General features: G+C 39.6%; 1 protein-coding gene across 3 annotated transcripts; it reads left to right on the forward strand.

Moving 5' to 3' along the window:
* The first annotated feature begins 53806 nt into the window (after positions 1-53806).
* pudp (pseudouridine 5'-phosphatase) lies at positions 53807-118392 on the forward strand. 3 transcript variants are annotated; one of them, XM_081362432.1, is made up of 5 exons: positions 53807-53907; positions 54280-54498; positions 55006-55235; positions 60842-60900; positions 117308-117475. In XM_081362432.1, exons 1-5 carry the CDS (start codon positions 53853-53855, stop codon positions 117339-117341), a joined length of 597 nt encoding a protein of 198 aa, XP_081218558.1. In that variant the 5' UTR covers positions 53807-53852; the 3' UTR covers positions 117342-117475. The 3 variants fall into 3 exon arrangements, with proteins under 3 accessions (XP_081218558.1, XP_081218557.1, XP_081218559.1); XM_081362433.1 differs by lacking the exon at positions 117308-117475 and adding an exon at positions 63113-66101 and having other exon boundaries at positions 53823-53907; XM_081362431.1 differs by lacking the exon at positions 60842-60900 and having other exon boundaries at positions 117308-118392.
* Positions 118393-121896: the final 3504 nt, after the last annotated feature.

The following is a 121896-nucleotide window of genomic DNA, read 5'->3' on the forward strand; positions in this document are numbered from 1 at the left end:
AGCGGCGGCAGACTGCGGGCGCTGAGCATCAGGAAGTGATTCGAGAGAGGCCGGTGAAGCTGGCGGGCGAACCGGCGAGCTGGGTCGGGCTGGAGCGGGTTCCGGGACCCGCTGCGAGCGGCGCTTTTTACGGCGCGGCATCGCGGCAGTGAATGCAGGCTTGGAAAAGGATGCCAGGCGAGTCCTTAGAGTCACCATCGGCAAAAGCTCGCAGTGAGGGCATCCGCCGTCAGCGAGCGCGAGCGCTGCATGGTCCTCACCCAGGCAGGAAACACAGATGACGTGCTTGTCTCCCTCGGTGAGTGGGGCTCGGCACGAGCCGCAGGAAGGCATCTTGAAAAAGACGCAGCTCTCTTAGGGGTGAGTGTTGCGAAGAACACACACACACACACACACAGAAAAGCAATAATATGAAAAGGATATAGGCGTCGGAAAGCGCAGCAGGTACGGCTGTAGAAGGCGGCGTTGGCCAGCGGCTTCGAGGGCTCGTCCCGCTGATGTGCTTGCCTCAACGACGCTGCTTCCGTGATCCAGCGATGCGTGCGCTTCGCTGAAGAGATTAAAATCAAGTGAGTCAGCCTTCTCGAGCTCCTTTTATAGAGGTAAGCCACGCCCGTTTCGGCGGGAAGTGGCGAGGAGGGCGCGAAGCGCCCTCATTGGCCTGATGTCATCCCAGGCCTCGCTCGATTGGCTTAAGCAGTTGCCGCAGAGCAGCCAATGAGCGAGCAAGCCGTCTCGCCATAGCTGTCTGCTGCTGCCGCAACGCGTTTTACATATATGAAAATTAAAGGATAATTTTTTGCTTCAGTGTTTCGTGAAAAGAGACTTTTCCCATAGCGTAGCGTTTTGAATAAAACGCAGTACGAGAGGACTCTCGTAAGAGAAACCGGTGCAATGTGTGTCCTTCTGATGGTTCCTGTTAAAAGTCTGGCTGCAGCATTTTGCACAATTTGGAGACGACTCAGAGAAGATTTGTTAAAACAAGTAAAAAGAGAATTACAATAATCTAAATGAGAAAAAAATAAAGGCATGAATAATCATCTCCATGTAAGCTTTGGACAACAATGTTCTCAGTTTAGAAATATTTCTCAAATGATAAACACAGTTTCTGTTATAGAAGCAAGAGTTAGTTGTTAGTCGCCAGCACAGCAGCTCCAGACAAACAATGACACTCAAAAATGTCCTGTTACTATAGCTAGCATTACAACAACAGCATTTCTTGGTTCTGTGAATCTGCAAAACTAATGTTACTCACGTATGGAGCAGAAACAACGCAACCTCTGTGTCCATTTTCAGGCCTAGGTCTCTATATATCTGGAAAGCTTTTCTAATATTAACATGTGTCGTAAAGCTCTTGCTGTCACAGTTATCTGGACTCATTCATCTTTGGTTTCACTTTCATGGACTTTCAGATTGTCAGTTTGTTTTTATCAGTCACAATTTTCTTTGTCTTTTTTCCCGCCACTCATCTGTTTCCATGGACACTAATCTTCCACCACAGCTGCATATCATTTAGTTTGTTACCTCTGTGTATTTAGTTCCTCTGTGTTCAATCTTTAGTTGCATTTGATGTTCGTGTATACATATGTACTGTATGTGTGCATGTTTACACACTGTTATGCCTTTTGGGTTAAACCTTGTTAATATTTAGAATCTGGAATTCGTCTGTCTTCATCTGGTAACAGATCAACCGACCAAATGGAATATGCAACACGATTTTCTGTTTTGGCTTGTGGGAGCCAGGATTTTTTAACCTTCCCTGGACAATTCTACCTTCTTGCTGTCACAAGCTCCTTTGACAACAAGACCCTGAATTCACTGTTCTGGATTGGGGCGAATTACCATCACCCCATAAATCTTCCAGACATCTCTGGGCTGAACTGGAGGTGTCTGGAGAGTGTTTACTGGTCCAGAACACAGCCAGACCCAGAGTCTGTTCCACCACCATCGACCAAGGAGTGCCCGAAGATAAGAGGTCAGCGTAGACCCTCACGCCAGAAGAAGAGCCCCCCAGTGAGTCTGACCAGGGGTGTGAGCCCAAGACATCAGTGGCAGAGGGTATTTTGGTGGAATTTGAGACTGAGGACTGGCTGATTGACTTCAGCACGGAGGTATTGTCTCCCACCCTATCCCACCCCATTTCAGATTTTTATTCGCTGTTCCTAGACAGCACCATGGACTATTTGAACTTTTTATCTGTTCCTTCTGAACCTACATAGCTGTTTTTAGACAGCACAAACGCCTGCATGGACAATGTTGTGTTACCTTCGACCCTGTCTAGCCTTCATCTGCCTCCATCACCGCCCTGCTCTGCCATTCCTCCAGCACCGCCTCTGCTGGAGGTTGTTACCCCTTGGTCATCTCCTGCGATGCCAAGCACTCACATCGAGCCTCAGGTCCTACAACCACCATCAGCGCCTGAGTGGATAAATCCAGTGGCTCCACCTCCGGCCTCAGTTCGTCTCGCTTCGTCTCTGCACGTCGATCCCATAATAATTTTGAATGGTATTTAGTACGTTTCTTCTCTGCCCGTGGACACACTTGTTAAGGGGTGAGATTGGCCAGAAACTATATATGTTTATATGGCCTTTACACATCTTTACACAGGTTTTCACAGACCTTGAGAATTGACCATTACTCTAATCTTGAGTGACTACAAATGCTTGGAAGAGGGGCAAGATGCCAAAATTATGTTGGGGAGGTGGAGCGATGCCAAAACAGCTGATGCCGGAGCAAGGTGAGTGGCTGCTTATAGGCAGTCAATTGAAAGATTAGTTAGGTTTAAATTATGTTTAGGAACTTTTGATGGTAATATACATGGTTAAAAGATGGGAAAGGCATTTGAAGAAACATTTGTCTGTCAAAATGAGCAGTAGCTATAGTGTGCTTGATGTGTTTGTTGATCTAGATTAGCAGCTGTTGCTAGTTAGGAGTTTGAACAACACTTCTAAGACTATTAACCCTCTGGGGTCTGGGGTGTTTTTGGGGTCCTTGAGATGTTCTGACATGCCCTGACATTTGTGCTTTTTTCAGTTGCTTATAAACATATCAATGGCAAAAAAAAAATTACACTCTATTTAGCACAAACAGGACTACCATGATATGTGAGATATGTGAGCATATGTTTTCATTTTTGAGAGAATAATGTTTATGCATGGTTATTGAAAAAACAAAAAATGAAAGTTTCTGAAATAAGGCCACAAAACACATACTAAATATATGTCAATAAGACTTTTGACTACTGGATGTCGTCGCCTAGATTTTTTTCTTCAAAATGATGTGAAAATCATCCTGCCTAATCATTCACATAAAACGATACATTGATTTAAGTTTTGCAAAACACTTTTAGTTTGGAAAGGCAATATGCGGATGGGGCGTAAACGATCATGCATATTTAGTAGTTCACACCTGATGAGACAATGCCCCAGCATACTTAATGAGCCATTCATTTAGGTGTGTCACCTATAGCTAACTTAAATATACAAGCTTGTCTCCTTCCTAGTGCGACAGCCAATCAGATATTGTCTTGGGCGGGACCTACGCCCTGTTCTCCGGTTCTTGCATGTAATTAGCGTAATGTCCACGTGATCACGTGTGCCCAAACTCCTGAGAGTTTAGTTAAACGCTTTAATAAGCAAACTTAATAGTTTAAATATGGTGCATCCTACACACATCTACTTTGTATCAAAATTCTAGAAATCATTTACCCATCAAGTAGGTACCAAAATACATATACTTCCCATAGTTGAGGTGGAAGTAAATAAGGATTTAGCTGTGATAAGTGTTTAACACACAAAATTAACTTTAGTAATATAAAGCATACATAATACAGAGAATACACATGTATGAGGCAACTTCTGGTGATTAGTTCCTATAACTGAGGTAGAAAACCCTACAAATAGGCTGTAATAAAATTTAAACACACAGAAAGAACTCCACAAGTTATATAAAACATACATGATACTTAAAGGTCCCATGACATGCTACTTTTTGTAGGCTTTAATATAGGCCTTAGTGGTCCCTAGTACTGTATCTGAAATCTCTTTCCAAAAATTCAGCCTCGGTGCAGAATTATAGCCACTATAAGCCAGTCCCAAATTGAGCTTCCTTCAGACGGGCCGTTTCGGTGTCTATAGCTTTAAATGATAATGAGGAGGAGAAAGGCGGTGCAAGGTGGAGGGTGGGTGTGGCCTTGACCATCTTGCGGCAACGGTACCACACATGTTTACGTTGGATAATTGCAATGGCACGAAGACACGCAGTCGTTCAAGCATTTCAGTTTGACCCAGAATCCGACCCAGAATCTGTCTGTCCAGAATACTGATGGGTATAGATCCAGCTGCAACTCCCTCTTCAGCATCTTGTCCACCCGGACAGCCAGGTCAGCAGCAGTCAGCTCAAGACGAGGAATTGTTGTTTGCTTTAAAGGAGCAACCCTGGCCTTGCCCAAGATAGAAGCAGTACTGACATAGTTTCTCTCATTCTCCATCCTGAGATATGATGAAATTCCGTAGCCATACTCACTGGCATCGGAGAAGTGATGCAACTGCAGGTGAGTAGGTGTTCCAAAGTCCTTTGGCTTGATGCAACGGTCCACTGTGAGCTCAGTGATGTGATGGAGATTAGCCAGCCATTTGGACCACTGCTCAGAGAAGACACATTTTTATGGCTTTAGCCTCCGATGACACAGATTTTAAACAATCATCCATGTAGAAATATTGTATTCAGAACACTGGGTTCAAAGTTGTCTTTGTGGTCTCACACAATTCTCCGCAGTGCATAATTTTCACAACTGGGTGAAAACACGGCCCCAAAGATGTGAACTCTCATCCTGTATTGCATGGAAGCTTGTCTTGTATCACCATCAGGATACCACAAGAAGCGTAAAAAGTCTGTGTGCTCCGGAGACACCCTCACCTGATGGAACATGGCTTGGATGTCTGCCATCAGCGCAACACGTTCCTGTCTAAACCAGGTAAGTACACCAAGTAAGGTGCTTGTGAGGTAAGGCCCCTGCAAAAGCTGTGAATTCAATGAAATTCTTTTAAACATAGCAGCACAGTCAAAAACTCTAAAGGTTTTCTTTTTCGGATGGTATCCCCCATGATGGGGAATATACCACACCTTGCCGTCAGCTCGCTTTAACTGTTGATGTGGTACAAGCTCAGCATAACCCTTTTCAATGACTTCGGAGAGGAAAGCTGTGTACTCTTGATGATAATCTTTGTTCCTATTGAACTTCCTCTGAAGACTTAAGATACGCTGCTCTGCGATGCTGTGGTTATTTGGCAAGATGACATCTTCAGCCTTAAAAGGCAAATCAAAGCAGTAGTGTCCTTCATCAAGCTGAATTGAAGACTCCATTATTTGCATGAACTTTTGATCCTTTCTGGAAAGGCACACATCGTCTTTCATTAAAATCCTGATTGTATTGGGCAACCAGTAAGTCTTGTAGCTTAGCGACTGAGATCCTATTGGCAGTGACAGTAGGATGGCCCATCTTGCCTTTGCGCGGCTCACCACCTCTCAGCGGACCATTCACGACCCACCCCAGTAGAGTCCTGACAGCATATGGTCCTTCGCCTTGGCTATTTATTATTTCCCATGGTTCCATGAGTTTCGGCACATTGGTGCCTATCAGCAATTCCATCTCTGCCTCAAAACTGGGAACTCTAATGACTTCGAGATATATCCATCCCTCTAGGTCCTGTTGAGTGAGAATGTTATTTCTGCTCACAAGCATGGTCCTCTGAGTGTAGACTTCGGTTAAGTCCAGGAAGTTTTCTTCATTCAAGCCAGAAACCTCAAGACCACTAAGCAAGAATGTGTCTACAGACCTCTCTTGGCCAAGAGTACGAAGAAAAATGCTAGTCTTGACTCCTGAAATATTCAGTTTTCTCATGAGATGTTGGGTACAGAAAGCAGCTGAACTCTCAGGGTCTAGAAAGGCATAGATGTTCATAATCGTGCTCCCGGACTTGGCCTTCACCTGTACAGGCACAATAGAGAGACCACATTTATCACTTCCGGCCCCAGTATGGCCACATGTCTCCAATGACACAGATGCATTATTGACTGACAATTCCTGTGTTTTAGATTTGATGTGTAGAACAGTTGGATGTTTGTGTTTACATATATCACATGTCAAAGGCTTGTCACATTCCCTGCTCATATGACCTCTCATCAGACAGCTGAAACACACTCTGCCTACATTCAAAGCCTCCAATTTCTCCCTGTGTGTCATCTCATCAAGCTGTGAAGCTGCAGACTCTTCTCCACCAGTGGTCTTTCAAAGAGGGGAAGCTCATTTTCGGCCTACATCATAAAAATTGTCCATTTATTTATATGTAAATTCTACATTCCTTTTCAAGGAAATGCTCTGTGACCCTGTCGTACCAACTAGGTGTCTTTTCCAGTGACTTGACCAGTGTCCTTTCAATGGCCAGCAGAGTTAAATATAATTGTATAAATGTAATAATATAATACATGTATTTATAATAATATAATAAAGTATAATACTACTACTAATAATAATATATATTTTTAATTATTTTAATAATTATTTTTTTAATTATTAATAATAATAATAATATAAAAAGTATAAGTAATAATATAATAAAGGTATAAATGTATAATTGTGTGAAATGTATTATGAAAATTGGCTAGCAATTGCGACAATACCAAGAAATAGTTTGCAGCAGTTTGTGTTTCTACTACACTTGAAAATTCCGCAATGGGACTAAGCTCGAACAGCTTCAGCATCAGCGACTTTTTATTGTATTAAATTGCTGTCAATCAAAAGGAGATGCAGCCTTTTGACAGACCCTTCAATCATCACGCAGAAGCCCGGAGTCCAGGCCAGCCCACTCCTCATTCACCCCCAGAGATGCTGAGCGTCCGTGGGCGGCACATAATCGCAGCATTTATCCAATGACCATCTAGTTTTGAAGCACTGAAAGAAACTGTTCAAAGCAGCCCCATAGAAGTCAATGGACGCTGGGCTTCAACAGGGAAATGCACTGTGACGCTACGGGAATGTATGAGAAGGAAATCGAGTCAGCTGACCTGATATATGTAACTGATTGTGAAAGAACTTGTCTTTGAGGTGAACGTTTTCTAACGAATTTTTTGTCAATAAAATGTTAACACAATTGTACATATTTGACCATTAATTTTTTGACATTATAGGGGAAGCCGAGCTTCCCTTGCAGTCTTAAAGAAATCCCCACTGTTCTCCGCTGAATGCTGGCTCTTACACACACAGCATGACTCTTCATCATTCTTTTGTGAAGCTGGCCCTCTGCGCTGTTGGTGCCAAACTGCTGATGTGGTTGGTCCTGAGGCAGTATTAATGGCAACAACAGTAGCTTGACCTCTTCCGGTATGTCTACTCTTGGGTTTAGAGGAAGGGTCAGGTGGCGCTGTAGGTCACCAAAGAGAGGATCAGACAGAATCTTTACCTGACGCTCAATGAAGGCCACAAAGTCTGGGAACATAGCTCTGTAACCACGGCGCTCCTGTAGCTCCCAGGCGACAGACCTCCATTTTTTCCTCAGTTTATATGGCAACTTCATCATTATCAGGCGAAGATTGGATGGCACATTCATCCCCTCCATATGATGTAAATCTTCCATGACATTGCAATAGTCCCTTAAAAAGATTGAAAAAGACTGCAGAGCATTAATGTCATCAACCCTCATTGTAGGCCACGTCATAGCTTTCCCCATATAAGCTACAGCAATTTTCATTTCATTTCCAAACTGTTCTTTCAATAGATTCTTTGCTCTCTCATAGCCCTGCCCAGAAGCCATGTTATAGCAACTCTGAACCAGGTCTCTTGGCTGCCCTCTGGTATGTTGCTCAAGGTAATAAAGACATTCTTGTTTATCTGTAGTTTTCCTTTCAATAGCTTGTTCGGAAGCTCTAATGAAGGCAGCATATTTAAGTGGATCACCATCAAACTCTGAGATAGCTTGTGGCGGTAGAGAGGCTAAGGCTTGGTTCTGAACCAGCTGAGCAGTGATGTTATTTTGCTGTTTCATAAGGTCATATAAAGTAGGGTGTTGAACATTGTCAAGAGAGGAATGATGATGCGACTGTAATTGCATATGTGTACTCCCTTGTGAGGTCAGTGGCTGAAATCCTGCTTTTAAAGCGTTGGTGAGTCTGGATCCGTTTCCCTGCACTTCAGACTCATGCATGTGGGTAGGCCAACTCCCTTGTGAGATCGACGGCTGAAGTCCTGCTGGTGCAACGTTGGTGGGTCTGGTTCCAAGGACGTTCCCCCGCACTTCAGACCTGTGAGAAGATGGTGCATATGACACTGAAGACAAAAGAGTTATCAGACCTTACTGAATACTGGGCTTGTGGAATGTGCGACCTTCCCTTAGGCCGTACAGCCAATGGCAGAGAATGGTCCTGTTGGAAAGAGACAGTTTTAGGAAGTTGCAAGACAGGAGCTGTGTTCAAATAACTTGATGTTTGTGATTTTAAATGAGCATGAAGATAGGCATTCATGGCATCTTCTCCATTATCCTCTTCATACTCATCCGAATCTTCACCACCACCCACATTTTCAAACACATTCAAACAAACAATCTAGCTGTTTCAGCAGCCAACTTGGCCTCAACCTCTAGCTGTTCCTTTTTCCTTTTCAGCTTTGCCTTTTCCATTTGAAGGGCTTCTTCTTCAGCATCAATGTCATGCATTTTTCTCAAAGCAGCTGCAGATTGTAAAAGTGTACCCCTTTCAGCCTTTGCCTTTAAACATACAGAAATAATACTTGAAGCCTTTGAATGGACAGAAGAGTGATCTTTATGTTTTGACCCTTTACTTGAAACATTGGATATACTATCTTCAGGCCTTATGTCAGGCCTTATGTCAGAATTTGTTATAAACAGCACATCAAGATTCTCGTCATAAATTTTTGCAGCAGCATCGGCCAACCATTTCTTCACATAATTCTCAAATGTATTAATTTCCTCTGTTTTCTGTGCAAGCCAATGTTGTTGCTTGTCGTGTTCAGGATCTGGCATAGGCATTCCCAGCAAAGTAGTTTGAGTTTCTAAAGCCTCATTGCACAACGTGGCATATTTGCTTAGACATTTCTTCACATCAAACACAGTTTGAGATGTTCTTTTCCCAGAAAGAACCTCATTAATCCTTTGCTTAATTTTATTAGCTTGCATAAAATGTGATTTCGGATTTTCAAACAACATTGTAAATCCTTTAGCTGTTAATTTTCTTGTGCGTTTCCCCGAGTCATCAACAGCAGCACTAGACTTATCAGAAATATCATTTTCGTCTGTAGCCACAAAGCAATTTTGGCTTTATCGAGCAAGGTTTCTTCCTCTGCTCTCATCTTTATGCTTTATGCGTCAAGTTCAAAGCACTCAATGAAAACAGCACAATTAACTTTACTTATGCAGAAGCAACCAACAGTACACACGACACAGCACTTTCAATTTTACGAAGCAACAACACTGAAACAGTCTTTCATTTAAATTTCGAGAGTCCACCTTTTTCCAATTCCATCAGCAGAAATATATGAAAGTGTACCCACCAGCTTTCCGTGATTGCGGTCTGCATGAGGACTTACAGGTGTTTCAATTATGACTTTCAGGCTCCACGACAGGTAAGCAGTCCAATGAGATGGGCAGTCCTTTCAATATCCAAACGATCAGGACACTCCTGTCCAGTTCAGAAGCGTATCCAAAACGAAAAGGAATCGGTTCTTACTTTGTAGAGGCTATCCTATAAGCCTCGGCATAGATGGCATGGTGTTCTCAACGCGTAGCAGAAAAATCCTGAGTCCAAACATTAGCTCTCTTTTGGTGGTGTTCTCGTTTATTATAAATGTAAAAAAGTGCCGCTCAATCAGTGACCTGAACTGGCGGGAGGGAGCCTACATTTGTAATATTGAGTTGAGGTAGAGATAAGCTGTTCCACTGGTAGTGCTGAAAGCCAGCATTGAAACTTTAAATTTAAATTCTGACCATAACTGGGAGCCAGTGGAGTGAGACCAGGAGGGGTGTGACATGAGTTATCTTTGTCTGAATGAAGACTAAATGTGCCGCCGCATTCGGTTTTTGAGATGTGGGTGGAAATTCTCAGTTGGTCGTCAAACATAACCCCCAGGTTCCTTGATGTCCTGTGTTGGACTAAGCTGGCAACCTACACCCCAACTGCTGAGAACATCACATCTTTCAAGAAGCAGCTGAAGACACATCTCTTCCGCAAGTACTTAATTACCCCATACTCTTAAACTAATGCACTTAAACCACACACACACACACAGGAACGGACTGACAAGCTGTGCATTCGGGAAAAGTCCAGGGCAGGGTTTCCCGATAACGATGTATCTTAGCTCTTAAGAGCGCTTTCTACGTGCAAAGTTACGAACGCTCGCAGCAATTCCACCAGCGTTCCCAAAAATGCACTTAACATGAACGCGCGAGAACGCGCTCTACGTGCTACTTAAGAGTCGCTGCCCATTCGCGAAGTGCTGAAATATAACCTTATATGGAATCGTATTCTGAACGTTTAACCTAATAATTGTCATCTGTTGTGGATTAGCAATCAAGACAAGTATATATAAAGCACCTACAGGCGGAGGCACTGACAAAATGGCTGGAGAAAAAAAAAAAAAAAAAAAAAAAAAACACACGAAAAGATACCTTTCAAAAAGATGAAATTAATGTCCTTTTAGAGGAGATAGAGCAAAACAAATATGTAATTTTTAACAGATTTAAAGGATTTATTTTATTTATTTATTTATTCATTCATTTAATTTTGATTAAAATTATTAGATTAAATTATTTCTATTTTTTTTCTGACCTTTTTAATTATTTAATTTATACATTAATTTAACCAACAACAAAAAAGAGTAATAACGTGTACAATAAAGTACAATCAAAACCTTATATTATAATCACATACATTTGAATAAAGTTAAAGGTGTAATCTGCCAGTTGTCCTGCAGGTGTCCTCATAAATCTGTCTTCTTACGATGCACTTGGGGATGTACGATTACTCCAGAGCACTCGTAGATCTACGAAGATTTTCAAGTGCTACTTAAGCTACGATGCTTTTGGGAAACAGACCGTAATATTAAGATCAGTCGTACGATCGTTTTTACGATCAACTTAGGCTTACGATGCTTTTGGGAAACGCAGCCCAGAACGGCCGTCCAACCAAGGGCAGTCGGCACAAAAAAAAGTCTAATAAAGCAATATGAACAGCCAACAGCAGGGGCACTTACGATCACTTATATGCTACGTGTAAAAAAAACTGGAAGAAGAGTCAGCCTACTATCCAATTTGTGATTGGTCCCTGACCGCACAGTCGCATCAAAATCGCATCAAATCGCCGGCAGAATGGCTAGCAGAAAACCTAAGGAGAAAGGTGGATGGGAAAAAGTAAAAGAAAAGAGGGCCAAGTCTCTCGAGACGTATGCAGCAAAATGTAAAAAGCTCACAGAGCTTTTTGGTTGCAGTGCAACTACCAGCAGGACTGCATCGCTTAGCCAGAGTGTAGAGGACTAGCAAGTGGAAGCTGAGCCTGAGCTTCCATAGCCTGGTCATGATGAGGGACAGACAGCAGAGTTAACTTCACATCAGTAAGAGGTCCTGGTAAGTGCCAGTAGCAGGACACATTATAATAGGCTGCCTTTATCCCTATCTTAGCGAATTGCATAGTCAGCTATCAAAATGGGTGTGCAACATGAATATTATCGTGCCATTTAGTGCTGTCAAACTTAACGTGTTTAATAATTTCTGTTAGGTTTATTTGAAACATTAAACGCGTTCGAAATTTATCGCGTATTGACCGCGATTTCACTTTGTTGTATATGAGAGGTTGTAGTGAGCTCACTTTTTCTGCAAGGATGAAGACTATGGTATTGAATTAAACGGGAAAACATCAGGCATGCATTGCTACCACTCTAAACGTGCTAACAAACAGGGAAGGGGGCTAAATAATTCACCAAATTTTAGTTTAACCAAAAAATCCTAGCTTGCACTTTCTGTCTGTCTTCCATCAGAGTGCAGTTTTTCCTTGTCTTTCATATTTGTGTTTACTATTGTGGAACTGGCAAAAAACTGGTGGTTGGTTGTGAAAGCTTCACAGACTTTATTTTCAATGCAGATGTAAATGGCATTGTACATTTTTTGTTTTTATTTGAAGGCTGAGGCTTCGTTAATAAACATAACCCCAATTATCATCATTGGTTTTGAGATGTTACCTGCTGTGAATACCTTGTCTGATAGGCTACAGTATGGTGGCATAGTATCAGGACATCCTGGCTAGTCTCTGTCGTGCACGGCTAGGGGCGAATGGCCGGATGATGGGAATATTTGGGAGAAAGTCCAGGGCTGTTTTTTAGCCACAGTCTGTCCCTGCACACACACACACACACACACACACACACACACACACACACACACACACACACACGCGCACACACACACACACACACACACACACACGCGCGCGCACACACACACACACACACACACACACGCGCATTATCCTCTGCATTCTTCTTTTATCTTGCTGATTTCATAATCTAGTTGTCTAATAAACCTGGCAGTGTACTACAGTGATTGTTGGCTCTTTAATGAAATATTTGTTATTCTTTTGTGAGTCATCATGGATAAAACATCATACTTTCATAAATCTAAATGTAATGTAAAAAGGTTTTCAAATGGATTTGTCAGTCCAGTCATTGCTCCTGCTTCCGAAACAATTCATTCTATGCTATTGGATACCAGAATGTGAAGGACAGCAGCTGCATTAGATCATAATGATTGATCAGAGATTCAACAACTACACAGAGGTTCTACTTATTGGCCAGACAAACCTGTTTGGCTGTTACGAGTGTATCGTGTGTGCATGTATCTCAATACTGAGTGGTAATCAGACTTGTACATCTCTCAGCGCTGTAAATTCCCACACCTCTGACAGACAGATAGCCTACTCTTTACACTTGCATACACACTCCTAATCTCCCTTCCCAGAAGGCCAGATCACAGAGCATAAATACACATGTACGACCTAGCAGGAGATTGATGGTGAATTGATGGTATGTTGTTGTCTTCTTGCATACTGCAAAATATTTTTTTTTTCAACACAGTTTAATAGTTAAATAAACTGTTTTGTAACTAGGAATCCATCCATCCATCTGTCTTTGTTCAAATGTTTGAAGTCGGTAGGGTGAAAATTATCTTATGCTCACCAAGGCTGCATATATTTGATACAGTAAAAATACAGTAAAAACAATAATATAATGATATTATAAAACAATAACATTATAATAGATATAACATTATATATCTTTACTGTCATCAATTTAATCACTGCTGAATAAAATTGATTTCTTTAAAAAGGTGTTTATGTAACAGTATTACATATAACTTTAAAATGTATGCGTTCATGTTTAAGTTCAAGACTTTCAATTTGACACCATTGGCAAAAAGTTAATTTTAGTCTCTGGTTGTAATCAACTATTGGCATGTTTATGTCTATAAGTCTGTGCCACATAATCATTTTAATCATCATGTAATCCCACATATGCATAGTAAATTATTTGCCAGATCTTCTGATTCTTTTGCACAGCTTTAAAAGTCATTAATTTGGTCTAATGGTTAAAACCTGCTGTAATGGCTGTGCTGACTGCACAATAATTAATGTGCGTCTCTTCCTCATTCTCTGGCATTTTCTTTTCTTGCGCTTCAAGTCAGCCAATTAAATTATTTACTCAAGACAAGACAATTAATCTGACTGGTGAAAGATGTGAGACGCTAATTCCTAATTACTAGAGTGTAAATACATGAAATTCACAGAGAACAGATAGAGCCAGTGTGGTGCTAAGTGAACTATACGGTGGGTTGAGCTGTGAATTGTGTAATGATTTAAAACAATCAATGAGCAAACATAATAATCTATAACAGCAAGTTAATTTCAATGTGTATTACAGTCACTCAGTGGATAGCATCTTGATCTTTAGCTACTTTTGAGGCTTTTGCTGTCTGGTCTAATACGGAAAAGCCTTTCTGAACCTACCTTTTAAAAGTCAATTAAAAGTCTTTTGTTTTAAAATGACACAGGCTTTTATAGCCTTGGGCTCTTTTTCTTCGCCATGCGCAATTAGAAGCGAAAAAATCTCCCCTCACCTCATGCAGTCCGATTTACACACTTAATTACATTGTGTTAGCAGACCCTCGGGTATGGCAATCTTCCAGCTTAGCCACAGTCACTCTGGGCCACTGCTGTTGTTCAACCAAATCAAGACCTGTAATTTTTATTTGGGCATGAAACATTTCGGTAAATAAAAAACAGGGAAAATCTGGACTGAAGGGATGGATTCAAGGACCTTGGGCGGTCTCCTCTGCAATGGGATGACTATTTGATCAGGGTGATGTCAGGCCAGAGCCTGGCATCCTTGGCACAGGTTTATAAATCATAGTAAATCAGTGCACAGTGGACAGATGATGAATACTGATCGGCAGAGGTCACACTTACCTGATTACACTTTGTCAAATGTATAAATTGTAAAATGTTTTGCTGTGTAAACATATTTCCAGTGCAGTATCTATATTTCCAGTACAGGAAAATAAGACTCAAGCCTGGGACACACCAAGCCGACTTCAAAGAACTAGCGGCGATGAAAAACAGCGGTGTTGTTACTTTGCGCTGGCTCCATCTGGACCGAAAAGCTGCGCTTGAACACACAGCACAGACTACAGCCGACTGCATACTAGCATGTGCGTTCTGCGCCTGCATGTAAGGAATTAACTGTCTATATAAGCCGATATCAATAGTCTATATTCGTCATTTCATTCAAAAGGAGAAACCAAAACAAGGATAAAGATATACAAAACATAAACAAAGCAGTGCATGCTTACCATTTTGAACATCAGTTATGTTGATAACTTTCTTCATTTGCTCATGTTGTCATGAAAATATTAACATTTTGGAATGCTCGGTTAGGATAACATAAGATAAGCCTTCTGCCTGTGTCGTCTTGATTCACTTGGTCTCTTTCATCACTTTCGCTTTAATTCTCATGTACTGACTCCTTTGCTAAACTGAATATCTAATCAGAGTTCCCACTCTCTCCGATGTGAACATGCTGAATCAGGCAAACTGCTGCTGATGTGAGCCTGACAAGACAAAAACTAGCAAGAACTAGCAAGACACATGCTTGCCGATGACCCGACATTGGCTGATAGCCGACCGTCGGCTTGGTGTGTCCCGACCTCCCAGTCTCTCTCTTGAAACCAACATGGAAGTGACTTAAACTGCAATTCATCAACTGGCCACTAGAGGTTGGATGCAAAAGGGAGTTGTAGATTTGAAAATCATGCTTTCCCTGTTATTGTTGAATCACGGAAGCTACACCAGATATTTTGCCCAGAGATTTCTATTTATTAGTTTATACATGTATCAGACAGAGAGAAACATGCATATAAGAATAAGGCTACAATTAATTGTAGGGGATTACAACAAAAGGTTAATCATATTTGTTTTTTCATTCAACGTGAAAAAAAACTAAAACAAATTGGGTTCCACTTTATTTTGGTGGTCCCATTAACACATTCTGTTGAATATAAGTAACATTGCTCCAACATGTCATTTTTTTTTGCATTTCTTATCTACTTATGTCGCTAGTAACCACAATCAATGTCTTTTTTTTCAACATATCCCATAATTTAAAAAATATCGGCCTCTACCAAATGGTTGAGATGGCACTTAAAGGTAAAATAAATTGTATACACATTTTCATATTAACTATGAAAATATGAACTATAATACTAATTTATTTAAAAACATAATCAAAATAAAATATTTGTGTGTATTGAATCTTCTTTATTTATTGAATTATGCTATTAAATATTTCAGGTTTTCATTTTAACACAGGAATTTATTATATTAAAACAATTATTGTTTTTTAACAATAAACAAAAATAAATAACACAAATAACTAAAAGTAACAAAACCAAATACATTACATTCTTTCTGCATTCAAAGGCTAAAAAAACTAAATAAATAGCTAAATATAGTAATATAATGGCATTTTAGGCTTTTATGTTTCAAGAAACGCACCGTCAAGTGTGGTAGAGCAACAGGATTTTTTTTCTTTGCCCATCATAATTTATGATCAAAACCTTTTCTAATCTTGACAAAACACATATTGTTAGAAAGGTCTGAGTCTCAAGGTTCCATATTTTGTGACAGAAGTGATATTTGGACAGATATTTATTAATTTGTTACGGCAGAATGCATACAATTAAATTCAATGGAATGTATGTCACCTGGTGGCTATTTTTGGTAATATGCCTAAACAAAATATCATGGGAACTTACATTTTTGTGATATCAACTTCAAATTTGGAACACAACTTGGATAGATATATGGCTTTGATTTTATAGTAATTTTATAGTAAAAAATATTTTGTAAAATATATATTTTAAATAAAAGAAAAAATATTAAGTACAGTATATTTGATTTACTGTAAATGTAAACTTCCATTACTTTTTCATACTTTCATTTTTAGTTAACTGTTATGTGACAAATAAACCGTTTGGTTGAGCATGTTTTTGAAAAATTATTAAAAACATACTAAAGTTTTTTCATGGCACCAAGTAACATAATTTTGTAAAGTTAGGGCTCTTACAGTGTAATATGTCAAACAAATATGCTTACCTTGCAAAATTTCACCAAAAACAGTTTGTTTCTGAAATCTATGTTTGAGGAAGTGCTGTGACGAGTGCTGTTGATTGACACTGTGGCATAACATACCTCAGCCAGATGGTAGAGATGGCTCAATCAGCTTGAATTAAAGGGTTGGTTGATTATGATTTCACTTTTCTAACTTTAGTTGTGTGTGTAATTTTGCTGTTTGAGCATAAACAACATCTGCAAAGTTACAATGCTCAAAGTTCAAAGCAAAGGAAGATATTTGCTTTTAAAGAAATAATTTTTTAAGGACTACAGCAAACGGCTGGTAGGGACTACACAAGCTTCCTCCAGGTTAGTGACATCACTAACCCTGTAATTTACATAAACCCCACCCCCGGGAACAAGATTTATAGATTATCATGACAGAATATGCTAATCAATGACTAGAGATAACTACACATAAGCTACCTAAATTCATCAACTAACCATTTAGAAATGTCCTGTTGCATTCTACATGTTGTCACTTCTTCTTGAGTCTCTCCATCATTGTCTGACATTGTCTTTCCAGTGCATGTCTGTGTGAGGTAAAAGGACACAAGCTCCGCCCCCTGTGCTGAGAGCAGCAGCTCATTTGCATTTAAAGGGACACACAAAAACGGTGTGTTTTTTTTGCTCACTCTCAAAAAGTGACAATTTTAACATGCTACATAAAAATATATGTAGGGAATTTTGAGCTAAAACTTCACATACACACTCTGGGGACATCAGAGACTTATTTTACATCTTGTGAGTGAAAAGGGCATTATACCACCCCTTTAAGTTAGGAACTCCTCTCAATAAAATATAGTGACTCAAAATATGCTCAACCATTTGGTCGAGCAGGCAGACAATTAATATCTGCTAACTCTTTATTGGGATGGTCCCCCAACAGACATTCTATTGACTATAAGCAACTTTGCAATACATGTCAACTTATTCTAACCCTAACTTTACCGGAACAGTACACTTCTCTACTAACACTCTAATGAGAGTTAGTTGGCATGTAGTTGCAAAGTTAACAAAGTCAACAGAATGTTCAAAATGGACCATCAAAATAGTTGCAACTTCAACAGCATCGACTCAAGGAACCATCAAGACATTCTCCTGAGACTGCATCTGGGTGCTCTTTCAACGGCCTTGACATTGCAAGTATCAAACTAATTAGACAGAGGTTTAGTATGATCTGTGAACCCATTTGTTAACCAAAGGTGCTTTGGAGTAAGAAACTGATGGGTCTTTCAGATGGTTAAATGACTCTTCTCATTAGCTTAATTTTCCTATTCTTTTCCGGTTTCATTCACTTTCACTTTTCCATTTCCCATGTAAGTGAGATTTGTGCGTACGATGGTTTATTCTCTCACACAGATTCCACAAGCTGATAAGTAAGGTGGAGAGGAAGTTCTCAAAGAAAGACTTATGACTGTATCTCTAGCCCGTAATGGTGAGAGAGAGATGGCCAGTGCAAGGGCTGATGACAGACATCATGGAGGAGAGATGGAGGGTTGTTCACAGGGATAACAAAGTCCTCTGCTAAATGTACACAGGTAAAAACATCACTAAACTAACTCCCTCTCTCTCCATCCACTCTTATCTACTGCCTCCAGGCCAATTTTTATTTTTATTTTTTTCTATGATGTGGTGCAGGACGAGTGTGCACAGGTACTAGGTTGATCTCCTAAATGAAAAATCAATGGAACCGACAGTGTATTGGAGAGGAAAGACAGAATTTATCAGTGACATATTAAACAAGAGAGTGTTGATGTTGCTGAGATGCTTTTAAAGCAAATGCCTGTGCAGTAATGAATACAAATATCTACCTCAAATACACACCCCACCTCATTGAAAAACACTGATTATGTGTTGAGAATGCCAATGTGTATTTTTCTTGTGTCCACAAGTTCATAAGAGGGAGAGTGGGCTGAAATCTACATGCAAAATAGAACCACATGCATCACTTATTATCTCTCTTACTCTCAGTATTTACCTTGTTTTCCCTCCCTACAAAGCCTAAAGAGTTTTAATTTGCAGATTGCATTAATATGGTAATGTATTAATCATATTTAATTTGAATCCTGTTTACAGAAGATAGGAGATCATAGTCTGCTTTCTGAGATCTAAACTTGTGAAAGTAAATATACAGACAACTTTCATGTTGACAGTCTACTTAAATAGGTTTAAAACAGATATATTCATTGTAGTGCAATGGGGTACCAGGTGTAGGACTACAAATTAGTTGGACTACAAACCCCATATGTCAAGACACTAAAAAAAGAAACCCAACTTTTTGGGCTTACTCTATGTGGTACCATCTGCTGAGCACCCAGCAAACACAAACGTTCCCCTAACAATCCCATATGGTTCCCATTTGGTTATTTTTTGGGGGGAACCAAATAAGAACATTCCCTATTAGATCTTTTTTTTTTTTTTTTTTACCTAAACGTTCCCCTGCAGGTTTTTGGGGGGTTTATTTTTATAACCTAAAGAGAACGTTCCCAGAACGTTATTGAGAGTTTTGAGAATATGGATAAGATCATGAATGACCAAGATATTGAATATACTGTACTGGGGATGAGCTCTGATTATGACAGTGATGATGGTACAAAGCATCTGCTCAAATTGAACTTCCAAGTTCCAAAAGGGAACAAAATATGCTGGGGAATTTTATACTGTTAGACATCCATCCTTGTTAGATATAGATCTGTGTCACCAAAGACCCAAATATATAATGATGATTGGCAAAACATTCATGCATTTAAGGGTTGACATTATAAAAAGACACAATGTTTTCATTCAATGCAGAATTTGTTCATCGCAACTCCAACCATCAACTCTTCTGACTTCCTCCCTTCTCCTGTTTGCTCTGCGTGTCCTCTCCGGCTCAGGGCTGTCAGGCCACAATCGGCACTTCAGCCATGGGAACAAAGTCAAACCAAGCATGCAAGTTCATCACCAATTCTTCAGTCAATGCTGAATAAATCATTTGAGACTCATGGGACCAGCAAAAGCCTTTTTCAGGAACTTAACGAAATGTTTCACTGCAAAGGCCATGCAAGTATACATTTAATGAGGTGCTCTGAAAATGATAAGCTGATGGTTCTTTTCATAGTTGAATGGATCTTTTCCATAGTTCTATTTCCTGCTTCTGGTTTAATTCTGTAACTTACCATTTTACCTATGCATGTATATATGTGTGTTTAGTTTAGTTATGTTTGTGATTTAATAAAACTTGTACACAATACGTATTTGATTCTGATTCTCTGCTTGCAACAAAGTTTATTTTACAATTTAGATTGTGACTACAGGCTCTCAGCAGTACTGTACAGTAAGAAAGACATTTCCCTTCCCCGGAAATGAACATTTCATAGAATTAATAAACAATTAACACCGAGTGTTCACGGGACGAACAGGTGGATTGATTGTAAAATTAATTTTACTACATTAAGTTAATTCTATTAACTGATGCAAATATTCATACAAGTTATGATTGATTATTAATATTTCTTTAGAGCTAATTTGCTACACATATATACATTATCCTTCCCCTTCACGTCACAATTTTAATTTATGCTTTACCTTTGCAGTTTAAATAAACCATATATCACAAGGCATCTTGCTTTATTATTATTATTATTATTATTTATGAATATATTAAATAACAAAACTTCAGCAACATAAGTGCAGATCCTCTGAGCGCAACTGATGATGCTTTAAAGTGATGCTCAAATGATCAAGAATATTCCAATATACAAATAAGCTTTAAAGGTTGTATCAGTGATTTCAGGCCCAAAAAAAAGGATCACATTCATCTAATCTTTACTAACGATCCGCTAGCTGCCCGCCCCATAAGCATGCCGTCAAAAAAAAAACGTGTCTCTGTAGGCAGCCTAGGCTCTGAGATCTGCACACAAAAACAATTGGTTTCACCAACCACTCAAAACCAAAACAAATAGTGTTCCAACCAATCACCGACAGGGGGAGGGTGTTGTGAGGTTGCACGCGAAGTCGGAGCTGAAGAAGAAGCTGACCAATTAATACGAATTCGTATGACCTCACTCGTATGAATTTGAACGATTTGTCTAAACCACAGTGATGGGTAGGTTTAGGGGTGGGGTCAGGGGTAGGTCATATTTGTCGAATTGCTGTGAGATCAGGTTGGTATATCCTGACACTATTTTTATGATTGGACATTTGACACAAAATCTACACTGAGATATAGCTCATGTGATAAGTAGCCTCATGTCCTCTTATGCTGATATAAACCACCTTGAAGACTTGGCCTTGTCCTTGGTATTAAAAAGTTTAGCACAACTGCCTTTTGATTAAAAAAATAAATAAATTCCAAGGAGTAAGACAGCGTCTTTTAAATATTGCTCACTTCCTAAAATTAGACTAAACCTTGGTTTAAAGCATTATAAAATCTCAAGTTTTTTCAACTGATAAGAGCAGAAAATAAATCTTGAGTCTTGAACAAACTCCATTGAGGGGTCAGAGGGCCACTGGAAGCCATCAGAGGCAGAATGTTTCGGAATAACTATTGAAGGGTAGGAGGTCACTAGTAAACCGGAAGTTGCTATAGTGTCTCATGAACCAAAGCTTTCTGACTCAATTCAGACTGGGGAACCCCAAATGTAGTGATTCAGGTAGTTAGTAGTAGTATTTTAGCCTTTAGTTAAATACAATTGTTATGTGGTGATTATTTTATGATTATTTCAATTCCTTTTCTATGTAAAACACTTTTTCCATTGTGTATGAAATGTTCTATATAAATAAATTTGCCTTGCCTAATTGCATTATGCATTAAATCATGAAGACTACAGCTCCAACTGACTTTCCCAAAGAAATCTGTGTGGTTTAATGATCAAAACCTTTTTTCTGCATGCAAATGAATGTGTATTGGAGGGACTTTAAAGGAGCTGCTTTTCCCTGGTTGCAAGGCGCCCTGTTGCTTTTGCATCCTTTTCAGGAAACTTCAGTTCTCTGATTTATTTGTTTATTAATGACAGACTTTTTTTTTTCTCTTTTTTTTTTTATTGCCCCATGTGTAAACTGAACAGAATTTTGGGTATGTGTCCAGACTCATTAATGTTGGTCTTTTGAGTGCAAAATGGTTGAAATTAAAGATAGAAGAGATGGGAGATATTTGAGTAAAAGCCAGAGAATAAAATCTGGAACAAGAAAGTTACAAATGAAGACTTCAGATGCAAAAGCCTCTAAGTGCCATCTGAAATTTTCTTCTAAAATTAGTATTTTTTACAAGCTCGTATGTTTAAGTTCAGTAATTTCACTTTAATGACAATTAATAGGTCATTTTCATTGCTATTAAAGTGAAATAACTGAACATAATCACACAAACATTCAGGAAATTTCAGATGACACTTAAGGGCTTTTGCATCTGAAGTCTTCAAATTTCAACTGAATAAAATTATATTTATTTTATAGCATGTTCTAAAACACTTGATTCATGGAAGTTCACAATCATCATACCCCCACCCCCCCAGTACTTTCATCAATAAAATGTCACTCTTCTCCCAGTCCATTTAATGAAAAAGCATTACCCACATCCAATCCCATGGGAGACCCCTCCATATACGACCACCCTCAGAGCTCTGATGGAGAGCTCATCCAAAGTCAATGCACACATGATCAATCAAATCCAGGGAACAAAGGCTAAAATGCATTGATCCACGGATGTAGCATGACATCTCCAACTGGCATAAATTAATTGAGCTTCATGAGTAAATGGAACTCAAGTCAATTAATGTTGTAGCTTCACTGACGTCGCTATAAAATGATGGGTTGGGGCCATTAGGTGACTGGTAAAAGGGATAGTGTTTATGGCAGCTTAAAATGTGTGAAAAAATAAATTTTATATAAAATCTGCATATAAAGATTAGATAATACAACTTATCTAAAAATCTTGACATATGCCCTAACACTAATGAGAAAAGTAGTGCCACAAGTTGGCTGCGTACATGCATGAAGATTCAAACAAAATAGCCTTTAATCCAAATATAAATATATAAAAAAAAAATATATATATATATATATATATATATATATATATATATATATATATATATATATATATAACAGGAGAACTCAGGAAAGCAGACATAACATACTTTAACATTGACAAGAACAGACACCAACTGAAAGAAACAGGAAGTATAAATACTATAACAAATGAGGGTGCTGATGAGATAATTAATAGGACACAGGTGAATATAATGACTAAATAAATAACTTGACTGGAAAACAATTGCTGAGTCCCAATTCACATACTATCCGTCCTAAATAGTATGCAAAACTAGAATTAGTACGTCCCAAATCGTAGTATGTTGAAATGAGTATTCCAAAGATCCCCGGATGGTCTACTATTTCCGGTTAGAATTCGAAGTGCAGATCAATCATAGACAAAGAAATGGACACAGCGACCCCATTGGATTCAACGGAGAAAAGTGAAGTCAATTAGAAGCTCTTACTTCCTGGGGGTCGAGCGTACTGCGCAGACTCAAACTGAGTTTGACGACGTAGATGTGACGTGAGCAACCTGTCTGTCTTCTAGTAGCTGTCCCAAGAGAAATCTGAATCATTCCCTTCCGAAGCTTGCAGAGATGGAGAGCGTGAGTAGGAGTTGTCCATGAGCTAGGAGCAGGAGAAACTTTTGCTATGTATTCTGATTAATTATTTTTGTCACTTTCACGTCCCTCCGATTGCCCGCGAGCTTCTCCTCCTGTCCATGCGGTAATTTCTCTACTGTGCGACAGAGAGTCGCGTGGTTATGACGCTATTGTTTGCCTATTTTTACAAAAATTGCTTCTACGGAGCCATAACGTAAGATACAAGGTAATGGAGCCTTTTATACATTTTCGTGTTTCTTTAGAAATAAATAATGGACAAATGGAGTCTTTAAACGCCTCAGATGTAAAGTTATTCGCTGTCAAAGTGACGCCAAAATGAATGGGAGTCAATGGGATGCTAACAGCAGGTGGGGGTCCGCTAGCCAATGGTGGCGCCCCGGGGAAACTTCAAAATAATATGAAACCCTGCCCCCCTGAGATCAATGCACACTCTAACGGCTAATATTGCCCACAACCCATTGCGTGCGGGAGGGAGGAGCTTTGTGGTGATAGTGGTGATGATGTAAACATGGCAGTAGGATGTGGAGATGCGCCCTCAGTTTTTAAGTGTAAGAATTTAAATGTTTAACCCTGATTAAAGTTATATTTGACCACACTGACTTGTTTGTTGTAATACTGTGGCTGTACAAATGTTAACGTTATCAGTCCAACTAAAAGACACGTGGTTACTACACTTTTACTATAGTAAAAGCATGGTTCATTTTCATCGGGGTAATGATAAAATTAAGTATAAAATATGTTAAATAATAGTTATACTATAAACTTTAAATATTTTAACTCAGAAAATAAGTAGTTTTCGTTACACACATTGCACACGGTTGCACATGAACGTCAGAACCAGCCGCCTCACAAGCAACCTGCGTTTGGTTGATCTATGACGACGCCCTGCTTCACTCCTCAATTTGGTAGAACACATTGTAAATGTATTGTGGAAAAAACGATGAGGAAAAAAAGATGGGAATAGTAAATAAAATTATATTGGACATACTGTATAAGAATGAATGAAATGTAAAATGTTTTGTTAACAGTCTAGGCAACTAGGCAACCACATTCAAGTTCACGTTGCATGACGTCATCGAAGTATGTCCAGAGAATGTCTAATATGAAGAGAACTGGCACTCTCTGGTTACTTCCGGTTTCTGGACTGGCTGCAGTAACACGTCTCTGTCCATGGGGGGGCGCTTGCAGGTGAGTGCAGAATGAATGGAGGTCTATGGCACTATACCCATCAAAATCCACTTTTCTCAGGATATAATTTTTTTTCTAGTAATTTGAATGTTGTATTCGAAAGGAGATGCAAATAAATTACACATTGCTGGGTGCTAGATTTTTTAGAGTCACTTATTTGCTTTAAAAAGTCTTTTAAAGTGTCAATGACGTCATACACATCGTACGACCAGAGATACTGCTTTACGGCAATCCTTCAGTCACTTTGGTGCTTTCACGCTCTTCTCTCGAGGCATCGACAACACAGCTGACACAGGTAAACACACGTGCTAGAAGAGTTTTAGTTTTGTTTGTTTCTGGTCCCGCTTCGGATGCCACGATGCCATCAAGTGGTATCTCCGGTCGTGATCAGTCCTTCACTGACCAATCAGCGTTCATTAGCAGAATGCTAGCGTGTTATGGGCAACAACAACTCAACCTGTAAGAAATCCAAAGGACATAAGTGCTTGTTCATTCAACTTTCGACCTATAACCCATGTTGAACTTGCAAAACCTACAATAAATTCTGAGATTTCTCAACGGCAATCGGGTGAAAGAGACAAATTTAGCCGTCTCGCCCCATTGACTCCCATTCATTCTGCACTCGCCCGCGATCACCTCCAGTGGAATTCTAATGGAACTGCAACCAAGATCGATACAATGGGGCTAATAGGAAGTGCCAAGGCTCTCCGTAGACGGGCTCTGGTATGTCCCAGAACGTGCATACTCTTTTGCTACAGACTCAAAAGTATGTACTTTTTCCTCACAAAAAAAGTACATACTTTTAGATCGTAGTATAAGTAGGCGAATTGGGACTCAGCATAGGACACAGGACAGAACCAAAAACACAGTGAAGGATGGGCACACATAGGCTACATGTGACCGGTAGATTCAGGAAAAAATATTTTTTAGTCAGATCTCTTGAAATGAATCAGTTGAATAATGATTTAAATTATAGTTTGTTTCTTATATAAAATGTAAAAGGTAAAATCATTTGTCTTCAAAAGATGTACACTGCCGAACAAAAGTCTGGAATCTGTATTTTGGTGTCAGGATTTGTTAATGCTTACATAAGAAGTCTCCTATGCTCATCAAGGCTGCATTTACAGTAAAAACAGTAATATACACTCAGGGTCGGCGCCAGGACATACGGAACGAGGGGGCCTCGTTGTGTCACTGGGGGGGCATACCTCTCCCACCCTCAATAATAATAATACACCCACTTTTAATTAAAACAACAACAACAACCTCTATAAATCCATGATTGCTTGAATGATCAAGCACATTAGGTGTTTTAGACGAATACAGATTATTATGAATAAAGAGCAGAAGTTGACTGAAAAAAAATACTTAACGTCATGACGTACAGTCAGATTTCAATCAATTACATACAAGCTGCTAGTGACGTAATTTATTTAATCGCCTGTCGCGAGTGAAAATGCAAAGTTGCAAAGCTGATTTTATTCTAGTAAAACTAAATTAATTTACAAATATATATTTATATATATATATTTTTTAAATAGGCCTATATATATATATCGTCGCTGTCGGGCGGAATCCTCGTATCTCTCAGGAAATTAAAAAAACGGCATTTTTTTTTAGTTATTAAAGGAGCATTGCGTAGGTTTTTACTTAAAAAAATCTTTAAGATAGAGTTTTCATTCGTACATGTTTGAGCCAACCATGATGTAATAAAAAGAATGACACCTCGACTGTCCACCACGGTTGCCTCTATTAGCCTGTAGGCTCAATCGTGTGTGGAGGAGTCGGGCCCGAATCGGCGCGAAAATTCACAAAATGTGACGTCATGCGCGTTCTCGTCTACTTGGGCTTACAACCGTACGGCACTGCAGCCATTATAGTAATCAGCGGCAATCGGTGTTTTCAAATGGACTCTGCGGATGGAAAGAAGCGACCAGCCCCCAGCACAACTCAGACACCCACGGACACTCCTCGGAAGTGTAAAAAAAATGAACGAATTATTTACTATGACAAGTGTTTTTAGTGCAAAATTTCATGTGGTATTCTGAATGAAAATAAAGCATGACAAGCTCATACATCAAGGTTAGAGTTCCTTTACCTTTAATACCATAATGTTATTGCTATTCTACAAAATAGTATAGTACAACTATAATAGTTGTTGTACTGTATCTAAAAATAAGCATAACGTCTTCAACTCAGTTATTAAATTTAGCGTTACTCTACAATAGTCAAAATAAGGGGTCTGTGAGTGCTGGGAGTGTGTGTTACAGTGTTGTGTTAAAATACTTTTAGAAGTAGACTTTAGTTGATAATATAAAGCAGCACTGCAACATTTTACTAAAATATGGTCTGTCAAACAATAACCTTACAGTACTGTAACTTTTCTTACCTCAAACATTATGCTGGTGAGTGGTGAATCTCGATGAACCGTCAGTGGTTGCCGCGGCAACCCTGGTTGATGTGGTCGTGCTCGTACGAGCGTGCGCACCGAGAACGAGCATGAGACTGTCTGCAGTTCCTCTAACGGCCACTGGTGTCAGTAACGGTTAGAAATTTCAGAACTTACGGAATGCTCCTTTAAACATTGTATCGTTAAAGTTGGTATTTTACCTTATATTGCTATCCTATACTGTTGTGTACCAACATTAACACAACATTTCCCCAAAATCATGTTTAATCGGAGATACGAGATTTATGACTTGGGAGCAGGGAGATACGAGGTTAATTCACTGTTGATAAGAACGGCCGGACACAGACGTCGCTGCTGCCAGCAGTGTTCATCAAAGTCTGCGGTCGCGTTGAGCCTTTTGACAAGAGATAAGGCTTTAAGAGCCATTCAAATCTAATGATTGTGGTTACATACATCTTCCTAAACTCCATTTTAAACGTTTAAGAGATATGAGTGATGCATGCAATACCAAAATACTATAGGCTGTCTAAAATAGGCGGAAATTAATCTGCACGCAAACAAAGTCAGCGGTCGCGTTGAGCCTTTTGACAAGAGAAAAGGCTTCAGTAGTTAACCAAAGCTAACGACTGTGGTTACATTCATCTTCCTAAACTCCATTTTAAAGGTTTAAGAGCTATAAGTGAAGCAGAACAAAAAACGATGAGCTGACTAACGTTAGGCTGTCTAATAGGCGGAAATTAGACCAGTAGGCTATACCTACCTTTTTTTCCCATAAATAAAAACCTTGCTACTTGGGGTATTTTACATGCACAGTGCCAACTTCGAGTCAGTAAAATAATAATACAAACAATAATTTAATGCTGGTATCCAAAACATTTAATTCAATTCAAGTAGCCTATTAGATACATTTTAAAAACTTCAATGCACACGTATAATAAGCCTAGTAATAATAAGCCTAGTAATAAGTAGACATTTAAAATACATCAATAACTGATATCATAGTTTAACACAGATAAAATCAGAGTTAAGGCTTGCTTTACGTGTTGCTCGACGAGGATTTTTTAATCGTTGCGACTTTCAATCCTGAGGAGACAAAATGCCGCGAGGCTCCCGCCGCGGAGTGAAGAAGAGGTGGAGTTACGAGGATTCTCAGACAGTTGAAGTGTCCAATGGAGTTAAGAGATTTGCTCTCAAGCTATTTTCAACACTTTAGATTGGTTAATAATTTGTAAAAATAACAATACCACGTGGGGACTGACCAATAGCATCGATTTGTGAAAAAATATGAAATTGACCAAATTTGGACATACGAGGTTTCCACCCGACAGGCGACAGCGACGATATGTAGTTAATTGAATGTCAGGAATAAGAGGGCACAGTGGAACCGTCACCGTGCCTGTTGCTGAGTCTCAACGGATGAAATCGCGCTCCGAGGCAGGGTGGTGTGCTGACCAGAGGTGAGGGGGCAAAGTAACCTAGGTGGCCGGGCCAGGCCCCCTGGGGCCCCCTCGTGGCGCCGACCTTGTATACACGGCTCTATTGGGAATTTTGTGAAATATTATTATAATTAAAAATGACTGCTTTCTTTTTAAATTATGTTTTGAAATGTAATTTATTCCTGTCATGGCAAAGCTGAATTTTAAGCAGTTTCATTTCCAACCTTTAAAATCGCATATGGGGGCACTGATGAATAGAGAGTGAACATAATTTATTTGAAATGCATTTTTTTTGTAATAATTAACATGAGTCTTTACTGACACGTTTGACCAATTTAATGCACCCTTGCTGAATTAAAGTATTAATTTCTTAATTTTGAGTGTAAAAACAAACAAACACAACATCAAACAAATCAATTTAAAGGCAAACCACAATCAAAAGTTCAGTGTCCTTTGCCATTGGATTGCCATTAATATAAAGTAGATTCACTTTTCTATTGCAGCTCCAGTGTGTCTATGTTTCTGGTCAGTACATGACTGTCTGTGAGACCTCAAGTGACTGACCATCCATCCACCACTATTATCTCATATGCAGTTCTGGAGCCTTATTCAGATGCCTTGGTATAAGTGTGTGTGTGTGTGTGTGTGTGTGTGTGTGTGTGTGTGTGTGTGTGTGTGTGTGTGTGTGTGTGTGTGTGTGTGTGTGTGTGTGTGTGTGTACCTGTAAGAGCATGAGGACTTAATTGGGCTGAGGTGAAAGCAACAGAGACCAATTACCCACACTCCTATGGTGCTCGAGAGGCCTGTCAAACCTTTTGTCTATCGTGTTTTACGGTTTGCTGAGGCCAGAGCTGCTCTTTTGTGCATTGTCACAATCTGCAGCCTTTGCATTTAAATGAAGCCATCACTGAGCTCTACGCAAAAATAATCTGGCTTGAGGTATCAGAGTGTGAAGGCTGTGTTATTAAAGGGATAGTTCGCACAAAAATGAAAATTTTGTCATTAATTACTCACCCTCATGTCGTCCCAAACCCATAATAATGTTGTTCATCTTCGTAACACAAATGAATATCTTTTTGATGAAATCTGAGAGCTTTCTGTAATTCCCATTGACAGCTACGCAACTACCACTTTGACGCTTCAAAAAGTTCATAAAAATATCGTAAAACTTACCTATATGAATTGACCGGTTTAGTCCAAAATTTCAGAAGAGACATGAGCGCTCTACATGATGAACAGACTGAATGTAGGCATTTATTCACATATAAACATTCATCAACTCACACATCAGTTCTGGTAAAATGGAAGCTCCATCATGAGCTTCTGCAAGAACCAATTAGGTTTGTTTTTGCGCATCAAGCAGGTTTAGTTGATCTTCTGTTTATGTTCATGATCAATGTTTATAAGTGAATAAAAGCCTAAATGCAATCTGTTCATCATATAAGGCGAGTCTCTTCAGAAAATTTGGACTAAACCACTCAATTCATATGGATTAGTTTACGATCTCTTAATGACCTTTTTGAAGCGTCAAAGTGTTAGTTGCGTGGATGTCAAAGGAGAATACAAAAAGCCCTCAGAGTTCAACAAAAATATCTTCATTTGTGTTCCGAAGATGAACGAAAGTCTTGGAATGGCGTGAGGGTGAGTAATTAATCCCAGAATTTTCATTTTTGGGTGAACTGACCTGTTTATCAGTTCAGTTTCACATGGAAGACAAAAAAAAATCGTACAAGTATAACCAACAGAGACAAGCAAGTATATAAGAATGTGAGTCACATGAATGTGTAGAGCATTTGTTAATATGTGGGTGTAAGTTTTGAGTCAGTGAAGTGCTGAACTGTTACATTTCTAATGGACATGTCTAATTAGAGACTGCAGCTTTTGATGGGTAGTATTGCAGACAGATACAACATACAGGGATGCTAAAATTACTTGAGACAGTTAATCCAGAATTAAAACATATTTGAACGTAATTGCATAAAAATATCAAACCAATTGACATGCACACTGATTAAAATTAAGTAAAGCAAATAAAAAAATATAATTGACAACTTTCTGGTTGTCAATATGTAATGCTCTAAAGGGTGCATGAAGCTGTCAAGTTGAGATGAAGGAGGAGCAAGGACTCAAAGATGCAGAGTAATATGGGCTTTTATTATTCAAAAATAAAACAAATCAAACAAACCAAAAAAAAAAAAAAAACTACCCTGTGGGGAAAAACAAACTGGCAAACAAGGCAAAGGCAAAGCAATGCAAATCTCACACAAACACATGAGTATGGGGATCCTGTCACCAACATAAGAACAAGACCAATTAAGGTTGCAGGACCCTTACAGAGAGAAACTGAATTTATATAGGCCTAGGCCTACAGTATCTACAAAAAACTGCTATACAGAAAGTGAAGTTAGTTCTGAGAAAAGATATAGCACTGATCATATAACTTGACCTTGGCATCATAATACTTGACCTTGAATGAATACATGGTGGGCTGTCCAATATGTTTGGCTGTGTTTTAGTGAAGTCTGACACCATAATGACTGCAACGCAAAATGTGGCCCGCCCTGGGTACACAGCTTACTGTTGCCTCTGTTGTGTCTCTGTTCCCTATTACAGTCAATATGGAGGAAACAAGATCCCGTATGGTAAGTGAGCTCTCTTTCTATCTCAAGGTTGATGGGCTTTTACAAACATTTAATGTGATGTTCTGTGGAGTGTGTATGGGTGTAAGTTAACAAGAAGAAAGAGACATCTTACGAAAAAAACACATACTTATCCCATATCAAACTCTATGTGCACTTTATGTGATGACATGATACAATTGCACAAATACACTTATAAAATGACTAGTTCCAGACTTCCAGTCCTTGATTCTGATTGGTCAATAGCTGTGTTTTATCAGAGACAATTTATATGAGACATGCCACTTCCTCAATCCTCAATACAACTATATAAGGAAAACCCGTAACGGCAAATATGGCGGTTGTATGCACATGTCCCGCCCCTCCCGCTGGAAAGCCAATCATCTGCTTTTAACAGTCAGCAGCTGACCACTAAGGAGCGAATGTACAGTGACGTGACATAACTGCCATATTCAACCTGTGCTTTCGCGCTGTGGCTGGCTGAGCCAAAGACGGACGCGCTCAGCGCTTGTCATAGGCTCCATCACAACTGTTCAGTGTTTTAACCACATAATGTTTATTTTAGGTTTCAGACATTTAAATACATATAATTGTTTAAGTGCTTGGCACAACACCGGCATTCTGGATAGAGACGTAAATGAAGTTTGGTGTCCTGAACGTGAACCCTTGCGCATGCGTAGTAAAGGTATAACCTGTGGGGAAAAAGGCATTTTAAACATTATTTTGGGGCAAAGTCATCAAACTTTTTCAGCGATTTTTATCATATTTTACTGCTGTTTCTATACATGCAGTTTTTATGTCCCAGTGACCAGTGAAAGTGCAGTTCTGACTCTCTGCCCATTCATTTAGATAGGAGCCTGGTCTTGTTAGTCCGAAATAGCTGCCCGGAGGCGTTGCCAAGATGGCGGCCGAGTGGCACGACTTGCCTAAAAGGACTTTGGTTTTATTCACGATAAAACACGGCTATGACTGCTTCACCCAACGGTTCTATGTATCACTATGCATCTCATAGCAACCACTCTTAGCAACGTAAACATAATATTTTCTCATTGATAATGTTCATTGAAGCTTAGAGTCGAGTAAGCAAGTGTAGCCTACCTGTACAGAAGATATAGCATTTTCCTTCAGGTCAGTCCTATATTCGTAATAAAAATACGTTTGAATATCCGATGCGATATCTTGTCCTTTTAACAGGGTTTTCCATGCCCTGATATGCTAATATAATTTGCGTCTTGCTTCTCTGTGTTCACAAGTTCAGTCCTTTCAATATAAAAGTCTTCTCTACTGACTGACTCACTCATAAAGACAGTCTTTGCCGCCATCTAATGGTGAAATAATGTAACTTATGTTGCTGTTCATGGTCAGGGACTATTTTTTTTATTTTCCAGCGGAAGGAAGGCTTTTAGTGATCTTACTTAATGAAAGTTGCATTGATACATATTTTTTGCCTTTAATATTTTTATTGTGTGGTAACCTCTTTACGAGGCTAGTGTTGTATCATGACACTAGTGACTAGAGCCGTGACTTATGCCGCATTCCAGGCAACCTGTAACCGTGTTTTTCCAACTCGTAACTGGGAGTACATTGATCTAGTAACTTACGAGTTCACGGGTGGGAAGTCACGGGTTTGACTGCCATTCCAGTGCACTTTCACGGGTATAAGGTTGGAAAAATACAGGTTGCCTGGAACGCGGCATTATTCACAATACAGCACAGCCTCTCGCACCTTCTTGCTTACATATTCCAGATGCTATAGAAATGGGCCAAAAAGAACACTTAGCCATTATTAATTTGTTCTGTTAACTAATGTGGTGATCAAAATGGTGGCTCCATGTAAAATGAAGTAGCTTGTATTAGGCTACATTATATTAGGCTATAAATATAATACTCATTTTAGCCTATATGAGTACAAATTTATTTTACTCATGATTTCTACTACTCATAGTAGGCTACTCAGTTTTTTATGGGTAAACTTATAATTTCTACAGCAGAATACCATGACACTAAATGTATAATTGGAGATCTGGTAGAAATTAGCCAACATTTTGGTATAAATATTCATGACAAAAAAAAAAAAAATAGAAGATGTTCTATGCTATTGTAGAAATGGGCCAGTATAAGAACACTTAGCAATGATTAATTTATTCTGTTAACTAACGTAGTAATTAACAAAATAAACCAATTATCATTGAGCTGGTCATGTGATTTCAAAATGGTGGTTATGACTTGAATCTTCATTTCATATGAGTCATGATTATAAACATACTAATATTTTTTGGGAACAATTTTTACTGTTGAAAAAAGTGACTATATACCTTATGTTTTGTCGCTTGTGTGCTTTCCTCTACTAACATCAGTGATGTGAGTGCACTTGTTTTCATCTGAGTTCATGTCCTATAACATGCCCTCTGAGATCCCAGCACCTCACACTCCTCCCCAGTGATGTTTAACATGGCTCACACTCTGCCTCATTCCCTTCCATGTTGTTTAATCGGGAAGAGAGTCTGTAATTAAAAATCAAGAGAAGCCACAGTCGAGAGTCATAATCACCATTATTATCATTAGTGTAGAGAAAGTACTCTTAAATTTCAAGTGCCACAGACCTCCGTCTGTTCAATTAGTTTGAAGGAGTGTGTGTGCATGTACGTGCAGTGTGTGTATTCATGTGTGATTGCAAATGTTTGGCATGTGTAAGTTTTGGAAGACACAGACATGCCTTTTAAAATCCAACCTCATCTTTGTAATCAGTGTGTTTATGGGTTCAACGACACACTATGCAGTTTCCGTTATTCTCAAACAGCGACCCCTAGAGTCGCTGCGGAGTACTTGTATTTAACATTACTGTTGTAAATACCACTCATGCAGAGCCATCTCTGCACTCTTCCGACGCGTTTTCTTCATTTTCTTCGTCGACTCTTCCATGATTCACGTCTGAAATGCGTGCTAGTGTCTTCTATAGAGGCTGCTTCATAAGTTGTTGATGTAGCCTATGTAACGTCGTGCCGTAAAGCAAGTCGTGATTCTCGTGAGATTTGTCGGGAAGCCACCTCTCAAACCTCCCCGCCTGCTGCTTTGCTATCGGGATGATTCGCCCTACTACGAGTTACTATCGAAATGATTTCGAAGCTTTTATATTAAGGTACAAATCTTGCATAGCGTGCCTTTAAGTCAGTATACATGTGTGTACATTCTACGCAAAAACCAAGCATTCCCTGGAAAATCTTACTGCATCTCCAATCTGTCCCAGTGAGAGATGATTGTTAAATGCACCAGCAGTTTTTAATATGTGTAGGTCACGTGTCATTTGCCCTCTGTGTTCTCTCATACACTGAATTAAGGCCTAACTCCACACACATCTTTATGATTTTACTCTCTTCTGGATGTGATATGAGGCGTATCTGACATGCCTGTGATTTCCCATGTGCCCAATGACTGTTTGTTTCCTGTCACACTTCCATTCTGCTTATCGGCCTGTGTGAAATCGTGGCTTCTTGAACAGCTGTATTAAAGCAAGTGGTTATGCGTGTAAAAAATCAGATTATGACTATTTCATTTTCTCAAAATGAAATGCACTGTCAGTGAATGAAACATCAAGTTATAACACATTTAAATTGTAAGTCATTCTTACTTTTATGTTTTCCCATATGCCTGGGAAATGTATGTCTTCTGCCAGGGGATATCAGGTAAAATAGGCCAGATAAGGTTTGGAATGTTGTTATTGTTCTTTCAGACAGTCGTGGCAAATCTGTAAGGCTGGGTGATACCAAAATATTCATCCAGAAATAGACCTCTATATACAATGAATTAATAATAAATTATAAATGTGTTCAGCATTCTGCAACAAATATTTTTCGGACTTTCTAGACTATTTTAAGTTGTAAAGTGAGCAGGATATTAAAATGAAGCGCATGGATTCGGCAGGCATGTAAAACCTAAACCCAGACCAAGGCTGCATTCCACTACAAATTTGTATGCCCTTCACTCGCAAACTTCCCTTCGTCTCATGGACTCGGATGTGCGCCATTGCTTACGTTGCACGAGTGCCCACTACTGGCGGAACGTGTGCAAAAAGTTTAAATGGAATGCACTAAGCCCTTGATCACTTGGAATTCACAATGGAGCTGATTTATTATTTAACCCCCTTTTTTACTTATGAATTTGTTTCATGCACCAGTATGCATATAAGTTGTTGGAGAATATATAAAATCCTCTCTCACGTTGTTGGAGAAAAAATGTAATTACAAAAAACTGAGAAAATTATTCTCCTCTCTCATGGGGATCAGTCCCTCGATGGCCATACACATAGGTATTTAGACCTGGTCCCCTTTGTTTACTATGACGATGATAGCTTCTGCATATTTTTCTCGTGCACACCTTCCCCTAGAGGAACCTCAAGGGAACTTCCAGAAATACAAGGGTGTTTTTGGAGTGTGGATCCCCCTACACCATCGAGGAGAGTGAGAAGAGAAACAGTGACCCAGCCGCAACCACCAGCCCAGCTACAGACCAGCCTGGGTCCACTGCAGACGCAGAGCCGGAGCCCATCACGAGAACAGTGTCAGTGAGCAAAGATCGTCTCGGAGCTGAAGCCCAACAAATCCTCTGATCAGGTGTGTGAGCCGACAACAAAGTCTGTTTCTGATGGAATTTTGGAGAAGTTTGAGGGGATGACTTGGAGCCCCACCCCCCAACAGTGGCAGAAGAAGAAGCGTTGATCAACTGAGAGAGTGAGTGTTTCCTGCCTGTTTTGTTTCCTAGCACCGAGCATGTTTCTGCACCCAGCACCAAATTTTTTTTCATTTGTGTTCCAGCCCTGCCTCCCACTCCCGCCTACTCTGCATGGGTTGTTCCTGAAACTTATGTCTGTCCTGTATCATCCAATAAAACTTTTTGTGAACCCCTGCCTGCACTGCCCAGTCCTTCAGCCCTACTTGCACTGTGTCACTCTAGCCCTTTGTCTCTACCTGATCTACCCATCGTGGATCCGCCTCAGACTATTAGCTCGCCAGTCCAGCCCTGGAGTGTTGACCTACTAGCTCTGCCTCGAACCTCCAGACCCATAACTCCACCTTGGCCTGTCGAGCAGTTGGCTCTGCCTTGACTCCTCGCTCTATCAAACCTTAAACTACTTCAAACTACTTTAAACTTCTTCAAACATTCTGTTTTTTTTTTTCTAAACTCATAAACTCGTACACTTATAAACTCATGAATTCATACACTTATGAATTCTTAAACTCATAAATGAATAAACTCTGAACTCTTATGCCTGGTTCAGATTACACGATTTTAGCACAATATTGGCACGATCCGTTTGACGTAGGGTGTCGTGGGGATTCGTAAACAACAACGGGCGTCGGGACGCAAGATTCGATCGTTTCATCTCGTATAGTGTGTCATAATGAGCGACAACCCTAGCAACCGCCTAGCAACACCATAGTAACCACCCAGAACACCCTAGCAACTGCCTAGCAACCACCCAGAACACCATAGCAACCGCCTAATAACACCATAGCAACCGCCTAATAACACCATAGCAACCACCCAGAATACCATAGCAACCGCCTAGCAACACCATAGCAACCACCCAAAACACACTAGCAACCACCCAAAATACCTTAGCAACCGCCTACCAACCGCCCAGAACACCATAGCAACCGCCTAGTAACACTATCAAACATAAAACTACTTCAAATTATACTTTAAACTTCTAACTACTTTAAACTACTTTAAACTAATTTAAACTTCAAACTATGTTTAACTTCAAACTAATTTAAACTAAACTAATTTAAACTTCAAACTATTTTAAATTTTAAACTACTTTGTGGTCTAAACTTTCTCGACAAACTTTTGAATCTAGTTTTTTTGTTGTTATTAAGGCAGTTTGGGAGGGTTTTCACTAATTTAGTTGTTTCCTGTTTTTTTTTTTTTTTTTAGTTAGTTTCTTTGGTTATTCATTGTCTGATTATTATTTGCACCTGATGTTCGTTTGGTTAATTAATGTTATTTGTCAGTTCTCACAGTGTGTACAGCATTTGTTCTGTTTCTAGTGTTTTGAATATTTTGAGTTCTGTAACTGTTAAAAATACACTGCTGCGAATATATCCATTCCCTCACCTTTATTGAAACTGTTCGTAACATAAATAGCCCTTTGTTATATATATACATTTTTTTTTTTTATAAAATAAAAAATAAAGCAAATTTTGCCTTAATTTCCCCTATGTATACTAGAAATGACACAGTGTTTTTCTTCATTTGAGAAAATTAGAGGAATTTCTCTTTTCACCCTCCAGGCTGTATTATGCAGACTCGGTTGAGTGTAAAAGTGTAAAAAAAAAAGGGTTAAAAGGCCTCCACAAGAACAAATATAAATCAATAAATTGTGTGAAATTTTATGTAAGAAGTATTGACCCTGCTCTGTTAAATATGTTTTGGCACAATCATGGATTTGAATTTTGAGGATTTTTGTTGCCCAGCTCTTGCCAATTAATTAAAAAGAAGACCTTAACTAACCCACATTCTATAATTGAGAATCCTCTCATTCCGTTCCAATGTACTCGAAGGGTATCAAAGGGTCTTATGCACTTCAGGCTCTTACTTTTCACAGAGACTAGAGAAGACTCCTGATCAGGTCAAATTTGTAGCAGTGATAAGACACAGACGTTGAAAATCTGAACTAATTTAAAGACTTGGAAGAAGTTTTATGAACTGCCTAACCTGTCTTGCCCAGTTTAGCACTCTCCATTTTAGAGACTGTGTGTTCACAATGACATTTTCACAGTGTTTGTACAAACTCACACATGGATATCCCCTTCACAAAGGACTCATAGGTTGGCGTTGGCAATGTTCTCTCCTGACTTTGGTTCTTCATATTGATTGTATCTGCTGAATTAGCATTTCACCTCACTTTTTCCTCCACAGAGTGTATGATTGCCAATACCTCTCACTTGTTCTAAAAACAAACTGAAGTAGCGATACAAATCAGCTACTCAAATTAATGAGCACATTTGCATTATGTAAATAGTTCAGATGTTGATTGCCTTCTGTTTTATGGAAAGGTATGCAAGAGAGATATTCTCTGTCGTACTATTGAATCAAAAAGGAATTTATCCGTGTAGGCTATGTCTGTTATAAAGACTGGAATAATGATGCTTAAAATGCAGCCTTGTCATCACAGTAATAAATGACATTTAACGCATTAAGATAAAAAAATAAATAAATTGTAATACTAATTTAAAATATGACTGTTTTTACTGTATTTTAAAAAAAAGAAAACAAATGCAGCCTTGGTGAGCATACAATACTTTTCAAAAACATATATTTTTTTATAATTTTCCAAACTTTTGACAGTGTTACAGAACACAGACTCGGAAACAGGGAAATGCAATCACAGGTTCTTTATTCTGCAGCACGGAGCATAATGGTGGAAAACAGGTGAGTGAACTCAAAGTCCTTTTAGGCAAGTCGTGCCACTCGGCCGCCATCTTGGCAACGCCTCCGGGCAGCTATTTCGGACTAACAAGACCAGGCTCCTATCTAAATGAATGGGCAGAGAGTCAGAACTGCACTTTCACTGGTCACTGGGACATAAAAACTGCATGTATAGAAACAGCAGTAAAATATGATAAAAATTGCTGAAAAAGTTTGATGACTTTGCCCCAAAATAAGGTTTAAAACGCCTTTTTCCCCACAGGTTGTACTTTTACTACGCATGCGCAAGGGTTCAAGACACCAACTTCATTTACGTCTCTATCCAGAATGCCGGTGTTGTGCCAAGCACTTAAACAAATGCTCAATGTCATTTGTTTTATCAGTGTACAGTACAATATTTTGAATTATTATTTTTTTGTGTCTTGTTCTTCTTGTGTCTCACTTTTTCTTTGCTTTGTCTACCCCTGATATGGACAGATTTTTTTGTAATCTCATTGTATAACGTTATGTGTTCTGTAAAATAAAATTATTTTTTAAAAACCCTTGAAGAAATGCTGTGCTTATTGACGTTAGGGATACAGTCAGCATATAACCAGAGACAATTTATATAATGTTAACATCTATATTTACACGACGCACACATACACTGCATATCAAATCTGCCGCCTTTTCAAACAGTAACGTATTTTGGCGGACAAAAATAACGTTAGCATCAAGACTAACAAGAGATTTGTACATTTCTAAAGTTACTCCATAATTTTAAAGTAAAATATAAGTACATATGCCACGTTTATGTGCCTTCTATGGGTACAATAACAGAGTGGGATGTGGGCGATCCTTTTTCGCCTTCCCAAAGGAGAATAAAAGGTAACGTCTTAAATATTTTAACCATTAACGTTAGACTCCCGGTAACGTTAGCTTGCTTACTATTGTCTCCAAATTGTCTCCACTGTCGCAAAACCTCAACTGTGAGCATGCGTCAGTGGAACCAGACGATAGGCTTAAATGTTTCCCGGCTTGACTGTTAAAAGCAGACGATTGGCTTTCCAGCGGGAGGGGTGGGACATGTGCATACAACCGCCATCTTTGCCGTTACGGGTTTTCTTTATATAGTTGTATTGAGGATTGAGGAAGTGGCATGTCTCTTATATAAATTGTCTCTGGTGAACTGGACAATGAGAGTTATCATTGACTTGAGATGTATGGTAATGGAAAGTATTTGTCTTTTTGTATTTGGTGCAGGAGATAGTGGATGACATACGGGATAGCTGATGGAAGCACGGGATGGGATGGTAGGTGAGAACACCAGGAAACACAAATGGATGAGACGCTGAATAATTGCTGGAGTATAACATTAATAAATTGCATGATTGAGGTAGTCCAAACGATATCTATGAACGAGACCAGACCCTGAACTGGTGAGAGGTGTGTGCATAGTGAGCTGGAGTTAAATGACTTTTTGGAGTTAAACACTTAAATTACATCAAATCATAATTGAGAAGTTACAACATTTTTATATTCTAATAAATATAAATATTTATAGTGGATGAAATGCTTTTGAACACTTTTCCTGTGGCATGCTGTGTTTTAATGTTTTAACTACAGAGAGGATTGCTTACCATGATAATAGCAAATTGTCTGAGAAAATATTTGCGTGCAAATAATGCACAATAAGGCCTATCTGTTTCCATTAAAAACATAAATCAATTAAAAATATTTGGCCAGTGGAAAAGTTTGAGAAAAACTTTCTCTGAAATATATTTTATACTATTTGTTTCATTTATTCAAAAACAAGGAAAGGCTAGGCTACTAAATGATTTTTAGCAATCTAATGTGACGCACATCCGTATCTCATATTTTCCTAATGTCTTGTACCATTAAACATGGTATCAGGTGGATTAATATGCATTTGCAAATGATATGCAGATGAGGATATGCATAGTAAAACTAGGCGTTGTAAGCTCCATATATAGTTATTTTGGGTAGGAAACACGGTGGAGACGCATGTGCGCACAATCTTCCACTGACTGGGATTTATGAAGGGAATTTAGCGCAGGTTCTGGCATACACATCAGTATCTGGTGTGGCCACCATTTGCCTCACGCAGTGCAACACATCTCCTTCGCATAGAGTTGATCAGGTTGTTGATTGTGGCCTGTTGGTCCACTCCTCTTCAATGGATGTGTGAAGTTGCTGGATATTGGCAGGACCTGGAACACGCTGTCGTATACACCGATCCAGAGCATCCCAAACATGCTCAATGGGTGACATGTCCGGTGAGTATGCTGGCCATGCAAGAACTGGGATGTTTTCAACTTCCAGGAATTGTGTACAGATCCTTGCAACATGGGGCCGTGCATTATCATGCTGCAACATGAGGTGATGGTCGTGGATGAATGGCGCAACAATGGGCCTCAGGATCTCGTCACGGTACCTCTGTGCATTCAAAATGCCATCAATAAAATGCACCTGTGTTCGTTGTCCATAACATATGCCTGCCCATAACACAACCCCACCGCCACCATGGGCCACGCGATCCTGTCACATGTCTGTCCTGTCTTGTGCTGCACATGGGTGTTTGTTGTTTTGTGCCATGTGCTCTCCTGTCTATTGTCTAGCCCCTCCCATCTTGTTATCTAATTATTGGTTAATTTGTCCCACCTGTCTTTCTCGTTTCCTTCCTTTGTTTGTTCCTCTATTTAGTCTCCTTGTGTTTGTAGTCTTGTGCTGGTTCGTTGTCCTTGTTGCGTTTCCTGGAGCTTTGTGTTTTTTTGAGTTTGTTACCCTGTCTGCATGTCATCAATAAATTCCTCTGCATTTGAATCCTCGTCTCATATTCATCCGTTACGTGACAGAACGAACCAGCCAAATATGTGGAATCAGCGGAGTGGAATTTTTTCTAGTGAGGATAAGGGATCTTCAGTTTCCTTGTTTGAATATTTCGCCAGATGCGCTCAAAGGACTATGGAGGAGGAGAGGACCATGGCAGATGATGGTCATCAGAAAGGCAAGCCTTCACCGCTGGTCCCGAAACGGAGGAGAGGAAGGAAGAACTTCTCCGTGACTGTTCCGGTGATCCCGAGTCCGGTGGTCCCAGTTCCGGTGGTCCCGAGTCCGGTGGTCCCAGTTCCGGTGGTCCCGAAACGGAGGAGGAGAAGGAAGACTTCCTCCATGCCAGTTCCGGTGGTCCCAGTTCCGGTGGTCCCAGTTCCGGTGATCCCAGTTCCAGTGGTCCCAGTCTCGGAGGTCCCTGTGCAGTCTGAGATAGACAGAGCAGCTGAGACTCTGTTGGATTACTTCGAAAAACTATACAGGATCCTAGAGTTTCCCAGAACTGTCCACGTCACATCTGCCGATCCAGAGACTGTCCACGTCATGTCTGCCCAGCCAGAGCCTGTTCAGGTCACGTCTGCCCAGCCAGAGACTGTTCACGTCACGTCTGCCCAGCCAGAGACTGTTCACGTCATGCCTGCCGAGCCTGTGTCTTCAGACAAGATGGCCGCCGCCGAGCCTATTCACGTCACGCCTGCCGAGCCTGGGTCTTCGGACAAGATGGCCGCCGCCGAGAGTGGACACGTCACATTCGCCGAGCCTGTGTCCCCTGACAAGATGGCCGCCGCCGAGCCTGTTCACCTCACGCCTGCCGAGCCTGGGTCTTCGGACAAGATGGCCGCCGCCGAGAGTGTACACGTCACGTTTGCCGAGCCTTTGTCCCCTGACAAGATGGCCGCAGTTGAGCCTGGGTCTGTTCCTGAGCCTGAGCCGGTGGTGTCTGTTCCTGGGCTGGTGGTATCTGTTCCTGAACCAGTGGTGTCTGTTCCTGAGCCTGAGGTGTCTGTTCCAGTGCCTGAGCCGGTGGTGCCAGTTCCAGTGCCCGAACCGGTGGTGCCAGTTCCTGAGCCCGAGCCGGTGGTGCCAGTTCCTGTTCCTGAGCCGGTGGTGTCTGTTCCTGGGCCGGTGGTATCTGTTCCTGAACCAGTGGTGTCTGTTCCTGAGCCTGAACCGGTGGTGTCTGTTCCTGAGGTGTCTGTTCCAGTGCCTGAGCCGGTGGTTCCAGTTCCGGTGGTGCCAGTTCCAGTGCCTGAGCCGGTGGTGCCAGTTCCAGTGCCAGTTCCGGTGATGCCAGTTCCAGTACCTGAGCCGGTGGTGCCAGTTCCAGTGCCTGAGCCGGTGGTGCCAGTTCTGGTGGTGCCAGTGCCAGTTCCGGTGGTGTCTGTTCCAGTTCCTGAGTCGGTGGTGTCTGTTCCAGTTCCTGAGTCGGTGGTGTCTGTTCCAGTTCCTGAGTCGGTGGTGTCTGTTCCAGTTCCTGAGTCGGTGGTGTCTGTTCCAGTTCCTGAGTCGGTGGTGTCTGTTCCAGTTCCTGAGTCGGTGGTGTCTGTTCCAGTTCCTGAGTCGGTGGTGTCTGTTCCAGTGCCTGAGTCGGTGGTGTCTGTTCCAGTGCCTGAGTCGGTGGTGTCTGTTCCAGTGCCTGAGCCGGTGGTGTTTGTTCCAGTGCCTGAGCCGGTGGTGTTTGTTCCAGTGCCTGAGCCTGTGGTGCCAGTTCCGGTGGTGCCAGTTCCAGTGCCTGAGTCGGTGGTGCCAGTTCCAGTGCCTGAGTCGGTGGTGCCAGTTCCAGTGCCTGAGCCGTTGGTGCCAGTTCCAGTGCCTGAGCCGTTGGTGCCAGTTCCAGTGCCTGAGCTGTTGGTGCCAGTTCCAGTTCCTGAGCCGGTGGTGTCTGTTCCAGTTCCTGAGCCGGTGGTGTCTGTTCCAGTTCCTGAGCCGGTGGTGTCTGTTCCAGTTCCTGAGCCGGTGGTGTCTGTTCCAGTTCCTGAGCCGGTGGTGTCTGTTCCAGTTCCTGAGCCGGTGGTGTCTGTTCCAGTTCCTGAGCCGGTGGTGTCTGTTCCAGTTCCTGAGCCGGTGGTGTCTGTTCCAGTTCCTGAGCCGGTGGTGTCTGTTCCTGTTCCTGAGCCGGTGGTGTTTGTTCCTGTTCCTGAGCCGTTGGTGTCTGTTCCTGAGCCGGTGGTGTCTGTTCCGCCCGAGGGGTCGTCTCCGCCGTGGCCACCCGAAAGGTCGTCTCCGCCGTGGCCGCCTGAGGGGTCGTCTCCGCCGTGGCCGCCTGAGGGGTCGTCTCCGCCGTGGCCGCCTGAGGGGTCGTCTCCGCCGTGGCCGCCTGAGGGGTCGTCTCCGCCATGGCCGCCTGAGGGGTCGTCTCCGCCATGGCCGCCCGACGGGTCGTCTCAGCCCTGGCTGCCTGCACGATCTACTCCGCCCTGGCCACCCGAGGGAGAGTCTCCGCCGTGGCCGCTTGAAGGGTCGTCTCCGCCCTGGCCGCCCGAGGGAAAGTCTCCGCCCTGGCCGCCAGATGGACTGATATTTCCGCCCTGGCCTCCCGAACTGTCCATTTCCCCAGCCCCACCCTGGTCTGTCCTTCCTGTTCCACCCTGGTCTGTCCGTCCCGTCCCTCCCATCCCTCCCTGGTCTGTCCATCCCGTCCCTAGTGGAGCGTCTGGTAGCCGCTCCTTAAGGAGGGGGTAATGTCACATGTCTGTCCTGTCTTGTGCTGCACATGGGTGTTTGTTGTTTTGTGCCATGTGCTCTCCTGTCTATTGTCTAGCCCCTCCCATCTTGTTATCTAATTATTGGTTAATTTGTCCCACCTGTCTTTCTCGTTTCCCTCCTTTGTTTGTTCCTCTATTTAGTCTCCTTGTGTTTGTAGTCTTGTGCTGGTTCGTTGTCCTTGTTGCGTTTCCTGGAGCTTTGTGTTTTTTTGAGTTTGTTACCCTGTCTGCATGTCATCAATAAATTCCTCTGCATTTGAATCCTCGTCTCATATTCATCCGTTACGTGATCCACAACGTTGACATCAGCAAACCGCTCACCCACACGACGCCATACACACTGTCTGCCATCTGTCCTGTACAGTGAAAACTGGGATTCATCCATGAAGAGAACACCTCTCCAAAGTGCCAGACGCCATCGAATGTGAGCATTTGCCCACTCAAGTCGGTTACGACGACGAACTGCAGTCAGGTTGAGACCCCGATGAGGACGATGAGCATGCAGATGGGCTTCCCTGAGACTGTTTCTGACAGTTTGTGCAGAAATTCTTTGGTTATGCAAACCGATTGTTGCAGCAGCTGTCCGGGTGGCTGGTCTCAGACAATCTTGGAGGTGAAGATGCTGGATGTGGAGGTCCTGGGCTGGTGTGGTTACACGTGGTCTGCGGTTGTGAGGCCGGTTGGATGTACTGCCAAATTCTCTGAAACGCTTTTGGAGACGGCTTATGGTAGAGAAATGAACATTCAATTCACGGCCAACAGCTCTGGTGGACATTCCTGCATTCAGCATGCCAACTTTACGGTCCCTCAAAACTTGCGATATCTGTGGCATTGTGCTGTGTGATAAAACAGCACATTTTAGAGTGGCCTTTTATTGTGGCCAGCCTAAGGCACACCTGTGCAATAATCATGCTGTCTAATCTGCATCTTGATATGCCACACCTGTGAGGTGGATGGATTATCTCGGCAAAGGAGAAGTGCTCACTAAGACAGATTTGTGAACAATATTTGAGAGAAATAGGCCCTATTATAGGTACATAGAAAAAGTCTTAGATCTTTGAGTTCAGCTCATGAAAAATGGGGGCAAAAACAAAAGTGTTGCGTTTATAATTTTGTTCAGTGTAGTTATAGCAAGGTCAAGGTCAGCTCAGGAGGTATAATCTATGTAAACCAGGTTGGCAAATTCATCAAACCAACCCAAATAATTTGTGCTTAATCTGTTTGCTGTAGACCATAGTCTTTAATTAATCCCTCTCCAAGAACATCCACACCTTCATACATGATTTGACTCACTCCTGATCGCTCTTCAAACATTACACTGAACCGGTCAAACTGACCTGGCAGTTTTAATGAATGGATTTACTAATTTTTTTGCTAAAATTTTCACACAGAGGCAGGATGCATTTTGCGAGATATAAATGAGAGAAGGCTGAGAAAAACGGACTGATCTGAGATCAGTATAATAGGGGCACAGCCTCTGTTGCTCTAGAAACATGGCAGAGTCAAGTTTCTATAACTTGAGAATGTGACAGTTTCAGCTGTAGGAGTAGGAGTTTATAAATAGCATGTGTGCACTTGGTGTCAAAACAATACTACATAATGTGGAATGCTTCTTACAGCAATTTATTTTATTACAGTCAGGTTATGTATTTATTGATAATTATTAAGAGAAACATCTTAAACAAGACAACAACTCTGCTTTGTTATTTTAAAGATGGCTACTGAATCCTAATGTAGACTATATGGATTCTGAAGCCATTTGTTTAACAAAGCTAATAAAAAAGCACAGATAATAGTCAGTTAAAATAGTCCCTTGCTGAAAAAAAAAATGGATGTGAGCCATCTAATGCATGTTCTAAAGGAGGCATACTGGCAATTTTGTATTGCAAACTAACATTGTTATACATATAACATAATAGAACTGAGTGACAGCAGTATGACATCAGCTAGTGGTTTATGTTGTAATACACTGGAAACAGCCCATGTTATTTCCAGATAGATACATTCACTTAGCTGCCATGACTGGTCCATAGCATACTCCTTCTGTTAAAGTTTTCAGGTTTCAGGCTATTTCCAATAAATTGCAATAGCAATATCTGTATCTGTTTTGCAAAGGTACTTGCTCTGTGTATATCCATATTCTTTTGAGTGGCCATACACTGTAGTGCCCCTGGAACAGACAAAAGTTAATTGCTACTCTTGACATCATTTGTTGTCAATGGACTGCAGAGAGGAATATGGACAGATGGTCAAGTGCAGGACAGTCCCTGTTAAGTGTTTCAGGATGGCCAACATGGACAAAAAGTACATTTGCTAATTAATTTTATGCAAGATTCCCATAGATCATTATATGATCCATCTATTCTTGTATGTTGTTGGATTGATATTAGCACATAACTGGAATATTCTTTCTAAAACAAAACTAGGTCAACAATATTAGTCCAAACTACATATATATTTGAACACTGCAATCTCCACACAGCATATTGTGTTGTTTTTATTATTGTTTTTATTACTATAACTTCCTCGTAACACCCTGCAATTTTGTACCTGCTTATTTTTGCACATAATGACTACTCTATTTCTACTATATTGAATCTACTATTTATTTAATGCCACTTGAATCTTGAATATGATATTCCAATTTTTTTTTTTAAACCAGCAGTTTCAGCAACATGGTAATGAAAACATGTTTTATTCCTTTATTTCACTAATCAAGTTTGAGCCCCCAAATCTCCACTTGCTCATCTTATTCAAAGGGGAAAACATTGTTGTCTGTTTTCCATATTAGATGACATTAATGTTTTTTGCTCTAGGACTCACATCTGCCTTAACCTCCCATCAGTTCCCCTCATTTGTCTCTCCTGTTATTTTTTCCTACTGTACCAACAAAACTTTAAATTTAATTAACATGAGTCACTACCTGATATGCAACTCCCATACAGTGTTTGTTGTAATCTTTGTATTTGACTAATGGATGAGGCTATGTCACTTCTGACCTTTACACGCAAATACCCATTAGCAACAAAGACTGATGTGTCAAGCAGAGAGTGTTATAAAAAGTTTACCTTAAAGGTCAATTATTCATATTTCTCACAAGTGTCGAATATGCATGGTATAACAAACAGAACACCAAACTGTGGCAAAGAACAACAGTATATCTCATTCCAGAGGAGTTTATCTAAAAATAGAACTGAGTATAACTGCACAGTCTAGCATGTCTCAGACTGACAGCACAGTTTTTCAACATGATGGAATGCTGTAGATTAAATCTATGCTGTTTGTTTATCCAAAGACTGATGGCCTTGTAATCATTTAGGGCTATGTCAATATCACACATCATGTCAGTGTAATGTGTATGTTTACCAGTATTGATAAGCAGCCAATAAAAAGAAGCTTGAAGGACGTATAATAGCCCACACTATGGGAACAATCTACTGTGCGGTTCCAGAGAAAGAAGTGTAAATGACATGCGAGTGCTAAAAAAACAAAAAATACAAATGAATGTATTATTAACAAATTAACACTCATGTTTTGTGAATATATATTCCATGTTATCATAAAATGATCAAATTAACTGACATAAAAACATATATGTGTGTGTGTGTGTGTGTGTGTGTGTGTGTGTGTATGTGTGAAGACTTAAGATGCAAAAGCATCTAAGTGCCATCTGAATTTTTTTTCTAAAATGAGCATTTTTATCAAGCTCGTACATTTAGGTTCAGTAATTTCACTTTCATGACAATTATTAGGTCATTTTCATTGCCATTAAAGTGAAATAACTGAACATAAACATACAAGCTTGATAAAAATTATCATTATAGAATAAATTTTCAGATGCCACTTAGAGGCTTTTGCTTCTGAAGTCTTCATGTATATACTGTGCTACTTTATTTGGTGGACTTTTAAAAAAAAATATATAAAACATATATAATATGTAGTAATAGAAAAAGAAAATGTGGGTGATTTAATAGTCCTGCCCTACAATAAAGATTTTTTTTAAATAAAAAATCGATGTCAGTGCCTGGATGTGGAATTATATCTCTTTTATTGCACCTATAATTGTTAAAGAATATGTGAAAATGTCTTAGACACATTAGAATTTTCACCCCAAAACAATGGTTTTAAGCCAGTTATTTATATATTTTGCTGTAGTGTGTCAGTAGGAAATAGCAGTTTACATTTCTAAACATTCCTATTGCCATTAATTGTAATATAGTGCGATAGTCTGACAACAACCGGTATGCTCCACACAGATATCAGATCTCACTATAATCGAGTCCATCTGGGATTACATGAAGAAACAGAAAAATATGAGAGACAGACTAATTCCAGAATAACTGTGGCAACGTCTCCAAGACGCTTGAGGAAACCAACCTGCAAAGTAGCCTACTGTGAAAAGTTTTAGGCACTTGTCTAAAAATGCTGTAAAGTGAAGATGCTTTAAAAAATAATGTCATAAATAGATTTTATTTATCAATTAACTTTTATTAACCAAATCAAACCAATATTTGGTGTGACCACACTTTAGGGCCCTATTTTAACAATCTGAAACGCAAGTATCAAGTGCGAAACGGAAGTAACTTTGTGGGCGGGTCTTGGGCGCTGTTGCTAGAATACCGGCGGGATAAATGACTCTTGCGCCCGACGCAAATCTAAAAGGGGTTGGTCTGAAGTAGCTTCATTATTCATAGGTGTGGTTTGGGCCTAACGTGAAATAAACCAATCAGAGTGATATCTCACATTCCCATTAAGAGCAGGCCCGCTTGTTCTATGGCGGATTCCTATTATAACGGCGGATTTGCCAGGCGCGCGCCAGGAGCAGTTCACAGCCGAGGAAACCGACGTTCTCGTCAGGGCTGTAAAACACAGAGAAGTGACATTGGGGATGGGAGAAACCCACGTATGATAATTTGGGTAAATGTGTAAGCTAGATGTAGGCTATGCTTTTATAATAATCTATCTATCTATCTATCTATCTATCTATCTATCTATCTATCTATCTATCTATCTATCTATCTATCTATCTATCTATCTATCTATCTATCTATCTATCTATCTATCTATCTATCTATCTATCTATCTATCTATCTATCTATCTATTGTAATAATGTATGATTTGCAAAAATGAAAACTGCTGCTTCTGTGTAGATGAGAGAATCAAAGTGTATGCACATTGTGCACACGTTACATTGATTATGGCCCAGCATGCGCCCTTAAAATAGCATATGAATATCATGCGCAACGCGCCACTGACTTTAGACTAGGTTTTTCCTGGTCTGTGGTGGAATTGTTTTCTAAACCTGCAAAATAGCATCAGGGAACGTTTGCGCCGGAACACGCCTCCTCTTTGCGCTGAACCGCCCCGAGGAGCGCAAGTGTATTTCCTAGTTTACCGACGTGCGTCTGTGGAGGGAAAAGTCCGCTGTGCGCGGGTGCAAAATAGGAATGATACATGCGTCGGTGTACAAAGTCAATTGCGCTGGGTGCAAGATAGGGCCCTTAGTGTTAGCGTACACTTGCACATCGTTTTTAGGGAGGTAGGTTTCTTCAAGCATCTTAGAGACGTTGCCACAGTTCTTCTGGATTTTGTCTGTCTCGGTTTTTTCTGTTTCTTCATGTATCACAGACAGACTCGATGATGGTGAGATCAGATCTTCGTGTGGAGCATACCGGCTGTTTTCAGACTCCTTGTTAATACCAAAATCTCACTGGATTATTACAATTAATGGCAAAAAGAATGTTTGGATATGCAAACTGATATTTCTTACTGACACACTACAGCAAAAGATATATGGGGGTGAAAATACTTACGTGTTATGTATTACGTGTGTTATGTTATGTGATACGTATGTATTAAAATAAATAAAAATAAAACCCTTAGGCCGTGTGTCCACCAAAGCGTTTTTAGCCAGCTGAAAACGCTAGGCGCTCTGCTGAAAACGCCTAGCTGTGGGCACTTGAGAACGTTTTGCCAGCGTTGCGTTTTTTTCAGTTGAGACACTTTGCTTGTTATGATACGGAATATCCGCGAAAGTGTTACTAGTATCTCATTTCACACATATTTTGTTTATGTGTTGATTCTATATTAAAATGTCAATACAATGTAATGTATTTTCTCTGACTCTTGTTTTAAATGATTTTGTTCCATTGTTGTCATCTGTTGACGTTGTACAAGCAGAATGTGGCGGACGCGGTTGGTCGGTGTGGTATTAGTCCCGCCCCTCCTCCACTGTGATTGGACGGTTGGGTAAAAAGTGACAGTGATGAGCTCAGCGTTTTACCCAAAGTTGAACATTCTTCAACTCTCGGCGACCTTTAAAAAACGCAGAGCGCTCGGCGCTTCAGCGTGAAAAAAAAAACGCTCAGCGCCTCGTTACGCTCATGGCGTTTTAAAAACGCGGCTCTCATTGAAAACAATTGAAAAACAAAAACGCTTTGGTGGACACACTGCCTTAGGCCCCGATCACACCTAATGCGTTTTTCAAGTTTGAAAATGCGAGGCGCACAGCACTGCCCTGATCACACAGAACAAGCAGTGCACTTCGTTTTTTATGTTGCTAGGCAACCACTGAAACAGCTGTCCTGTCAGTCAAGTAAACGGCAAATCAGCCTTTTATTAACTTTATTTACTTTCTGTTAACATTGTGGTAGTTACGTTTCGTCAAGTCGTTAAGCTCCTGGTAACCCGCGAGAGCACCACAAGTTTATCCTCCATCATCGCACTCTGTAAGCAACTGTAGCTTTCATCATTACAACGGAAGGCCCGCCTCTCTATTCATTCGATTGGACAGTGGGAAAAAAAAACGCGATGACGTTGGGCACTTTTTCCGCTCGAAGTTGCTTTTTTTTCAACTGCAAAAACGCGAGGCGCAGCAGGCGCGTAAACAGCGCACAGAGCGCTCACTGCCATAGGAAACCAATTGAAAATAGGCACCTCACTGCACAAAGTGCATCAGGTGTGATCGGGGCCTTAGACTGCCATTTCAAAATACAGCCCTCCTGTAGTACAGGGAAAGAACACAATGCACCCCTTTGGGTGTGCATTCTCATTCTGTCCATGAAGAGCACACCTTGTCTGGCTGGGCATTTGATGTGACTGTGACACAACAGGCAGTCGGTACAATAGACAATAGACTACTTTCTGCTACACCCAATTAGATCTGGAATCCATAGCCTCATTAGCTGCCCCATGCTGGAGGAAACCCCACTCCCCAAACATGCCTCTGCTCCTAACGAACCTCTCTCACTTTACATTGTGCTTCCAATTACCTTGTGAAATGTGGATGGAGTGCAGGCCTGGTGTGTGTATCTAGGTGTCTGATTCTGTGATGACCCTCAATGATGCTGCGTGTGGATTTTAGCAAGAGCAAAAACCAGGCTGAAATACAACTAGGCATTTAAATATGTCTAAAAATGCAGAACCTGATTTCACCAAGAGCATCTTTGTTGATCCTGGAACAACATTTAATCATCTAATCAGGTTTTGCAGAAACATGAGGAGTCCATGCCAGCTTGAAGAGTGTGCTGCAAAAGGGGAATCAAACACTATGGAAATTCTTTCTTTATTTTTATAATTAAATTAGGGGAAAAGGCATGTTCACTAGTGATTTTCAAAGAATCCTGATTTTGCTGAGTTATATTACATATAACATATATATGTTATATAACACACACACACACACACACACACACACACACACACACACACACACACACACACACACACACACACACACACACACACACACACACACACACACACACACATATATACATAAAAACATATTTTGTTGATCCTGGAACAACATCTGGAAATTGTATCCTAACCTATAAACCTAACCCTACCCATAAGTTATCCCTAAAATCAGAGGGAAATGATAGGTGTAGTACTGATGTAGAAGCAACTAACCCTGGTTGTAAGCCTAAACTTGACTGTAAACTGTCCTTTAAATCTGAGCTTGATTTTCTAAAAAGCATCCTGTTTGCTTCAATAGAAGCAAGAAAACTGACCTTTTGCACAAATTAGATTAATATTGCACAGATTTTATTATTTGATTAATGACAATGACATTTTAATGACATCTTTTCTTTTCTTTTCTTTTCTTTTCTTTTCTTTTCTTTTCTTTTCTTTTCTTTTCTTTTCTTTTCTTTTCTTTTCTTTTCTTTTTTAAGCAGTGTCGCATGGTCTCATCGGCTCTTTAGCTCCACCTTGGTCTCCACCTCCGTCTGTCATCCCCCTGGTTAAACCTCCATTATAGCTTCTTCCTTCAACTCCACTGTGGGCCTTTGTCTTGGCTGTGGTCTTGGTCCCTGCCTGGCTCCTTCTGCATTCCTCTCCTCTCTGGCTCCTCCCACTGTCATCGCCTCCCTGGTTTCTATTGCCGGCATTTCAAGTTTCCTCTAATGTGTCTGTTTAGTTTTTATTGTGTTTGCTCCCGGTTTGCCTTTGTTCTTTGGTCATTAGTTTCTGATTTAACCCGCAACTGTTTCTGTTCTGGTTAAAGGGTTAGTTCACCCAAAAATGAAAATTATGTCATTAATGACTCACCCTCATGTCGTTCCAAGCCCGTAAGACCTCCGTTCATCTTCGGAACACAGTTTAAGATATTTAAGATTTTGTTCGAGAGCTTTCTGTTCCTCCATTGAAAGTCAATGGACGGCATACTGTCAAGCGACGAGAATACTTTTTGTGCGCAAAAAGTAAACAAAAATAACGACTTTATGCCACTATTCATTTCCTTCTCTGAATAGTGAATCAGAGAAATAAACAGTCTTTAATAATAAATCCAGAGAGAAACTCAGGAGAACACAACCATGTAAAACCATAATACTGGAAAAAGAACTAGGGCTAAATGCACAGTGATAGTTATTTAATGAGCATTGAAAAAAAAATAAAATAAATAAACCATCTAATTGACAAGTATGCCTAGTAGTAGTTGTTATATGGAGATATTAAGCCATTATTATTTAATGATGTTAATTCCCAGTCTTACACTTTGCTCAAGGTTTCATAAAAAGAAAAACTGCCAAATCACTATACAAACCACATAGGAATAAACAATATGACCTACTGATTATAAAATTATAATTCAAGTTAGTCAATGTGACCAGCTGCTGTATTGTCACAGGTAGGCTACTTCACACTTCTTATCTATGTGTTTATTTTTTACTTGTTTATTTGCTTTTTTTATTTGAGAAGAGCATTTGTATAAAGAAAGTAATAATACATATAAAGAATTTTAATGCCAAGGATTCAAATAAGATGATCCCCTTGTGAGGGAACCTCTTCTTAAAATATCAAGGAAGCCATACATTTTTATTTCCTAATAGCCTACTCATTATTCTGAAAATAGTGATATCATAAATACAATATCGTTTTCAAATAAATACATAATAATAATAATAATAATAATATGCATTTTTCTTTTTCTTTTTCTTTTTTTACTTTTAATATACGTTTTGTATTTTTTTCTCTTTAAAGACAATTCTATGTAAGCGCTTCCATGTGCGCTTTGAAAAACTACATTTCCCATAAACCTTTGCAACAAGAATGGCGAGTTAAAAAGTTGCCCTGAGTTGTTATTACTCGAAAGTGGATCTTGTAAAGAGAAAGGGACAAGATATAAATATATATATATATATATATATATATATATATATATATATATATTTTTGACTTTCAAATATACCGAGTAAGATTTGAACTGAAGTTCTTCTGAATTTTGAGGTGATGTTTTTTTTTTTTTTTTTTCATTGTGTAACTTCGATTGTCCAGCAGTTTTCGTGTCTGTGTCTCTCCTGGGTCCTGGTTTCGTGTGTCCACACAGTTGAGCAAACGTATAGATTAAAACATGTCTTACAAACCAGTAACACACGTGCTTTTTGATATGGACGGATTATTATTAGGTGGGTGAGAATCTTGTTAAAAAAAGATTGTTTTAAACTAAATCAGCGCTTGTCTTTTTGTTTGCATTCAACAAAATCAGAAAGACAATACGAGTATGTTTCGAACATACATCGAGTATGTTTCTAAAAGTTTAAACGATTTTTTTTATATTTATGTAATCAAAATGACCCTTTTAATGTCAGTAGCACATTTATAATAGTCGATTTACACATTTGATTTGGCAGGTTACCACTCTGAAGCAAAGGGTAGCCTAGTAATACTCATTAGTTTCTTCATTATAATAAGTCAATAATTGATTGCCCTTTTGTACAGGTCCCTCAACTTGCTCTGCACTATTGCATGTTTTTATTTGTACTGTATATCTCTTGCAGATACAGAGAGGTTGTACTCTGTGTCATACCAGGAGGTCTGTGACAGGTTCAATAAGCAGTATACATGGGAAGTGAAGTCCTCTGTGATGGGGAAAAAGGCTTTGGAGGCTGCTAGGGTCATAAGAGACAAAATTGAACTCCCCATAACCCCCGAAGAGCTCCTGGAGGAGACCAGAAAAATTCAGGAGCGATTATTCCCCACAGCCTCTCTGTTGCCAGGTAATTTTTATGTAAGATTGGAACTGGAAGTTGATTTAGAAACAAAAGGTGACAGAGAGATGCATCATCTATTTTAGAGCATATTTTCCTCAAAGTCACTTAGAATAAAAGAAGCTAGTTCAAGGTCAGGTCATACGGCTTGGTTATTAATTTTGGGGTGTGTTCATACGTAGTTCGATTCTCTTTCTCCAAAAAAGAAAATGATACACTTAGTCCTTGTTCACACTGTCATTTTTAATACCGAACCTAAAGATACAAAACAAAAAACAGCTTTTATGTTGTATTGTGTGACGGAACTTACCAAAGATGCCTTTGGTCTGTTTTGCATTCATATTTCAGTCGAACCGCACCAGAGTTTGTTGTTTGGTGTGAATCAGGGTTCGGATGGCAGCTTTCACACTTATTCAAATGAACCACACCAACAGAGCAACCACAGTTTGTTCTTATCTAACCAATCCTGCCAAGTGTGAACACGCCATAAGTGACAATTTCCTGATGTTTTTTCAGGTGTAGCAAAGATTGTCAATCATCTACACAAGCATGGCATTCCTATTGCTGTTGGCACGAGCTCAGCAGGTCTGACCTTTGAGATGAAGACTAGCCGTCATAAAGAGTTCTTCAGCCTCTTCAGTCACATTGTCCTTGGAGATGATCCTGAAGTAAAAAATGGCAAGCCACACCCTGACATTTTTGTGGTGTGTGCCAAGAGATTCTCTCCCCCTGCCAACCCTGAACAGGTAGGGGTGAAACTATTCTATTCTATTCTATTCTATTCTATTCTATTCTATTCTATTCTATTCTATTCTATTCTATTCTATTCTATTCTATTCTTGTTTGTTGGCTGTCAACTCTTTTTGACAGTATATAATCAAGTACAAACAGTAGCGACTATTGAAAAGGTAATTCCTCAGCTGGAGTGGATTTGTACATGAAGAGCATACCTAAACAGTTTGCTGGCATTCTGAAGTATGATGATATGCGTAATTAAAGGCTCAGGCTTCCCAAATATAGAACATATTTTCTGCCAATATTAAAATGAAAAGGCAAATGTGAAAAAGAAACTGCAAATACAGTTTTTACAAAGATTTGTATTAAAGGTCCCGTTCTACGTGATCCCATGTTTCAAACTTTAGTTAGTGTGTAATGTTGTTGTTAGAGTATAAATAATATCTGTAAAATTATAAAGCTCAAAGTTCAATGCCAAGCGAGATATTTTATTTAACAGAAGTTGACTACATAAAACGGCCCGATTGGACTACACCCCTCTACTTCCTTCATTAGTGACATCACCAGAACCGTGTTTAGACTAACCTCCGCCCACAGGAATACTCCCTCAACTCTACTGGCTACTTGCGCACTTCTTATAACTTAGCCTACTGTGTTTACTCAGCTCTTACGGTGATTTTCTGAAGTAAAACTGACGCTTCATCTTTTGTGTGATGTACAATAAACTTTATTAAACTCATCAGTACATGTTGAATCATCATTCTGACCTGGTCCGAAACAGCAGACTTGTAGGCTGTTAATAAATAATGGATACATACAAGCAGATGACAAATACGTTATAATAACCGTAATTAAACTACTAAACCATACCTGTTTCATCTCTATACAGCACTCTGACTCTGTAGGCATTATTGTCCGACTCGAAATGAACGCCGTTACTGAGAGTTTCTGATATTATCATCATTCCGTGAGATGAAATTGTCCTGAGAGACTGAGCGCGAGCTCATGAAGCTCCGCCCCCTGGGTCGTCCAGCAGCAGCTCATTTGCATTTAAAGGGCACACACTTGAAACAGCTCGTTTTTCTGAGCCCCAAAAAATGTCAATTTAAACATGCTGTAAAAAATGATCTGTTGGGTATTTTGAGCTCAAACTTCACATACACACTCTGGGGACATCAGAGACTTATTTTACATCTTGTGAAAAGGGGCATATAACGGGACCTTTAATGCTTGCGCAATAATAGTGACACAATTCAAATTAAAATGTATTGTTTAGTTTTTATTTTATTTCACATTTATGGTTTTCATTTTCATTTTCATAGTCAAGTCAACCTGAATGCAAATTATAGTGGGCGAACACCACAAGCCAGACTGTCCAAGCGTCAAACCCATTTATCAGCCTGAGTCACGGGCATCTTCACTTGCCAGAGAAACTGTTCAGCGTAAGTAGGCCATGTCACTAACTTAGACTTAGACCACAATCGATAAGGTTCATTCATTTATTAGCCTATTTTGTGATGTTAACCCCTTGACCCCTTTTCTTTGATGAAACAGTTACAATATTTGAAACAGATATTATGCATTACTGTTCAAAAGTTTGGGGTCAGTAAGATTTTCATTTTGAAAGAAATTAATACCTTTATTAAGCAAGGACACATTACAATAGTTTAAAAGTGACACTAAAGACATTTATGATGTTACAAAAGATTTCTCTTTCAAACAAATGCTGTTCTTTTGAAATGTATAATAATCAAAGAATCCTTTAAAATGTATGAAGGTATCAAGCCGAATTAATATAACCACTTGACCAATCACATTAGGGGGCATTAAGTAAATATACACATAATATAATATATTTAAAATGAATTAATAAACTAGTCAAATTTGTTGGCCTTTGTTTGACATTGCCCCAAGCGGTGTGTGCGCTGTGTATTTTAAACAAAGGTAAACTTATTTCCTCTGTTTAGATTTTCAGTTGTTTAAAATAAGTGGATAATGCTCCTTACTTCATCTTTTAATGTGTCCTGCAAGTCAGCAACTAATTCCATATAAGATTTTAAAGTTTAAACCCAGCTGTGAGATGAGAGAATAAGCAAACCATTGAACCTCCATTTTTTTTTCTTTTCTTGGTCAGACATGCACATATGACCTAAAATCAAAATCTTAAGTAATTGAACATTTTACCTCGATTACGATTAATGAACAATTATTATTATTATTATTATTATTTTTTGCCCTCATAGTTCATTGACAAGGTTTGTACTGTAAATATGCACAGCTATTAAAGGTGGGATATTCTTTCTAATTAAAGAATGCATTACTTATATTTGTGATTTTAAAATAATTGAAGGAAACAAACTTTGATGTTGGCTTGCGAAAACCTGAAACCTTGAACTGGGCCTCGAACTCAGGTCGCCTTGTGCAGAGCTACTGCAAATGTCATAGCGCTGCCAACAGTGCTATTGCCCCGACAGAACAGCTCATTTTCAGCAGTTATTTTGTCTATGGGTCATACCATTTCTTGATTTCTGCTCAGATACAGATAAATTAGCGCAATACAGTACATTTATTTGAATGCATTAATGAGAGAGCGATTGCCTGTCATACCATCTGTCTATTAATTGTGAATCTGTGGGTTGTAGTTACTTCAAAAGTAGAAAAATATATACCGGTACTTTAACTGTTGAGTTTCTAAGCTACCTTAGTGATTGTAAATTAGTCAAGTCACATATAGTGCTTTTTACAATACAGATTGTTTCAAAGCAGCTTTACAGAGAGTTCAATTACATGACATCGTTGACAATGAGTTTCTGCGCTCCTGAATGTTTCTCTGTGCGTGATCTTCACGTGATGTGCTACTGTTTGTATGAATGTGCGTTTGCCACACTAGTTCAATTTAATGATACACATCCAATCTAAATCGCTTGACTGTTCAAACTGGCAAGCCTCAAAACACATACAACTGACAAACTTTAGTGTGGACGCAAGCGAAAGTAATCTGGCTTCAGGGCTCGCTTGCTGTATGTGTGTAGCAGCGCATAAGAATGGCGATTAACTTACCTGTACAATTACCTGTTAAAAACATGCAATTACCTTAGCAATACAGAGCATCCAGATTATATAAACAAAGATAACTGCTCCTTAATCTATCCGTGTGCCTGCAAACTGCACTTGATGTGCGAGCTACTGTGAGATGACTTTGTGTTTGAGTTCTCCATATTGCTTCCATGCCGCTGACCTGTCACATGATGGAGTCACATGAATACGCGGTAGTATGTTTTTAAGGGGAAAGTATAAATAAAACAACAAAATAACTGACATGGAACAATTACATCAGTTAGAGGTTCTGCATTTCGTTTTCGATTACTTTTCGATTAATCGTTCAGTCCGACATTTATACCAAAGTGCTGGGAATTTGTGAACTACGAACCCGAATGTTTGAGTTCTCTATGTCTTACATGCCTTGTAGATGGTAGTATTAAAATGCAAATGATAGTGTCATTAATTCTTTCGGAAATCTGTATAATGAACAGTTTAAAGCCGCTTGTCTGTTTGTTGCAAGCTGCTCATTTTTGTTCGTTATTTACCTCACATGACACTTGCTGACAAAGTCTAGGAAATAATAAACCACAAATGGGCATTATCTAGATGCATGTTTCATTTTATTCTGCCATGAACCCCCTCCCTTTAAAATGGTACAAATATGCATTGAAAGGTGCCAGGATGAAGATACAGGACTATTAATTAACTTGTTTTATTTGTCCTTGAGGGACTGATATTTGCCCCTTCAGGAAGGAGTTTTTTATTTTTATTTTGTTCTTGGATCAACTTCCTCCTGCACTATAAAGCCCTTAATAAGAGAGTGAATGAGGACCTGAGCTCAAAATGGAAAACACAGAGGGCGTACTAGAAGACCATCTGCCTGTTTATGTATGCTGCTGAAGTATTCAGTATATGTTTTTCTCTGTGATATTTTTTATAAAAACACAAAAGGACCATTTTTTTTATAAACAATTTGGCAACTATTCAGCAATTTAAACAGCTTTAATATGAGTCTCAATTCTCGTATCACTTCACCACCCCAACCACCAATCCTCACAAAATATTAAACACTACAGAAAGTGAAGGGGCAATAACATAAACAAAATGTATATAATTATATATGTATATAATTGTTATCAAAAACGTTTTTTTTTTTTTTTTTTGGTTTTAAATCACATTTTGTAACATTGTTGTTCTTGTGGATCTGGTTGGTTTGGTTCAAGGCTTTTTGTTGTTTGGTTTGGATTCTTTATTGAATAACTAAAAAAAAAATACATGTATTGAAAAATACATAGCTACACCATTATTTTACTCTGTCATACTACTTTCCATGGTTTTCCAGTTATAATTTGTTCACAATTCATGAATTTTCTATTGTGCCCTGCCCTTGCTATTTGAGATGGACACCCAGGTGGATGTGAATTTGGAAAGTACTGATTTAGAGTGTGTACCAGCTTGACATACCATTGTTAGGGGTTTAATGATTAATTTGTTGTTGATGCATTGATGAAAAACGTACTCGGTTATAGGACTGGGCGATATGGCCAAAAAATCATATCTCTGTATTTTTTGGTTAAATGGTATACAATATATATCTCAGTACTTTCTAGGTTTTTCTATTTGGATAAAGAAAATCTGTATTTATTTAAAAAAATCCTGCCCAATGATATCATACAAACAATGTTGATATTGAAGGATATGGAAACAAATAATGAATGTAATGTATATTATGTGCACAAAGGTGGTTAAAATCACATTACATTCTAACATTGTAACATTACAATCTAATAACAAAAATAATGCTTTTGTTTTTAAATTGACTAAAGGCTAAACTAAAAAATGAAAATTAAAACTAAAAGCACAAACTAATTATATTATCCTGCATTTGATTACCCCATTATAAATAGTCTCTTTCATAAAATATTTGTACGTTTACAATTCCACATATGGCACATTTATTGTCTCTAACAACAAATATTTTAGCAATATGTATATTTGAGTCAGAATTATTGCTCTACTATTCTATTGTGCTCCATTCTTTTGAAAAAAAAAAAAGCGTCAAAAAGCGGCAGCGCTCATTCACGCATGGCTGGACTGGCCATTGGGCATACCGGGCATTTTCCTGGTGGGCCGACGTGCTTTTTGGCCCGATTCATCTCATACTCATACATACTTTTTATTATTATTATTATTATTTATTTTTTTAACGGCCCATAAAATTTGTACATCGGTGGCCCATTCGTTTTGTTTTGTTTTGCTTAATTGTCGGCGCTGGGTTTGTGCTGGTGTAATGCATTGGTCAAAAAAAGTCAGTGTTAGTTTGACAGACCAGCCCATGAAACACGTAGATCAGCGGCCCATTGGCTCTTTTCTTGATTGACACTGGGCTGGCCCAATCACAACTTTAAATGAGTGAGCGAGCGTGCTGCAGTGTCAGTGTGTATCTGTCAAAATAGTCAGCGAGATGGAGAACAAACGCAAGGAATGTGCAGAGAAATACCGTGAAAAAATAGAACCAGGCCCTTAAAGCAGACACTGTAAACTGTCAAAATATATGTTTTCTGACTTTCATCAGCTCCAGCGGCAGTTGATGATAGTGAGGAGGATCAGGAGAGGGATGAGAAAGTGTCCGCGGTAAGCAGAACTACTTTCAAAACACTTAGGCCATGTCATGAGTGTAGGAATCCATAACCCACTTACAGATTATTTCCACATCTGCATAGTTGACGATTACCGCAATTCACTAGAAATTTAATGAGAGGCATGCCCCCGAACCCCCCTAGAAGGAGCAAGGTCCCACCACCATAGTTTTAACAAAAATCCTGTAAGAAACACTTGTATTGCTATGCCAATGCAGCTTATAGCTTGTTTCAGGATTCATCACTGTAGAGTATAGTTCAGCTGTATTAATAAATGTCAAATTTTTACTTATTTCATCTGTTAACTCTCACTCGTTCCTATACTCACTCATTACATGGCATTAGTGGTTTTAATGAATAGGAGTTGGTATGCATATAATTAAGGGCGTGCAAAGATGGGTGGTGTTTATGATCATATAGTGGGCCGGTCTGGCCAAAATGCCCAGGCCGATTTTTTGTCCCAGTCCAGCCCTGCATTCACGGAAGCTTGAATTTTAGTGGCGATTCACTTGCAGAAGGCTCGTCCGCTCCTGACAGTAAAATGGACATATTTGTTTGACTCTCTAACATTTACAGATGGAGAATATACCTGTGAAATGTAAGTGAAGCACTGAGGAAGCACCACATCTCAAACGCATTCAACAGCGCAAGTATTTATCTGTCAGTCAGCAACAATAATCTGTCTGAGCATCTGACTGGGCAATCTGCTTTAAAATTGTTAACTATCTTACCAGTTATTTTGAAGCCCTATATATAAGCTTGTGTCATGTATAGGGCAAATTGTACTATGTACTTTCACTACAGCAGCTCACACTGCGTCCTCAGCTATTTTTCAGATGTGCTCGTATCAAACTACTGTATCGATATAAACGGTATTGCCTCATTCCACATCGTTTCAAAAAAATATATTGATATATCAACTCGATATACCGCCCAGTAGAGCTGCAACAAATGATTATTACTATCCCCTTTGGGGCTTGGTCCCTAATTAATTAATACTAATTAAACACAATTTAACGCTACTATTGAAATTGATTTCTAGACATCGTAATGTTATTTTTTTCCTAAAATTGTTGTTGTACATATATCTGATTTAGCATTGTATTAGCAACCTCCTTGTGTTTCCTCATATTTAAACTCTTGTGAAACAAGAGGTCACCCTGGTGTCCTAAAAAAAGGTAAATATTAATGGGAATATACTTTACTCGTAAAAAAATTCTAGGGGTGCCAATAATTGTGGCCAACGTGTATTGGAGAAAAACATTTATTTCATATAAAAGTACATTTATTTACCCCCGCCCCCCACACACACACACTTTCAATTATTTTACTTCAATGAAAGGTTCAATTTTTGCAAAATATTTGAATGAAAGATCAAAAGGATAAACAATTTTTGATCATGGATTTCATGTGATTTCTTATTGTGATGGTGATATTATGACAACTAAGTTTCACCTGACAAAGTATGCATGCGACATGTTGATTCATTTGATCAAATTTGATTCAATTTTGTAAGATCATTGTAACGCAGTTCGTTGTTGTGGGAAGAAGGAGGCTGGAACCGGTGAACATTCACAACTTTGATAATAAAATAAACAAATACAAAACAAAAGTAAAAGACAGCATCCCCTCACGGACGACTGCTGTCACATAGAATAAAACAATCAAAACACAAGTCCAGGCCAGGTCCTCTCTCGCTCTTCATTGTCTTCACTCCTCCTTTTATGCTTCCGCTCCTCCGTGAGAGATACGAGACCGGTGCGTTGCGCAGGTGTCACTCATCAGAAATCACGCCTCTGGCCTCGCGCCGTTCTCTCACGGCCCTCTGCCTCATCCTGCTTGCCACAATCATTTTGACCAAAGTAATTCCAAACTTTGCTGCGCCTAGAGGCAGGCGATGACATTCTTAGGATTTATCATGGATTCATGACATTTTGCAAATCTACATGTAGCAAAATTTTAATAGTATTTTTATTTGTCTAATACTTATTACAGATCTATTAACTATTCCTAAACACCCCTAATTTGTTCACCCTTAAGCTCTATGACTTACTTTCTTCTGTGGAGTAAAAAGATATTTAGGATTATTATTATTTTTTTCTTTGTTGTCTATACAATGGCATCCGACGTAGTTTAGGAAACATTCTTCAGAATAGGAGAAAATGACATAGATCTGAGGAAATTATGACAGTTTTTTTAATTTATAGGTGAACTATGCCTTTAATGATGAAAGGCTATTGACTGTTTCAAAGATCTGCACTACATCTCCCATCACCCTCCTTGGCTCCCACCTGCACGTCATTCCATAATCATACACAACTGCACCTCATCATCACCCTCATCACTGCCACTATTTATACATACACTTCACCACAGCTCATTGTCTGGTCTTGTTTGTATGAAGAGGACGATCTCCCTGTCTCCAGCGATCTCCCTGTCTCCATTCTCTTCAGTGTTTCTCCTCCAGCGTTTCTGTGTCTATAGTGATTCCTGTGTTCTATGTCCACATCTTCCATCCAGTCTTCTACCGAACTTCACACCTGTGTAGAAGTAGAACCATTCTATTCCTCACCATCACTCCGCTAACCAAAGTATCATTGCACTTACTTACCTGCATTCAGTTCATCCGCTCAGTTGTCTCAATAAACTCCCTGTTAACTTCAATCTCCTTCTCTTGAGTCTGATTCCATAACAGAAGACCGGAGATATACAGACTGACAGCAAGATGGGCACCCTCCTCGTTCCCCTAGACTCTGCCGATCTGCTTCTTTCCATCTCCCAGGACCACCGCCTGATCGAGTCATACACAGAGAAGTTCCTCGACCTCGTTCACCAGGTGTCCATCTTTTGGATTGATCTGTATGAACATCCTGTGGTTGAGTGGATTGTCCTACAATCTACCGACGGGGCTACCGTCACAGATTTGCACTACATCTCCCATCACCCTCCTTGCCACGTCATTCCATAATCCCACACACCTGCACGTCATCATCACCCTCATAAATAGTCACTTCCACTATTTATACACACACTTCAACACAGCTCATTGTCTGGTCTCGTTTGTATGAAGAGGACTATCTCCCTGTCTCCAGCGATCCTTCTCCACTCCAGCCTCTTGTCTCCATTCTCTCCAGTGTTTCTCCTCCAGCGTCTCCGTGTCTACCGTGATCCCTGTGTTCTACGTCCACAACTTCCATCCAGTCTTCCACCGAACTCCACTCCTGTAAGGAGAACCATTCAATTCATCACCAGCACTCTACTCTCCAAAGTATCATTGTACTTACCACTTGTCTGCATTCAGTTCATCCGCTCAGTTGTTGTCTCAATAAACTAACTCCCTGTTAACTTCAATCTTCTTCTCTTGAGTTTGATTCCGTAACAGGCTGCTGGCATTCCATCCTTTGGTTTTATAGATTCAAGAACCATCAAAAGCAAAAGAAGAAATGGGTAATTTTAACCCCCTGAGGTCGGCTGTCGCGCCGGCGCGATAGGCTAGTTTTTTTCCTTATCAGTGCAACAGAGACGAAAAATACTCTGTTGATTTTGATCTTACATACTTGTGTAGTACATCACTCGATGCTGTTAAGTGTGTATTATTTTTGTGTATGCTCACAATAAAAACAAAGTGTTGTGCTTTTTGCTAGGGGTGCACGATATATCAGCCGCCGATATAATATCAGCCGATATGGTCATTTTTTTTACACATCGGTATCGTTACGATGTCAAAATAGGGCCGATGTGAACAGGCCGATATTTGACGTGTGAAGTTGAAGATGAAGTTGACGATGCTGACTCGTGATCTTAGCAGTAGTGAACGCGCCTGAGAGAAATACACATTTCATACAGATGACATAAGCAGAGAACAGTCTGTTTTCTTTCGTTTTGAATTGTTCTGTTTAAAAATAGATGTTTCAAGCTGTCTATATATGTCTTAGGTCTGTGAGGCAGGTAGGTTTCAGTTCATTTGAGACGCACTTCAGTTCATGCGCCGTCGCCTCCAGGTCCTGATAAAATATTTTCTAATATTTACTTCTTATTTATTTTTGATGAAACATTGATCAAAATTAAGATACAATTAATACAAAACGAAATTAAATTTAAAGACAGGCTTTGTGCTTTCTGTTTGAGGTCTCTGTGAAAGTTTTAAAGCGGTCTTTTAGTGCCGCTTTCAGACGTGCATAACAGAGAACTGTCCCATCAGTAACATTGTTAATGCAGTCCAGTGCGACTTATGTTTTTTCCCTCTTCATGACGCATTTTTGATTGATCGTTTTTTGACTCGTAGATATTTGAATATATTGCATGATATTTGATACCCGTTCGAATTTGATTTTTCTCAAAAGTGACAGCACGTGTGATTTGTGGATTACTGATAAGCGCGAGTGGAGAAACAGGCGTTTATTTATTCATTCTCAGTGTTGAGAAACGTAGCCTTCATGTGTTACGTTATTGTGTTAATAATAACTAAAGTAGCCTACCTAATTATGTTACATATTTATTTTGTATGAAAACTAGCGCGTTCGTTACTTATGGATTAAAAAGTAGGCTACCATTGTATCAGTGCTGCGCGAGCTCTCCCTCACAAACACGTACGCGCACACACAGAGAGAGAAGATAATTGTAAAATGAAAAATTGACGGGCTAAGTTTAAATTTTGTTCTTGCTTGTTTGTTTTTTTTCTATCAAAATGTCAGAAAGCATTTTGTATTATCCATCCCTGTTTTTAAAATTTGTTAAATGACGGACGTTTTACTGTTAACACAGCCCATATGTCGGATTCGTCTTATAGCCTACTTGTTATTATATTTAGAATAAGTGATTCGTTATGCTATTATTGGACTCCTGTCTATTCATTATCAACTGTTTTCTATAAATATGTTTGTATTGGCTAACATTTATTCAGCTAATGCGTGTCCTGTTTAAAATGTGCAATGTTCAAAGGCAAAGACAGCACGTCACAAATAGAAGCCCTTTTCCCTGTGGTATTTAGTATCATATTTGGATATTGGAATAATAAATTAAGTAGCCTATCTTAATTGTACACAATATTCCTGTTTTTTTTTCCTGTTTTCTAAGGGTTTCTTAATTTTAGACAAGTTGACCAGCACACATTATATGCAATGCAATATAATGCATGTGTGTCGTATGTGTGACATATTTTGCATACAGGTAAAGGTGCCCAATATCAGTCATTTCTAAAGTAAAAAAAAAAAAAAATAGCTTTGGAAAATAGCTCTTTATTTGATAATCATTAACATTTGTTTTCTATACAGAGATATCGAAATCGGTAAATATCGGTATCGGCCATAACAGCAATATTAATATCGGTTATCGGTATCTGCCACAATTTTCACATCGGTGCATCCCTACTTTTTGGCATATAAAGAAAAATACAAATTTTTCTCTCTGTCAGTGTAGTCCATTCTGAAACGCGTGCGAAAATGAACTGTAACTCAGCGAATTCTCAGTCAAACAGGCATACAGAGACACAGGCATGAAGCTTGAATTCTCTTCTTTTTAATAACTAAAGTAGCCCGCAATAACACAGCCCGCCAGAATGGGCGGCGTCAGAGCGTATATAAGGAAGGCTCGTAGGCTATATTCTCTGATTTCTGTCTTTTCAGCGAAGCACTCGCATCGCTGAACTCTGAGAGGAAGCCGTCGCCGTTGTTCTGCAAGGAACAGCTAACGAGCCAGCTTAGGACAGCCTGAGGAAGCCGGTCGAGTCTTCGCCGCCTTCAGCCTGCCATGCCAGCTCAGCTATCCGGCGATATCCTTTCATTACAAGCTCTTTGTGTGTGTGTTTTGCTTCCGCAGCACTATCTAAAAGAGCAGAGGCGTTGTTGCAAATGCCTCGCACCACGTGCGGCTCATGCCGCTCTACGCTCAGCGACAGAGACCGCCATCTTATCTGCGCTCTCTGCCTGGGCCGGGACCACGCAGCCGTCGCGCTTTCCACGGGCGGCTGCGCTTTCTGTGAGGAGCTGCCGATGTCGACCCTGCGGGCTCGACTCGCCCTTTTCACAGAGCCTGCTCCTACCGTCGTTGGGCCGCGAAAGAAGAAACGCCGCTCTCAACGACCACCGGAGCCTGAGACTCGAGCCAGCGCCTCGCCGGAGCCTCTCCCGTGAGCCTCGCTCTCTCCTTCTCCGCCCCCGCTTCCCGATGCGCAGCCGACGGCTCTCGCCCTCGATGCCGTCGCCTCAGGGGATGAAGCGGATGACGACGCGCTACTGGACACGTGCGTTAATGGCGCCGGACAGCGAGGGATGGTCCGGTTCTGTCCGCTCCGCCTCCTCTACCAGAGCGTCCAGCAGGACTCACGCCAGTGTGGACGCCGAGCTTCTCCGCCTCCTCACACTGTCAGTCGAGCACCTGGGCCTCGAATGGTCTCCGTCAGCGGTGCCCCCGCCCAACAGGCTCGACGGATGCTTCCTGCCCGCCTGTCGACAAGCTCCAGCGTCCAGACCAGCGCCTTTTCTACCGGAGCTTCACGAGGAGCTTGCTAAATCGTGGAACGCTCCAGTTTCAGCCAGACTCCGCTCTCCGGCCTCATCAACTCTCTCCCGCGTGGACGAAGCCACGGAGAAAGGGTATGACCGGATCCCACCGGTCGAACAGGCGGTTGCAGCGCATCTTTGCCCCCCATCTGCGAGATGGCGTTCAAAGACTGCCCTCCCGTCTAAGGCCTGCAGGACTACTTCGGCGTTTGCCAGTCGCGCTTTCTCCGCCGCTGGGCAAGCCGCCTCAGCCCTGCATACAATGGCGGTCCTTCAAGTTCTCCAAGTCGACCTCCTCCGCCAGCTCGACGAGGGAGAACTGGATAAGTCTGCCTTGACCGACCTGCGCAGTGCGACGGACCTCTCCCTTCGCACGACGAAAACAGCGGCCCAAGCTATCGGACGTTCCATGGCTTCGTTGACCGTCTTAGAGCGCCATCTATGGCTAACGCTAGCCGACATGGGGGAACAAGAGCGGTCCGTGTTTCTCAACGCCCCGCTCTCACCCACCGGTCTCTTCGGCCCTGCGGTGAGTGGCCTGGTGGACCGCTTCTCTGAAGTACAGAAGGCGTCACAGGCCATGAACCTTTTTCTGCCCCGCCGCTCGAGCTCCGCTGCAGGCTGCTCTAACACTCAGCCTCCTGCACGCAGTGCCCGTCTCGACCCCCAGCTTCGCAGCAGCGCCAGCGCGGCCGACCCAGGTCCCGCTCCACCAGCCAGCACAGGCCGCCACCCCCGCGGGGTCCCCGGCCTAGAGTTTCGCTGAAACCCGAGCCTGCGAAGTCCACCTAGCACTCGTCGAGAGGAAAAGACGGCTGAGTCCCGCCGCGGCCGGACCGCCGTCAAAGCTAACTTGTATCCCTCTGCCAGTCCCCTTGATAAAGGCTACTGCAGTAGTGTCCACCGCAGCCAACGAGCCAGTTTCTCAACTCTCTCGCCTGCCCACAAACGCCGTTTTTACGGCGACCCAGATAAATCAAATAAAGAGTGTAAAATCTGGTCATTCGGCTCACGCTGTCAGTGTTATGAGTGTAGTAAACATGCCCACGTCCCAGTGTTCATTGCTACACACAAGCACAATCTCCCCTGTGTACCCCACAGAGTGCACTCACATAAAGCGCGCTACGGCCGCTCGTGTTAGTTGTAGGTCACGTGCCCACGCCCCAGTGCTCACACCTACACAGTGCCCGCTCTGTCTCACACATTCGGGGACCAGAACACTCCGCCACCGGCTGTGTGTTAATAAAGAGCCCTGTGCCCGCTACACAGCACGCACACTCTCATGTAAACACTCACGAGCCCGCCCCGCTTCCGCGCCGCGAGCCGTCACACACAACGCTCTATCACAGCGTCACTCAGCCGGCTGCCGCTATCAGCGAGCCCCCGTCTCCCCTCACTGCCACTGCGCGACTCGCGCACATACCGCCACAGGCTCTCTGTCCCGCGCTGTGCGGCGGGCGGGACCCGGAGGCGATTCGATCCCTAGCTATGAGTGCGAATGCATGGAAAGCTATTCCGGGAGTGTCGAAGTGGGTACTAAACACAGTGATAAAGGGCTATTCGCTTCAATTCGCTCGCCGCCCCCCGCGCTTTCGCGCCCGGGTCGAGACTCAAGTGAAGGCGGATGCAGCTCATCTGCTTCACGCAGAAATAGCGAATTTGCTGCACAAAGGGGCGATAGAACGAGTTCACCCTCCGGTTACCGAGGCAGGCTTATACAGCCGTTATTTCCTCGTACCCAAGAAGGGCGGAGCGCTCAGACCTATATTAGATTGATAGATTGATTGATATATTAGATTGATTAGATTGAACAAAGCGCTCGTGAAACGACCGTTCAAAATGCTCACGACCAGTCAAATCCTCGATCTGAAAGACGCGTATTTTCAGATTCAGATTATACCCCGTCACAGGCCATTCTTGAGATTCGCCTTCGACGGTCAGGTATATCAGTACACCGTCCTGCCGTTCGGTCTGTCCCTATCACCCCGTACATTTACGAAGTGCATGGATGCGGCTCTCGCACCCCTGAGATCAAAGGGAATGCGAATTCTGAACTATCTGGACGATTGGCTCATTATAGCGCACTCAACAGAGGAACTAGTTTCTCACAGGAAAGCGCTTCTCGGTCATTTGGAAAGCCTGGGTCTTTCCGTGAACTGGGACAAGAGCTCTCTAACCCCCAGCCAGTCTATCACTTTTCTGGGTATAGATCTGGATTCGGCGGCGATGACGGCCAGATTGTCAACACCTCGCCGCTTCCATTAAAGTGGGAAAAGTTTTTCCCCTGAAAACCTTTCAGAGGCTTTTGGGCCATATGGCGTCAGCCGCAGCGGTTCTGCAGCTGGGTTTACTTCGAATGCGCCCGCTTCAATGCTGGCTAAAGTCAGAATTGCCCTGCAAAGCATGGATTTCGGGCCGTGCACCAGTCAGAGTGACTCAGCGCTGTGTCTCAGCCCTGCAGCCCTGGCTGGCGGCCGAATGGTATCAGCGGGGAGTGACGATGGGGGTCATCGCACACCGCAAAGTGGTCTCGACAGACGCGTCCAACATGGGTTGGGGAGCAACTCACGAGGGCAGTCCGATTTGCGGCCCATGGTCGAATACGGAGAGAAGCCTTCACATAAACTGTCTAGAGATGCTGGCGGTCGAGAAAGCGCTGAAGCACTTTCTACCGCTTCTACGGGGACACCATGTGCTAGTTCGCTCAGACAGCATGTCAGTGGTGTCTTACGTGAACCGCCAGGGCGGAATCAGATCCAGATCCCTGCGCGCTCTCACAGAGCGCCTCCTATCCTGGGCTCAGGGCCCGCTGCGCTCCCTAAGGGCAGCTCATGTACCCGGTCGTCTGAACAACGGCCCGGACAGACTGTCCAAGGACAACGTTCCCCCAGGGGAATGGTCTCTACACCGCCAGACGGTCCAAACGCTTTGGCGTCGTTTCGGCGAAGCGCAGATCAGCCTCTTCGCTACGAGCGAGAACGCTCAGTGCCAGAGGTTTTTCTCAAAACACGAGGACGCGCTGGCCCAGACCTGGCCCAGCGTTCCGCTGTATGCGTTCCCCCCGATCTCGATGCTGCCTCAAGTGCTAGCGAGGATCAGGGAGGCGGACTGCGCAGTGCTCCTCATAGCTCCGCGCTGGGAAAACCAACCGTGGTTCCCCGAGCTAATGAGACTGGCAGACACAGCCCCATGGCCGATTCCGGTGAGGAGGGATCTTCTCTCTCAAGCCCGAGGATCGATTCTGCATCCCCATCCAGAGCACTGGTCTCTGCATGCGTGGGAAATCAACGGATATTCGTTGATCTGCCAGAAGGGGTAATTAACACGATCACGCAGTCCAGAGCCCCCTCGACGAGGCGGCTCTATGCGTCTAAATGGTCAGTGTTTAGCAAATGGTGTGTGGAAAAGGGTTCTAATGCTCAGTCCTGTGGAGTCCCACAGGTATTAAACTTTCTCCAAGAGATGTTGGACGCGGGCAGGTCCCCCTCCACGCTCAAGGTTTACGTCGCGGCCATAGCAGCGTTCGCCGATTCGGCGCGCGGCCGCTCACTGGGCAGGAACAAACTCATTACCCGCTTTCTGCTCGGGGCCAGGAGGATGAACCCTCCTCGGCCCCCGTCCGTCCCTATTTGGGACCTGTCTCTGGTCCTAGAGTCCCTAAAAGTGCATCCCTTCGAGCCTTTGGACTCTGTGGAGTTGAAATACTTGACGCTTAAAACCGTTTTTCTGCTAGCTCTGGCTTCATTCAAACGAGTGGGTGATTTGCATGCGCTGTCCGTCAGCACGTCGTGCCTCGAGTTTGGACCTAACGACTCGTTAGCCATTTTCAAACCGAAGCACGGTTATGTCCCCAAAGTGTTAGGTACTCCCTTTAGGGCTCAAGTCATTACCCTATCGGCCCTGCCGTCATCCGGCAGTGAGGAGGGTGTTAACCGCCTTTGCCCGGTCAGGGCGTTAAGGTGTTATGTCACGCGCTCTGCAGCCTTCAGGCTCTCAGAGCAGCTTTTCGTTTTGTTTGGAGGGCGCGCTAAGGGTCGCGCCGCCTCGAAACAGACGCTATCCAGATGGATAGTGGATGCTATTGCAGCAGCATATGCGTCAAAAGACCTGCAATGTCCGTTGGGCATACGGGCTCATTCCACCAGAGGCATGGCCTCATCGTGGGCATGGTCCAGCGGGATTTCCATTCATGACATTTGTATGGCGGCGGGCTGGGCGTCCCCCTCTACATTTGTTAGGTTTTATAACCTGGAAGTTCCCGCCCTGCAGGCTAAACTTCTGTCAGTCTAGTCGTGTTCATGTCCTGCTCATGTGCGCAGGCTGTACTATCGATTAGCTTGTCTGTTGAGCTGCACGCTCAGGGTATCAGTATGCATAGACCGGCCGTGCCGTTCTTGTGTTCCCTAGGTGTGCTTATGAACATGTGTTGGCCCGCACCGCTGGCCACCTGTCATTTCACCTCTATGCTTTTCATAAAGTGTCATATGTGATCGTTAGGGGCGCATGGCGTGGACAAGGGGTTCCCACAGCGTAAGCAAGCTTACGCAATACGAGAGAACCTCTCGTAAGAGAACGATACTTGGTTACTCACGTAACCTCGGTTCTCTCTAGAGAGGGAACGAGTATTGCGTTCCCTGCCGTGCTTAAAGCCTTCCTTATATACGCTCTGACGCCGCCCATTCTGGCGCGACGTCACTCCAGGCTCGCTGGTAGGCTTAAGCAGTTGCCGCGCGGCAGCCAATGAGCGTGCAGTATGCCGCTCTAGCTCAGCTGCCCGCAGCTGCACTGCGTTGACAAAATATGAAATTAAGGATAATTTTTGGCTTCAGTATCTCGAGAAAAGAAGACTTTTCCCGCAGCGTAAGCAAGCTTACGCAATACTCGTTCCCTCTCTAGAGAGAACCGAGGTTACGTGAGTAACCAAGTATCGTTTTAATGTGACTCCGCCCACGGAGAGCACGCGCTATTCAAACGCAAATAATCTGAGGTGATCCAGGCAAACCCGTGAACGCCCACATCAGCTGAATAACACACACAGCGAGTTTACTTTCAGACTCATGTACTTTACGACGCTGTGAGGAATAATACTATCTTGATAATAATCCTGGAAAATTTACCTCAGAAGTGCTGGAAGTTTCATTTCGAGGAGCAAAGGGATCCTGCTGAGGAATAGGTCAGTTCTATATTTGCTTTGTTCTAATCGCAAGTGTCTGTACACGCTGAATGAATGAACGCACAGCTGGCAAAAAGACTGTTTATGAATCGCGTTTCTATGTGTGAATGAATGAACAGCTTTTACCAAACTTTGTTGCTATACTGAGATGAGTAAAAATCGGATAGATTATAAAGTTTTTACTGCAAAATACTTCCACATCAAATAAGCTTATAATGTTGCCAATTTCTGCTCATATGAGTTGAATTACGTATGATAAAATGTATACTTTAGTTTTTACAAAGAAAGATTACACTGGAAATATTGTTACAATTTTAATTGTTGTTGTAATTGTATAACCTTTTTAATAAAATAGCAAAAAAAAATTACCCTTTTATATATATATATATATATATATATATATATATATATATATATATATATATATATATATATATATAGGATAGATGTAAACAAAATCTTTAAAGGTCGATATAAGCCTTCTCTTTAAATAATTTTAGTGACACATTTGGGTAGAGAATATATTCCAAATCTGAAAATACAGTATGAGAACAATTAACTGCACAATTACTAGAAATGTTTACCTTGGATATTATACAATTTGCAAGCACAATTTGTGGAAAAAACAACAATAACAACTGTGAACCATTATATATATATATATATATATATATATATATATATATATATATATATATATATATATATATATATATATATATATTGTCCTTGCATTCTTCCTTGTGGCTCAGTCACACACCTGAATGAAAGGCTCATTACGTATGCAGCCTCATTATGCGGGGGCCCATTGTCTCCTCAGGTGTGAATCACGCCCACCCGCATATTGCCTTTCCAAACAAAAAGTGTCGTACAAAATTTAAAGCAATGTATTGTTTTATGTGAATGATTAGGAAGGATGATTTTCACATCATTTTGAAGAAAAAACTCTATGCGACAAAATACATTATTCAGAAGTCTTATTGACACATATTTAGTATGTGTTTTGTGGCCTTATTTCAGACATTTTCATTTTTTTTTTTCAATTACCATGCATAAACATTATTTTCTCAAAAATACAAACATGTACATACATGTTGCTCACATTTTATGGTAGCCCTGTTTGTGCTAAATAGAGTGTAATTACACCTTTGCCATTAATATGTGTATAAGCAACTGAAAAAAGAACAAATGTAAGAGCATGTCAGAACATCTCAAGGACCCTAAAAACACCTTAGACCCCAGAGGGTTAATGAGAGGGTTTATTTACTGTAGCTCAAGTTACCTGAGAACTCAAGTATGCTTAAGTGACACTAGTGATTGATCATAAAAACAATGATCAGTCATTATGCATGACGTAACTTTTAACCTAATTCAAAGTTCAGTAATGGGCAACTGCTATAAACAAATGTGTCAAAGGGAAGTTCTAAATGTCTAATAATTCAAAACCTTAAGACATTGCAAACTCAAATATTATCTGAGTTTGCAATGTCTTAAGGTTTTGAATTATTAGACATATAATATATTTAGACAGTGATTATTTATTTCTGTTATATTATTTATTTCAGAAACAACCTCAAGTACACTATTATGTGTAAATGGTCACTCTTGTGCAATAAACAGCTAAACTCTATGAATCCGACTTCCTGACCAGAGTTCTGCAGTGGTCAATAATATAATCCACCAGCTTTTTATGGGGCAATCCCCAACAGGACACATAAAGGTAATTAATATGATTAGCCTTGACTACGTTATCAAACAGCTAACAATATGTCGGTAATGTTACACAAACCATGTTCCTGTTCGCCACCTCAGAGTCAGACAGCTGCCTTTTAAAAAAAAAACAACAACAACAGCATCCTTAGAACAACTTAGAACGTCAGTGGAGAAAGGCATATAGTTCATCATAACATCTTAATTCTCTCGTTATTTTGCGAGTATATGTACACGATTTTCATATCAACAGAAAATTAAACCGGGATAACCTGGCTTCTCTTAAAGGGATAGTTCACTTTGGAAATAAATTTTGGTATGTTTTAGCTTACCTCAAGGGCATCCAAGATGTAGGTGTCTTTTTTCCGCAGTAGTTTCAATTTTGATATTTTTAGGTCAAACCGTTCTTGTCTGTCAGTCGTATGATGCAGGTCGATGGTCACTGTATCAAAACACAAGCACAGAGTCCAAATTAAAACAATTCCCCATCGTCCAAATTAAACAATTCCCCATCGTAAGTACACATTGATGGCCTAAGACACGAAACGAGCGGTTTGTGTGTGAAAATGAACAGTATTTATATCGTTTTTACCTCTTGTAACACAGCACACGTCCAAATGATCTGACGGCGCGGGCGGGTATAGATGTATACATAGATGTCGCCTTGGCTACGGTTTCGTTCTAATGAACTGCAGTAGCAAAGGCGACATCTAGTGTATACATCTATACCCGCTCGCGGGCGGGTATAGATATATACACTAGATGTCGCTTGGCTACGGTTTCGTTCCAATGAACTGCGTAGCCAATGCGGCATCTATGTATATACATCTATACCCGCCCGCGCCGTCAGATCATTTAGACGTGTGCTGTTTTCAAGAGATAACAACGATATAAATACTGTTCGTTTTCTCACACAAACCGCTCGTTTCGTGTCTTAGGCCGTCAATGTGTACTTACGATGGGGAATTGTTTAATTTGGACGATGGGGAATTGTTTTAATTTGGACTCTGTGCTTGTGTTTTGAGACAGTGTCCATCGACCTGCATTATATGACTGACAGACAAGAACGGTTTGACCTAAAAATATCAAAATTGAAACTACTGCGGAAACAAAGACACCTACATCTTGGATGCCCTTGAGGTAAGCTAAAACATATCAAAAATTAATTTCAAAGTGAACTATCCCTTTAAGACTCCCCTACTTTGCAGTAAATAATATGCTAAAGCGCGCACATTGACGTCATTAGTTACAAGGTAGTTTGTAACGTAAGAAGCACCGGAGATTTCAATCCGCGTTTTGGAGACTTTTTTTGTTGACATGGTGTTGACTGACGAATTTGCACATGGTTTGTCTTAAAGCATATTAAAAACACCACATAGACATATAAATAACATTAATAAACTTAATTTTCACCACAGGGGGACTTTAAAATAGCCATTATTTAAAGTAAATAACAGTTATATGGTTACTTTTAAGTAACTCCGGCCAAGTCAGCCAAAGATGGAAAAATACATGATCAAGCAAGTGCTTTCTTTCTTTATTTCTTTCTTTCTTTTAATAAAGAATAAATGTAGTATATAGAGTAATGGTATTGACTCATTTGGTATCATGAGAAACCTATCCAGCACTCCAAAATATCCCCTGTGTTTTAGCCTACAGCTCACTTTTTTCATTTTTTTTTTCAGTTGTGATGTTACCTGGCATAAAAAAAAAAAAAAAAACTACTACAACTAATGGATTAGCTTTTCCACAGCATCATTGAACATATTCCAGCGTACTGCCATTGACGTTTAAAGTGCAACTGATTGTAGAGGTCCCATGAGACAGAACTCAAATAAGTTATAAGGACTGATTTTCCTGCTAAGACCAAACTCACCCTGCAATAAAGCCATAAAATGCACCCTGGACAAAATATAGCAAAGACAGAGCACATGACAGACCTGCATTATTGAGTGTGACTTAGCCTGTCCAAACTTTTCTTCTTCCTTATCTCTACATCCCCCTCTCCCTCCTCCCTTCCTCTTCTTGCGAGTCAAGTCACTAAAAGTTCATTAAGAATGTCTATATATCACATATGATGTATCTTGTGAATCTATTGTTTTTCCTTTTCATGTTTGGTATCATTTTAAAGGGATAGTTCACTTTGAAATTAATTTTTGGTATGTTTTAGCTTACCTCAAGGGCATCCAAGATGTAGGTGTCTTTTTTTCCGCAGTAGTTTCAATTTTGATATTTTTAGGTCAAACCGTTCTTGTCTGTCAGTCATATAATGCAGGTCGATGGTCACTGTCTCAAAACACAAGCACAGAGTCCAAATTAAAACAATTCCCCATCGTCCAAATGAAACAATTCCCCATCATAAGTACACATTGATGGCCTAAGACACGAAACGAGCGGTTTGTGTGAGAAAACGAACAGTATTTATATCGTTGTTATCTCTTGAAAACAACACACGTCCAAATGATCTGACGGCGCGGGCGGGTATAGATATATACATAGATGTCGCCTTGGCTACTGCAGTTAATTGGAACGAAACCGTAGCCAAGCGACATCTAGTGTATATATCTATACCCGCCTGCGGGCAGGTATAGATATATACACTAGATGTCGCCTTCGCTACTGCAGTTCATTGGAACGAAACCTTAGCCAAGGCGACATCTATATATATATTTATACCCGCCTGCGCCGTCAGATCATTTGGACGTGTGCTGTTTTCAAGAGGTAAAAACGATATAAATACTGTTCGTTTTCTCACACAAACCGCTCGTTTCGTGTCTTAGGCCATCAATGTGTACTTACGATGGGGAATTGTTTAATTTGGACGATGGGGAATTGTTTTAATTTGGACTTTGTGCATGCTCTTTGAGACAGTGACCATCACCCTGCATGAAATGACTGACAGACAAGAACGGTTTGACCTAAAAATATCCAAATTGAAACTACTGCGGAAATACACCTACATCTTGGATGCCCTTGAGGTAAGCTAAAACATACCAAAATTTAATTTCAAAGTGAACTATCCCTTTAAGTGTCTCAGTGCGATTGGTAAAATGGTCTTAATTTCATTGCAGTCATTGGTTTAATGAGAAAGATTGAGAACTTAGGAGAATCCTGTTCTCCTCTCTGGGTGATGTCTCTTCAAGATATCTCCTGAAACCAGGTGTTACCCCCTGGGGTACATGAACTAACCCAAAACAACTCGAAACAATATTTGTATAACCCTTTTGTTCTGGTCTGGGTATTTAAGGGTAGGTGACAGAGCAGTCTTTGGGACCCTTTACCAGGATCATCCCCCATACAGTGCTGTTTCGCGTGTTCTAAAGAGAGAAACCCGTAATTTAGAGCGTAAATGGAAACAAACTAACTTAGAGGTTTTTAGAATCGCATGGAAAGACAGTATGTCACATTATAAAAAGGCCCTAAAAGCGGCCAGGGCTGAGCATCTACGCAAACTAATAGAAAACAACCATAACAATCCTAAGTTCTTATTTAACACCGTGGCGAGACTAACAAATAAACAGATGTCTCCTGAACAAAATATTCCATTACAGTTTAGTAGTAATGATTTCATGAAGTTCTTCACTGAGAAAATAGAAAACATCAGAACCACAATTGTAAACGTTCAATCCTCAATCGCGCCTTATAATTCAGCCTCAATTATCACCCCGCAAGAACAATTAGAGTTGAACAAAAAGAGTTAAATAAACTTTTTACTTCATCTAAAACAACAACATGTTTACTAGATCCTATACCTACTAAGCTATTGAAAGAAGTGTTACCTGTAGTGGAAGAGCCTCTCCTCAATATTATTAACTCGTCTTTATCTTTAGGTTATGTTCCAAAAACATTTAAACTGGCAGTTATAAAACCTCTCATTAAGAAACCACAATTAGATCCGAATAATCTAGTAAATTATAGACCCATTTCAAATCTACCTTTTATGTCTAAAATACTAGAAAAAGTTGTGTCCGCTCAACTGGGCTCTTTCTTACAAGAAAATGACATCTATGAAAAGTTTCAGTCTGGATTTAGGCCGCACCATAGCACTGAAACTGCGCTCGTTAAAATCACAAATGATTTACTTTTAGCTTCTGACCAAGGCTGTATCTCAATATTAGTTTTACTTGACCTTAGTGCTGCGTTTGATACTATAGATCACACAATACTCTTAGATCGACTACAAAATTATACTGGTGTTCAAGGACAAGCATTAAGCTGGTTTAGATCGTATTTATCTGACCGCTACCATTTTGTTTATTTAAATGGAGAAAAATCGATCATAACTCCAGTAAACTATGGAGTGCCGCAGGGATCTGTGTTAGGCCCTCTATTATTCTCAATATATATGCTGCCACTTGGAAATATTATAAGGAAACATGGAATTAGTTTCCATTGTTATGCTGATGACACTCAAATCTATATTTCATCACGGCCAGATGAAAACGCTAAATTATCCAAATTGACAGAGTGTGTTAAAGATATAAAAGATTGGATGACGCATAATTTTCTTTTATTAAATCCAGACAAGACAGATGTACTACTTATCGGTTCAAAAAACCACCCACAAAACCTCTCACAATACAACTTTAACATAGTAGGATGTCCTGTTACTTCATCCTCTACAGTAAAAGACCTGGGTGTTATATTAGACTGCAACCTGTCTTTTGAAAATCATATTTCATATGTTACAAGAACAGCCTTTTTCCACCTTAGAAACATTGCTAAGCTACGTAATATGCTATCAGTTTCTGACGCAGAAAAGTTAGTTCATGCATTCATGACCTCGAGACTAGATTACTGTAATGCGTTATTAGCCGGTTGTCCTGCATCCTCAATAAACAAGCTACAGTTAGTCCAAAATGCCGCCGCTAGAGTTCTAACTAGATCAAGAAAATATGATCATATAACACCGATTTTATCATCCCTACATTGGTTACCTATTAAGTCCCGTATTAATTACAAGGTATTGCTACTGACTTATAAAGCCCTAAACGGCTTAGCTCCAGTCTATTTAACGGATCTTCTATCGCCCTATAATCCATCGCGCTCTTTAAGGTCACTAAATTCGAGGCTTTTGGTCATACCTAGGATATCCAGATCCACCAAAGGAGGGAGAGCATTTTCACATTTAGCACCAAAACTCTGGAATAGTCTTCCGGATACTGTTCGTTGCTCAGACTCGCTCTCCCAGTTTAAAACTAGATTAAAGACGCATCTCTTTAGCCAGGCATTCATATAATACTTTTAATCCTACAGTTAAATCCGACCTCTAGCTCATAAACGCCAGAGGAGAACTGGCCCCCGACTGAGCCCGGGTTCTCCCAAGGTTTTTTTTTTCTCCATTAGGTCACCTGATGGAGTTTTTCGGTTCCTTGCCACTGTTGCCTTTGGCTTGCTCAGTTGGGGATATTTAATTTAATTAATCAATCAACTATACTATTGATCAGCATTACCAAACGTAGACGTTCCACTAGAAACAAACATTGATGTATTGTTCTAATTTATTACTGTGAAGCTGCTTTGATACAACCTGTGTTGTGAAAAGCGCTATATAAATAAACTTGACTTGACTTGACTTGACTTGTTTTCCTATTGGAAAACACTGACACACCACTGTGTGTCTCTGTCAGGAAAGCATTGCTTACTTTTAGAGTCATCTTTGAGTAAATTATGTCATGTATTTATTATTTCTGAATTGGCTTTTAATCATTTACTTGTGTAATTGGCATGATACATTTTTACCTGACAAATAAATGTTACATCTTGATTCATTCTGCATTTTTCTGAAATCATTATTTCCAGTACATTAAAGTGCAGTCTGGTGTTTCCGCAAATCTCTGTCCAGGATAGATCAAACCGAAGGCACTATGAATGGAGCATGGGGCACATCATAGGGAGACCTTCCGATTTCTGACTATCACTGACTTAGCACTTTGCAAGCTCGCAACTATTAAAAAAATGACGCCTTTGTTATGAGTCAGCAGTGAGTGGCCGCTTAGGTCAAATAGTTGCATTGTATCCTCTGACTATTTCAGGACTGGCTAGTTTGTGATCATGAGCGCACATTCACAACGTGACGTCTCAAAGTGACACTGGGTCCTTAATGAACGGATATTTGAAATTATGAGATACTCAGAATAATCAAAGATCTAAATTAATTTATAATCAATATTTATGATTATTTTCTAATCAGAAACATCTAAAGTTGAATATCATTTGAAATTGGAGTCAGATTAAGCTGCAACTCCACCATCCATCTGGTCGTCTAGAGTTCATCTCCTGCCACTGGATATTGGATTCTGGAGTGAAGCTGTGGATATAGGGTCTGCACCCCCCTCTCTTCACATTAATCCACTCTCTGCGTATGCTATCACTTCTTACTTTACTTACAAAGTGAAGAACAGCCTGGTCTAGTTTTCATTACTGCTGTCTTCTCAAATAAACACTTTTAATCCAGTTAATATTTTCCAGGATGGCATTTTTTTTTTTTTTTTTTATCCATAAAGTTTTTATAATCTCATGCATTGTTTGAATTGGATTCAGCCTACATATTCTGGAAATGTAGACACAGCCTATTTTGGTGCAATAAAGAGTCTGAAGTAGTTTGGTAATTTTATTCATTTATTATTATTATTATTATTTTTATTATTATTATTTTACATTCGTAAAATTAAAAAAGAATGGTATGATTTTTTTTTTAAGTTGCTAAAGCAACTTTTTAGTTAGTGTATGTCAAAATATAGAATCATTTTGATATTTTGAATCAAATTGGAAAATTGTGAATCAAATGCATTTCTTTTAAACCCTTCACACTCCTAGCATTCAGATATAATTTTACCCATTTTAATTTTCCCTGGACTTTTTTTTTTTTTTTTTTTGCTTAACGAACCATAATTTTAGGATCAAAGTTTTTCTATTGGATAGGGATCCATTTTTATAGGCCATTGTAGTACCTTTTTTGTTGTTGTTGTTGTTGTTGTTTTTGGTCCTCTCCAAAAATGTGTTGCACCTGCAAGACTCTTCCAAGCTTAAAAGGACAGTTCACTCAAAAATACAAATGATGTATTTAGTCATTATCAGGTCATGCCATATATGACTTTCTTCTATGCAACACAACTGTTTTTTTTTAAGGCTTGAAAGTTGCAGTTGCCAGAATGATACAGGTTTAAAACAACATGAAGATGAGTAAATGATAACAGAAGGTCATTATTGGTGAACAAATCATTCAGTTATTTTACAAACATAATTATTTTTATGTTTTTTCTCTTTGTAGATAGATCACTAAATGTAGTTCTTTTTGAGTACAACTTTTGTGCCACACTTCCATTCCGGCCAGTGTTTTGTTCAGAGCTCTCATTATATTTGACTGGTACATCTTGACACACATTCTCAATATGAAGAAGTTTTTTTTGGCACAGAGAGTTTTGATGTTGATGTAACTTTCTGTTCTTGATAAGCAATGAACCTAAAGGCTCCATTGGGATGTCTAACTGGTTATCATTTTGTAAACTTTTTTTTTAATTTATGCATTTATTTTAGTTTATCTTATCAAATTCTTTAGAGCACTATTTTAGTGTTCGTTTTAACAATTACATTGACGATTGACTGATTTTAGCTAGTGACTTATCAAGACCTCAATCACCTTCAGAGGTTACTCCTGAAAATAAATGCAGAAAAAGTGTGTTATTGCCAAAGCAAAAGTCTCCTTTTCTGGGTCATTTCAGAGCAGGGTGACTGGTCCAAATATTGTTGCAGATTACTGGGTCTCTGACCATCTGACCAGAAAAGCTCCAGTCTCCTCCCGAAAATCCTCAAAAAAGTCAGTTGGTGCCTCAGTGACTACCTCGTTTAGAGAAGATGTCAATCACAGCTGTCAATCATGACGTCACATTCCCGTTTTTATACCATCAAATAACTAACTTAGACCAAACCTATTTAAAAAAAAAAAAAAAAAAAAAACACTTAAACTTACATCAGCGTGATAAAAGCTACCTTAAAATGAGAGAAAACATCTTTGGGAAAAAATGTGATTACATTTTTTATCCCTGGGCTAAGAAAACCAAGCCCAGAGAACGATTCGTTTTGGAATGTGCCTATTTGCAAATGACAAGGAGTAGGTACATAACATTTGTGGCGCTAACACTGGATCGAACAACTTAGCAATAAATATGCTTTCGCTGCATAACCTTCCTTCTGACGTTGGATTTGCAGAGAGACTGTAATTTAAAAAATGATGTTGTGCCTTCTATATTGGATCCGACAGGAACGGTGCGACACACTTATGTGAGTAAAAAAAAAGTTACTATTGTTAAAGATCTTTTGATATTGATACGTGTCTAACCAAAATAACCAGTGACCAGTGATTCATGTACAGTCAGATGTTCTTTGCCTCAAAATCATTTATTGCTGTTTATGTGTCAGTAAATCAAACCAGTGACTAAACGGTCAACTTCACATGGTTTCTTAGTAGGATTAAAATAATATGTTATTTAAATTGATTAAATTATAGAAAGTGATCAAAGAACTCTTACTTTACAATCCCTGAAGCTGTAAATCACACTGTGTGAGTTTATCAGTGACTGAGTTCTTGACTCTCGCCAAGACTCCCATAATAATCAACGAATCTCTTATCACAAATCTCTACATCGTGTTTGTACTGTTAGCTATGATGAAAGCATTTTTGAGTGCAGAAATAGAGATGCAATGACAAGATCACTGCATTCATCAACATGTCTGTGATCGGCTACAATGCTAATCTTGGCAACCTTTCATTAGCCTGGCAAGCCAGACCCACATCAAGATGTTAGGTCTGGAAACTCACCATTGGCAGGGCTCAATCCGAGGGGCGGGATAAACGGTTGTCTTTCAGATTCCCTCTGCACGCAATAGGATAGCGCTGCAACTAGGGATGCAACGGTACACGGTAAAATCCCGGACCGTTCGGTCAGCCCTGCACGGGACAATCTACCCTCGTGTCCCGCGGGACTTCGGTTTTACCATTGAGTTCGCGCTGATCCTTTTAGTTTTTGCTTTAGGCGCCGTTCACATATCGCGCCTAAAAACGCGTAGAAAACGCTAGGCCCGCCGTGTTCTCCTTTTTCCAAAGTGCTAGGGCGGTTGCGCTCCGGAGGCGTCTGTCGTTGCTAAAGCAACCATCAGCTGCGCTCTGGTTGGTTCTTGTCACGTGACCTACGGTGCGCTTGCGGCATTCTGAAAAGTTGAGAATTTTCTCCACTGCTGGGGACATCGTTAGTGCCAACCAGTCTCGCCTTGCACCAGACAGTGTTGATAGACTCATCTTTTTGCACAATAATCTCTCAATAGTGGATGAGTAAATAACATTGCACTTTGTATCCTGAATGCAGTATTTTTTTATTATATTATTTTGCTCTGCTTTTTTTTATTCAAAGCACAAGCTAATTTATGTTTGTTAAAGGGGTGGTTTACTGCCTTTTTTCTTAGCTTGATTATGTTTATGGGCTGCAATATAACATGTCTTCGTGTTTCGTTTGTTAAAAAACGCCTTATTTTTCATAAATTTCACCTTTATTGTAAGCCGCTTCCTCCTCTGTCATTCGAACGACCGGTTGACTTCCTGATTCTATGAAACCACTCCCTCAGAAAGAGGCAATGAGCTCAGATTGGTTAGTTCGGCCGGTGTGTTGTAATTGGCTAAACTGCGTCCGGAATCTTCACGCCCATTACCTTTACGGGCGACAGTTGCATGTGCTCCGGACCCGGTCAAATGTAATGGTGTCAATATTGCCTCATCAGTTTGAGCCAGAATCAGACCCAGAGAGCGGTGATGAAGAGAGTCAAGCAGAACCTCCGCAAACACGGCTCTTACTAAACGTTTCTGAATGGTAATTTTTTTTAATTATTATTATTTTCTCAAAGAATTCCCATACGCTGTTACTTGAAAATGCTACTGCTGTTTGTTAGCTTTTGAGATACGCTTTCCCCCTGATTAAACATTTAATATAACTGAATACATGACTGAGTAATACCGTTTTTTAAAGATATTGTTTTATTGATAGAATGAACAACCGTTTAACTATTCACAAAACTTACCGGTAGTTTACTCAGTTTGTCGTTTTCTTTAGGTGTACATGTGATAGCAGCTGAAGTTTGCTGTTGCGATAATTTTTTTAAGTTTGTACACGTTTCTTATACACACAAAATAACATCGAACTAACTAGCTACTATAACCAAACAGCTTTGGCATTGGTTTGCGTTCTTGATCAAATCAAAAAATTACGTCATAAAGTATACATGGAAAATACGTTTACAAAATTTGTACATATACAAATTCGGGTCCAAAATGTTTATACGCATCTGTCATATACTAAAGCCAGCGCTGGCATTTGTTTACATCCTTGATAAAACTAAAACGTACGTCTTAAATTATACAGGCAAATACATTTAAAATGATTAAATCTTACTTGCAGGTTGTGGCCTCTGGTTTTAAAGCTGTAACTGCTTCATGTTGGAGTAATAGTTTCTTGTTGAATCCGACATTGAACTCGTGTAGATTCTGGAAGCTGTCTTCCGTAAAATGCGCAGCACAGAGAGCTAAACTACGATTGTAATTGTCAGGAACATAATCAAACTTAAATTTTAACCATTGTTGAGTTGACGAACTACAGCGTCTGTAGGAAGCCTGAACACAGAAGACCTGACAGCTGGCTGAAAATAACACTTTGACGGCTACAGCTCTCCACTATAACTCCTCCTCTTCGACAGCAGAACATGTTCCGGAGGGAGGGTTGATGTAAATGTATGGGTTAGTTACGTATAAAACCCGGGAAGTATCTCGTTGTAGTCCCATTCGAGTCGTTTTTGTAGGCATTAAACTTCCTGATTTTTAAAAGACAATATCTCTGCTTACGTTGAACTTTGAGCGCAGCAACTTTGCAGATACTGTTCATGCACCAACAGCAACATTACACAGTATTTAAAATGAAAAAAGTGAAATAGCAATCAACCACCCCTTTAAAGGTAAAAGTGCACTTTTTAGTGTTAATTTATTCCATACATTGATGTTCTTCCTACTGTGACATTCTGTTTATGCTCATAAGAAAAATAAAACATATTTTTGGGATGAAATAGCAGTCTCTTTCTGCACAAAACATGTACCGAAACCGAACCGAGACTGTGGCCCAAAAACCGAGGTACGGACCGTACCGTGGGCTATCTGTACCGTTGCACCCCTAGCTACAACCAACCAGAGCGTTTTCCCACCAGCAGAGCTAGTTGATAGATTAAACTTTTGCCGTATCTGGTCGGCAAAACTACGAACACATCTTCCTTTTTTAAGAATGACTTCAGTGCCATTCTTTGTTCTTTTCTCAAGGAAAATTTTAACTCCAAGTCCCCCAGAGTCGCGGCCAAAGCTGATTCGAAAGACCGCTGTTCGCCAGCAGCAGCAATATCTATATCTATACACGATGTGATTGGCCTGACTAGATTTTGTTTTTTCCAGCTCGAAAGTCAACAGAGAGTTGCTAGACTACCCTGGCTGCAAATTACATTTGCTGCCGCTAGGGTGCGTCTAGATTTCTAGGCTAACCTTTCATGCCACAATCTAAATATTATGCTATAGATGCAATAATAGAATAGAATAGAATAGAATGCAATAATCAACACTTTTCATGATTAGTGATTAACCTTGAGAGCTGTAATAATAAAAACATGCTAAAGGTTTTCGTGAGAGTTCCATATGCAATATTTACTATTTCATAAACAAAGATGTAAGCCAATCACAGCAGTGGGCGTTTACACTGAGTCTCACAGCAGACACGCCCCTTCAAACAGAGCGTTTAAATCAGAGGGCTAAAATCAGGATAGGAAAAATTCCTTTTATTTCTAAATTATGACAATTTTTGATTAAAAAATCATACTAACATTATAAGTGCTCTCCAGGAATCATTATAAAATTATAAAATAATGCAGTTCATGACCCCTTTAAAACCGTCATCTTTCCCGGTAAGATATGAAAATACCGCTGAGAGGGAATCTACAGAGTGATCAAGGGAATAACAAATGATGCTGCATCACACGCCTGCCTTGAAGTGAACTGTGAGCTCCAACTTTCAGTCTGTTTGTGTGCGTATATAAAAGAAAGAGAGGAGTGGAACTATGAAACAGCATTGGAAGAAGATGGGCATTCAGAATAAGAAAGGATCCAGAAGACCGAGAAAAGGACATAGAAAAAGTGAAGGAGAGTGGCCATTCAAGATCATGCACCATGCATTCTTATCCTTTTTTAAAAGGTTGCAAAAAAAAAAAAAAAAAAAAAAAAAATATATATATATATATATATATATATATATATATATATATATATATATATATATAGTATGTACTGTATGTATGTATATATATATATATATATATATAATGCAGAAGCTTCGGTTTCTTTCTTTTTTTATCTCTTTTTCTATATCCCTATGATAACTTTATATTAAAGAGATCATTCGTTATTTATTCACACTCATGTATTTCCAAATGTGTATAATTTTCTTTAAACTGTTGATCACGAAAGATGCATATGAATATATGCATAGCCTCTGTGCTGGAAATGAATGCAATGCTTACATTTGGTTCAATAAATATTAGTTTGTCATTCTTGTTTTTTTTTTGTCAAATATACATTGAATATATTGATATCATGTTAATACTACAGATAATATTGTAAATAATCAAGCTTCAGTAAATGGTTCACACTCCAATATAGTAGGTGGTGGTATTGCACCTTAACACTGGTTGCCACCTATAATGAAGTAAAAAAAAAAAAAAAAAAAAAAAAAAAAAAGATGCAGTGTGTTGCTACAACTGCTACACAAGATTTTGTCGGGGAACATGGCAGGCGAATGCTAGACACTCTATCTACACCAAAAAAGTTAACCCACTATAAATCATATATGTATGTGTGTGTATGAAACTTGGGAGCCCCTGGTTACCATTCATTTGAACTATATAGGAAAGAGCAGCATGAACATTCTGCCAAGCTCACATAGGTTTTGAACGAAATGAGGCTGAGTAAATCATGACATGATTTTATTTTTTTGGATGAACTACCCATTTAACTTTTTTTATTATGCATTTATAAAACTGATTAATTATGTGCCATGTATTTTCACACTATATGAAATGTCCTTGGGGCAAAGTGAAAAAGCTCTAGAAGAAATGCCAGAATGGCACCTCTTTGTTAAGGCAGTTGCTAGTGATAATGTAGCTGTCGTTTTAGGAGGTCAGCGGTTCAGGAGTTGCTCTTGAATTATCTTTCAACCTTTAAAACCTTTAAAAGACATTGAAATTCAAATAACTAGCATCATTACTTTGTGCTATCATCTCACGTGGAAGCTTGCAAAGGTGAAAACCCTCTGAAAGATGCTGCTGATTTCAAACATTATATCTGTGATCAAAGCTTAAGGGCGTAGTAGGTAACAAAAGTTACCAGAACCAAACCAACGTGATTCATGTTATTTCAGAACACTGACATCTGAGAAAAGGTCTGTGTATCAATGAGAAAAATATTCCAAGCAGGGATGTCTGTCTGTGATTGCAGACTGTTCATCAGCCTGCACCAGAATACTTTCAATAATATATGTGGGTTCCTGCTCTTCAAAGGGAACCTCAGATCAAAAATTAATCCCTCTCCATTGTGCATGTATTGGCCTTGGACATGGTCAATATATAGTTTCCCTTTGAAAAAAAAAAAATGTGCGTTTTGCTTTGGTGTTTAGGTATTTTTTTTTCTTCTTCTCAGTATCGAACTCGGTAAGTCTTGAGCACATGGAAACACATGTATTTCCCGTGGCAAGAAGACCAGGCCCAAAGATCACCACATGATAAGGGCCATTAATCAGCTGAACCTTTTTAAGTTCATGCTAGCTAAGAACAGATTAGCATTAAAGGGCGACTTTAAAGACGTCTTTCTGATCTCCATCCATTGCATGCACGTGGTGATGTGAGGAAGGCCAGCATGACATGAATACTGAGTAGTCTTTCCAGAGGCATGGAAGCCCTCTCATGCATGTGACTAATGTATGTATGCCCAGTCATCTGTCTCAATTGTGACCAAAGGCAAGGAAGTGGACCACCTCTTTCTAGAAGGGTCAGACATTTTGCATCCCTCAGTGCTGAGCAGTGCACTTAAGAGAGTGAAGCTTTATAAAAGGTTGGTTCAGTCCTATGGCTTAGACTAATGATAGTCTTAATAAAGCCCTGTATAATTGGCCTTATTTTCTTTGGCAACATTTAGCCTACATAAGTTGCACTCTTGCATTAAATGGTTAAACAGGTTTAATTACAAGGTGCAACATTTCCAAGAGGAAACTGTCTAAGAGGTATAGTAGGTACAGAGACAAAAACATTCACACAAGTGCGGTAAAGTGTTACACACGTGAGACATGTTGAGAAAGAAAATTGAGAGTTGTAAAACCCATTATATACCGTATGGCTTTTTGAAACCTTTAATATAAAGCAATGATTGTATGATATGGTCTTAAAGACAAGGCAGTTTAAAGTGTTTCATGTCAGACTGTATGATAATTTGTAGCCAAGATGGTCGCACACTGAGTCACAATGAGCTTGTTTGAATTGTTTTCACATTAAAAACCTTCAAAATGATGTCTGATTCAAACAAGAAATGACTGAGCTACACCTATCTAAAGTCGATAGTCAGCGAAATCAAAAATTCAACTTTTTTTTTCATGATACCACAATTGTTTGATAAACATTAGCTGCGTTTACATGGACACTTATAATCGGATTGACGGCTCAATCGGACTAGACACCTTAATCGATCCGATTGAGCTCGATCCGAATGAAATTTCGATCGGATTGAAAGGGTTGGTTTATTCCTTTTGTAATCCGATCGAGAGGACATGTAAACACTTGACCGTATTGAAAACCGAAACTGCGCATGTGCAATGACGTTAAATAGCGTAATGACGTATGATGCGCGGAACCAGCTGTTCTTCCTGTTGAATAAAGTGTCATATAAATAAGTGTCCCGTCATTCTAAAATTCTCATTTCACTCCGCGTCTGTGAAGTGAAGCAAGACAACGTCCCACCAGGCCTTGTTTTGGATTCTCATCCACAGACGACTGGTTTTGGCCGCGGGGAGGGGCATTTTTACTGCGTGATAAATATAAGCAGCACGGCAAAATGGTTAATATGCTCATTGTCTCCAAATCATGACCAGAGACAGATTAATATTACGTCTGCTCTTTAAAACAAATAAAGAACCAATAGAGGAGAATAGTTATGCGTGAACAGCGGGAAACTCTGTATATTTGCGCAGTGTGCGCATGTCAAAAAATCTATTCCGATTTAAAACTTGTGACATACAGTATAAACATGATTACTTTATTTATCGTTCATGTAAACACTGTGTTCGGATTCATCGTATTGATTTCATTCCGACTGAACCAAAAGGTGTCCATGTAAACATAGCTATTGAGGCAGAGAGCATATACATTAAAGACCCCTTGTGGTGAAAATCATGTTTTTAATGTTGTTTATATGTCTATGTGGTGTTTCTAATATGCTTTAAGCCAAACCATGCGGAAATTTATAAGTCAACACCATTGCTGAGTATTTTCTTTCCTTAAAACCGCAGTAAAAAAAAGACAGTTTGAACACGGTTTGAAATCGCAGATGTTTCTTGCGTCACAACCAATCACATCAGTGTACTAGTGGGCTTTAGCATATCATCATCACTATGCTCTGAAGCAGGGAGTTCTCAAGAGAAGCCTGTTTTTTTCCCTGTTGATATGAAAAATCTGGTACATTTAGCAGTATAGCGGGTGAATTATGTATATGATGTACACTCACCTAAAGGATTATTAGGAACACCTGTTCAATTTCTCATTAATGCAATTATCTAATCAACCAATCACATGGCAGTTGCTTCAATGCATTTAGGGGTGTGGTCCTGGTCAAGACAATCTCCTGAACTCCAAACTGAATGTCAGAATGGGAAAGAAAGGTGATTTAAGCCATTTTTAGCGTGGCATGGTTGTTGGTGCCAGACGGGCCGGTCTGAGTATTTCACAATCTGCTGAGTTACTGGGATTTTCACGCACAACCATTTCTAGGGTTTACAAAGAATGGTGTGAAAAGGGAAAAACATCCAGTATGTGACAGTCCTGTGGGCAAAAATGCCTTGTTGATGCTAGAGGTCAGAGGAGAATGGGCCGACTGATTCAAGCTGATAGAAGAGCAACTTTGACTGAAATAATCACTCGTTACAACCGAGGTATGCAGCAAAGCATTTGTGAAGCCACACGCACAACCTTGAGGCGGATGGGCTACAACAGCAGAAGACCCCACCGGGTACCACTCATCTCCACTACAAATAGGAAAAAGAGGCTACAATTTGCACGAGCTCACCAAAATTGGACAGTTGAAGACTGGAAAAATGTTGACTGGTCTGATGAGTCTCGATTTCTGTTGAGACATTCAGATGGTAGAGTCAGAATTTGACGTAAACAGAATGAGAACATGGATCCATCATGCCTTGTTACCACTGTGCAGGCTGGTGGTGGTGGTGTAATGGTGTGGGGGATGTTTTCTTGGCACACTTTAGGCCCCTTAGTGCCAATTGGGCATCGTTTAAATGCCACGGCCTACCTGAGCATTGTTTCTGACCATGTCCATCCCTTTATGACCACCATGTACCCATCCTCTGATGGCTACTTCCAGCAGGATAATGCACTATGTCACAAAGCTCGGATCATTTCAAATTGGTTTCTTGAACATGACAATGAGTTCACTGTACTAAAATGGCCCCCACAGTCACCAGATCTCAACCCAATAGAGCATCTTTGGGATGTGGTGGAACGGGAGCCTCGTGCCCTGGATGTGCATCCCACAAATCTCCATCAACGGCAAGATGCTATCCTATCAATATGGGCCAACATTTCTAAAGAATGCTTTCAGCACCTTGTTGAATCAATGCTATGTAGAATTATGGCAGTTCTGAAGGCGAAAGGGGGTCAAACACAGTATTAGTATGGTGTTCCTAATAATCCTTTAGGTGAGTGTATATAATGATGTTATGATGAACTATATGCCTTTCTCCACTGAAGTTTAAAACGTTTTTAAGACTATATCGGGATAGCCTGCTGTCTGAGAGGCGTCTTTGTGCACACGCTTTGGACGTGTCAGTCAGCGTGAGTAAGGTCGTTTTGTTCACATCAGCATGAGTTTAGGGCTGAACGATATGGACAAAATTTCATATCTCGATTTTCATGCCAGATATCTCGATATCGATACAATACGATATGACTACGTAAGTACTAAAAAAACAATACATTAGAGTTTGTAAAATACACACTGATGTCTATGGAAGAGGTAATAATAATCCTTTCCATTATAATTCGACACGTTTCATTCATATCAGATACACATTGTGTAAGTAACTTCAATGTTTACTCTATTCTATTCCCAGTTCACCAGCCACTTACTTTTAAGTATTTCGGGAGAAGTGGATGAATTCACGTGTTGTAAACATAGAGGTTGTAAATCCAACAGATCCGATTCTCTGAACTGCGTCTGCGGCACAAACTAACACGGCGGCGCCCATCGCGCATACAGCTCAACTAACGCAATCGTTATAAGGGTGTTTAAACATCAATATACTTCCACTTGCATGTATTTGACAATCGGAATATCAGATATTTCATGCCATAGCTAACACATTTGTGAATATTCTGAATAAAAAAGGAAAAATGACATAAAAGCAGATCATCATTCATTCAGCGCTGTTGCTGCTGCGGTGTGTCACGTGACAAGCAATGACGCGTCACCATGGAAACGCCGCCCCCCCTCTCACAATATAGTTCCCTCGTCCCTGGTAGTGTGCGCGCGCTTGCTTTAGCGGTGCATTCAAGGGCACTCGTAAAACTGATGTTTGTTGTGACTGCCAGAGTTGTATGCAGGGCGAGCGCGGAGAGGGGAAATCTATATCGTCGATATCGTTGCTTTTTTCGATAGTAATATCTTGAAAGTTCATATCTCGATATAGATACGATAACGATATATCGTTCAGCCCTACATGAGTTTGAAAATCACATTTCAGTGGTTCAGACCCATTCCAGTGAGAATTCACTATGAATATTCCCAAAGTTGGAATGCTGCGTTTTACAACGATACCAAACTTGTGCTGAGGGGAAGTGCCATTCTTCGAAAAGCGAGCAGAGAAAAACAATTTTTCATGGATTATTAAAACTCCTCTCAAAAAACATACAAATAAAGATATTTGTAGATGCCTGTAGCTCGTGAGTAGCCCATGCGTATTACGACTCTTGCCAGCACGGGTCACGTTTGGTCAATGTGTCGGATGTAGCAAATTAGCTCTATGAAATAGTAATAATCAATAATAACTGGTTATAATTGATTATGAATATTTGGATCAGTTAATATAATTAACTTAATGTCGTAAATTAATATTACAATCAATTAACCTGTTTGTCCCGTGAACACTCAGGATTAATTGTTTATTAACTCTAAGAAATGTACATTTCCGGGGCATGGGAAATGTCTTTCTTAATTTACAGTACTACTAAGAGCAAGTAGACAAAAACCTATGAATTAGTGACTCCAGTTATGAGCCTGAGACATGGACAACTTTACGTGTGACATGAACAAGATTGTATTAACTAGTCTAAACACTTAAACTACTCTAACATACACACACATACATGCATACAGTTTACCAAGGGAAAGAGAGCTGAAGCAGAATACAGGAAAGCAAGAAGTTATAGCATTGTTTGAAATTCAGCAGATCAACAGCCTTGAGCAAACCATCAGTTTAGTTCTATCACGCCTTTCTTTAAAAGGGGTAAGGATACTTAATGTATCAAATAATGAGACTAAGTTTGATACTTGCATGTCTCGCCCATTTGAATTAAACTGTCCTGATGCAATTTGTTGAGGCTCCAGTTGATCTTTGCTGATGTGGTCTTGATGAGAGAGAACCAGTGGTAGTCAGAGTATCTTTGGTGAATGGAAAGACAAGGCCTGGCACAAACTTGGAGGATCCTTAGAAAACTTCTAGTTCAGCATCATCTTCACGTCAGCATTCCAGAAAAGAGTAAGAGAGAGTAAGAGAGCTAAGAGAGCTGATCTTGTGTTTTTAAAGCGTGAAGATGTCACACTCTCTGGAGGTGTAAGAGCCAATAAGAAGTGTTTTCCTTTGGAGGGAAATTTCTTTATGACCCATTGTTCAAGCAGGCCTTTGAATATGTAATTTGATTGGATTTTTTAACACAATAATCTTTAAGATGCTTATAATAATAATGCATCACAAAGTTAGCAGAATGTAATGTAAATTAACAAAACGGGGACGAAGTTTGGAGTTTATAGAGACCAAACATGCCACACATTAGGGCTGGGCGATAAAACGATAACGATATGTATCGCGATAGACACGTAATCAATATCAATAAAAAATGCGTTCGATAAAACGTTCGATATATATATATATATATATTTTTTTTTTCGTTAGAAGAAACCAACAAAGCAAGTTTGATTGCATGAACAAAGGCACTCACTCTCTAGTAACTAGATAAAACAGAAAAAGTCAGCTCGCCTGACTTAAAGTCTGACCGTAGTCAGACCAATGTCGTCTGCAGATTATGCAAGACCGTCGTCAGTTTCTCTGTTATTCGCGTTCTGATCATAAAATGGTTCTGATGCGCTGTTCTAGCGTGTGCGTTTCTCAGCGCGTACATGTGAAGCTCGCATGCTCTAAAAGCCTGTCTACCAGCGCCTCAATACTGGACTAAGTTATATTTCGAGTCTTATTTTGCTAATACTGTTATATACACACAAGGTTTACATAAACTAGTCGGATATGTCTAAAGTGAAAGGAAACTTGAGAAAATTGAGAGAAAATCTGCTTGTCAAATGCGTGTATAATAGACGCGTCGCGCGCAGCTTTTAAAGAGACAGTAATAGTAAACACGCTGCCGCTTGTCCTTAAAGGGATAGTTCACCCAAAAATAAAAATTATATCATTATTTACGCACTCTAATGTTGTTCCAAACCTGTATTAATTGCCTTCTAATATTTTCTAATATAAATATTTTGAAGAATGTGGGTATCCAAACAGTAGCTGGTCCCCATTGACTTTCATAGGAGAAAAATATACTATGGAAGTCACTCTGGTACATCAACTATTGGTCATTCTTCCAAATAACTTTTATTTTCAACAGAAGAAAGAAACTTATTCGAGTTTAAAACACTGTGAGAGAGTAAATTATGAAAATTAGAATTTTTAGGAGAACTATCCCTTTAATGTTAATAAAACAACAAAATGTAAAGAGAAAATCACTCACTGCTCTTGACTAATAACTTTATTAATAGCTTTAATAAGTATCAATGTATAATTTATAGAAAATAGAAAGAAATAGATTTATAGAATTTATAGAAAGAAATCGTAATATTATATTTTTGCCATATCGCCCACCCCTTTATAAAGCATTTCTTACGTATTCTTTAATTTTGCACCTAAATGTTAAGAGATAATTGTTAAGTGTTCATTGTGATTTTAGACTTTTGAGTTTTCCATGGTCGTGTTGACATTTCTGCCTTTATAACTGATGGGATTATAATCAGAGGTAGGTTAAGTTTAAAATAAAAAATCTTTAAATGTAATATATTTGTCTCCTGGACTGGTCCTTATTTTAAATATGTTATAAAAAAATTCAATAATTATCGATATCGACCGATATGAAACACTTATATCGTGATACAGTTTTCAGCCATATCGCCCAGCCCTACCACACATACGATTTTGGTTAACCATAGTATCCAAAGCCTGAAACATTAACCCAATAGAGTTTACAAGAATACAAAAACCAAACCACATAAAAGGAAAATCATGAGATGGGAAAATTAGATACATGTTTACACATTTCTCATGTGGTTTAATATATAATATATAGGATTAACAGGGTTTATTTCTCCTTCTCAGCGAGAATTAAGTCACAGCTCTCTGGAATTTTCTTTTGGGGTCGTAAAACTCTTATCAGTCTCAATGTGTCCTGTAACAGGACACCACATTCTGCCAGTGTCTTAGCTTCATTTGAGATGTTAGTTTTTTTTGAGGGGGGGGGGGGGGGGGGGGGGGGTTCACAGGTCTTTGTTGGGAGAGTGAGTTTGCGGGATTATTCATAAAAAAAAAATAATAATAATTTGTGTGTGTCTGATTGGTCCAGATGCTACACAGAAGCAAGACTTTTATTTTTACTTTTACCTGACCACACAACGCTCCCATTCTCCATCATTCTTATTAGTTTACCGTCTCTGTTTAACTGTTCTGTCTAATACGTTATTAGATTGAACTGTTGAACAAAGTATAGAACTGTTAAACAAAGAAAGTGAATGGTATATGAAAAAGCATTTGCTTTTATATTATTAGCAATAGAAATGCAAACACTTTAATACTTTATAATACTATGTAAAATAATATAATGCCCCCACACTCCATACTATGACAAACACACCTACGTCTTTTATTTTTGTTTATTGGAAACTTGCAAGTACAAATACTGTACATTGCTAACCAAATATAAACACATCTTTATTCACCCTTTTCTATGATCATTTGATAACTGGGCTAAGAAAAGTGACATATACATATGCAACAAATGCCCCTTAATACATTTGAACATGCTCATTACTCAATATATTTAATTATACTTGGTGTTAGTTTTTTAGAGTACTGTTTTTCTCTCTGTGTGATGGTGCCCTTGTAGCCTGGGTTTCCCCATGCTGCCTTGTGCGCAGCGCAATTTTATTCACGCTGCTAGGCAGTCTGGCTACCATCAGAGAATGTCTAATAGAAAGAGAATTGGCACTCTCTGCTTACTTCCGGTTTCTGGACTGGCTGCAGTAACACGTCTCTGTCCATGCGGGGGCGCTCGCAGGCGATTGCAGAATGAATGGAGGTCTATGGCGAAAAACCCTCAAAATACACTTTTCTCAGGATATAATTTTTTGTCTAGTAATTTGAATGTTGTATTCGAAAGGAGATGCAAAGAAATTACACATTGCTGGGTGTTAGATTTTTTAGAGTCACTTATTTGGTTTAAAAAGTCTTTTAAGATGTCAATGACGTCAGAATGCTGACGTCATTAGCAGAATGCTAGCGTGTTATGGGCAACAACAACTCAACCTGTAAGAAATCGAAAAGATATAAGTACTCGTTCATTCAACTTTCGACCTATAACCCATGTTGAACTTGCAAAACCTACAATAAAATCTGAGATTTCTCAACAGTAATTGGGTGAAAGAGACACATTTAGCCGTCTAGCCCCATAGACTCCCATTCAGTCTGCACTCGCCCGCGATCACCTCCAGTGGAATTCTAATGGAACTGCAACCAAGATCGATACAATGGGGCTAATAGGAAGTGCCAAGGCTCTCCGTAGACGGGCTCTGCTACCATGGACCAGATTTTCGCCTCATTAGGGAACCAATCACAGAACGGGGAGGGAGCAGCAGGACGATGACGACATCTATGCGACACACCGAATAAGTTTGTTTATATCTATGGATCTAACATGAGACGTAAAAATATATGCATATTTTTAGGAACACATCTACAAAAATATGCCTGTATTTCAAGTTGATAAAATAATTTAAAATCTACATCAGTTTATTTGTGCCCACGCGCCACGCCCTCCCAGGATCTATAACGTTACCTAGGCTACTTTCATTTTAAAAAAAAATCTTCATAACCGTGCACGCGCGCGATCTGCTTGCAGTCGACGAGATAGATGCTGAGGAGTTGAAGAAAAGAATAGCTAGTGGAGATTGTAAAGTTGTCGACAATACGTCATCAAAAATCAAGTCCAGTGTGTGGGAGAAATTTGGAGTTATCTGAAGAAAATATTGTGAAAGGGTTTGCTGCAAACATTTTCGTGTTGGATAGCTGCAAATGTGGAACTTCATCCCCGTGGAAGCACGCAGAAACTGTGGTAAGAAAGCAGTTCTATCGGACGGTATTTTTCATATTTAACACTGTTAAGTACAGTATGTGTGGTGTGCAGGCCGTGTTTGAACCAAAAATTGTCAGATGTAGGCTAGACGAAATTGCGTGGCATATAGTGTTGTAGCCGCGTCTGTTCGATTGGTAAAATGTGATAAGGCTACTCAGTTTTGTGGTAGCGTTAACCATGTTCTTCATGTACCGGCCTTTTGACAGCTTCGGCTGAAGTTGTCCTTGTGTTAATTGTCGTGTAATAAGTTCTGTATGACCTGGCAATAAACATTTTTGTAAGTGTATCTATAATGTGATAGTCTAAACTGATTTTATTTCGGGTGCGGGTCGGGTGTCGGTACTATTTTAAGCGGGTCGGGTGCAGATTTTAATTAGTGCTGTTGACGGAAAACGGGTTGGGTGCGGTTTTAAGCAGTGCGGGTACAGGCGGGCGCGGATTTACATAATCGGACCCGTGCAGGACTCTGGTGTACACATAAATCTCTGACCCATCGTCTTCTTCTTTGTTGAATATCTGTCGCTCTTGTAGCGTTTATACGCCCGTATAAATATCATTAATTATTATTCATAACGAATTATGATCAATAATTAATAATTTAATTATTTTCAGAATTTACTGTAACAGAATCAATAATATGATCATTTATCAGTTCATCCAATGAACAGAAAGCATAAACAATTATTAACTCTAGGAAATATAATATCTTCCTGGCCAAGAAAGAATAACCCCCTAACAGTAAATTAAGAAATAGGGTAAAAGCATAGGTAACTTTTGATCGAAGTTCAAGACAATAAATTTGTAAGCAGATAACACAAGTAATCTCTTTGTTCAAATACAAACAATACTTTATTGATTAATACTAACACGTAAAACTAATATCTAACACACACACACACACACACACACACACACACACACACACACACACACATTCATATGAGTTACAGACAGAAATAAAGAAATAAAGAAAGAAATACAAAAAGAAGAATGAGTTTGGAAAGAATGAGTTTAAGGGTAAGAGGAAGGAAATTCCGAATTTCTATATGCACTTATAAGACATGACCTGAACGAACCATCAATCATTAATTTAACCCTTCTATCGTTTCTTAGACAGGTTATTACATTTATCAAAACACCAGTTAAGATTTTAGTCTGGAGGTAGTCTACTTGCGTCTTTGCTTTTGCGTTCCTTTTGGGAATTCCTTTGGTCAGCGTCAGGGTTCGTTCGTTGGTTATAGTCTCCTCGTGCCTGGATAGATGGGGCGAGGACCAGTCACATGTGGCTGGCGGTCGCGGATGGTTGATGTGTCTTTGAAGTTGAAAGCGTGCGTTGCAGCCGTGAATCGTGGAACGAAACTTTGCAGCAAAACTTAACCCTCTGGGGTCTGAGGGGTTTTTGGGGTCCTTGAGATGTTCTGACATGCCCTGACATTTGTGCTTTTTTCAGTTGCTTATAAACATATTAATGGCAAAGGTGTAAATTCACTCTATTTAGCACAAACAGGGCTACCATAATATGTGAACAACTTGCATGTACATGTTTGTATTTTTGATAGAATAATGTTTATGCATGTTTTTTTCAAAAACAAAAAACTAAAGTTTCTGAAATAAGGCCATAAAACACATTCTAAATATATGTAAATAAGACTTTTGACTAATGGATGACGTTGCCTAGAATTTTTTCTTCAAAATTATGTGAAAATCATCCTGCCTAATCATTCACATAACACAATACATTGATTTAAATCTTGTAAAACACTTTTTGTTTGGAAAGGCCATATGCGGGTGGGCGTGATTCACACCTGTGGAGTCAATGGGGCCCGCATAATGAGGCTGCATACGTAATGAGCCTTTCATTCAGGTGTGTGAATGAGCCACAAAAATGCAAGGACAATATATAACTGGTTTGTTGTTTTTTTCCACAAATTTTGCTTGCAAATTGTACAATATCCAAGGTAAACATTTCTAGTAATTGTGCAGTTAATTGTTCTCATACTGTATTTTCAGATTTGGAATATATTCTCTTCCCAAATGTGTCACTAATAAAGCATAATAAAATTATTTAAAGAGAAGGCTTATAATGACCTTTTAAGATTTTGTTTACATCTATCCTTATATATATATATATATATATATATATATATATATATATATATATATATATATATATATATATATATATATATATATATATATATATATTAAGGTTATACAATTACATCTACATTTAAAATTGTAACAATATTTCCAGTGTAATCTTTCTTTGTATTTGCGATTCATATTAAAACAGTATTTTTGCCAGCTGTAGTAGCTCCACAACAGCGCGCATCTGTGCGTTTGTTCGTTCATTCATTCATACACATAAACGCAATTCATATTTAAACAGTATTTTTGCCAGCTGTAGTAGCTCCACAACAGCGCGCATCTGTGCGTTTGTTCGTTCATTCATTCATACACATAAACGCAATCCATATTTAAACAGTATTTTGCCAGCTGTAGTAGCTCCACAACAGTGCGCATCTGTGCGTTCGTTCGTTCATTCATTCATTCATAGAAAAGCGATTCATATTTAAACAGTATTTTTGCCAGCTGTAGTAGCTCCACAACAGCACGCATCTGTGCGTTCGTTCGTTCATTTATTCATACACAGAAACGCGATCAATATTTAAACAGTATTTTTGCCAGCTGTAGTAGCTCCACAACAGCACGCATCTTTGCGTTCATTCATTCAGATTAGAACAAAGCAAACAGAACTGACCTAATTCCTCAGCGGGATCCGTTTGCTCCTCGAAATGATACTTCCAGAACTTCTGAGGTAAATTTTTGCAGGATTATCAAGATAGTAGTATTCCTCACAGCATCGCAAAGTACATAAGTCTGAAAGTGAACTCGCGGTGTGTGTTATCCAGCTGATGTGGGCGTTTCACAGGTTTGTTTGGATCGCCTCACATTTGCGTTTGAATAGCGCGCGCTCTCCGTGGGCGGAGCACATTAAAACTTAATTAGCTGAGATGAGAACGACTGACATCTCTCTCTTTGCATGCATATTACATAAACTGTGAATATTTGTTTTTTTATAAAAATTACTTCATTTTAAAGAAGAGAATTCAAGCTTCATGCCTGTGTGACTGTATGCCTGTTTGACTGAGTATTCGTTGAGTTACATTTCATTTTCGGACGCGTTTCAGAATTGACTTCACTGACGGAGAGTAGGCAGAACTCGCATCATGTTTATTTTTCTTTATTTGGCGAAAAGCACAACACTTTGTTTTTATTATGAGCATACACAAAAAAATACACACTAAACAGGATCGATTGATGTATAACACAAGCATATAAGATAAAAATTAATATTTTTATTTTATTTTTTTTTTTGCACTCATACGGAAAAAAACGAGCCTATCGCGCCGGCGCGACAGCCGACCTCAGGGGGTAACTTAAAACCGAGACTTTCAATCGGAAAAGAAGAATAACACAAAAGAAAGAAAGAAAATAAGATACGGAAAGGAGCTAGATGACTGGAATTGAATCTAACCCATCTGATCTTAATTTGGGTTGATCTGCTCGTCTGTTAACGTTACATGGTTACTAAAACCATCTTCTGCCGTCTCCGTCTTTGTTCTGCACTCGTGGAGAGCTCTTCTCTATCAGAACATTTTTGAACGAACTTAGAGAGAGAGAGAGGCGAAAAGAGAATCCAAGATTTTAAACTCAAAGTTTGTCCCCCCTCTTGAAGAGAGCGGACCAATTAGACACTGGCTTTGTTTGCAAAGTCATAAATCATGTCTTCCCTGGGGGTTCTCTATTTAAAGACCAGATGCAACAGTTTAGGCATGATTTCTAATTATCAGAATATGAAACATTTCACACAGATTTAATTCCAACCATCTTGCTAGTTGTGTTCGTAAGATAGCATTGATATGAAACAGTACACACTTTCATTCACACCTCTAATAGTAATAACACTTACATGAATTATATGGGATCAAAACATATTATTTTATTAAAATATGCACATAAGTGGTGGAAACAACACAGGATTAGGTAGTTGCATGACTGTTTGATCATGAGTCCATTGAAAATTGTTCTTGAATGAGTTTTATGTATACTGTAGGAAAAATCTCAGTTTTCTGGTTTAGAAGAGAAAAGAACTCTCTTAAGAAAGTTTGTTCGTTCAGAGGTCCCAACGGGGGAGGGGTCAGGAATGTTGTTGTGCCATCTCTGCAGCAATTTGTCTTTTAAAAAACCCCTCACATTGACAAGCTTTTCCGTTAGTTTGGTCATTAGAAGGGTTTTTTGCAGACTCTCTGGCACCGGGATGGGTGACTTATGGCTCTGGCCTTGGTGATTTGACTCTGGAATGTGCGGACACTGTCTTTATCTTAACCAGTCAGTAGTCGGCCACAAAGCTAGCATTAACCAGTATACAAAGGTAGCATTGACCAGTTATTTCGTTAGTGTTGGGGGGAGGCTCTTTTAAATAGCCTGGGTGATGAGGATCATTTGACGTTCTGAACAAATCTTCTGTTTTGTTCGGCAGGAAGTAGAGAGTTTGAATTAATTTTCTGGAAGAAAATTAGTCTGTGGTTGGTTTCTTCTCATTGTCGTTACACTCTACATACGTCATCTGGTATAATTGAAACGATTGGCTATGAGCTACATACAGGCGCATTTGATAGACATTTGTAGCGCCCAATAAACGGCTCTTCGCATTCGTAAACCACGCCTCAATTACGAGAAAATGCACATGTGGTTCCCAGACCACGTCTCAAAGAGAAAGTGGTCTGACGTTAGCCAGGCTAGTGCCCTTGATGAATTAATTACAAAAAAAAGTTATCTGTGTCTCGTGAAGAGAAAAACACAGACTGCAAATAAATTACTAACATTGGCAGAGTGTGTGTAAAGCTGGGTAAGGCTTAGCCTTCCATTGGCCACGGACTTTAGACTAGCGTAGAATTTTTTTCACTCTAACCATTGACTGCTGTTGCTTCTGATTGCTTTTAGAGGGAAATACTTTCTCCATAACAGTAGCATATTGGCAAAACAGATTTGCAAACAATCCAGTGTTTATCTGTGTTTGTGCTCTGAATAACGTCAGGTTTCTATTTGCAACGTGTTTTGCATTATTGAGCAATGTAGCCAGTCACCACCATATCTGTTAAATTGAACGCAATGGCTAATCAGAGTAGGGTTCCCACGGGTCCTTGAAATACTTGAAAGTTTGTGAATATGAAAAAAAGATTTCAAGGCCCTAGAAAGTTTTTGAAAATAAACATACATATATACAAGTCCTTGAAAGTGCTTGAATTTATTTTTTGTGCAATAAGTTTTCTGTAAAAAATGTCAATTCTGTAAAAAATCCTTATTATTCCCTCCGGTCCGCTAATGTGTTAGGCCTATTTCGTCAACACTTTGTGACCTATGCATACTAGCTTGCTTGATTTATGTTAGTTACACACATTTATGCGTTACGTTAAGTGTTTCCCGCGTGAGGTACTTTGTGTTGTACGTTGCCATGACGTTCAGACGCGCAAAACTGTAACAATGTATCTTACAAGGTAACACAATGTAACCTTGCTCTCACTTGAAATGTGTCCCCACAATTCCTTGAATTTGAGGTTATTGGACCTGGAAAGTCCTTGAAAGGTCCTTGAATTTGAAGTTAACCAAGGTGTGGGAACCCTGTCAGAGATGTTTAAGTTAGCACTGTTTTGAGGGGTGAGTGTATTCTGAGTTCTGCACGTGACAAAGTGACGTCACTTTGCACAGGCCCCTCCCACGACTGTTGACGGACACTGCATTTCAGCATTGACCCACCCTGAGTGAGCTGAACACAGTCTGCCATGGTTTTGACGCTGGAGCAGGTGTAGACAAGAATGTCTCCTAAGCGATTGAGGTATTTTGTTGTTGGATGTAAGAATGAACCACTGAAGATGCAGTGGATTACTTTTGTTTTTGAAGGGAATGAGTCCCCCCAATCTACCTAAATGTGTTTGTTTGCGCAAATCATTTTACATCAGACTGCTTTGTGAATGAGGGTCAGTACAAATCAGGCTTCACTAAAACGTTGTTACTCAAGAAAAAAATAAAAAAAATTGCGCCTTTTTTTCTTGTAGGAGCCAATGGCTCCTTATTTGATTACATCACTTTGTCTAGAGCTCTGGCTGGAGGGACAGACTCTATTGTGTCCTTCGCTAAGATTATCTGCACACTGGACAGGGACGTCTTTGCCTGCCACTGAGGCAAAAAGGATGCCACTGAACTTGGGCGGGTTCTTGTTGAACTGAATTGCATAGCCGAGTCAGACTGTTCTGAAGAGCCAGTGCGACGGGTTGAGGAGCATTAACCACGCTTCCAAGCTCTGTGCAAGTGGCATCAGCGGGACAGTCGTTCTTGACATAGTCGGCGACGAGGAGCGTTGGAACCGTCTGAGCCAACTCAGATTGGAACCGATCTGTGACAGGTGAGAAAGCTGCGCGTCCTCATGACGCATCATCTGACTTGAGTGGTCGTTTGTGTATCGCGGCTGAACTTGAGGAGGTGGCACACTCACCGCCAACGTGTTCAGACTGTGAACTGTGTGACCTAGAGAAGAGCGAAGCTGTTCCTTTCTCCTTTTTGGCACTGTCTAGAGAAGAGGCAGACGTCAGATATTGTAGGCAGATATTGACTTGGGACTATATTAGGGGGAAGCACAGGCGAAGCACTGCTACTTGGGCGCAGAGATATCACGCAACACTGTGAATGTGAATATGTGGTATAATATGTGAATGTGTATACAGGTATAATATGGGTTGATCTATACATGTGTCATGTTTAAAATAATCACTTAGTCTGTGGACAGCTGTCCATTTGGTCCATTCTGTGTGGGGCGTTTTTTCCAGTTCACTTTATCACACCGGAAAAAAAAATCAAGTACTGCAGAAAACTGCGGGCACGCTCATCTTGATCAACGGCGTGAAATCCTCGGTAGCTGTGACACAACTGCGGGCACGCTCATCTTGATCTGACGCGTTGAGCCTGGTCATCGATGGCAGTAACTTTTCCCACTCACCACAGCACAGACACTCTATTTCAGTCGGCATAGATTGCCATATTCCCCCACATTCACACAACCAGTTCGTGTTGGCTCTCATCCTCACATCCTCAGGCTGTTGAGCGATCGCAACCTCCTCCTCCTGTCATTCTATTTCCAAAGCACGCAGCTCATCTTCTGAAAACTCTGGTTCATAGAGGTATGGTTCTTTATCTTGACTGTCTGAGAAGTCACCCTCTTCGTCTCTCACAAAATCAGCCATGTTCATCGCCATTCATGTACTGTAGGAAAAATAGCCAGCTACTATTCACGCCGGTATGTTGACAGAAGTCGTGGGATTTCGTGTATTGCGTGATATCTCTGCGCCCAAGTAGCAGTGCTTCGCCTGTGCTTCCCCCTAATATAGTCCCAAGTCAATATCTGCCTAGGAAATTGCCTAATGTTAATCTGCATCGCTATTTGTACTCGTTGTGAATACGCAGGCCACAAGAAGTAATTAGGTGGGGTTTTTTATCACTTTTACTCAGGACATGCTAGCTGGCAACAAAGGATTCCATTCATTAAGCTAAGCTAAGCTAGCACCAACCCTGTCAAACTAAAACAATGCATGCACTGAGACAAAAATGCATTTGCCCACCTATCTAAATGTAGGAAAGAAGGTGAATAAGCCCTATTTCAAAAAACGGTGCAGTGTTCCTTTAACTCGTATGACTTGCTGAAGTCATTAATATTGCATTTTAGTGTGTGTGTGTGTGTGTGTGTGTGTGTGTGTGTGTGTGTGTGTGTGTGTGTGTGTGTGTGTGTGTGTTTATTTGCTTATGTCTGTGTGTCAGACTGATACTGGGATCTTCCTTAACCAAGCAGTGCTTCACAATCCCTCTTAGCACTTTATCAAACCACAGCTTTGTGCAGAGAGTAGACAGTGCCGAGTTCAAGACCTCATGAAAAGTGTGAGTGGGCTGAAGAAGTGGTGTGTGTGAGTTTATTGAGGTGCTTTGCTGTATCGATCACCCACCCAAGTCCCTCTGAAGAACATGCCAACTGGGTGTTGAGAAATGTAGTTTAAGATTAAGCCAAATATATCATCTGACGACGGGCCCCAGTCGTTTGCTGAATCTCTTGAAATATGTAGAGATATGTCTATGGAGAAATTAAGTTAGTGCTTTTTGAGTAGACGTTGTCATCAAGCACAGAACTTGTGAAAGCCTATTTAAACTGTCGTCTATAAAAAACAAAAATGCTGACCAAGATGCCTTTCCGACCTCTGAGGGTTCTATTAAAAATGATTTTTCATATTTGGTAGAACAGGCCATTTGAGTCCAAGGCAGTGATGGGTGAAGATTGCATTTATCCAAAGATGTTTGAGTTTTACAGTGAAAAAGTAGCCATGGTGTTTTGGTCGTCTTGGACCAAATAAAGTGCTCTGTGTCAAGCGTGGGTGTTATCAGTCAGCTTTCTCTCCATTACACGTCATCTCTGTTCAGGCCAGCCACAGGCCCACTGATCATTTAGAAGATGCTGTCAGCAATCTGTCAAAGTCTCATCAGAACTTTATTTACTGGTACATATGTTCACAAGTACCTATAGTCACGTGGCATTTGTACAGTCATCAGGCTCACATGCTCAGCCACTTAATGAGAACATGCTTCTCTCTCCTGTTGTCATCTCTGCCTTGTCATGTCTGAGGTTTGGCTCTATATCAGAGCAGATGGACTTGGGCTAATGACCACATGCAGCCTTGTGAAACTAGCGCCGAGCCATTAAATTTTGTTTACTTGTCATATGCATTGTTTAGCATGACACTTGGGCATACTACAGTACAACCCCAACCCCACCCTATCCTAGAATTGAATGTAGTAAAACTTCCCTTGATGGACCGACTGACCATGAAAAACCTCTTCGCTAAGAAAAAGCTACACCTGCAAGGGCGGAGTATTGATACACATTGGCTAATTCTTAGATTCTGAGTCACGTGCTCTTGATTTAATAACAATTTTGTACCCATCAGCCCATTAAAATATTCCATACATACATTAAAATGTTCCATCCATACGTCAATCCATTTAAATATTTTCTATTACATCTATACAAAATTCAATCAGTACATGTACACTACAGTTCCATCCATATTCCATCCATCTGTCCACCCATTAAACAATTCATATTATGAAATAAATGTTTTTCTCTAAAACACGTTGGCCACAATTATTGGTACCCCTAGAAATTATTATGAGTAAAATATAAAAAGTGAATATTAAGTGACAAGACATTAAGCCTAATTATGGTGTACCATACTCAGAATTTGTGCTCTGCATTTCACCCATCCAAGTGCGCACACACACAGTAGTGAGTATTGAACATACACGCATCATGAACACACACCCGGAGCGGTGGGCAACCATTTTTTGCTGCGGCTCTGTACATTCACTCCCTCCACCTACATTTGCTGCCGGCCACATTCCACATTCCCCTTCATATTTACAATTTTTTAGCAGACAAGGGCGACTAAGAACATGAAATTACCCAGCCATGATTTCCTGTTTCACAATAATAGAAATATGAGGAAACACAAAGGCCAAAATTCCTTAATTGTCCATCACAATAGGTAAAACCAATTCATATAATTCTGATGTGCAGCAAAAGATTGTTGAGCTTCACAAAATATTAAGTGGCTTTAACCCTCTGGAGTCTGGGCTGTTTTTGGGGCCCTTGAGATGTTCTGACATGCCCTGACATTTGTGCTTTTTTCAGTTGCTTATAAACATATTAATGGCAAAGGTGTAAATTCACTCTATAAAGCACAAACAGCGCTACAATAATATGTGAGCCACGTGAATGTACATGTTTTCATTTTTGAGAGAATAATGTTTATGCATGGATATTGAAAAAACTAAAAACTAAAATTTCTGAAATAAGGCCACAAAACAAATAGTAAATATGTGTCAATAAGACTTTTGACTAATGGATGTCCTCGCCTAGAATTTTTTCTTCAAAATTATGTGAAATAGTCTTGCTTTATTGTTCACATAAAAACATACATTGATTTAAATTGATGTAAAACAGGTTTTGCTTGAAAAGCCAATATGCGAGGGGGCGTGAACGAGGAGTGGTTTACACCTGAATTACCACCCACTCTGCATAATGATGAGCCATTCACACAGGTGTGAAACTGACTGAGCCACAATGCAAGGACAAAGGATATTTAGAAGAAGACTTAAATTGACCATTTAAGATTTTGCTTACATCTATCTTGTACATATGTTTTGCTATTTTATTAAAAAGGTTACAATTACAACAATAATTACAATTTCAACAATATTTAAAGTGTACTCTTTCTTTGTAAAAAAAAAAAAAAAAAAAGATTATAGGCCTACATTTTATCTATGTATTCATTACTTTGAATATAGCCAACAAACATCTTAGTTGATGACTTTATTTTTGACAAAAATAGTAGGCTATTTTATATATAGAAATTGCTAAACAAAAGCTTATTTGATGTGGCAATATATTCTACAGTAAAAACTGTACCCAAATCTACTAAACCAAGTGTTGTCTTTCATATTTCGCCTGACTGTAATGTTGTTTTCATGAAATATCAGGGCATATAAATGTAATTTGCAGTTCACGTTGCTTATACAAATAGCCTACATTTTATTTCAACCTATTTCAGTCGATTTTTACTCATCTCAGTATAGCAATACAGTTTGCTAAAAAATCATCATTCGTTGACGATAGGCTCGCGATCTTTGCAGTAGGCTAGTGAACGCACCGGAGAAATGCACATTTATTATACATAGTTTGTTTTGGATGGTTTTGTGTAGAACCAGTTTTCTGTAAATATATTTCACATTTTTTAGACATGTGAGGCGAGTAGGCTCATGATTCATGATGATCTCCAGTTCAAGCACCATGTTGTGATTGCTAGCCTATATTTACTTTAAATCCAGGAAATTTGTTAATGAAAAAAAAATTTAAAATTAAGATACAATTGATACAAAACGAAATTCGTTTTAAAGAAAGGATTTGTACTTTCTGTTTTGAGGTCTCTGTGAAAGTTTTAGAGCGCTGGCGTCCATAATGGAGAACTGTCACGTATTATTGTTTTTTTGCCAGCTGTGGTAAACAGCGCGCATCTATGCCGTTCGTTCATTCATAAACAGAAACCCGAGAAGGAAAAACTTACTAGTATTCCTCAGCTCGTATTCCTCGTATTCCTCATTATTCCTCACAGCGCTGCGAGACGGTGAAGTAATGTTCTAAATAAACTGGTGTTTTGGTTTTCTCATGCTGATGATAGGGGCGTTCACAGGATTGCGCGGATTACCTCAGCCATTTGCGTTTGAATAGCACGCGCTCTCCGTGGGCGGAGTCACATTACATTTGAATTAGCTCTAATGAGGTTGACTGGAATCGCTCTCTTTTAATACAGATTTCACAAGATGAGAATATTTGTTTTTTTATATAAATTACTTCATTAAAAAGAAGAGAATTCAAGCTTCATGCCTGTGTGTCTGAATGCCTGTTTGACTGCGTATTCACTGAGATATTGCTCATTTTCGGACGCGTTTCAGAATGGACTACAGGGACAGAGAGAAGGCAGAACTCGCTTCGTGTTTATTTTTCTTTATTTGGCAAAAAGCACAACACTTTGTTTTTATTGTGAGTATACACAAAAATAATACACATTTAACAGAATCGATTGATGTATGAAACTTGTTTTGTAAAATCAAAGTCAAAAGAGAATTTTGGGTCTCAATCAACTCATAAGGAAAAAAAGCGAGCAGATCACGCCGGCGTGATCTCCGACCTCTGAGGGTTAAGAAAATAGCCAAAGCACTAAAAATTTCCATTTACACTATCAGGGCAATAATTAAGAAGTTCCAGGAAGTCCACAGGAAATGTTACAAATCTGCTTGGAAGAGGACGTGTTTCTTTATTGTCTTAAAGGAGAACTCCGGTCAATTTTAACATTGAGCGCATTTTTTTGTACATTTGGAGTGCTGTCAATACAGAGAACAACGACAAAAATCGGTGTTGCCTACACCGAGTTATTCTATTTTTAAAATTTGCACCCTGTTGACTTCAATGGGGCAAGTACTAAACCTGCTTTTAGCCTCTTAACATCCTTGATGTGTCATTACAAGTGCACAGAAAATGTGAGTGATTCCTTCTGAGTGAACACAAGTGAATCTGACTGCAGTAGATGTAAAAGATATGTATAAAAATGATGTTATTTAAGCCAGCGCAAATACCTGTTTACATCCTGTTTTTCGGTTGAAGTCCAAAGTAGTCGATTGCCGAGTTCACGCGCGTGATCATAGGTAACTAAACCTATGCGCGTGAACTCGGCAATCGATTACTTTGGACTTCAACCGAAAAACAGGATGTAAACAGGTATTTGCGCTGGCTTAAATAACATCATTTTTATACATATCTTTCACATCTACTGCAGTCAGATTCACTCGTGTTCACTCAGAAGGAATCACTCACATTTTCTGTGCACTTGTAATGACACATCAAGGATGTTAAGAGGCTAAAAGCAGGTTTAGTACTTGCCCCATTGAAGTCAACAGGGTGCAAATTTTAAAAATAGAATAACTTGGTGTAGGCAACACCGATTTTTGTCGTTGTTCTCTGTATTGACAGCACTCCAAATGTACAAAAAATGAGCTCAATGTTAAAATTGACCGGAGTTCTCCTTTAATGCATGGTGAGGAGGATAGTTTGAGTGGCTAATGACTCTCCAAGGATCACAGCTGGAGAACTGCAGAAAATAATGGAATCTTGAGGTCAGAAAGCATATTCAGTTGCCAGACACTACTGAAACTTCAACAGGACATGGTTCTATGGTCAGATGAAACTTTTTGGCTGCAAACCCACAAGATGGGTTTAGTGCACACAGGGTAAAAAAAAAAAAAAAAAAAAAGTATCCCATGTGTACAGTTAAATTTACTGCCGGATCTTTAATGTTGTGGGCCTATTTTTCTGCCCGAGGTCCTGGACATCTTGTTCAGCTACATGGCACCATGGATTCTATCAAATACCAACAGATAAAAAATCTAAACATGATGGCCTCTGTTAGAGCCATGGTTGGATCTTCCATCAAGACAATAATCCAAAACAAACATCAAAATCAACACAAAAATGGGTCACTGAGCACAACATCAAGGTTCTTCCATGGCCATTCCAGTCCCCTGGCCTGAATCCTTTAGAAAACTGAAGAGGATAGTGTATCAACATAGGCTTGGTTTTTGAAGGAACTGGCGTGATTCTGTATGGAAGAATGATTTCTGATCTCTTGTCAGGTGTTCTCCAAACTCAAAAAAAGGAGAAGACAAAGAACTGTTATCTTGGCAAAAGGTGGTTGCAAAAATATTGAATAAAAGGGTGCTATTGATTGTGGCCAATGTCTAGTAGAGAATAACATTTAATTACCTCCCCCTCCCCCCTCGTTTTCAGTTGTTTTACTTAAAAAAAGGTTAGGTTTTTGTGATTTAAAAAAAAAAAAAAAAAGTAAAAAGGATTAACAGTGCAGAATTTTTACAAGCTTGTTCATATTTACCAAGGGTGCCAATAATTCTGACCACGACTGTATTCCTTCATCTTGCATCATGCCATGCGCATATGAGCTGTGTTGTGCTTCATAGGCATATTTCCCTCTGTGGGATCTCACAATGGTAGGTAATTTAATAAGACATTTTATAGTCTGTCAGTTTAATTTAAGTCTGTGTGTGTGGTAGCTTGTGAGCTTGAGAAACACATCAGTTATGTGTCTTCCCTTTATAACACGTGATGTTAGTCACTGCGATGTTGCTTAGCTGAGATGGTCATCTGGCCCCTGACATTTCCTAGAGCGCTGGACTGTAGATGGACTCCACTGTGTCAGGTCATCTTTGCATCATCCTAGAATTCATGTCTCGTCATTAAGTGTGGCACGTTTGCGTATGCGTGCAAGAAATTTTTGGCCATCCTGTAGAAGGGCCAAATATGATCTCTTATGTCACCCTTGCCACTTGTTCATAACCCACCATGCTTTTTTATTTGAAATTAAACAAGTAAACATCTAGCCTACCTGCCAGGCTTGTGCAAAATTCAGAATTTCAGAATTGGCCTCCATTCAATTCATGAATTTGAATTTGAATTGAATTTACTCCGCCCCACAGGACGTTGAATTGAATTTGAATTGGAATGACAGGAAGTGGAATTAAATTCATGGCAATTCAAAGAAATTCCACACAGTCACACAACAGAAAGAATGTGTTGAGTCTCGCATGCATTCAGTGTTAGGAAGATTACTTTGGAAATGTTATTGCTTACTGTTACTAGTTACCCATTATAAATGTGGTTTGGATTACTTTATTTGCATATCTTTATCAATGCAAAGCAATTTCGTTTTAAGTTAATTAGTAACTAATTGAATTAAACATTTTACCTCAGTAATACAGCTAAATACAATTACATTAATTTTGTAATTTAATAACAGAAATTTAATTTCATGTAACTATTTACTCCTCAACCCTGCATACATTTTGTTCTAAAATAGATATTGATCAAATTCTTGAAATAAATTACCCCCTCAATGTTGTTTAATTAGTTTTGTTCCAATGTAATTTTCATTTCAAAGGAATCGCACAAACACAAAGTTGTTGTAAATGCAGTTATCATTTATTCCAGTGCAAAAAAATACTGAGCAACACTGTTGCATCTAATTCTCAATGAATTCTCAAAGCTCCTCAAATGTTTTTTTTTTCATTGAGTCTGCACCGTTCTGGTCTGAATATCTTTCCTGCAACACTAAAGATTCTCTCAACAGGTGCAGAGTGAAGTTGTAAGGGACTTCTGAAACTTAAAAAGTCCAGTGTTGCCCATCAAATTGTGCTTTCAAACAAATGTCCACCTCAAATTGTTTAGCAACCATTTTAAATACTTGGTTACAGTAAAGCATTCTGGGAAATGGAGTCATGTTCCATCATGTTCCACAAAATTACAATTACAATAAATCAAACTTAATTATTTGTTTTGTGACTAGAGCTTTTCATTGCTGGGGGAAAACATATCCTTTTAATGTAGTCTGTACAAATATTTCAAACTAATATCATTTATAATGCAATCATATCTGACATATACTGTAAAGCTTCATTGTTAAACACTTCACTTAAAATATGTATATGAATTTCTTTGAATTTTTATTGAATTGCAATTCTGCTTCCTTTAATTCAAATTCGAATTGTAATTCTAGATCCTGTTTTTGACATCAATTCAAATTCAAGAATTTAATTGGAATTGAAGGAGAACTCCGGTCAATTTTGACATTGAGCTCATTTTTTTGTAAATTTGGAGTGCTGTCAATACAGAGAACAACGACAAAAATCGGTGTTGCCTACACTGTGTTATCCTCTTTTTAAAATGTGCGCCCTGTTGACTTCAATGGGGCAATATTTAAACCTGCTTTTAGCCTCTTAACATCCTTGATGTGTCATTACAAGTGCACAGCTAATGTGAGTGTTTCCTTCAGAGTGATCACGGGTGAATCTGACTGCAGTAGATGTGAAAGATATCTTGAGCCAGCGCTCATACCTGTATTTACATCCTGTTTTCTGTTGAAGTCCAAAGTAGTCGATTGTCGAGTTCACACGCGTGATCATACTGTAGGTAACTAAACATATGTGCGTGAACTCGACAATTGACTTTTTAAATTTTAAAAAGAGGATAACACGGTGTAGACAACACCGATTTTTGTCGTTGTTCTCTGTACTGACAGCACTCCAAATTTACAAAAAATGAGCGCAATGTTAAAATTGACCGGAGTTCTCCTTTAAGGAGTCATTCTCAATTCAATTCTGAATTGTGCACAAGCCTGCTACCTGCTGGGATATCTCAGTTTACTAAATCATTTAATTTTTTTGTTTTGTTTTTGTTATCTGTGGGAGGTAACTATTATTAGCAATAGCTTTGTTGTGAAAGGACCGCTCACAGTCCTTCCCCATCAATGTCCATTACTGTTATAACTCTTTGTGATGGTGAGTACAACGTCAACTCACATTAAAAACAATGAGATGTGAGTTGGCTGGCATCTGCTGCGAGAGATCCAAAAGTCCATAGTCCAGCAGGTTTTTAGAATTTATTGCCTTGGACATTTTAGTGATTTTTTTCTTCTTCTTCTTTTGTACAGCAGCAGACATCAGTGCATCCTAAATGTTTTTTGTTTTTTTTGTTTTTGTATGTATGTAATTGGACCTGGGTTGAAGCCCTGATTTCTGTTTTGTGCTTCTGCGCTCATGTTGCTGTTCTCAGTCTCGCAATCAAAAGACAAAACACAAAAAAGCAAAAGGCATTTTTAAATAAATGTAAAAAACTCCCCAGTTCTTGTGTTGACCATTAATTTTTGTAAAAATTTAGATGCCCCTCAGCCACCTGCCCACAAAAAAACTCATCAGTTCTGCACAAATCACGCATTTGCATATTTTTTTTTTTATTCAAAACGGTAAGTTTGTCGCACTGATAATATTTTTACCTGCAAAAACCTTTTTACCTACAGCTTTATTATGAAAGGTAAAATTATTTTTTTGTGGGTGTGTGTTGTTTTTGTTTTTAGAAGTTTTTATTTTGATATTGAACTGCTTATATGGATATAGATGTACACACACAGTAACTGTTCTCATACATAACTTGCAGTTGAGTATGTGAGTTATCCAAACCAGGAAGGAAGTAGCCTACCGCAACTGAGCGATTCAGCCAAGGCTCAGATTGATGACTCCTGTGATCAGGAAAGTCTGTTTCGCTAATCAATTTGACTGAATCATTAAAAAGAACAGCACAAATCAAGCAATGTATTTGGCAGTTGGACTGCACATTTTTGAGAACAGTGTAATATAATGTTTTGTTGACTAGTTAAAGTTCATACATATTACATAATAAAAATAGCTATATGTTTTTGCCGCGCAGCTCCACTCCTGAATCGCTCTGCCGCAAATGCTAATTGACAGATTTGTGGAGGTGTATGATGGATGATTTATGACGGAAAGGGTATATCATGGAGGGTGTCACTCTTTTAGTTCTATCTTTATTTTCAAGCATTTTCTTTCTCATCCAATTGCTTATTTGCACCAAGTCTAAGTTTGGCTTATATTTTATTTATATATTTGAGATTTTTTTTCTTCTTCTTCTTCTTATGTTAATGTAATACATTTCAAATAAAATTGGTAACAAAAAATCTACGTTCTAACATTCCACATGATCTGAGGTGAGAGGCAAATCCGGCTGTAAAACGCTGATTCACTCTCTTAATTAGAGGAGTTTGAGACAGTCGTCTCACCCTCTCATCCCCAGCTGTCTGCTCAAGTGACGTGTGAATCTTAAGCCTTCTCATACACTAGCTATGACTAATTACTGAATCTCTCTTGTGTTAGATGTCCTGGACCATTTCTAATCCAACAAGATGCTCACTTCAAATTGCTGACAGCGAAAAATCCAGCATTTGTGCTACGCTTAGCTTTTGTCCTCCAGTGTTTTTTTTTTTTGTTCACTAAAAATGCGTGCCTTAGTAATTATGGGTCATTTGCTGGGCTCTATGCGTAATTAGAAGTAATTGTGCCCCGGTACAAGGGAATTAGCTAAGCTTTACTCTCCAAAGTAAGCCCCATGCTTCCGCTGGTCTTTGTGAGGCACTTTCACTCATCATACAACTGGCTTAGTGACATCAGTCAATTAGGGCCATTCATGGGATCTCAAGTGCCTTTTTTGTTATTTGTTCGTCCATGTGATGAGTGGACAAAAATGTGGAGTCTCTCTTCTTGAGAGTTAATTATATGTACTGGGTGGCTCTTAAGAAAACATTCTGACTCTCTGATGACTTTTATGACTCTAGATAGTAGGGATGCACCGAAATTTCAGGTGACGAAAATGGCATTTTTGGTCGAAAAAGAAAAACGTCTGAAAATATATGCTGCCCCTCCCCTCAGTGTTCAGCGCTCATGTTTCACTCTCTCTCTAGCCATCATCACAGCGCGGTGTGACGCTCAGTTGCTCACAGCCCATGCAAACTTCAGCTCATTGGAAAAGTCTGCTCAGACATAAAGACATAAAATTTCGCTTTGTATACTTGTTTCTGTTTGCAATAGCCCTGTAACATGGTGTGGTCTGCCCCTTTTCAGGGCTGCACTCGTTGTCTTTTGTCTTCCGGTCTGTATTTTCACAGCGATCTTGCGTATTTATGAATGAACGGCTCGTTTTAAAATCTTCCCGGTCGACTGACATTTGTTAAGACATCTGCTTTAAAAATTACTGTCCTTATGCTAACTTTCGTTAACTTTACATTAAGTATATCCACTTCAAAAGCTAATTACTCCTGGACAGCAATACTATAGAATTATTCAGAGCGACCGCAAAAACTGAAGTTAAAGACAATATTCTAAAGATGGCTACGCCCTTGTTTCTCTGGCGCATAAGGTCTATAGCTGTGCTGGGCAACACTGTTAATGATGCTTCCCCCTCGTTCACTGATCCAATTTTGTCCAATTTTAGCGTTACTTTCAATAAAAGTGTGATTTTATTTAATTGGCTTGTATTTTTTTATTCAGTATCATTAAAATTATTTAATTTAATTTAAAAAAGTCTAATATTAAAAGCATTTTTGGTTTCGGTATTTGGCCAAGTGCATTCAGTATTTTCGGTTTCGGCCCAAAATTTTCATTAATGTGCATCCCTATTACATAGACCAACGTGTGAGATAACATGCTTACTTGAATGATTGCATGGAAGTGCATGTCCCCCCCTTGTTTCAAAATCTACTGAGAGCATGTAAAAGGAAAATACATATTTTGTGTTTTTCTGTAAGTAAACATTGTGCATTTAATGGTTGTGTAATTCTGTGTACATTATCATTAAATTGTATTAGTTATCAGCATTAAATCGATCATTGGTCGCCTTGATTTTTAGATATCAGCATCTGACTTTGACAAACCAATGCTGACCGACCACAAATTTTAACCAGGAAAATATTGAAATACAGATTTCCTGTAAAGCCTGAGATTCCTGACCTTTATACGTATAATTCAATTACTTTATCGTTTAAAGGTCACACATTTTTTAGGCCGAAACATTTTTTGTCACATACAGCATACATCTCCTCATTATCCGCTAGCTGCCCTTCCCCTGAACACACTGTAAAAAAACGCGGTCTCTGTAGACAGTCCAGGCTCCACAAACGGCAACAAAAACAAACTGGGCCAGCCTGGACCACGAAACATAACAAACAGTGTTCCAGCCAATAACCGACAAGAATGATTTGGGGGTGGGGGTTAGCACATGAAGGGGGGTGTGGGGAGTGGAGGAGAGAGAAGCATGATGAGGGAAGTTAGCTAGAGGAGAGATGTCCTAGACAACGACTAACGTTAGAATTATATTCTCTTGAATTTTGATATGGCCGACATACGACCAAAGAGATGAAGAGAGATCAAGAGAGATTGCCTGACATTTAAACTTCTGAAATGCACTTGACAGCAGCTGTCAAACTCTTTAACAAATCACTGAAGCTTTTTTTCAAACCTTAACCCTGATACCTCCTTTGCCCTGTATAAAGTTGTCTGTATAAGAATAAGAAAATCATTTTAAACTGATGATTGGCTTGTGAAAATATGGCTCTGTAATATCCTACTAAGTATTAGGAGAAGATGAGGGAACATAACAATGTTCATTTACTTTTAAATTGTAACATATTTAGATATAAGTGTAGAATAAGTTTAGGATGGTGATGCATTTGCCAGTGTATTATAAAGGGAAATCCTTTATACCCTAAATACCTTACCCTACCTTAGGGTACTATTGCATTTTGAGTATTGGATTTTTCTATCTTCTGCTTTTAGATCTTCTCTCTACACAGTTATTCAGTATTCTGAGTTCAAATCTCTCTGAACATTTGCGTGTTTTAATTGATTAGTCGGTTCTGGTTCTGCCTTCACAGTGTCTGGTTTTTGAAGACGCTCCAAATGGAGTAAAGGCGGGTCTGGCAGCTGGAATGCAGGTGGTGATGATCCCAGATGATAACCTGGACCGCAGCCTCACCCAGGAGGCCACCTTGCTGCTCAGAAGCATGGAAGAGTTCAGACCAGAACTCTTTGGTCTTCCAGCCTACCCATAAGGACAGTAATCACAGAAGTGATTTAAATTCCACTATATCCTGTCAATTTAAAATATATATATATATATATATATATATATATATGGAATCGGGCTGCAGTGTAGCCTCTGCAATCAAAACCAGGAGAAACTAATCTCTACCATTATTTTCAGTCATGTATTTGCTGTTCAGGGACAAAACAGAATGCTGATTGTTTCATGTTTTTGTTTTTGTTTTTTTTAAGCCAATCTTATTCCTTTGACCACTTGAATGACACAGAGGCAAATTTTGATTATGCTGCTCAATTAGCCTCTGTTGAACCATTAGGCCATATTGACATTTTGCATTTCAACTAATTACAAGGTGTTATTTTTCTTTCTTTCTTCTAATTCAAATGCAGTTGGTACTGTTTCGAGTGTCTCTATGTATAAATCTCAAATTCGATGCAAGCTCACAACTTTCCTGTCATGGTTTAAATTTACTGTAAGTGACGGTTTAACAATCCCACTCGACCAGTCGTGTTTTCTATTAGCGTTACCTTTCCTCCTTGCAAAGGTCTATTAAAATACCAAAGAGATTTTGAGTTTGAACCATGTGGCATAATCCAATAAAGGGCATGCGAGACCGCAGTCGTCTTTCATCTTTCTTCCAATGTCCGCCCTCACAGAGCTGGAGTTAGCATGTTCACTCACTTCACTTCAGCGCTGTCCAACATCAAGCCTGTCTTCTTTCAGCCTTCCCCTCTGGTAAGAGGAAAAGGGGTTTTGCCAGCCTCCGCATATGCCATGTCCTTTCATCCGTAAAGATGGGGTAATCTGGAAAGCTTTTCCTTCTTTAGGACTTTTCACTCCATGAAGGTCTTTTACATGTCATTTCACACCTGAAGGATCCAGGGCTCAGGGTGTGAGCGTCTGGGGCATTTGTTAGTGTGCGTACTAGTGCACCAGTGTTAAAAAATAACTTTTTTTTTTTTTTTTTTTTTTTTAAAGAGCAATATTTCCTCAGGTGAAATTGATTTTCATGGGCATTTTTACCTCTATAAAAGTAAAGGCTATAAAGTTTTTTTGTGTTTGTTTGTTTACATATAAAACATCACATATAATACAAATAAAAGTATTTCCCATTTGTCAAATTCTTCAGTTGAATACAAAAATAAAACCTGTCATCCATTTGTTAAATATTTCAACTGAAATTTAAATAAATTATCAAAACAAAACACTACCAGAATGCATTTTAAATCATTTCCTGTTACCTGTGTGAGATTATACAGCTCTCTACTCTTCAAACAGATCGTTAAAAAGGCCTACAACCGAATATCACTAAATATACCAACTGTTAGTTGGCAGGTAAAGTCACTGTGTTATATGGGACACTTTTGCCTCCTAATTTCTGACCCTGGTACACTCACATTTCTGTGTGTGAATTGGAAGCACTTTTGTGTGCAGTGCATTCATTTAAATGCGTTGCCATGGAGAATATTTGTATGGTGTTTCAATAATTCCAATTTGTTGGTAATTGTTTGATTGATAGGATGAGATTTGAAGCAGGCCTTGTAGTGCCAATTGTGAGCATACATATGTCTGTATAATACAGACTGTGCACCTCCATTGTAATGAAGCATACAGTACTTGAATGAAGCACACTTTGTGCATTTTTTTTCTCTATGTTTTGTAAATGTCTAGCTGAACAAATTAAACGACTTGTTTTCATTGATCCCTTGTAATTTCAATACCATATGACTCATGCCCATTGGAGTATGACATGCAACTAATAAATCTAAGCTAAAAGAAGAAATTAACATATACTGTTGCATTTTCTTTCTCAGTTATTGCATTTATTATTTTAATGAGACCATCTTAAAAATACATTTTAAAGTATTGAAATTGGCTTTTCTAAATTTAAGGCGTTACTTTATTACTTTTGATTAAATATTACAATACAGTCCATTTGACCAATTAATTCAAAATCACTGTGTCAGTAAGTGTGCACAAATGCCCCTGCTTGGCACTTTATGTTGGTAAATATGACTGTTTAATGATATATTTATAGACATATCAATAAGATGAAATGTTTTTTTCTTAAATAAATAATTTATTAAAAAATAAACCATTGATTTTTGAACTCGATTTTTACTGTATTTTTGTATTGATCCAAATTATGGATACAATTCATTTGGGCAAAAGCAAATTATCTTCAGAAGACAAATCAGTATTTTATTTACATTTTTCCCTTTATGTTCCAGCCCTTTACTATTCATACAGTTCAGTTGATCACCGGCCTCATTTATAAAATGTTGCGTAGAAATCATCTTACATGTCTCAAATGTGAGACATGTAGGAAGGTTTACGTCCTACATTTGTCAAATGTGCGTACATGTGATTCAACAAATGTGCACGGTCAAAAAACTTCTGTACGCCTCTAAATTTATAAATCGCAAATGATGTTGAAATTGTATGCAAATACAATTTCCGCCTTGTAAACGGCGCCTAATTAATGTAATTAACATATATAAAGAGTGCCAGTCAACTTACAAATCATTTACTTGATAATGGCGAGCGGCAAGAATTGCTTAGATTTCCAAATTCCTGCAGTACTCCTACTCTCTGCCACAAGGAAAAGTGCATAAATCTGCTTAGACCCTGACATGGCGATAATCACTTTTCCACTGTTTTTATAAATATGAACATTGCCGAAGATTTTAGCTACACACACTCTTAAGCTCAAATCTGTGCGTACACACATTTTATAAATGAAGGCCCCACATCACAGTGCTTGAAGCTGTTTCCCTCACAATTTATTTGTCTTTCTTATTATTTCTTACTTTGCAAATGTAAGATTGATCTTAAATTCTCATTTAATTTGCATTAAAATGTCCTAAAAATTCTTACTGTCTTCCCTTAAACATTCATGATGTACCCTGTGATTAGAAAGAAAAAGCACTGTACATGCATAAACACTGCAACAACCTGCATATGCAGTGTTTCTTCATGTGCAGACTGGACCTTGCAGGCATTAAAATGCCGGTCTCATTTATAAAATGTTGCGTAGAACCTGTCTTACATGGGAATACTTACATTTACATCTACATTTATTCATTTAGCAGGTGCTTTTATTTGAAAGGACATCATGACAAACATCATACATTTATGCAAGTGTCTGCAAGTATTTTGGTACCACATGACTCTATATGATGCCAGTGCTGAACCAATACAAACCAGGACGGAAGCACCTGGGACTGAAAAAGCACTCGGGAGTGACCTGACCTCCCCAATGCATAGACCTTGTGTGGAATGATTCCCATGTAATTTTGCATAATATACTTTAAAGGCTAGTATTTTTCCTATGGGCAAACCGTTTGTATTTTTATTTTTATTAACAGGCCCATCACACTCCTCACAACACTTCATAATTTAATTGACCTACAAAGTCAGTGCTTCGAGGAGTTAATTTATGTCTGATTGGAACTTGAAATGAAAACACCCAAAAATTCAAAATATTCACATTACGTAATAACATAAATCCATAGTGCCACTGTGCACTGGTGTAGAAGCTGTTGCATTTGTCTATGCACAGCATAACAGACGGAGAGGGGGAGATGCCTTAAGCTGGCCATCGGCCATATCCTCAGTTTATGTAAAAATGAGCCACATCTGCCTGACCGGAGCACTGGAAAATCCATCCTGGGAATACTTTGATTGGTCAGGAATATGGCTGTCACCTGACCGCCTGTAGGCAGAGTATAATATTCAGGTCTGTAGGGAGGTCAGTCTGCATTATTTGAGGCTGGTTTAAATGGCCAGGGAAACAAGGGGTCAAAGCAAAATGACAGAGTTGGAGAGAGAGAGAGAGAGAGAGACAGAAAATACATGATTAGTAAAGATATGGAAAAGGAAAGCTGAAAGAGAAGATGGCAAAAGCAAAATGATAAGGAAAGGAAAGAGGGAATGGAGCTGGAAAGAGGGAATGTTGCTGGAAAGAATGCAGGAGAGGTGACAGTGATATATAGGAAAAAGAGCAGGGAGCAGAAACCAGGAGAGATGGCTCTTTTCACACGTTCTCTTCATCTATTCACTGCAATACCAGAGGGGCAGAGTGCGTGGCTACATTCATCCTCAATGTCAGTCTTTGTCAGGATTTTATCAACACTCAGGGAACCGGCTCTTACGTAGACCAGCAGGACATGCTCTTCCAAAAGATTCTTGGTATAGATGACCTCATAGCAAACATAAAAGCCTTTTGTATCCTCTTAGAGACTGTCAAGCCCTATTGGACAATAAACTCTACAATAAAAAAATAAATAAAACGGATAAGACCGACAGTCCCTGATTATCTAAAACTGCCATTCAGAAATTACACTATGGCCCAGTTTCACAGGCAGGGCTTAGATTAAGCCAGGATTAGTGCATAGCTCAATTAGGGCATTTAAGTAGCTT

Source organism: Scardinius erythrophthalmus, assembly GCF_964197995.2.
Source record: "Scardinius erythrophthalmus genome assembly, chromosome: 3".
Classification (NCBI taxonomy): Eukaryota; Metazoa; Chordata; class Actinopteri; order Cypriniformes; family Leuciscidae; genus Scardinius; species Scardinius erythrophthalmus.

What these genes read in the sequence shown, in the direction of transcription:
- pudp (XM_081362431.1), top strand. Translation starts at nt 53,853, where the DNA reads ATGTCTTACAAACCAGTAACACACGTGCTTTTTGATATGGACGGATTA. An exon ending in TATGGACGGATTATTATTAG is followed by an intron (nt 53,908 to 54,279) that starts GTGGGTGAGAAT and finishes TATCTCTTGCAG; the next exon opens with ATACAGAGAGGTTGTACTCT. An exon ending in CACAGCCTCTCTGTTGCCAG is followed by an intron (nt 54,499 to 55,005) that starts GTAATTTTTATG and finishes ATGTTTTTTCAG; the next exon opens with GTGTAGCAAAGATTGTCAAT.